At 38.5% G+C, this 109,421-nt stretch overlaps 5 protein-coding genes across 6 annotated transcripts; all 5 read left to right on the top strand.

The window, feature by feature from the left end:
• The first annotated feature begins 7,455 nt into the window (after positions 1-7,455).
• fstl3 (follistatin-like 3 (secreted glycoprotein)) lies at positions 7,456-12,737 on the top strand. The gene is made up of 5 exons (XM_028028519.1): positions 7,456-7,730; positions 8,058-8,243; positions 9,686-9,901; positions 11,134-11,355; positions 11,439-12,737. Exons 1-5 carry the CDS (start codon positions 7,661-7,663, stop codon positions 11,489-11,491), a joined length of 747 nt encoding a protein of 248 aa, XP_027884320.1. The 5' UTR covers positions 7,456-7,660; the 3' UTR covers positions 11,492-12,737.
• Positions 12,738-28,345: 15,608 nt separating this feature from the next.
• On the top strand, positions 28,346-36,382 carry LOC114150662 (E3 ubiquitin-protein ligase RNF126-like). Its single transcript, XM_028027242.1, has 9 exons — positions 28,346-28,483; positions 31,136-31,194; positions 31,784-31,844; positions 32,135-32,370; positions 32,467-32,529; positions 32,612-32,681; positions 32,788-32,881; positions 33,390-33,505; positions 33,626-36,382. The coding sequence occupies exons 1-9, from the start codon at positions 28,409-28,411 to the stop codon at positions 33,815-33,817; spliced, it is 966 nt and encodes a 321-aa protein (XP_027883043.1). The 5' UTR covers positions 28,346-28,408; the 3' UTR covers positions 33,818-36,382.
• Positions 36,383-38,331: 1,949 nt separating this feature from the next.
• bsg (basigin) lies at positions 38,332-48,324 on the top strand. Of its 2 annotated transcripts, XM_028027245.1 has the most exons (9): positions 38,332-38,554; positions 41,852-42,202; positions 43,117-43,282; positions 43,861-43,949; positions 44,051-44,187; positions 44,290-44,563; positions 46,616-46,640; positions 46,723-46,796; positions 47,207-48,324. In XM_028027245.1, exons 1-8 carry the CDS (start codon positions 38,491-38,493, stop codon positions 46,781-46,783), a joined length of 1,167 nt encoding a protein of 388 aa, XP_027883046.1. In that variant the 5' UTR covers positions 38,332-38,490; the 3' UTR covers positions 46,784-46,796; positions 47,207-48,324. The 2 variants fall into 2 exon arrangements, with proteins under 2 accessions (XP_027883046.1, XP_027883044.1); XM_028027243.1 differs by lacking the exon at positions 41,852-42,202 and having other exon boundaries at positions 38,338-38,554.
• Positions 48,325-52,824: 4,500 nt separating this feature from the next.
• hcn2b (hyperpolarization activated cyclic nucleotide-gated potassium channel 2b) lies at positions 52,825-99,358 on the top strand. The gene is made up of 8 exons (XM_028026664.1): positions 52,825-53,686; positions 56,508-56,931; positions 62,028-62,189; positions 70,342-70,560; positions 83,510-83,656; positions 84,834-85,074; positions 89,734-89,898; positions 94,514-99,358. Exons 1-8 carry the CDS (start codon positions 52,842-52,844, stop codon positions 95,476-95,478), a joined length of 3,168 nt encoding a protein of 1,055 aa, XP_027882465.1. The 5' UTR covers positions 52,825-52,841; the 3' UTR covers positions 95,479-99,358.
• Positions 99,359-103,384: 4,026 nt separating this feature from the next.
• Positions 103,385-104,910, top strand: LOC114151370 (uncharacterized). The gene has a single exon (XM_028028534.1). It carries the CDS (start codon positions 103,468-103,470, stop codon positions 104,431-104,433), a length of 966 nt encoding a protein of 321 aa, XP_027884335.1. The 5' UTR covers positions 103,385-103,467; the 3' UTR covers positions 104,434-104,910.
• The last annotated feature ends 4,511 nt before the right edge of the window (positions 104,911-109,421 follow it).

Below are 109,421 nucleotides of genomic sequence, written 5' to 3'. Positions count from 1 at the left end.
AGCATACCACCATCTTGGTAAGTCATGATGGGTAAAACAAAAGTGTCAATGCAGACTGCTGGTATATAAAAAGAGCCTAAAATTCAGTGGCTGCTTTTTGGCTTGCCGGTGATAATACTTGGTGCTTTTTCGTTTTGGACTTGTTTCTGACCCCAAAGTGAGGCCAGTTGTTACCTTTAAAAAAAAAAAAAAAAGAGACATTTCATTGTCTTGTATTCAAGGGAAATATTTCCAACAGGAAGTGATTTAACAACAAAGGCCTCCATCCCTCGCCCAGTGAACCTGATAAACTATAAAAGGTGAGGCTCTTTAATACTGCATGGACTCCAGCATGGTTCTTTAGCTCATGAAGTCAGTCATAGCATCCATATTTACTCTGAGAAGGGTAATTAATTTTAAACACTCATCTGCCCTTTAGTTTGTTTAAATATTTATACAGCATTCAGTCTTTTTTTCTACCTGCCATTTATCACCATCCATCGTTATCCTTTCTGCCGAGCCCTAAGAGGAAACAGCTTCTATATATGGCAGACAAATTGATTTAAGTCTCTGCAATAATTCTTGCTTGTTTACGAGCAGAGAAGAAGAAAAAAGGAAGCTCATTGATCAGGTTGTCAGAGAGTGTTCTGCAACAACAAGCAAACAAAAAACGGACGCAAACGTCACAAAGCCGTTCAAATGAAACTATTTTGTCGCCGACAAGTTTAGAAAATTATATCAGCGAATGGATTATAGACTCACAGATATGTTTGTTTTTGTGATTGATTTATTGTCGGGCCGATGCAGTGAATTAGGGTCTCTAAGCTGCCACACAAAACCCAATTCTGAAAAGAGAATAATGAGAATAAAAGCTCCCCCCACCTCCTTGTTTTTATTATATTTATCTGTTTCTGACAGCTTTCAGCATTACACTGGCAACAGATACACTTCAGTCATTTGTGGCCATGGCAACCGCTGCTCTTGTGCAGTCAAGAGTCTTTAAAGGGCCAGCGTGCAGACACAGGCTGGGAAGTTGGAATATGACATTTTGTATCAGGTCCAGTGTGATAAGTGAATAGATCATAGTGCTGGATGAGACGTTTATAACCCCTCTATCTTACAGATGGGAATCGTTGAAATCTGATGAACTACAAAAATTGTGTAAACAATTAGATCTTCAAAACTCACATATGAGTTATCACAGAGTTCTTTGCATAGTGTGATATGAGAGGACATTTTATCTGCAGTACTGACATATCTGCTCTTGACATAAAGCTAAAATCCAGGCAAAACAGAAAAAAAAACTTAAACATGAAATATGTCAAAAATAAAAGTCATTAAGGAAGAAATACATCAAGATTTATTGCCACTCAAAATGCCGGTCTAAGAGATAAGTCCTCAGCTCCTTCTTGAACAAGTTCATGAAGGCCACAGAGCATAAAGAAAAGCTCACAACGTTCCAAAGCATAGGGGCTACAGAGCGCTGTTGCTTTTAGCTTTAAGCCTTGGTTTAGGAACAGATAGAAACTTTTAATATACTAGGATTTAAAAGTTATAAAAAGCTGGATATCATTTGCATAGCAGTGATCAAATATATCATCAGTTGTAAGAGGTTGTATGAGAAGCATGTGAAGCACCAATAAAACTGGACCAAGAACAAAACCTTGTGGAACTCCATGATTAAGTGTTAATGTACTACAGTCTCCGAAAAATAAAACTTTTGAGGTTTGTATGAGCATGCATGTGCATAATTACATTCACATGCAGTGTGTTGTGATGTGTTATTTTAAAATCCTGCCTGAAGGATCGTGTTCCTGAAACTCTAGCTAGGACTTAATGTTTGGATGAAGTATCTAGAGTGAAATTTCAGCGAATGTTTTGTTTATGAAAGAGCGAGACAAAACTCTGCCTCTAACAAAGACAGACGTTTCCGAGTTTTAATTGCCGTTTGGCATCAAGCAAGATGTGTTTGTGTTTTCTGCCCATCATTTCTACGTTATTATCTGTGTTTATATCTCAGCATGACTTTTGAGACTACTTATGTAATTTTGCACCACCATTTGAGGTAGGTGACATACAGAATAAAGTGACTGGCTGCCTACAGTAAGTCAATCATATCAAGTTGAATACCAATTCGCACAACGCAATCTGGCAGCTTTAAATGAGGTCTGAGGAACGCTGTTTCTATAAGTGACATCTCAAGGCGACATAAGGTTGCTTGAAGTGTGAAGACAGCAGATGGTCGTTGGCAAATGTCTTGCAATCACAAGATATACCGGGTAGCAATAAATATGTCTGAAGATGTGTTTGTTATGCAACTGGAATGTTCCTGAGGCAAAGAATGTTTTAGTAAAAAAAAAAAAATCCTTGATGTTGCTTTTGAGTTTTTGATTTCGTTGATGGTACTTTTGTCTCCAAGGTCGTGTGGTGACGTTTAAAGCAGCAGATTGATCATTTGGGCAGAGCTCTGCTAGTTAACTCAACTTTTGATTGTACTTCTCTCCGGTCTTGTCACATTGTTTAACATCAGACCTCCAGTTAACCTAAAGTTTCTACAGATAATACTGACTGAACAAAGATAGTGATAAGTCTGTGCGATATTTGTACTTAAAGGTAATAATTTCCAAGTCCCAAGTTGAACTTAAAGCACTCTCAATTCTGTTCCTTTCCACTCGTCAGACTCGAAGGAATCCTGATTTCTTAACTTTCATCTGAAATGGCATTGGGCCGTTATTATACTTTTTCTTTATACTGAGGGCTGAGATACTGCACTCTATAAACAGTCAGCTCTCTTAAAAACCACCTCATATGGCCTTCCCTTCTTGTAAAAGGTATAAATGGCTGTTTGATGCATAACTACCAGGTTCAGAGTTTCCTATGGTGTAGTAGACAATAACATAATCTCTGTGTTAAAAATCATTTTTATTTGTCCTTTGTAATGTTTTCATTTTCATATGAAATTTTCAGAATTGTGCTGAGCCATATTCACCAAAATTAGCAAAGAAAAAAAGACAATAAAACAAAAACATCACTCTCTGTATAATGAATCTGTATCAAATATGAATTTCTTAATGTCAACCGATCCGAACTGGTTTCAAAAAAAGATTTTTCAATGCTGTTCTAATTTGGATGGACAGAGAGATCCTTTCTCAGAGAAAATCTCATTTCCTGCACATGCAGCACACATCCACTTATCTTAAAAAGGGAATTATTGGCCTTGAATATTTAATAACTAATGACTTAAGCTACTGACAAATTAGTTACTTTAATTAGGCTATTATGAGATGCAGATATTTTTTGATTCCCAAAGAAATCTGAAATTTGGCTTCAGTTGTAACATCAGCATGTAGTTTAGACGTCAGAATGTCTAAACTACATCTGAGAGATCACACTATAAACATTTTAATGATAACTATTTTAGGTCTATCTATATTCATATGCGAAGATCTTAAGGAGATGCCAGCTTGTCTATCAAGTTCACAGGTTCACTCTTCACAGCTTTCACATGTCCTCCCAAATGCAAACCCATGAGCCATCTTTGGAAAGATGAACACTAGGGGTTGTTACCATATACACTGGGGAGAAGAAGGGCGATCCGGGGCAGAACTAAGCAAGAGCCTCTGTGGGAGACCCTTAGTCACGACTGCATTGTTGTCCTGCTCTGGTTCTGGAGTGAGAGCACAGAGAGCCCTTGGCAGTGCGGAAAAAGTTACACCCGGCTAGAAAACGAGGGTGTGGGGGGCAAGTGGGGTGGATGGAAGGAGAAAGGTGAAGTGCGAAGGTGTAGGCTTCTTTTTAAATGAGTGGAGCATGCACGAACATCAACCATGCCCATTAATGAACTGCTGAAGGGACTTCACGTCTGCAACACTAAACACAGGAAGGAAGCAGAGAAAGAAGAGGGGGAGAAGGAGGAGGAAAGTTGAGCGCAGAACAACTGAAGGGGTGACTCTTTCTGCCCTCATCACTTTTCCAACCCTCATTGCCGGTTCAATCAGTAACACACATTAGGAGTAAATTGAGTGGATAGATGATGAAGCTGCTTTCAACCAGTCTAGGGCAGGCGCGCAATTACCACTGCTCGACTGTGTTTAGCTGTGTGACGTGCTAAACAACATGGCTTAAGATGGGTAACAAGTGCCTAGACATGAGGCATACGTGATTTCTGCTTCCCCGACTTGTCGAAAGTAATTATAAAAACAGACCAGATGCTTTATATTCTTGATTAGCCCAGGGGAGTGCAAGATCTTTACTTTGGAAAATGTCAAATAGATGAGATGCAAATGCAGAAAAAATGTCACTGTTGAAGAAATCGGACTGAATCAGGTCCGAGAAGGGAACAAAAGAGCCGTGTTTATCAAATAAAAAGAAAAAAACATATACATAATATTTCAGAGACTGTAGACAAAGGTCTTGGGCAACCTAAGATAAACCCTGGCAACAAGGGAAGGAATTTGAGAAACGTCGTTTGAGCACCCTCATGTGGACTTTTTGGTGTACTGCAACTAAATATCTGCCATGAAAATGCAGTGTATATCATCCTCATTTTGTGTCAAATATGTGCAATTAAGCCCAGAATTATTTGTACCCTTGGCAGAGTGATATTTAAAGTTGTTTTTCATTCAGCGAGGGAGATTGTTACTGATTAATCCAGTAGATTTCTTCATGCATCTGTTTTCTGAAGATCTCATTGATGATGCAGCACACAACACAAATGTTTATGCTCTTTAGAAAGGGACACAAACCATGTCCATGGCAACTGCTGCATTGAATTTGCTTTAAAGATCAACATAATGCTTTTGCTATCCATGCTTGCACTTGAGGATGGCCTTCTGTTCAGATTATTTGCAAACACCATGCCTGTGAAATCTGGGTTACCTGCACTTTAAGGATTACTACACCCAACACCCAGAAAACAACAATAGACTCTTCAATGTAACACCAGAGGAGAATGAAACATCGAAGGCAGCAGCAGACTCTGAAGAATTTCAGTCAACTGAGGGGCAAATCATTCCCAACTAAGGCGTTCTGTCTAATAAATACAAAGAGCCTAATCTAGTTGACCAATACATCTTCATAGTTGTTGTAACAAGCAGAGGTACATCTGAGTGTTTGGATGTGACCGTTGGCTTCACTTGATGTCTGTATTGGAATAAATGCATTTCCTTCTCTTCAAAGCATCTGTAGGACATGTAGGTACTCCTCCAACTAAGCAGAGGAGGAAAACCCTCCAAATCCAAAGAAGCAGAGAATAATCTTCAGAGAAGCAAATGAAGTATGTTTAGCACTGGTGATCTATGGTTCCAACTCAGTAATGTGAGAAATTGAAACCGATGCCCCCTTGCACTAGAAAGTCCAAATACATATCCATACAATGCATTCAGTACGGGTTACTTTGCCTAAGTAACCTGTACTTAAGCTTAAGTTTGGTGAACTGACATGCACAGCATATTACATTAAGTTATTTTGTTGTTTTGTTTTTGGATCAATATAGTCCTGCAACTGTTGGAAAAATATGGTCACCTAAATATGTGCTTCTTATTTTACAGTTGCGAGTAATGCATTTTTTCTTATTCAGGTCACATACATCCTAAGCCCCTTTTTAAAGAAGGGGTTTAGGATGTCTGTCTAAGTTTTCAAATTTAACTCAGACGTTCATATTTCAAGCATTAGAGAGATATAGTAAATGTTAACCCTAATAATGCTCAACCTAATGCTATTACTTATTTGCCAAGCAACATGTTTTAACGAATACTTTTTTGAATTATGTTGACACATGTGTTAAAATGTATTCTTATTATTAATAATATTTTTATCAATGTTTTTCTACACATCATTTCTTGAATTATAATTTTTTATATATATTCTTTTTATTTCCTGGAAATATCTTGCTAGCATCTGCCAATGTCAGCTGATGCTCTGGGATTCGCTGTTGTACATGACAGCCCCCTCCACTAGATGGCAGCAGGGACTCGTGCAGTAGCCTATAACTTTGTCAGTAACATGTGAGATGCGACGTATTGGATGTGTTTAATGCTACTTGATATACAAATTAAATATGTTTAAATGTCTTCAAACTGACACATGACAACGTCTCAAAAAAGTCTTATATTTTGAGGTTGGGCCAAAAAAAAAAAACATGCTACATTAATATGTACATCTTAACAGATATTACCTAGACCATGATGAACTGAGCAGATCTGCCAGAGACCCAGAGAAGAAGCAGCCAACCACAGTCTTCGCTCACCGCTCTCTCTTTTCGTCCGCCCTCACCACCTCAGGCAGCATTCCTTTGTCCCCCTGGGGATCTCCGCTGAAGAAGGCCAAAATCATTCGCAAAACACAGATACTGCACCATATGCTACCTTCATTTGCCTCTGCGGAGATCAGAAGGGAGCATTAAAAGCAGAAAATTAAAACCAGTGATAGACACATGGGCAAGACTCACATAAGTTTGTCATCACTGCACGCTGCAGAGTTGGGAGGTGAACGAGTGCAGGAGCAGGGAAGTCCAGGGCAGATGTTCATACACAATAGTAATACAGATTATTTTTCAGTCACCTGTTGTGTGAGGCTCTAACAGATGGATTGAATTAAACACGAACGCTCGTCCCGTTAGCTGACAGGTGCAAAGTACACGTTATATTTAATGTTTGCATGTGCGCTCCACATGTGACAAAAGCCTAACAATGGGGGAAAGAAGCACTATCCAACAGGAATTCTTAGTGAGTGTGACTCTGGGTTTCTGCTTGCTCTATAATGTTTATCCTTGATCTGTCTGCTGTGTCCCTTTGTCGTCATTGTGATATTTGTTTGTTAATGTTCTCTAAGAAACATCTAAGTCTTAAAAAATGGCTAAAACTAGGACTAAATTACACAAAGGAGTGCTTTTGTAATAAATAGGTGACTTTTTGAGCCACTGGATTTTAGTGAAACGTATTAGAGTAAAGGGAGTTGAGTACAAATATATCTCCTATGTTCAGATTTTAAATAAAAAAATTGTAGCAACGCCATGTGTATTTTTCCCTCCAAGTGCCTTGTAACGTCACAAGACAAGTTTAGGTATTAAATCATACTTTAGCAAGGCACCATAAGAATTGAGCTACAGCATGAAAATAAATGTGGAATACAGAATATTGAAGAATGGCATACAGAAAAAAAATAACCCTGTGAAGTCAACTAAGAATAAAACCATAAAGTCCTTTCAGTATTATGCACTGAAACACACAAAAGGTTGAAATTCCTTCCAAAAAAAAACAAAAAACCCAATTTTTTCTTCCACCTAAATGAGTCTAATGTGTTATCAAAATGTTTTGTGAGGTCGCCTAAGGGCTCTCCGTCTGGAGATGGAGGGCATGGATCATTTCCCGACTGGAAATTGAGTCAGAGTCAAATTGTCCTGCCCTGGCTTATTACTGGCTGAGAGGATCGCCCATCCCAGCAGCATAATTCCATCTGGGCTAAATATTTATACAGAGGGGGAACGACATCACTTATCCACAACACATCCACTCACTTCAGGGGAAACTACTAGCTGGGTGAAGTTTTAGAGATCTGCTCTGTTCATCAGAAGAACACCACGTCTTTTTGCTGACGCTTTCTGATATTTGTCTTTTTGGTGAAACCTTTTTTTTTTTTTTTTTTTTTTACAAAAACGTTTTTTCTTTGGACAGTTTAGACAATGAGGTGTTTGATATTTGCTTTGGTCGTGATTCTCTCTCTGTGTCAGATTGGAAGAAATCCAGTTGATGGTGAGTGGACTGTTTTTTTTTTTTTTATACTTGTGAAAACATATTTTATAAAGTTAATCTGTCTTTCAGGATAAAAGACCTGCTTCTGTGAAAAACAGAAAACAATGTTATCAGAAGCCCGTATGTTAAAATCACCTCAAAGTCATTTTTTTAGATTGTACTAGATAAAAACTATAGACAAGAAAAAAAAATAGACTACTACTTTGACAGATTGAAAGTTATTTAATAATACGGAATATACATTTTACGTGCAACGTAATTCATGATGCCGGTTTAAATGTTTGGGTTTTTCTTTTTACGACATGTCTCTTTATGAACTATTTTCAGCGGGGATGTGCTGGCTGCAGCACGGTCCAGATCACCGGTGCGACATGGTGCTGATGAGAGAGGTGAGCAGAGAGGAGTGCTGCGATGGGGGTCGCCTGGACACGGCGTGGTCCAACACCAGCCTGCCGCTGAATGAAGTCAGCCTTCTGGGCTTCCTGGGTATCGTCTCCTGCAAACCGTGCAGAGGTAAATAAATTATCCATGATAAATCTGCCACTCATAAAACAGAAAACAAAAGAATTTTTCGTTTAACATAAATTATTTGAATTAATTACTTCAGAGAACTATGTTGGGAAAAATGTGAAGCGTCGTAATGAACCTGAAAGATACATTGAAATTTATGTATATACATAATGAGTGCTGAAATATGAAATAAAACTAAAAATTGCAAGTCTGGCAGCATTAGATAAACTACATAGAATTTTAGTCAATAAAACTCTCCTTCTTGTGCTTTTCTTTTTTCTTTTTGTATTATAAAATTTTGGAAATTAGTTCCCGATGTGGCTCTTTAACAAAATGCAGACCTGGATGGCTCCAACGGTTCCCATAAACTTCAAACGTTACTCTCATCAGCTCCAGCTAACTTTCTTTAGATCAAGCATGCTTGTGCCAAATGTCAGTAATAACGAATTCACCTGCAAATGTATAAAAGCACATTTTACCTTAGAACAGTTTTTAATTAAGTATATACAGTACAGACCAAAAGTTTGGACACAACTGTGTGTCCAAACTTTTGGTCTGTACTGTATATGCATATTTTAAAAATCATGTTATTAATGAGTAAGAAAAAAAAACTGTTATTTGAATTTTCTCTCCACTTTGCAATAACATAAGTATGTTTCAAACAACAAAGAGTCCCACAGCCTGGAATTCCTGTTTCTGAGCCCATGTCTGGGAATCAAATCGTAGGAGGAATGCATTTGGTATCATAAGTTCTGAATGAACAAAACCCTGTCAGTTCGGTACAAGTACATCAACATAATCATGTGTCGCGACATCTTAGACAACTAAAAAGTTACAGCTGAGGGTTCCTGAGAACAAGAACCAAACTTTGGATTTATCCTGGACCCCGAAGTGGTCCAGCTAGCGACAGGAAATACGTTTGTGATTCTTTGCAGGACTCCTCAGAAGCTTATCAAGCCGATCTCAGTCTGAAAAGTCCTGTGGGCTTTGATTAATGCTGACTCTGCGTTCTATAGGGTTGCACCTCCTCCTGTGCACTAACATTATATGGAGTGTTAGGAGGGCCTGTGGGGGCTTCCTCATTTGTCAGCCAGTAAACTTTTCTGACAGCTATTTGAACTCAGTCTACCTCAGAGCCCCCGCCATCTCCCTGCAGGAGCTCAGAGCCAGTCTGTGTGCAGCCCTGCACATAGTTCTGTTATGAAAACACGCCGGCCTTGCATTCCACCAGACGAGACACCTTTGTGTGCAACAGTCAATAAAGAGATGTGGTTACTGTAAACATTGTGCAGGGTGAAAATCGTCCCGCTGACAGGGAAAGCCCCACATTTGGACTTTCTTTTGGATGAAAACACCACCTCATGTCTGCAGACTTGTTAATATAACAACATTACATTGATGCACATTCTGTTTTTTTTTTTTGTTTTTTGTTTTATTTTTCCCAGACTCATGCGAGGGAGTCAAATGCAGTCCCGGGAAGGTTTGCAAGATGAAAATGGGAAGGCCTCAGTGCGTGTGCTCTCCAGACTGCTCTCACATTCCCAGGAAGCACGCCGTCTGCGGCAGCGACGGCAAGTCTTACAGGGATGAGTGTGCCCTGCTGATGGCTCGCTGCATGGGACAGCCAGACCTGGAAGTCATGTATCAGGGAGAGTGCAAAAGTAAGCAATATCTTGCAGGAAGGTCAAAAGTCACCAGTGCGTCATGAAAACTAAAAATTTCTAACAAAATTGTAAACATGATCTAATTCCTTATGTCGAAAGCAGAACCGCATGAATTATTTTGATAACTGATTAAATAATTTAAGGTATTGATCATCAGAACCAAATAAATGCAATGTAACATTCATTAAAATTTTCTCGAATTTGCCTATGAAGCTGTTGCAAAAGCAGCAAATTAACCCCTGGAACATTTCTTTAAGTTTCATGTGTGGTCTTTTGACGTTCTGCTGTGACATTGACAATCTTTACATCTATAAATCAATTTAGAAATTTAGAAACACATAAATACTTCTAATTCCTGACTCACTTATTTCCATATGCAGTGGTCTTTCTTCAGATTTCTATACAACAGAAAGACTATAAAATATTTTATTTACTTTTTTCTGCATCTCTTTATCTTGTGCCACGACTGTTGAGGAAAAGTGGAGTCTCAACCCACTTTGGAAGCATTGAGTTGTAGAAATAAATTCTGGTTGCTTTCAAGTCAATTAATTGTTCTAAGGTTGTCTTGTGAGAAAACTTTTTTTTAGGTGGCTAAAATTTTCAATCATTGTTCTAATTCTTTTAAGGATTTCTTTAGTTTTTCGCAACAGAAGATTTTTCTGGACATCTGAATGAGTAATTTCTGTAAGCAAGAGTAGCATCAAGTGTAAGCAGCCTTCCTCCAGCCAGCTGTTACATTATGCTGTATGATCCTTAGAGTTGGATAAAACTCTGGTCATAATGACACTTTCTCTTGCATCTCACTGAACAAATTCAATCACAGTACGATGGAAAATGTTGGCAGTCTTGTAACTATACACCTGAAGTAAATTTGTACACATAAAAAAAGATGATTTTGAGATCCATACAAAGATGCCTAATTATGTTTTAATGTTGTTTAAATGTGGCTGCTGTTCAAGAAGGCTAACCAAACCCAATTTCATCATTTTGCTAACTGTGATCAGAAGTCTAATAAATGCCAGTTTTCTACATTATTTTAGTTAAATAACAGTCAAGCACTGACCAGCCTTTTAGCAGCCATAAAATAAGATGTCCACTGTTGGAAACATAACCATGTAAGTCTTAGTACCAGTAACCAACCCCTGTCTAAGATCTAGTTCAGAATCCTTTTTAAACCTCTTTGTCCTTCAAATTCTGACGCTGCAACTTCCTCCTTTATCTCTTTCCAGAGTCATGCTCCAATGTTGTGTGTCCGGGAACCCACACCTGTGTGACAGACCAGACCAACAGCGCCCACTGCGTCATGTGCCGCACCTCGCCATGCCCCGTGACATCCGAGCAACAGATCTGTGGCAACGACAACATCACCTATCAGAGCGCCTGCCACCTCCGCAGGGCCACCTGCTTCCTCGGACACTCCATAGGAGTCCGCCACTATGGCCACTGCAACAGTAAGACCCGGATTCTGTGTCTGCTGCCTTGGATGTAGTGACAGCTGCAGCCACTTCAATTCTGATCCGGTTTTTTCTTCCAGGTCCACCTCGGAGCTCTCACAAATTCAGGGCCAGCGAGGAGAACGCCGTGTAGAATTTCTTTCTTCCACAAGATATGAGTCGATCGACCGAAATTTCACACCTCCAGCTTCCCAAGATGACCTCTTGAGTTTGACAATCACTTCCAATCTCCTCACTGTGCACAGAAAGATTGTAGGAAGACACACATTGTGTTATCCCTGTTTTGTGGGAGGCAGATAAATGTGTGTCTTGGCATGAGCTCTTTGGGAGATGTGTGCATATTGTAAATAGATTACCAATACTATTTATTGGAGAAGGTATAAAACTCTATTTATGATTTTATTCCAATAATTAATTCATTTAACCTTGGGGAAGCTAATTGTTTTTGTTAAAGGTACATTAGCTGTCATAGACTTTGGTATTCACACCTTCTTTACATCATTTTATAGTCCCCATTCCACACAGACCATCTTCCATAGTGGTGGTTGAAGACCCAAGAGCCAATATGTTTAGAGAGGTGATGTCACTTGATGGTCAGTCAGTGTGGCTTCATTTCACCAAGAAAAAGCACATCTGCAGTGCTGTTGTATGTAATTCAGCTTCAGTTTGTGTGCAGAGGAAGAGACTCAACCTTAAGAAACCTCAACAGTCATTACAGTTATCGCCCCTCCTCCTCCAAGCACACACACTGTTATTGTTACTCCAGGTCCAAGCTATTGGCCACCCGCTGCTGACTAAAATTACCAGCCTATTTTTTCTTTTTTTTTTTGTCGACTTGTTGCTACAAACCCCAGCCATTTACAATACCTACTCTGTTTATTGCTTGGCTTTATTTTGTCAGTGCATTTTTAGAGTTCCATACAAAACAGCATCTGGGGCAAGTTTGCCCAGATGCTGTTTTGCCATTTTGATTTTGATTGGACTCTTTTTTTGAAGGGCCGACTTGACAGAAAAATGCTATTAGTGCCATCTGACTTGGAAGAAAATTTTATTTGTCTGGGAATGCCCAACAGATTGAGCCAATTCAGTAGATCTGATTATAGTGTCTTCAGCTGTTGTTGACACTGGTAAACCTGCGCATACCAACACGTACCACTGAACGGTCCAGTTAAATCTTCTAAACTCAAAGCAGATGGCAGAATGCTTTAAACAGTGCTTGATGGGTACTGTGAAACATTTTAATGATCCCTCTGTAAGTATATGCCTTTTTCTGTATGTACCTGTGTATCTACTGTGAAATCTGAATGATGACTGCAACAACATATTTTTGTATTTTTGTACTGACATTTAAAAGACTCATAAAGTTTGTGATTTATCAGCAAGTGTCTTATTTTTAAATGGGAACATCTTGTTTCTGTTTTTATCTTACGACAATACACAATGGCCGCAAGTATGAAAATACAGTGTTTTCCCCAGTTTGTTATCTTACGACAAACCCCAAATCCCACTGTATTTTATTGGATTTTAATTTGACAGACCATCGCAAAGTACTGCATAATAATACAGAGGATGGAAAAGGATACATGTTGTTACAAATACAGTTTACAAGTTTGATACATGTATATTATATTATATTATATTATATTATATTATATTATATTATATTATATTATATTATATTATGGATGCACAAATACAAAACTTTGGGATATCAATATCCGATATTAATATTGCTGTTATGGCCGATAATCAATATGAATCAATATATATTTCAACACTTTTGGGAAAGACCCCAACCAGAAACAGCTAAAAATAAATATTGGTTGTTCATATCGGAGCAGTGTTTTTATCAGACCTATACAAATATGTAAAAACATGAATAATATCAGATTATACCAATGCTGATACTAATATGTTGCGCATCCCTATATTCTATTCTATTCTGTTATTATGTAGGACGTTTTCTTGAATACCCCTAAATAAACTTATCCACTGAAATCAATTGCCTCCAAAGGTCTAGTACTATTGGGTATAGAAAGTGCACACATGCAGCTGTTCAATAAACTCTTTAGATGGTTGCTACAAAAACAAAACAGTTAAGATCAAGAAACACATCACACATGTCAGAAATACAGAACATATCAAGCCGTCTCATAGAGCACAGAGAATTGTAAACCTTCATGATATGGTCATCCCTCTACACTGATTAACTGGTCAAGGAGCGCAATAATCAGAAAAGCTGAGAGCCAGGGATCAGGTGAGAGAGTGTTGCATGGAAATGATATATTTGGTTTAGAGTGATCTATAATTCTGCTGGGTTTCCTTAGAGAGAAAACTTTTAAAACTAATTTGAATAATGAACTGAACCTAATGCCTTGTTTGATAACTAGGATCATTTAGAAGGTACGTATGATTGAACTAGAATTACCTTTTTTGTAAAAGTGCTTTGAGATGATGTGTGTTGTGAATTGGCGCAGTATAATTGGCTGATGAGCAAACCTCTAAGTATGACAGAAAACAAACACTTAACATTTCCCTTAACACAGGCAATGCCTTTCTTCAGCGGTAAAGGGAAGAAAATCTGCTAGAGACAGTAGAAAACCTGAGCTGTTTCTTTTTGAGTGTGACAGCAACCCTGTGTCATGACGTTTGGTAGTTTCTTGTGGGATCACAGTCAATAGCAGTTCTTAAAAGAGAATAACTTATTTTACAAGTCAGAGCAGAAATGTTCAAACACTGAGAGCTCAACTTCTGGTTCAAGGGAGTTCTAAAGGAGGAAAGAGTGGAGATTAATTGATGACCAAGAATAATGAAGTTGATGGTACAAAGAAATGAATGGTAAAATTCAATGAGGGGTCGCTTGCAGGGGAGGAATTTGTGCCGATTAGGTAGTGAGTGATCCATTTCTTCCCTGAACTGGGTAAGTTGGAGAGCAGCCAATGGAAGACAGAAAGTGGTGGAGTTGAAGAAGACAACAGAGAGGATACAGAGGTAGGTGAATCTTAGGGAGAATTGGAGTCAGCAATGGGCAAGGAACCATTGGGAATCCAACCTGTGAGGTGTACAAAACGAAGGGTGAGTCGTGGAACAAGGAGATCATAGAAACAGTAAATTGCTTAAAAACTCTGGAAGTAGCTTGACTCTCTACCAGTGGCGGCGAAGCATCAGCCGCTGAATGGTCATCTGACAGCTCCTTAAAAACCCACACCAACCAAACGTGTGCAGGCTGAAGCAGGTGGAAGCCATCTCCAAGCAAAGATTTCTGCTCATGACAGGTCACACACTCGCATGAAAAACACAAACACTCACACAGATCCTGATACCCTACACACTGAGCCAGAGCTACACTGGAATGGTTTTGATTAAAGCTTATTTATATGTTTGAACGGTCCACTCAAAGTCCCAAGCTAAATTCAAGTGCAAATTTTGGGGAAATTGATGTTCACAAACACAGTCATCCAGTCTGAATAAGCTTGAGGTAATTCTCATTCTCATCACTTCATTCTACACATTTGATTGTGTGGTTGTGATGTGACAGAAGATGGAAAAGTTCGAACAGTATGAAATGTGCTGTGTATAGCACTCCGTATATTTAAGTCAAACAAGCCCAATCTCACACCCTGAAGGAGATCAAGCGTCAACAGCTCGCCAAATGCTGCCAGCATATGTGTGCGGTGGTTACAAGTCGCCTCCTGTGCGTGCAGTCGCTGAGTCGACTCTCCAAGAAGCCTGTCAGGGCGTCGTGCGAGAGGCTGCTGAGAATCTAATCCAGCTTTCCTGCCCTGTCTCCTCAGGGATATCCCCTCCCTCTGGATTAGACTTTGAGGGAATGGAACTTGGGAATAATTTTTTGTTCTCTCTATGGCGAGGACTGGGTACTGACTCACTTTTCTGTGTACAGTACCTCCCTTGTTTTTCTGTCTCCCAACTCTCCCTGCACTCAAGCCAATTCAGCAGCATCTGGTTCAACTTTAGGGAGATGTTTATATTCCTGTCCAACTACCCTTTTATTACACTGGGAATGGAATTAGATGTTTTGTTAGTTCGAAAGGGGCAAAACACAATGCCAACAAGGGGCTGTGGTTCACTTGTAAAATACATGAGATTGCCTCTTTTTAAATATTTTTGTCATACTGATACATTATGACAGAATAATATTTCTAAAGCTGCCCAATGCCAGTAACACAACACAAACATAATGGTGAAATTTTGTCATCAGGCATGCAGACATGATTGCAGACTGACCCAGGGGATTTTTGTGGTCGGGGAACAACTTCTGCCTGAAGCTGCAAAATACTTGTTTTGTTAAAGACTAAATTACTTTTTGACTGATCAATACAAAATGGATCACATCCATTTTTGCATTCTTATGTAGTGCTCTGCAGCATGTACTCAAAACATTTAAAGCCAACTTTTCTGACATCTTTACCATCTATAAATTCCTCCATGATCCACACAGTAAATTCACCAACCAGAGGGATTTTTTTTTTTACGGTTTAAAGGGTAAAAACCCCACAGGAATTTAAAATGAACACATTCTGGAATAAGAAATTTGCCAAATTTGGAGGTGCATATTATGAAAATGGTTGTTGTCTTACAGTAAGATAAACATTAAAAAAATAAATGAATAAATAAATGCTGAGGCAGCAGAACTGCTCCGGGTATTTTTAATGCTTTACACACACTTATTGGCACACTTGGTTACAGTCTTTAAAACCCTTAAATTGAATAAATGCTTAATTGCAGTTACATAAAAACATTCCACATTTCAACAACAAAAAAATTATATTTTTATTAAGTCACTTTTCTGCCAAACCCTTTCTACAAACCCCCTTTTGCCAATAAGAAAGCACTTAGTCTTCTCTTCTAACATATTAACAAGTCGGGAGCACATAGTGAGAAATCTTTGACCAATCCTCTGTGCACAGTCTCCAGCTTGTCCTGAGTCATGAATAATATTCTCTTCTGATCAACACACTGCTTTTCATTTCTAATGGAAAAATCAGATGGCCATGAAAAGGGTTGATTTTCTTTCCTGGTTGAACATTTCTGAGTTGATATGGGTATATGTTTTGGGTAATTATTTTGAAAAAGGCCCAATGATTACCTATTTTTATTTTCTCTCAGAAACTCAAAGTCCAACTTATTTTTCAGGTCTTACAATGAGACACAGACCCACGGCATCACAGTACCTCCACCAGGCAAAGACCACAACCTAAATTCAACAATGCAAATATTGCTTATTGATCAAACAGTACCACAATCTGCAAACACCATTGGAAGCTTTTACACACATTTGTCTTTTGTGTTGCACAATTTCACATTAGAGAACTCATCTACACAAGGAGGAGGTAATTAAGCCATTTAATTCCAGTGTTTTGTTCCTGTGACACATTTAAAAACTGCAGGACAGCGGCCCTGGAGGACTGAAGTTTGACACCTGTGACTTAGGGGTAAACCACAGTATGTGAATAAACTATCAAATTTAATCCCAAGGTGATCAGTCGATTTGCCTTGAAACATTGTACACTTTTAATCCCAATATGTATGTACTATTTACTTCCAAAGTTATTGATACCTCTGGCAGATTTAGTTTTAAATTATGTTTTAGGTTAATCAATTTCCTTCTTGTAACTAAAAGCAGCATTGGATCTTGGAGTGTGCCAACCAGTGCCCTGCCTCATACTGGAAGGAGAGACTGTGGAAGGAGCTGAAGATTAGGGTGATGGAAAGGAGACTTTATAAGGGGGTACTAGCAATTGTCCCATAAGTAATCTTACTGGGAATTTTCCTCATTCAATTAATGTATTCAATATTTGCTTTTGTTTTTTGTGTGAAACTAGGCTATGCAGGTTTTATTTATTTTAACATGGTAGTCAATAAGTGTACAACCTCTGACTTGCAGGTAAATGTTGATCAATACAATGAAATACCACGTGCTGCCAACACATCATGACTGTGTAATGCCTTCACCAGGTACAACATGTGAATAATTACCATATCCTCTGACTGATGTGTTTCTGTTACACCAAAGGTGGTAAACACACAACCAAACAATCAACCGCTGAGCCATTTCAGAGCTATTTTAATTATAGTCTGTGTAAGACCTCAAGAATTCTCTGCCCACTTGGACCCTTTTTTTAGATCATTTCTTATGCATGTTGCAGTTTATGGTCTGCCTCACTACCAACAGGAGCATGATTGTGAGTGTGCACCGTTCATGTTGTCTGCCATTTGTTGCAACTGCGATTGTAGGACTCACCTGCTATGATCATAGAATTAGTCACAAACATTACATCACAACCTCTGGCTGAGTTGTTTGTATTTCTAAAAACACGTGTGACGCCCACTCTGACATTTCAATGGTGTGCAATCATCCTGCTCTGATATGTTTCTTTCTCAACAACGTCCACATGGTATCGTTTCCTCCAAAACCTGCTGCCGTTACTTCCAGTAAGCACACCAGTCAGCTCCTACGTCTCAAACAGAGTTGTGATGAAACCAAGTTCTGGAGAGTGTTTCGGAGACCACCCAGCCTCTGGATCCCGCCACTGGATTGTAAACAGCTCTGTCCCACAGCTGAAACTAATAGATGTCAGATCTATCACTCCATCAGGGGACATGATTTTTCCAGTGTTGCTATGTTACAGAGCAAGCCGTGTAATTTTCCAAATGTGCTCAATATTTTCCTTTGACAGTTGATCACTGTGCTGACACAACTGCCGGCACTTCAGTCTAGTTCATGATTTTACACATGACGTTTTATGGGTTTCTTGGAAATGCTTTTTTTATGATCTCAGATCAGCATAGGTATGCTGTTACATTACTAATTGGAGGAAAGTCCGCACTTTCAGGGACTCGGATTGAACGCCAAGACGGGTATTGTACATCAAAAGACAACAGCAAGTAATTTTTTTCAGACGCTTAAGCTCAGAGTCAGCTTACCCTGTCACGGCCTTTAGCTAGGGTGTAAAATCCAGGCAGGTTGAATAAAAACATGATGTTTTGGGGGAGTACTGGATAAACACAAACTAATCAGGAGAAATGGGAAGTTGTTTAGAATGCTAATTGTCCCATACTATTCTCCATGATTTGTTTCACTTCCTTACAGTGTCCTTTGGGAGACTGTCTCTGTGTGGCCTCTGTGTGTGGTCTTGCTTGAGGAAAATGCAGCTGACAACAACAGCAACCTAAAATCAGCAATGCAAATGTTGCTTATTGGTTTAATACAATGCTCTTTGGAGTGTCCCCTGAGGAGCATTACTTTGCCTCTCCCCTGCCTTTGCACCTACCTAATAGGGTTATTAAATTAACTTTAGTTTGGTTTTTACAAGCCATATAATTTTGACTTTTGATCAACACTTCCCTTCCAGACATATTCCAAATTGACTTTAACTGACCTATTTGAGGTTTCAAATTTTGCAAGTCTATGGCCACTTTATGAAAAATCAACTTAAGTGGTTCAAGATAGTAAACATTTTCTTTTTATAAGGCTTTATATAAGGAAATTTTATTATCGTGGCACTGCATGACCAATATGTTTGCGATATAATGCTTTACCATAAGTGCTGTAGATTTAGCAAAGAATTTGAACAGATTCTTTCCATTGAATAGCTTTAGCAGCTGCCATACAGTCCGTGGGACAAATCTAATTAGATAAAGTACTGGGAGAGCTTTGGCAAGTCCAATTAGAATGGTTTACCACAAATAAACTTAGAAGGCCTATGTGGTATCCTTCCTCGCAGACCACAGTGCTGCACATCTGCTACTCTGTAGTTAGACACACTAATTCAAATCTCAAAATGATGAGTTTCAGTTTTTCACAGTGTGTGTTGCTAGAAATTGGCAGCTACATAATATTCTCACGTAGCGACAGATCATTTGTAATGCTTCAAATCAAGTATTATCTTCAAAGAATGATAAAGAAAGACAATAAATGGCACAACACTCTTACTTTGTTAGATTTGAAACTTTTACCCCAGTCAAAATTAAATACTTTAGTAGCCATCCAGCTTTGAGTAAATTATACTGTGCAGCTGCGTGACTTCAACTCACATGGTAAACATGTGATGCATCTGAAATGACCTGAAGAGAAGACAGAAAATCTGAAACTCAGTTTCATTTGGAGCAACAGCTTAACATGTCCCCATGTCTTCTGTGAAAATTAGAAGTCATATAGGAAAAGCCTGCTGGTGATTATTGTGGAAGGAACAATCGGATTTTTCCACGTCAACCTGAGTCTTTAATGTTTATGTTTGTCATGATCTCATCAATAGTTTTCAGTTAAAGTTATGATTTGAGTTTTTATTTAGATCAACCCACGTGCGTTCAGCAAAAACATTGTTCTAAAGACAAAATGTACTTAATTGAATTTTCTTACTTAAAAAAACAAACAAAAAAACAAGTTCTGAATGCCTGATCATTCTAAAAACTACCTACAACGAGCCTAAACGGTACTTGAGAATTATTTTCTGGTTACCAACAAAGTAATAATAGACTCATCTTAATAGGTACTAAAAAGTTTCTCAGAGGTACCCCAGAAAGACTACAACTAGAGCTCTGGGAAAAACTCAGAGAACACTTTAAATGATCAATTTCTCCGATTTTACTTTTGATAGGCATATTTTTGAGTAAAATGAACCTTGTTCTTTTATTCTATGAACTACGGACATGTCTCTGAAATTCCAAGCAAATATTTAGTATTTATTTGCAGAAAATGAGAAATAGACAATGTAACAAAAAATATGCAGTGCTTTCAGATCCCAAATAAGGCAAAGAAAACAAGTTCATACTCATTTAGAAACAACAACACGAATGTTTTAACTCAGGAAGAGTTCAGAAATCTATATTTGGTGGAGATTTTCAATGGGGTTCAGTGCAGTGGGCTCTTAGTTTTTTTCCAGAGCTGTATATATATCACTCTTTTGTACATTGATATTGCTGTGGATCTCTTAGGTATTTAGTAAATACTCTGTGGGCAACGTGTCAAGTTATATTGCGTGTTGCTACCAACTAAGATTTATTAAATTATCATGAAGTCTGGAACTCATGTCTGAAAAAGAAGCAGCAAAATCCCATTAGTTCAATTTGTTGTCATTTCATTGCACACCTAATAGCATTAAACAAAACCAGACAGTGTTTCAAACCAGGAGTCTGGACGGAGGACAGGTGTACTCCAGTGACCTTCTCAGATGTCCTCACTATGTGCTACCAGGCCCTCTTGTGTTCTGCAATGTAGAATGAGAATCACACAGAGATGGAGTATAACACACAATTACAATCCTCAAGAATTTGTCTCTACAGTTTAGTCAAACATACAGAGTATTACGGTGTTTCCAATTTTGTTAAAATTCCAAAGTGCTTGAGACTTGAAAGGTTGAGATTAGGATTGATAATGTTCTAACTTTTTACTTTTTAAACGTGACACATATCCTGTATAGTTAAACTGAAAAGCAAACAAGTCTGTCAGAGGGATGAATATAAAACAACTACAACGGAAAATCTGGTTCAGTACATTGTGCAAAGATGTCAGTCAGGAGGGTACAAAAACATTACAGAGGACTGTTTATGTACCGTATGATTATTTTGGTAAAGTGAAGACAGTCATCAGTAATTAGAGAAACTCCGGATCCAAGTTACAAAACCTTGAGGTTTTCCAAAGCTGAATTTACAAGATTTAAATTGGTCAGAAAGATTGCTATGAGTCATTTCCAACAAGCAGTGCTGGTGTTCAACAGATGACAAGAATGTGCTGTGTTCTCTGTATGTCTGAACAAACAGGGAGGAAGGAAGTAAACTGTTAACATGGAACATAGAGGTACACCTTCATTTTCTGGGGTTACACTTCTTCAAATGGAAGTGGATTTTTATCAAGGTGGATGAAATTATCAAAAGTTCTAACTACCAATAAGTTTGACCTAACAACTTATTACTATTTCCTGCTAGAAAGATGAAGATGAAGGATTTGTGTCATCAGCATCGCACAACAGTCATACCAAAAATCAACAAAAAAGTGGCTTCACCAGCAGAAAATTCAAATATCTGAATGGTCTATTTAAAATCCAGAACTAAATCAATAATCTTTTTTTTTTTTTTTACCTGAAGCAGGCTTTGGACAAGAGATGTCCTCACAATCTAATAAATAACATACATTTTGCATGTTACGGTGGGAGAATATTGCCAAGACAAAATGTGGAACGCTGATGAACTCGTAGTATGTGCTTCAACAAAGTAATACTAAGGTAGTCTGCACACTTATGCAAGCAAATTATTCTTCTATGTATTTTAACCCTCTAAGAAAGTTGAATTATATAAGACATACATTTGATTAAGGAAAAGGTTTTGATATTACTTACTATGCACTAATAAAATGTATTGTGGACACTTGGGGATCCACTGTATTTGGTGGTTTCAAGAAAAAATCTAGATTGTTTCCTTTGGATTTGAGCAATAAAGTGAATCTAGACTACATTGTGTGTTTTTTAAGCTCAATGCTAAGAATACTAAGTTTACTGGCTGACTTCAATACGTTTCTACTGAAAACAAGTTTCCGTGTTTCAATCTTAACATTGAAACATATTAAGATGTTTCAACTTGATGTCAGTGGTACAGTTATGCTGTTTAAAGGATGTTTATAAACACCTTATTATTCACATTTTCTTTGGTTGCACAACCCTGTATGAATTTAATGTATTTTAATCAAGAATTTACACACATTTCAAAATTTTTTTTTTTTACAAACAATCTGAAAAATGTGCATTTACATTCAGTCTCCTTTACTCCGATACCCCTAAATAAAATCCAGAGCAAACAGTTTCCTTCAGGAGACTCCTAATCAATACAAACATATCTGACAAAAATGTTATGGATATTTTTGCCAGACACTGCATTTATCAACTTAGTGGCTCCTGTTTTTTGATAAAAATTCTGTGGAACGTAATCATAGTTTCCATTTTTGTACGCGTTCCTAAAGAAATATTTCTAAATCTTGTGATAATGAATGGAAACGATGCAACAGAAATTTGATCTTTGCTAAGTTATGTGTCATGCCATGCATTTTTTATGTTTTTTATGTTTTAAAGAGATTTAGGTCTGGGTTAAAATGCCAAACAAAAGGTCAGGTACATGATGTGAAGAGGAGTTAGCAAAATTTGGGTGAAAATATGAACAAGTCATTGCAATCCTAAGAATATTAAGCAAACTGGCTTGACTTGAACAAGTTTCCACTGAGAAACATGTTCTCAGTGGAAACCGTCTTCAGAGTTTCAATATTAACATTGAAACATGTTAAGATATTTCAACATGCTACCAGTGCTACAATTATGCTGTCGGTGCATAGTTGTAGCACTGACAGCATAACAAACAGAGTCAATCATATGGTTTACTATAAGTCAATGAAACAAAGGGTCAGTGAAAGCAGATTAGGTCAAGTGCTGCAGAAACATCTGCGGTGAGTAACCACAAACGCTCCACTACAACAAAGGCGACTCAACCCAAGTATATAATTGTACACTGATGTTCCTCCAGCAACATCTATATTTTGTTAGGTGCTCAGTGATGTAATCCAAAACATTTAGATACCAGTGCCATGCCGTTCAATTTAGATCTGGGGAAACAAGTAGAGTAGAAAAACATCTTACAGGGGAGGATACCTGCTGGGATTCTGTTATGAGGATATACATCTCCATAGATGTGAATAGTTTATTTTCTTAAAAACAGCTTCAACCTTCACCAGTGTTGATCTTTCCATGCTTTCTTGCTGTTTGAGCTGGGATCCTACTTATGTGTGTGTATGTGTGGGGTGTGCGTGTGTGTGTGTGCGTGATGCACAGGTCTTGTGACACATGGCCTCAGACAGAGAGTGTCTGAAGGGAGAGAGAGTCTTCCATGGGTTGGACTCAAAACAAGTGACGCATGACTGAAGAGGCCCAGGAAGTTCCAGCAGGCAGCTGTTATTGCCGAGATTGTGTATGTATGTGTGTGAGTGGGTGTCTGTGGGTGTTTGTGTAAGTGTAAGTCGGGGCCCACAGGGGACAGCATGAGGCAACACAGGCTGGAGTGTCTGGGAAAAGTCTGCAGTGACAAAAGCAGCAATGTCGCTTGCAGCATATCTGTCTGCGACACTTTACTCCCCTCGGAGTGTAGCAGAACGTGATCTATCACAACTAGGTTGCAAAAAATTATATTTTTTTTGCATAAATCTAAGGGAGTGTGAACACACTTTCGGAACTCGTTTGTAAAATGTTTGTTACTTACATTAAGGAATCCAGTTTAAAAGTCTCTCAAACTGCAGACAGATCAAATTATTTGCTGCTTCTCACATGTTCTCTCCCGTACCAACAGCCAATCTCTCCCCAGACTGCATTGCTACAATGAGCATTCGACAGGAGTGGCTGTGACGCACTGGGCGCAGGGAAACAAAAGCTTACAGATACAGCAGACTTCAGGGCTATCAGCCGCGCTCTAATCTCAGCCCCATGGGACAGACGCAGCCTTGTTGCTCCCACATGGCCAAATCAGACACAACATCAGGACAGAGCACATTAAAACCCTAACTAGGTTACACTGTGAGTTCTGTCGCACAGACACGGCCAGACATGATTGTATTCTATCAGAAGCATATTATGTATTCCAAGATAGCAATGCAACAGATGATTATCCTCCAGAAAAAATTTTGCTTCCAAGAAGACAGATTATTATTATTTTTTTTTAAATGGCAATCCACTCATAAAAGACAATTTCTCATTGGAAAGTATATTTAGATAATGGACCCAATGTCTCTGCACTCGAAAACATGATTGGACTTCAGAGCAAATTTGTACAGTTTGTATCTTTAGGGGAGAAAATTATATTAAACAGAGATGTTGAAAGCTAGACGTTTAAAAGCATTCAAACGTGCCGAAATTTTTGACGTCACATCAAAAATTTCCCCAGCAATAGTTGTTGAAACTCTGGCTTAGTTCGATTGTTTAATCAATCCTACTAACTTTTCAGACACATTTGAAGAGGCTTGCATTTTTGAATGGTTTCTCAATAACCAAATGGAAAGTTGAGTGGAAGAAAAAAGTGCCATTACTATTTTTCAGGACATGGAACTGACATCTTTATGTGGGCAGCGCTTTACCTTTTACATTTTAATCAAATTTGCAAGTTGCTTAGACAGTGGGTAAAGTCATCTTTTTATGACTTCGCATCAAAAATTCACTTGGCGGTGCTTTGTTCACATCTTATACACAAGTTTGAAAAGCAGATGCAAGAGAACAGTGATCACAGTTCCTCAAGTCATCAAAATTCTTTTCCACATAAAAGAAACTTAGCAAAAGTTCAAAGTATAAAACAAATCACAATTATAATACTGTTTAAGAAATGTAATTGAAATCCCTAAAATTAGCATGTATAAGGAGAGAAACCAATGAAGCAACATTAACCAGAAACCTCAAATACCTTGACATATGTTCTTTTAAAAAACTGGATGAGTGATACAAGGAAATAAAAACATTCAACTGACCAAAAAGAAAAAAATCACGTTGTGCCAAGCGGGTAAATTTTGTTCCTGTGTAATACCTTTCTTAAGGACATATTTAAACATATTTAAACATATTTTTCATGTTTTTTTGATTGCACAACCCTAATGAATTTTATATATTTCTGTCAAGAATTTACACACATTTCAAACATTTTTTTTTTTTTTTTACAAATGATCTGAAAAATGCATAATGTGTCCTTTTCTATGATACCCTTAAACAAAATCCAGAGCAAACCGTTACCTTCAGGAGACTCCTAAACAATGCAAACATATCATCTGCATGTAATTTTATTTCAGTATGAATGCAACTGCACTGGATGTTTACACTAGCAAACAATATCATGAAGACAGGGGACAGCAAGGGACAGATAAGAGAGTGCGTTGCTGGCCATTTTAAGGCAAGATTATGTTTAAAAAAAAAAAAACATTCCAAGCTTCAAACATGTCATCATCAAGCATGCTAAACTCATCAACCAAAACTACAAAGAGCATGGCACAAAAAAAACCTTCTAAGGCAATCCACCTTAACTGACAGCCTAAGCAAGAAGATGATCATTCATAGAAGCTACCAAGACATCTTTGTGACCGGACCTGCCAAGATCCATGGCTCTGCTATGAGAATATGTTGGCAGGACAAGTATAGGTTATTTATATGCCCTCCACAAATCTAGCCTCCTGGAAGGGCCTCCAGAAGAAAGTGATAAAAGAAAGTCATAAGAAATCACATTTGTAGTTTTCCACTTGCATGCGGAGAACAAGGCAAACCTGTGAAGTAAGATGGCGGACAGCAATCCTAAACCTTCATCAAGCTCTACAATGGAATGGTTTAAATAAGTGACTTTTATGGATTAGAATGGTCAAGTCAAAGTACACGCATGGATCCAACCAAGGAGGATCTGTGTCAAGATGTGAAAAGTGATATTCCCAAAATCTCATTGCATTTGCAAAGAAGAAGAGGAAACATTTCAGTCTCTGGATGTGCAAAATATATGTCCAAGAAGCTAACAAATGTGATTTCATATTCTTATTTCATCACCTTCCTAAAATAATGGCCTAAGTCATTTTTTTGCCAAAATTGATTTTTTCCCCCTCCAAAATCACTTTTGGCAAAAATGACTTAGGTCATTGTTTTAGGAAGTTCACAATTTGTAAAATGGGTTTTGCAAAACAACGTAATTTCCTTCGTTTTCACAATTTTGAACTAATTTGTGTTGGTCTATCATATAAAATTGCAATAAACAGATTGAAGTACATTATTATAACATGATAAAAATGTTATGGATAATTTTTCAAGGCGCTGTGTATATCAACTTTGTGGCTCCTGTTTTTCAATCAAAATTTTGTGGAATGTGTTCATAGTTTCCATTTTTGTACATGTTCCTAAAGAAATACTAATAAATCTTGTGATAATAAGAATGGAGAAGATACAATAGAAATTTGGTCTTTGTGTCATGCCATACATTTTTTATGTTTTTTTTATGTTTTAAAGAGATTGAGGCCTGGGTTAAAGGCCAAACAAAAGGTACGTACATGATGTGGAGGCAAAATCCATTAAATTAGCAAAAGTATAGGTGAATATATGCACAAACTGTCGAGGCGTTAATAAAAAACTATCAAAAAATAAAAGGTGCATCATGGAGAAATTACCTGTGGCCATAGGAATCAGGCTGGGAGGCTCTTGAGCTCGAACGGCTGCAAAGGGGTCTGATGACAATTCCAATGTTGTGTCAAACTGTTCTGCCAAAAACTCACTAGATTTGTGAGACATGTTTCTGGATGTCAGCCTGCCGTTATAGGATAGTTTAATTTTAAGATATATTGGTGACAGCTTTCATTTACAAAGTTAAAAATAACTCCAAACCCCAAACTGAATAACTTCATCATGCACGTCTTATGTAACCAAGTGATCTTTGAACTCTTCATTGCTATCTCGCAGCCATCAGACAGACGCCAAAAAGAATCTGGCTCCCTCAGAAACAGTGAAGGATATAACCCATGTGCAAAGCTTCTTGTTTGCTATTGGCTCAGGTTTGACTCTTGATAAAAAAAAATAATTTGAATACCTCCTGTCAAATGCTCAAGGACGACATACAAATTCGTTTCTGACTAGGTGTATTGTTCCAAAACAGATGCTGCACAACTTTCAAAAGATTAATGGATGCTCCTTGGGCTCTGGGAAAGGTTGAAAGGAATCCAATGGAAAAGTATCTTGTCAAAATAAATCTCATGTGGTGCCAAATTGCATACGCACACATCTGGGCTTCAAGTGAGACTATGCAGCAGAGAGAACCTGCAGGGAGAAAACCTGAAATCACTGATAATACACTGCGGTGATGCATGTTTGTTGAGGGGGTACTACATTTACCACTCCTAATTTCTGTGAGACACATGTCTTTATTATTGTGATTTGCTGAAAAACTGACACGGTATCTTGATTGGGATTTCCTTTCTTTCCACCCATGAAACAAGTTAAAAGAAATATTGTAGAGATGTAGTGTATCTTCAGAAACTGGCTATCAAAACAACCTTGCAACCCCACATCGAATGCACAACACCACCACCATGTGGTCACACTGAGCATGCACACTGTGTAGTTTGTTGCATTAAACTATTATGTTTAATTTTCTTTTAATATGGCAAACGTGAAATTAATTATAGTTAGTTACAGTGGAATAGTCTAGTTCAAATGCGACTGTTTTGTTTTGTTTTAGCACAACACGCCAAAGGTCCATGCCTAAATTCTGTCGAAAATTTGCTGAAAGACTTCAAAATCCTTTTGAAAAGACAACAGCAATACATTCTTACGAAGTTTCAGCTACAGTATTGTAGAGGGGTATGGGAGGACATTTGTATATATATAAATATACAGTACAGACCAAAAGTTTGGACACACCTTCTAATTCAATGGGTTTTCTTTATTTTCATGACTATTTATAAGGCAAGAAATCCCACTTATCAACCTGACAGGGCAGGTTGACCTATGAAGTGAAAACCATTTCAGGTGACTACCTCTTGAAGCTCATCAAGAAAATACAGAGTGTGTGCAAAGCACTAATCACAGCAAAAGGTTGCTACTTTGAAGAAACTAGAATATAAGGGGTATTTTCAGTTGTTTCACACTTTTTTGTTTAGTGCATATTTCCGCATGTGTTATTCATAGTTTTGATGCCTTCAGTGTGACTCTACAATGTCAATAGTCATGAGAATAAAGGAAACTCATTGAACTAAAAGGTGTGTCCAAACTTTTGGTCTGTACTGTATATATGTGTATAGACGTGCAAACTCCGTTTTGCAGATTGAAGTTAGTATGCTTTCTAAAAAATTACGGTGAAATTTATTATATTTGCCTTTTATAAAAAGAAATGAAACAACCATAAATGGAAATCACTGACGGTCTAAAAAACATGTTTAAATTGCTTCATATACATACACACATTTTAGCAAGGTCGTCCTTTCCACGGGTCAGCATTGTCCTTCACGTCACTCCGTAGTTCTTCCTTTTTTCTAACTGTATAGAAACTAAAGATGGCTGAAGCTCCTCCATGCACCAGCCGGTTCTTCTGTCACAGATGCTCACTGGAGATTAGTCCTCGGCTTCCCGTGAGTAGTGGGAATAAAGAAACATTGAATACGAAAACTCTGCCAAGGAAAACACCACGGGGTTGTTTTTGCTTTCATACACTTCGGTGTAGCGACGTGACAGTCGTTAGCATGCTAACACTGCTAACAGCCTCCTGAGATGTTCCGCTTATCATTCACCTCAACCTACTTAGCTGATTATCTTTGTTATAATCAAAACATAAACTGCGTACTTGCTATTTTCGCTTATATACCACTGGTGTTACACAACTTGCAACAGAGTTTAATTAATTTCTTATGCATCCAAATGGCTGTGTTGAAGCTAACTGCTAGCTGTTTTGATCAGTGGTGTTCTATTTAACGTCCAAAAATAACCGCGCGGATTCTTTGATTAAAATATGTATATGATTTACATTTAAGCAATGCTTACATTTGTTTAATATATATTTTTAATGCATCGTATGATTTATGTAACTGCTTTAAAAAATGTGTTTGGTTAGCCGCTCAGGTAAAGAGCAGAGTTGTGCTTGCTTTCCTCTGGTAGTCTAGAATGATCTGTCACTCTGTAGCCATGCTCTTTAAATCATTTGCCGTCGATCTCCGCAGCCACTGCTAATACAACTACGCAACACATACGGCAGATAAGACGTTAAGATTATTTTGCTTTTACCTTAAATAAAGACATAAAATGCAATCCCCTAACTTTGCCAGTGGCCTAAAAATGTGACAGAAGCATAATATGTACATATAATATGTGGTTAGAACTTATTTAAACGTCTGCTTAACGTCTGCAATGCTGGAGGAGGGTAACTATGGGGGTAACTATGGAGGGTAACTATGGAGGGTTACTATGGAGCTAACAGCAGAAGGAACTGTTAGCTGCTGGATTTTCTATTTTAACCATCTAACCATAAACCTGATCTAGCATTTCATTGATTTCAATGCTATGATTTTGCTAATTGCAACCTATCTATACCAGAATTGTAATGTCCCTCCTTACCGATATATAAAATAAACACTAAAGTAGTTGTGTTTGTACATTTTTGTGGTATGTCAAAACAATGACGTTTAAATTATATCAGGTTAAAAACTAAAACTTAGAGCAAACATGGATGCAATTGGATTGTAATCTGTGGAAAGTTGTGACTGAAATATCACTAAAGCGTAGCTCAGTTTCCAAATTATTTGTAGATATTTCCATGTCTAGTAAAGAACCTATAATTACATTTTTCATGGTTAGGACTAGGATGGGAAATGATTGTACTGTGTGTGGTTATTGTGAATAGTTATTTAATCTTTGTAATACTTAACAGTATAATGTTTGCAAAGTTCAAAAATCTAAATCTAGTGTTGAGATTGTGATTTTTATTTAATTTCTCCACTGTTTCTTCTACAAGGGCAGCAATAAATATCAATATCTTTAAACGTATATTTATACTCGCTGATAGGACATGCGCATTACAATGTTTTAAGCGTCTCTTTATCTTGTTTTGCATTGATCAATAGGTTGCTTTAAGTTTTATGTTATCTCTTTAAAGGTTAAAATGAATGCATTTTAGAGATAGATGAAGTTTCATTTTGAATTTGACTGGATATTCTCTATAAACAGTTTTGACCATAAAATTGTTGTCTGATCCATTTTTGCCGATATTCACTCAGAGGATGTTGAGCTAAGACTATGGTTGGCCCTGTTTATACACAAAAAGACTATAAATGTATTCAAGAATGTATTTGTATTGATGGACCTGTTTCTTGATGACTATATTTCATCTAGAATACTGGGTTTATTGTGTAAAAGGTGATCTTGTTTATTGCATTCACTACATTATGTCTTTTAATTCTTGGATTTATTACAGATGTATATAAAAACGCTGCTTTTATGTGTTGCACAAAAACAAACATGTGCCTTGAAATTGATCTGACGCCTCTTTTAGGGTACTTGATTAAATTATCGATAAGCAATTTTACCCTCTCGTTAGTCTTCATCTCAAAGGTAAAATCGTTACTGCTTAAAAAGCTTGAATGATCAAAAAAGAAGAAAACAGAAGTCCGTTATTCAGACCCATTTGTTATGATGGTCTTTGACTTGAAGTCACCTCTACAAATAAAAATGTAAGTTCTTCCTCACGTAATAAGAAATAGGCTAGCAAGGTTTCCCCCAGAAAACTTGCTAAGCCCAGTGGTCGGGGGGCTCGGCAGTCATTCATCCAGTGGCCCGCCATGTTTTTGAATTAAAAATTTTTGAAGTTGACAGGAAATTTGAAAATATCACTTAATAATTATGTGTAATTGGAAGATTAATATCTGAACACCAACTACAAATTCTTAAAAATGCAAATATTTAATAAAAACTTCAATAAATAAGCAATCCTAAGTCTGGTGGGGGCAAAAGTAAAGCCTTGTGGCCCACCAGGCTTATAATACTCTGGGGGGGAAACCCTGGACTGGGAAATAAAATGCACTCTGTGCTCCTATGCTAAAATTTGTAAACATTAAATTGTGAGGGAATCGGGTTTTTTGATTCAGAGATTTCAAGTAGGTGATTTAAAGTTTGGCATTCTGCATTACACTGCATTGCAACCACACAGATTATTACAGCTGTTCATAAAATTATAGTACACAGTGTCTGTTGTTGAACTTTTTTTTTTAATCTACCCTTTTTGTTCTTCACAGGAATACATGTGTCCACAATGTGAGTCTGGATTTATTGAGGAGCTGCTGGAAGAGAGAAGGTGCATGTAAAGTAGTAACTAAGCACAATGTACCAGAAATCCTGAATTGTTTAAATAAATAGGTGTGATTAGGCCACTGTTTATTGTTAGACATATTTATCCATATATTTTTGTCTTTGCCAAAAAGAAGCTTAATTTACCTTGGTGACACACAATTACTGACATTAGAATGTGAGGCCACCTCTGAAACCTATCATGTAGTTGATTTTAATCATATTTTCAGGACATAGCTTTTGAATACTTAGATTCAGGTAAGTTCACAACATTTAGGTTTTATGTTGTGCATAACAGAGTCCCTAACCTTTGTTTGGGTGAGTCTTCCAGATAGAAAATTAACTGTGGGTGTTAAATATCAACTGGGTTTTATATTTTTGCTTTAATATTACACTTTACCTAGTATTATGATCATGTTAGCGGAATGGGCAAATATTTATGGAACATGCTCGAAGGAGTGATAAACTTGGCAAGAAGTGACAGCAAAACCTGCTAATGTAGATATTTTTAAATCATTCTGGTTTGAAAAAGTGGAAAAACAATGTTCCTATTAGGCTCCCTTGTAACTTTGTCAACAATCTGCTTCCCTGTCTAGAGCGGACAATGGGTCCATGTCCACCATGTCCAGCGGACCCCAGAACCAACAACCATTGGAGGTTTTTAACCTAATCTTTACTCAGATTCTTGTCTTTAACAAGGAGCTGCCTGTGCCTTTTGACTCCTGTGACTCTGTTATGCACACTGTTGTGTAACAGAGTCAGCAGTTCTTAAAACTGCTTTAGCTGACATTTTTGTTGAACCTATAGTTGACATGATAGAACTTGTCATAGCTTTCAGTTCTGCTTTTGCACATTATTTTTGTCTTTTGTGAAGTTTACCTTAAAAATAAGGCATTGAGTTGTTCATTTCTTTTATTATGCTGTTGTTTTTTTTTTTTTTTTACCAGAATATGGACCAGCAGTTATCTATGTTCCCCTCCGGCTTTGGTCAGTTTTCCGTTAGCGTCTTTGATGACACCTTTGACCTTGGGCCTGGACTAGGGACAGAGGACAATCAGGATGCTGAAAACCAGTCAGAAAGGGACATGTCATCTCGGCAGCGATACGGTGCCAGGCAGAGTAGAAGTCGTCATGGTTCAAGACGGCAAGCAGGAAGGCACGACGGAGCTCCAACTTTAGAAGGGTGAGACATTTAGACATTTCTGCTTTCCTAATAGCACCACCCTATTTTTCTAAATGTTCTTTTTGTCTCATTCTTTGTCATTTGTTTTTTTCATAGTATCATCCAACAACTTGTGAATGGAATAATTGGACCTCCTGCAAATATTGGTGTTGGGGCCTGGTGAGTCTGTGGTACTGACATTTGAGAAGCAAAGAGATAAACTTGCAGCAGTTTCTTTACTTCAGTATCTCTTATTTTAAAGGGGGGTTCTCCACTCCAATCCAATGGACTATGCTTGGGGTGCTAATGGACTTGATGCTATTATAACACAGGTAATAAAAGAATAAGTAAACCACAAATAAAATGCAAGTTGTGTTTTTTGCAAGTCTGAAGTATAAATCAAGTAATTCAATCATGAATGTTTTCTTTTCTGTTTAGTTATTAAACCAGTTTGAGAACTCAGGTCCACCGCCTGCTGACAGTGACAAAATAAAAAGTCTTCCTACAGTGGAAATTACCGATGAGCATGTTGGTAAGTAAAAAGGACTAAAAGCAACAAACTTTTAGCGGCTAAAACTCTAGACATTCAGAGCACTGCACTATCTTTGCACGGTGGGTAAACGAATTTCCATCCATCCATTTTCTGTACCTTAGAGGGGTCAGGAGGGGTTGCTGGTGCCTATCTCCAGCTAACGTTCCGGGCGAGAGGCGGCGTACACCCTGGACAATTCACATAAACGAATTTCCTGGATGTTTTTATCCACACAATTACCTTGACAAGATGGTGTAAACATGCTAGCATTAGGCTAGCGCTTCGACAAGGTTTTCCATTTCCAACAGGAACAAGATTTTGACGTTTTTTTCAACAGTGTAGCTGTTTGTTTGTGACTCTGACATTTTATCAATAATGAATACGGTAATTGCCCAACAGAGCATCCAGATAATAGAAGTTCATAATACTGTATTTCTGCGGGCAAATCTGGTAAAGGGTCATATTCACATACTCTGTCTACCTGACGTTTTCACACACTTCTTTTCAGCTTCAGGACTGGAATGTTCTGTGTGTAAAGAAGATTACAGTGTTGGAGAAAATGTGCGACAGCTCCCGTGCAATCACATGTTTCACAATGATTGCATAGTCCCCTGGCTGGAACAGGTATTTCACTTATCCTACCCCATTTTCCCTTCTGTTTACTGTAAGCATTCACTGGTTGGTGTTTGAAACAGGGTCATGAAGGGTAAACATCCATAACACCCCTGTGTTTGTTTTCTGCAGCACGACACTTGTCCAGTATGCAGGACGAGCTTGACTGGACTGAACACGGCAACAAACCCTCCAGAACTCTCAGAGATGAATTTTACATCCTCCCCTTCTTCCTCGTCCTCATCGTCGTCCTCCTCCTCCACCTCTTCTTCCCCTCCGTCCTCAGATTCCACCAGCAACGAGAGCTCCACTGATAACTCGTAGGCAGGGTATTTGTATCCGTCACCTCATGAGCCGGTTTCTGCTCCTCGGCTGAGCAGTGACCTCCAGTCCCTCCCTGCTGTAGGGCAGAGGCCTGAGTGCATATCACCAGGATCACTCAGGCCTGTTTCAGGGGTAAGTGATACATGTGTTTATGTATTTCTGCCCGCTGTGTCCCCTCCCTGCCCCCACCACCACCACCTTCATCAGGAATGTGAACAATGGAAGGGTAGACGCCTGCGGTGCAGCTTGTGACTGGGAGGAAGTGGAAAAGCGTGAAAACTTCAAGAGATTCGTGGAGGTCAAAGCACCTCTTAAAAGAGGAGAATCCAAAGGTAGAAGACCAGGAGCGCCAAGACAATTACCAGTGTTTTTGTAAACCTCCAGCCTTGGTTGATGTAATATGACCCCCTTTTGCGATAGGCAAAACGTATGGGTATTCCTTTTTGTAGTAAGTTGCGTTCAAATCTTTGAGTGCGCAGCTTCAGTGTGCATTCAAATGTATCTATGGTGTGAATGAATATTACACTTCAATATCTTTCCAATTAAAATTTACAATAGTTTGTAGGATTGTTTATTTTGAACGAGCGATTTTGTCTGATGATTTACAGTGGTTGTTTGAATAAAACTAGTCTTTCTTTAAGGTCCAGTCCGCGCTAACCTAAGTATTTTTAAAAACTGAGATTTCTTTTAATCTCAGTTGCTGCAGTTTTTGGTGACAAAATCTAAGCATTAAAAAAAACAATAACAAAAAAACTGTTTGTGATGTAAATGTACTCGCTCGATGTATGGAGGTTTTTAAATGCTAGCACAGAGGCCCGCTTTGCACATGCCCAATTTGCCTTTTTTTTTTTTTGCAAAAGCACATATGCAGTGAGGCAGTTAAAATTTTTTCCACATCTGCCTTTTGTCCTCACCCTGTTTCCATGTAGCTTCAAACTAAAGCTGCTGAAGGTATTTTTGCTGTGTTCATGTTGTCTTGGAAGTTGAAACGACTACACGCTCTTGATTGAGAGGGTTCCTGTTGCAAGTCAGAAAACACTGGGATTTGCTAATAGTTTTGGTGCCAACATTTTTTTTTTTAGCAATAAACACCTATGATACATTTCTCATAATCTTCAAACTCAAAAGGAACCTAGATTCTTTAGAGCACTACAGGGAATACAAGCCATGAGAATTGTTTAGTAATGTCATTATCTTCTATCTGCATCTACCCGTGCAAGACACTGAATTGGGAGCTGCTCTACGAGCTCCTTCTTTATCAGCTGGAATACTGAGTGGATAATTTGCGAATTTGAATTGGTGAATTGTTTTGCTAACAGAGAACTCTTAAAATCTGACTTCAGAGAACAGAGAAGCGCTACTTAAAAAGACTAAAATGTATGTTAGAGGACAGAAACTAGAACTGAATCTTTAGCCCAGTTCTGTTTTTGCAGTTTTATGGATCTTTGGGGTAGTATTGTTGTAAATGTCAACATTTTGCTACTTGCTGGCAAACATAGGTCTTAAACATTTTCCAATTGGAATTTGAAGATTCAGAGATAAAGTATAAGTTAAAAAATATCTATAGCAAAATAGCTAGGGTGTAAAAAACTCATTAGGATTTATGAGAATCATGTTTAATTCTTGCATAGTATTAAAAAATATTTTTATTTTATTTTTTTAATAAAGTTATTTACTAATGTCTTCAGTTTTAAAAAATTCAATTTCAAACATGACTATGTAAGTAAAGAAAATGAGCACTATGGATTTTAATACATGTATGCATATGTTGAGACCAAGTCAAGCATGCTTAATTGCTATATTCTAAAATAACAAGCAGCAGTACTAGAAGAACACTGATGTGGACAGATTTAAAGTTTTCTTTGAGGTTTAATCTGTTTCAATTTTAGTCATTTTTTTCCCCATAATATCTTTAACACATAAAATAGAAAAAAGTTTGGGTTTTAGGTTCTTTCACTAACACTAGTGATTTAAAGCCAGCAGAAACTAAGAAACCACGAGGATGTCGATATTTACTCATCAAAGCAGAGCCCCCCCTAAGCCTTATCTAGTTTTACTTTTGATTAATCTCAAAGTGCATCAATGTGCAATCTATTTTTCGAAGCATCTCTGAACAGTACATACAAATAAAAACTATTCCATGTAAACTTCTCATAAACTAATGTGTTTTAACTGCTGTTTGGTTGGATTAGTTTGTGGCATTGTGAGTAGAAACCTTCTCTTTATTTAACATTTCTAAGGTGTGCAAGATGTGGGATGGATGGAATAAAAAAAAAAAAGATACTGTGGTGATTTTTAAAAATATATTTAAACATGTTGAGGTCTTTGGTTTGCAGTCTTAATTTATGTGTTCCTTTCATTGTTCTTTGCACTTTCAGAACAATCGAGGAACAATAACCCTCATTAGCTAAGCTTTTGAATCTCTTTTCAATGCATAATAAGGCTTTGAGATAATTTTGTACTTTCAAAGTGATGACTGGTCCAGTGGGATGCAAACCGCAAACAAACTGTACGAAATCCTTTACTTCTGCACTTGCCTGATAAATATCATCAATAAGCAAACTACATTCTGCTTCCTTTTATTGTTTAGCTATAGGTGTGCATTTCCTCTACTTTGTACCCCCCGTTCTCCTCTGGGATGTTGGGTTCTAAGGCTTTAATCGGAAGGGATTGTTGTAGTGGACAGAACACTTGTGTATAAACACAAATGAGCACATTTGAATTATATCTTTGAGATTGATTTTACAATGTGAAAATTAATCTATGTTCAATTTCACATTATTGTGGATGCGAAGTGTTTGTGCCAGACATTGCACCCTGGGAGGCTAATTTAAAGTACAATTACTTCAGGTTCAGTGCTGCAAGTCAGACTCTTAATACCAACTGTATTATTTTATTGGGTTTGCTGAAGCTTGCAGATCCTTTTCATATAAGCGAAGGTTGTTAGAATTCAGTTTTTTGCAGAAAATTAGGAATTCTATGACAACATCTAAAGGGCAGTCTTAAATAAAAGTCTAAATTAATTTATTTTTAACTAATCACTTTAAATATGTTGTGAGATTTTCTTCCTGAAAGTTGAAATTACATTTAAAGTGCCTGCTCTAATTATTTACCGCCATGGTAAAGATGTTTAAAACCCTTTACATTTATTTTATAGCAATAGCAAAAAGTTGCCCTGAAGATGTTGGAAAAATCCAAAACAAAATGTTGACAGAAATGTTTTTTTCAAAATCACTTGGTGGTGCAGTTATTGATATGTAGTGACTCTTTTAGGCATCTGATGGATTTTCTTACCTTGCATATTTGAGAAACTTTTTAGTAATTTGTTTGTTTGGGTTTCTTGTTGTGTATACAGCTAAATTGAATGAGGACCCATATTTATCTTTCTCCTCTCAGTAAAGTGAATGTTAAGGGGTTGGGTTGGGCCACAAAAGATTGCCATGACAGAACTGCATCAATGAAGCCTCCGCAGCACCCATTAGACACCATTTACATACCTACCTATTGTGATTCTAGAGAAAAGGTTTTTTTTGTGGCGTTCCAGCTTACACTCAAACATGCAAAACCTTGCTCGAACTCTATGCTTTGGTCAGGGCATTTGAAGTACAAATTTGGTGGCTTCTGCCAGAAAACTGAAAATGTCTACAGTAATAACTGGGTCTTCCCACTGTATAATGAACACATAGCCTAACCAGCTCAGGAATTATTCACCAGACAAAAACCTTCTACCATAATTATCCCAGTCCCCAAATGTAAATCCTCCAAAAGAATTAGTGACAAGCTGAAAATAAGAATGCTGAAGAGAGGGGTCCAGGGCTAGGGATGATATATCGATCTGTCAAAATTTATTTATGAAGCACTTTTCAAAAGGCCGAGTTTAGCACAAGCTTTTTAAAGAGGTTAAAAACAAAGTACAAAACTAATAGAAACACCCATTTGAAATGATTATACTAAGTAACAGATAAAAACAATTTTATTGATAGTGAAATTATGAATTAGGAAAGGGAGATGAGTCAATCACTGGGGAATGAGTAAATGTAGAAATTCAATCATGTGCAATAAGGAATGATCAAACATATTTGAACTGGCTTTCTCAAGATAAATTTCTTGAGAAAGCCCATGGCACTCCTTGAAATCGGAAATTAAAATCCTGTTGATGAGAAATATGGCTGTTTCTATAAAATCATCTTTAAAAAGGACACAGTTATCATAAAGCGTGGCATTTGATTCAATTTTGAGTTTTACCCCAACATTTTTGGCATGCAACAAATTTTTAGTGTTGTTTGTAAATGCCAGAATTACAAAAAAAATAATAATCTGGCAAATTTTCTTTGTAATTATATTACAAAGAAAATATAATTTGTCCTAGCAAATTTGTTGATTTATGTCCATTTTGTATATCTCTAAAATGGTGTCGATTATAAATCAGGCCTTTAGTTTCAGTAAATTGTTAAACATAATGGAACATGTTTGCCACGCCCATTTGTTTTACGTCATGCGTACGTGCTGATTAAGGGCGTGTGCGTAGAGGACGACCAAGCACATCAGTTCATTGTCGGCATTGAAGATTCGGCTTCAGGACCAAGGAGGCTCGCGGGAAAAAGTAGACTTTTCCCCGCAAACAACCTCGCATCGTGTTTATTCGTGGCGAAAATCGTTAACAGTCGTCAGCCATGAAGTTGCTGTGGGCTCTCGCTGCCCTACTTTTGTGCTGTTGGCGAGCCGACGCGTCCACAGGTAAGAATTGTGTCAGCCATGTTGGCTCAGTGTAGACTTTGCCCCGACTACGAACATTTTGTTTTGCTCGCCGTCCTCAAACGGTTTTCGTAGTAAAAACGTGCTATGGCTATTACAAAAAAACAAAACTAACAAACAACACAAAAATAAGTATTGGGACGTTTGACATCCTTGGTTTGGGAGGTTTGAACGGGTTGCGTCTTGTTGCTGTGCCGTTGAAACGTTTAGCTAATTTGCTGTAGAGGAGGCTAAAGAGCGTTTTATGTAAACCGTCTTAATGACGCGCCGTGACGCTGGAAAATCTGCGTTTTTGTCGCTTTAAAGACACGTCTTAAACTAACAAACGTATGGCTAATCTAGGAAGAAGATGTTTTTTTTTTTTTTTTTTTAAAAAGGGGGACATTAACAGCGTCCTCTGAGTAACGTGCGTCCTCTGAGCTGTGGTAAAATTAACCTCGGATTGCGTAACGTTTCAGATGATTACTTGCGTTACTAACCAGATTATCTGTCCTTTTTAATTTAATGGATTGCATTGGGCACCATCTTGTGTGTTAAAAGATCATGGTCCTCAACGAGTCTATTGCTGTAAGCTTTACGGTGCGACTCAATTCTTTGACACGATGCTGACTTTCGTTTACAATCAATACAGGAAAAAAAATTTATAAAATGACACAAACATGTATTATACATTATTAGTTACTGATTCTTAGTTTATCTCGCAGTCACTTTGGCTTCCATGATGATGTTGAATCCAAAAAGACACTTTAATTACCCTAAATAGCTCCCGAAACTGTTAAAAAAAAATTCCAGCAGTAGCATTTTCTTGCATTCAAAAGAGTTTGAACTTTTTCTTCAAGGTAATCTTTGAAAAGGCTTGATTATGCTAAGATAATCATTTTTGACACAGTAATAGTTGACTTTATCTTGGGGCAGCACTGATTGACTTACAGTAACTTAATCGAAATAATCTTTATTCTTTTGTGTAATACTGGTTGGGAATTCTTCCAAACTCGTTTACATAAACTATGAGCTTCTAAAAGATTTAAAATTTTTTCGGTGTGTCTATGGCAGCATGTTCTGCTGGCTACCTTTTTTTTTAAAAAAAAAAACAAAACTTGTTTTAAAGGGGTTTGACTTTGCACCAGTCCTTCAGCGTAAATGTAACACAAGGGCTACAGATTTTAGTTTTGAAGTGTTGTTTTCCATGGATTTAAAAAGGTGAAAAATACATTTGGCTAATTAAAAAAAATGTGTGTATATATGTGTTTTAGTCCATTGTTTTATTTATATATATTTTTTTGCCCTTCCTAAAAAGTAATCTTTTAAAACAACTGTTGTTTATTTCAGAGTGTAACCTTTTTGAGGCACATTGTCTTTGCTGCCCTCATTCAAATGTCAAATACTAATTTTGGAAATCTGAACTTTTAAAAGAACTTCAAGCACTAAATCCTTAATCTAATGTTACAGAACATATGGTTAAAATAGAAAATTACATGCAACCAAACTTTACTGTAGACGAACTGCTTAATTTGAACAGCCATGCTACTCAAGCTCTGAAGGTGACCTTTGGTAATGGTGGAAAGTTGCAAGATATGTACAGCGCCTGAAGCTTTTGTTGACAACCAGAGATCCCTCTTGTGACCTGCTGACATTTTGCATTTTGTCAAAGGTTATGAAGACAGCTTCAGTCAAATGTTTATACACGGTGCTTTAATATTAATAGATAGTGTGGTTTGTCAATAGCATATTCTGTTTGGGAACATGTTTTTTGTTCTGCTTGCGTGTTGAGCAGCCATACAGCTCCGCTCTGTAAGTGTACATGGAGGTCAGCTATACTTGTGGAAAGGACAGGAATCCTAAATCACTCCAGCAGGCCTTTATTACTTTGGAGCTCTAGTTGTCATACTTGCTAGCTTACCTGGCATAATCCTTGTGAGTAATTAAACCTGATTTTCTGGTCTTCACAAAATGGCCAAAAATATTTTCTTGCTTCTCCAACTGTTTGTTTGGATGAGCAATTTGAATGTGCAGTAAATAAAATAAAATTGATGTGAAGATCAATGCACGATTCTTCAAAACGTTTGCTAATGCAGTAATTCTAGTTTGTGATATTTGCGATTCCTTTGTTGTGTAATGATGTGTGCAAAGCCTCCATTAAATCAATGGCATGATGGCCTAAAAATATCTAGCGTTAACCTAGATTGACAGTTACTGTTGTTGAGCAAACCTGGCAATAGCAACAAACGCTATTGGCTCTAAATGTCTTTCGTACATTTTCACTTTTTTCTTTTCTTTTTTCATCTTGATTTCATCTGCATTTTCCACCCTCATCTGCTTTTCTATTTGTTCTCTCACATTATACATTGTGTTTTAGTGCAAATGCTTTGTTTTGGTGTCTTTGGAGCAAACTTATTTGGTATTACATTTGCTTTATGGTTCTGTCTTAATAAGAAATATCCATGTGATCTAGTACTGCTAAAGAGAAAAGCCCTCAACTCAGTTTTTTTCATCTGTCTCTTAATCATTAAGAGGATTAAAAATTTACCAGTAACAGATTAGGTTTTAATCCTGCTACTTGTCAAGTGTAAGATAATTTAATGAAGTTAGTGGTTTTTGAAAAATGTCTTAAATATTAAACTATATTCTTTTTACAGTAAAAGCTGTGCTGTAAATTTCAACTTGACTTGACATTAACACTGAGATTACTACCAAATATATTGACCTACAAGCTGACTTTAAACCAAAATGCCTTGTTCCTTTAAAAAAAAAAAAAAACCTGGATGTGAGCAAGTATTTTTGTATAAAAGAGCCTAGAAAGCAGTTGGCTTTGAATCTGGGTAAGGCAAGTTTATCTTCATAGCGCAATTCATACTCAAGTGCATTATTTGACATTAACATTAAAATACATTGAAGTACAAGTTGCAAACCATTAGAGCTCATCTGTAATATTCTACCTTCTTATAACACAAGGTTTCTAGTCAAAATGTTGCTGCCCATTGAGCTTTGGTCATCTACGGCTGCCTTTTATGTTGCATTTATTTTAATTGATCAGTGTTCTAAGTGTGATCAACAATATTCCTAAGAATTGGCTGTAAATGTTACTCTGATTTTTATATGTGCATGTTTTGGGCTTGCTGTCATATTTTCATTTCCTTGGTTCTTATTAACTTTTTTGTCTCTTTTTTTGTATGCTTTTTGTTCCCTCCATCTTTATCAATCATTCATTCATCTTCTTTGCTTCTAACACACTTATTACATTTCTTGTAATTCGCTGGGCTGGCTGTAAATTGCACTCAGCGGGTTTTATAAAATCCCCCCTCTCTCAGATCAAACTAATCAACGACAGTGCGGAGCTGCACTGTGAGGTAGTAGGGAACCCCATTCCTGAGGTGCAGTGGTGGTTTGTAGAAGGCGAGGAGTCCAATGAGACGCTCACCCAGCTGTTCGATGGGGCACGAAATGAGCGCGTCAGAATAAATGCCACATACATAGCTCACGCCGCCAGCACCATTCACCTCCTCAGCCTCACTCTTGACGACACGGGCACATACGAGTGCCGCGCTTCCAACGACCCCGACCGCAATGATCTGAAGAAGACGCCCAAAATCAAGTGGATCCGCTCGCAGGCAAACATTATTGCAATCGAAAGTGAGTGGAAGAGGAGGGAAAGAAATGAGGAGACGCTCATCGAAGTAGCTATTAGCTCCTCATTAGTGAAATCCTGGGCGTCTACTTCCTGCCCCGTTTTCCTGGTTCAGTATCCTCTCAATCCTGCTCCATCTAGTACATGCTCTCCCTTTCTCTCCTAAGAAACTCCAAGGTTGCCCTGTAGTTGACTGAACCTGGTTTCAGAGCATAGCCCAACTGCTCCTTTAATCCTGTACCACCTGATTGCAAAGTATGCATTTAATCTGATACCCCCCTCACCTCCTCCTCTTTCAAGACTTGGTTAAGTGCAATTATAATCTTGCTCATAATACTGGTCATAAGGCTTGAAATTTGCAAATGGCCTCAATAGGACAATGACTGTGGTTAACTAGGATAACCAGGTTTAGAAAATGAATGGAAAAAAATCTTTACTCGATTTCAAAAGGGTGTCAGATTACTTCATTAGTGCTGCTTCTCTGTAGATTTGGCATTATCCTTAAATGATACTAACATTGTAAATGCCTCTTAATGCTTGTAGACATTCTTGTTGCTTATAGCCCACTGGACTATAAGCACATAAGATGGCAGCAAGTTATTAAACAGGCTCTCAGCCATTGGGCAGTGTTCTGCCTTGAGGCCCAGTATTATGTCTTGCAATTGAAGCAAATGGAAACAAAATGGTACAAGTATTATATGAATAACTACTTATTTGGCAGTGAAACTTATACTCCCAAATGTTGCTTCTTCTGCATGTATTTACCAAAAACCTTTCTCCCCTTGTGACCTTATTGTAGTTTCACTAAATGAAATCCAATATTTCTTGGTGGTTGACGCTTTAACCTCCTAATAGTGGTTTTTATATTTGTGAGGAAAAAGTTAAAGGATTTGTCTTATTCCCTCTCTTTACTTTGCAGGCCCACAAATCAATGTTGAACCTTCTGAGGTCAGCAACCAAACCTCTGCCATTCTCACCTGCAACTTAACGGATTCCACCCTTTCCAGTAAGGGTTCCTACTGGACACACAATGATAAACCCATTGAAAAGTCAAGGTCCTCTTCTTCTAACTATGCTTCATACAAGTAAGAAACTCTTCTTCCTAAGATTACAGAAATGGATGTGTCCAACTGTTTTTGATTGACGGTGAAACATTTTGCAATGCATTTTACTGTCATTTACTTTTGCTTATTTGTTTTTTCCACCTCCCTCCCTCTGTAAGGCTTCCTGTATTGGCGGCAGTGTTATGGGTTTCAGTCAGCCATTCACGACTCTTGATTAGTGGGGAGGTGGACCGTGCAGACATGCAGCTTTGCTGGCGCTCTTGGCGGCAGGGATGAGAGCCGCTAGCAGTGTACTCTCTTGCTCTGACCTTAATTCTCTATTTTAGAGGGAAGGCAGGACAGTAGCGCCAAACAAAGCGGAACTTTGACTGGAAATTTGAAATATTTAAGCAGACAAGCGGCTTTAGATTCTCACCCAGCTATTGAGCATAAACTGCATTCTGTTGTTTTTTTTTTCTGCTTGGCTGAGTGGAAAAACTAATCATCATGAAAGTAGCCACAGCTTTAGTCAGTTTTTGCTTTGATTCCCAGTGCTGGAAAAGAAAATGCATATGCATTTCCATGTTTAACAATCGGTGGTGTATTATTTGGTCTCTTAGTTTGGAGAAGATCACCTATCATCAGTCTGGACGCTATGAATGTGTGTTTGAGACTGACCCACTAGTGAAGCGGGTCATTGAGGTGAAAAGTAAGTGAAAATAAATGCATCAGAATTGGTTCAGATGTTGCCAAGTTGATCTACATAATCAGGGGTAAATGACTATATTTAATGCTTTTTTTTTCTAACAGCACTTCCTTATGTTGGAGCCTATAAGCACTCGGAGCACGGTAATGAGAATGACAAAAGTGTGCTCACTTGTGTTGCTCATGGTCACCCCCTTCCCACTGATTGGATGTGGTATAAAGAGGAGGGCAGCGAACTAAAGGTGGGAATACAGTGTTTTAAAAGACTCGATGTAGAAAGAAAATTATTCCTTTAGATTAAGCTGGTTTTTATGAATATTTGTTCCTCTAAATATGGTCAACAGGCTATTGTTAATGGCACTCAGAGATATGAGATCAAGAGCACCCCTAACAAGACCATGCTGACCATTGAAGACCTGAACATTGAGTCTGACGGTGGATACTACTTCTGCTCTGGAAACAATGAACTTGGCCAAAACAAGGACAAGATCTTTCTCCGTGTCCGGAGTCGCCTGGCTGCTCTCTGGCCCTTCCTGGGCATTGTGGCCGAGGTCATCATCCTTGTGACGGTCATCTTCATCTATGAAAAGAGGAGAAAGCCCGATGACGTCACTGATGGTATGTACTCGACTTCTTCTACAAGCTCCCATAAATTTAAATAAAATAACCTGCAAAGAACAGAAGTATGAGGCTCCTAGTCTGCTATGGTTTTACTTTTCTAAGAATTTAGAAGAGAGATGGTTTGTAATTTTTCCCAGTTAAATAGCCCTTCAAATTATGCCTAGTAATTTCTCACTCTTTTTAAAAAATATTTTGTTTATTCTTAATAATGACATGTATCCCATCCTTTAGGTTTATCCAAAGATGTTCTACTGATTTTTTTTTTTTTTTGACAGTCTATTTTTTAAAGAAATATTCATTTGTTACTTATAGGTATAGTTATACCTTAACTTATAACTACTCTGTGGTTAAATCATCTTGCCTTTCCATATTAATTGAGCACTATGAATAATCGGGGGTTAACTTTATGTAAAAACCAAGCTGAAGGGAAAACGTAAAGAAATTCCAACAAATAACCAAAAAAATCAGTGCAGTGAGATTTTGAATAGGTAAGGAATTGCCTTTTTGGCTTTCCACCTTTTTGCTCCAGCAGTCTTGTAAAATTCCAAAGTAAATATATTAAGATTTATTTGTAATTTTAACTTTTTGTTTGAAAATGTGTGTTATTGATTTAATGTCTATGGTGACGTGTACTGGACCCTGAAGGCAGCTGAACATGGGAGTTTTATATGCCAATTTCAGATGTTTTGTGTAGCTAACACTGTAGTAGGATTTCTCAGTTTTAAATATTATCAAACCTATAAGTTACTGTCTCTTGTGATTCTATGGGCTTTCCCAATCCCTGCAGAACTGGGGTTTAGATGGTGTTTAGTTCAAGACAAACTTTCAGGAAGAGGGAAGAAGAACATGCTTTTTAATTTGACAATGTTGTCTTTAGTTTTGTCATTATTTACAATTTCAATATAGCTCAGGAATTGGCTTCTACTGCTGTGTAAACAATCTGTTATAGAACCTTTTTTTATTTTTTTTATTTTTTTACATTTTTGACTTCTCTGTTCGCTGCTGATTTTGCATTTTGGTAAGTGAACAAAAACTGCATGTCAGACTGAAGTGGTTGAGCTGAGATGGCCGCGTGGGGGACAAAAAAAACCTATGGAAGTCTGAATGAACTGCTTTCATAGTAACCACTTCTAAGAGGAATGTGCTCAAAGATTTGGTCACTCTTTCACTGGCGCTGAATGTTATATACAGAGCAAGCTCCAAATATTCACTTTCACTTTTTTGGTTTTGCCTAAACTCTATTGTTTGTTTGTTTTTTTGAGCCAATGAAAGAGTCAGATGAGACACTTGAAGTAGTGTATTGGTTTGATATGACGCCGTGTTGGTTTAAAAGTAAAGGAACCAGCGACTTGTTTGCATGTGTTCTGCATCTTGTACTTAATGCATGTCAACTGCGAGGCAACTCTTGTAAGAACCGGTCTATGCCATTCGTCTCATTCACCGCTCGGCCACAGAGGAACCTTACTCTCTTTATTTTTTATTTTTTTATCTTGTCAATACATGGTGTTGCTCAGGTGTGAAACTTCACTATACATTGCCAGGATGTGTGTTGAGCTGTTTCAGCTGAAGAATACAACTGTTGCAGTGTGTTATCTCTTGCTTGTATTGCATGAGCGTCTGTGATGCTTAGGGTTGCATTGGGACGGTGCATTAAAAGATGAGTGCCAAATGATGTGTTTAAATGTTGTTGGAGATTGGCCGAAGCAACAGAATTGTCAAAATTACATTTGATAAATGATGTTTTTTTTTTTTTTCTCCAACACAAATGATTTCAGTTGAACTGGTTAATGGATCACCATTGTATGATTATAGTTGCATCATTCATTGTCAGAAATGCTCCAGATGGGCATGTCTATTCATGTGTAATTGAATCCGGTCATGCCATTGCAGTCATGTTGGAGGTTGTCATTATTACCACTTGCTACAGTCATTGGTTAAAATGGTGTAGACATGTCTCTCACTACCCAGCTGTAAGCTGCTATTAACTTTTTTTTTTCCTTCTTCTTCTTCCCTTCCCTCTCCTCAATGACTAACACGCTGCTTGTTCAGACGATGACTCAGGAGCTGCTCCTCTGTAAGTACAGTCACAGCTTGCTGTTTTTTTTGTATCTTCAGCCTTTTTTCTAGAAGAGAGCTCATGCTTGTCTGTCTTCCAGGAAGAGCAATTCTACTGCAAACCACAAGGAGAAGAATGTGAGGCAAAGAAATGCAAACTAAGAAAATGAAGGAGGTATGTGGAATTGTGTTTTAAGCAACTTAATCTGCAAAGTTTTTTTTTCTTTTTAATGGGAAAATATACACCATCTTGCTAAAGCACTCTTACATAGCTGTGAAATAGAAGTGCATGTGTTAAGTGTATAAACTTTCACCAGGTCCTACCAGGAGTTTGCCATTTACAATGCACTATTCATGGTGCATTATTAAGTTGCACAGAATTTTATTTTGGGGTATTAGTCACTGTTGGCCTGCTTCATGGTTATGGGCTATTTTCTGTTGCTCTGTCATCAAATTCCCATTAACTCGATGGAAGGTTGCAGTGCTGACATCAGAAGTGGTACAAAAGTTTACAAGGTTTGCAAAAGCATTAAGTGGCAATTTCAATAAAACGTTTTTACTTTTTTTGTCCCCTCTTATTTCTAGATGGATGTCAAGTTGGCACTCCAGGATTCAACTGTTGTGTGGCACATTATATTGTGCAATACAATTTTTAAAGTACCTTTTTTGTGCTTGAGTGTTGATGTTTTAGGAGAATAATTTTCCTTTTTTTTTTTTTTTTTTTTTTTTCCTTTTTTATGCTTAAATTTTTAACATTGTGCAGGCAGGATGTAGTGTGAAACAACCCTTTCTGCTTGAGGCCATGAGACAAATATTGCATGAGTTTTAAAGCTGTTCTAGCCAAGCGTGTGGTGTAAAAAATTACATGAGAATGCATAGTTTTGTGATCTTCAGTTTTTTTTATGCTCAAGCTTTCCTGCACAGGACTAACATAAAGCCACATTTCATTCTCTGATTTGGAACACTCACTTGTGAAGAAGCACAAGTGAGTGTACTTTTGATCCAGATAGTTGCCATCCTTGTTTTAAAACATACAAGTTTACTGGAATTCATGTATGATTTGTTGCAACCCCTCAAACGTTGCTCTGCAGAGTTTTACTTTGCCTTAAACTGCTTTTCATGTGGGTTCTTTTTTTCTTTCCTTCATTCTTTAAAAACCTGGAAACATTGGGTTAGATCTGAGGCTTTAAATTTACTTCACAATTTACTAACATTCAATTTGTGACTTTTTATTTTTATTTTTTTAAAGAACAGCATTTAGTAATGTTTTATTTTGTTTTCCCCTCAGATTAAAATTGGGGCACATGTTGTTGCTCAGTTAACCACCCCAGTATAAGAGGATTATTTTGGACCAAGTGCAAAATATTTTAGGTGTTGCACCAGTGCAGTGCAACTTCAGCAATGTGCACGCATTAAAAAAAAAAAAAAATACTACTGAATTTTTTTTCCTCTTTGCTTCTTGTGATCTGAAACAGTTATCTGATTGTTGAATGGTTTTCTGTCCTCTTCACTGTGTAGATAATCCAGAAGCCATATATTCCATTTAACCTGAACAACGTGGTGATTGAATGTTACATTATAGAGTTTCAAGATTTAAAGACTTAGCCAGAATTGTGTAAAGTGCTGTACCTTCCATCAACGTGGAATACCATTCTTTGTACAACTTGCACAAACTGAAATAAAGATATTGAAATTTAAAACTGTCCTTTACTCTGAAAGTTTTAATTTAGCTCTCATTATAAGCCGCCTCCTTTAGATCTGTCGTTGCTATTTTAGTTCAAAAGGTATATTTTTGACATCTCACAATTTGCCATTAATGGCAAATGTTAAAGTGCTGCTTTTACGTTAATGCTGGACAGTAAGACGTCAATTTCTGCACTGTGACTGAAGCTTCCCTCAAGACTTGCCACAAGCATGAGCATTTTACACATTCCAGTCTGTACTGAATGGTCAGCTGCTGTCATGACAACCGAGGCTCACAGGACCAGCTCTGTCCAAACCTCTAGATGGACTGGATGAGATTCATGGGAAGCCTGGAGTCGGTCTGCCTTCTGAGAGGGGCTAAAACAAAGGTAGGCTGAAGGGAGGCTCTGTATTGGCAGACAAAGGTCAAGCTTGATTGAGCTGGTGGTGTGGAGACTAAATTATGATGTGGATCAAAATGCAAAGTTGACCAATGCTGATGAAATTGAAGAGTTGTTCAATCCACTTGTAAAGTAAGCCCTTAACAAAAAAACCAAAGGTGTGATGTGCATGTTAAAATTAATGCATGGCTAAAATGAACTCTGAGGGAGGGGTGTATGCATTTTTCCAGGCCCGTAGAGCCATTTTATAGTAATCAAATAATTGTTGCTTTCAGTCCAACAAATGCTGCATATATAAAAAATTAAATAGTAGGGGCTCTACAAGACTTAGTGGTTTTCCTTTGATTGTTTTGCAAAAAAGTTTATTTACATATATTGGGATTTTTGGAGCTTTCACCTGATCAGATCTGCCTATTTTGAGTTCCTTTCAGAATGAGGATCTTTTGTGACTTTAAATCCAAATAAACTTGGGGTTTGGCCCAAGTTTTACACTCTCGCTTCATACGCCTGAAAATGGTACAAACAGACGCATTACTGTTTAACAGTCCATCTTTGACCCTGAGTCGGACCCAGAAGTGGAGCCTGCCGCGCAATTCAAGAACACAGCCAGCGATTTCTGAATATCAAGTCAACAATAAAACACTTGCTATTTCCAGATGCCATTGTACAGCTAGGGCTGGCCGTAACTATGTGCCAATACTATTGATGCCAAGGTGAATATATGATCAATACTTGCGTGATGAGATCAGTTTGCAGTTTCTCCACATAATGTCTACTTGAATTTCATGCCAGCGAGTATGCAGGAAAACACTAAATATCAGAAGCTTGCATTTTGAATTTGAGAGCAGGATTTTATACATTTTGTAAAGTTTGCACTGAACGTCTGCTTTCTTTCAAATACAGTTTAGTTCCCCCACAAGCACAGCTTCACTGCTTCACAAACATTGTGCAAATGGTGCATCTCTCAGCTCTCTCACTGAGCAATCTGTGATCAGAGGTGCAATTTTAGCATACCAACTGAACTGTCCATTCAGCCACCTGAAAAGATAGCTGAAAATATACACTTTTGTAAAGATGCACATACCTCAAACCTGACATATTGACATGGCTGGATATAATGGCCTGTTTGTGTTAACTATTAAAGGGGAAATTGTATTCCTATATAGGTCACCTGCAGATTACAATTACAGACTCAGTTATCCTAATAAATTAGCCAGATATTAGCAAATACCTGATGGAACCGCAAGTCTCTTGGGCTCATCATACAAACTACTCAGAACGTTTGTAAACGGCATAATGAGAAGCATTGTTGTGATGACGTGAAGAAGGCGGAGTATCGCTAAGAGCAAGAGCTACTTAAAGACACGGGCCAGTCTCAAAGAGTCAAAATACAAAGTCAATTTTAAGTCATGTTTGATATGAAATTAATTTTTATAACTGAAGGTAGCACAGTGTCTGAGAAAATGTACCAGAAAATACATAATACTGCCCCTTTAATAATCAGGAGGTTTTTGAAATGTCTGCTTTTTTAGATGCTGAAAAACATTATTGATAGAAGACGGCTTTTTGGTTTTTTAAGCGTTAGGCTTGTTAGAAGCGGAAGACATCCAAGTGGAAGTACAAAAACATGCAAAACGTGAACTTTGCAAAATAGGTCCCCATTAAAAAGTTTAGTCTTTTCTACAGTCGTCTTCCTGTATGTCATCATAACAATGCTCCTTCGTTTTTCTGCTTACAGTTTTTTGGAGCATTGATCTGAGAAGTACTTTGCATGATGAGCTCAGCAGTTTCACAGTTGACTATTCATTGTGAGCTTGAACTATAATAACCACTATAGCTTACGAGAAGTCTCACGTCTGTTTTGCAAACACACCTCTGAAGTCTCTTATGCATCAGACAGCAGTTGTGTCTCTCATGTCCACCTTGATTTAGCCCTAATTCATCAGAGGTAGGTTGCTGAGTGAATGGCAGCCAAGAAAGCATGGCAGGAATCTTCTTTGATCTCATGCACTTTGCCGTGCATCAGCGAGCTCTTTGTTTTGCTGCTGTCTGTGGTGTGACATTTTTGAGGTACATTTTAAGTCTGATGAAATACATGAAGATCTGTTGTTTGAGAAGAAGACAGAAGAAATTCATGCTGCTGTATGTTGTTTTTTTTTAAACGGAGCTTTACAGTAATAGTTCTCAGGACGCTCTTGTCGGCATTACCCCCAGCTTATGGTGGCGTTCACTTTCAGCAGTTAAATATTAAAATCAACCTTTGGATTTCTGCATTCTTGTCTTGGCATATGCTGCTTAGCGTCAGCACCTCCTTTTTTAAGGACTTTGCCTGTTGGATGCTGACCGTCCAAAGGTCTCCATCTCACTGTACAGACAAAAACACTAATTGTTGCACATTGCTGGAGGTATCCTATACCTCAGCTGAATCCATTTGATTAGACAGGCACCTTCTTGACTTCCTTATGCACTTTGACTTGCCCTTCACAGAAATCTAACCTCTCTCCTTGAAGCAGCTAAATGTTTGATAATTTGTTGGTTTGATCTTTTTTTCTGTTCACGTTTATTTTTTTTTTTGTCAAAGTATTTTATCAAAGTTTCCTAATACATGTTGGCAATATAGATGTGTGCAAACTTGTGTCGCTCTTATTAGAATTATTTTACCAATTTCACTCTTATTGGGCCACTGTGCCAAAACAATGGCATGATGTGCATTCACCCTGCTGCTCAACAACGCAAGGCGAGTTTTTTTGCGCAGCCCAAATCACACACAAATTGTTTCTGTTACAAGGAAATAAAAGAGCAAGGGTGAGGAACATTGCATGAAAATGTAAAAATAAATTAAATAGTAACATTTAAGTATCACAAAAAGTGTAGAAATACAATCTAAATAAAATGCCAAAACATGATAAAGATTAACTAATAAAATAGACTTTGATCTTCATGACTTTCACTAATCACCATTTATGCAAATGCATTTCCCATCACACTACTACTGCAATTTGATCTCTGTATTTTCCTGTTGGTAAAATCATTTCAAATTATTTCTAACCCAGAGGAGATGGTTTTCCCTGTAGTTTATATCTATTGATGTTCAGCTGTTTTTATCTTCTCACAAAGAATATACACTGCTCAAAAAAATAAAGGGATCACTTAAACAGGTGTTTAACACTTAAAGTGTTCCCTTTATTTTTTTGAGCAGTATAGTTTTGGTTCAACATTAATGTTTCTCCCAGTTTTTGTCATTCGCAGACTTAAACTAACATTGAAGGGGTTAAACATTCAAATACGTCACAAATATCAGTTTTGTAAGAAAATAGATTTAAGCTTTATGGATAGCATGGATAGGTGAAAATTGGGGGTAAAATATGTTTATGCATAAAAGTTCTAAGGTAATGTTTAAAATAGCTTTTTACTGTCGAAGAAAGAGAGGCAGTGGAGTTTGCGGAAAATGTGCTAAAGCGATTCGCCACGAATGAAGTTCACTGGGGTTTCAATTGTGCAATTTCCAGGTTTGTCCACACGGTGGAGTCATTGGACCGCAGCAGCGTCTCTGCTTGGCGAAGGCTTTGGTCAGCCTGGAGACGGCAACAGGCTGACGCGATTGTTGCTCTCCTTCTGGTTTACTGTATAGTTTAGACAGCCTGGATGAGAATGACTGGCATTGTTATCTGTGGTTACATGGTCTATTGATCGAATGTCGTAGTTTCTCAAATTAACAGCAAAATAAGCAGAACTTTGTTTTTGAGCCCTTTTTTGTCACATTTATCCTGCTTTACTAAAACCAACAGAGAAGATAACTTGGCATGTAATCATGTTAAGTTACTGCTGCTTTTTATTTATTTTTGGAGTTGTTCTCCCTTCTTTCGGTGAGATGGCGCCTGGGTGTGGTTAGTTTTTTTTTTTTTTTTTTGCAGAAGCTACCTGCGTGTGTTTGTTTCCCAAGGCTGACAGTCTTGTCATCATCTTTCGGTCTTTATTGCAGACATATAATAAAACAGCTGACAGTGTGCAGCCATAGTAACGCCACGCCGCTCGTTCCCTGAAGTGATGTGAATGGAAAGTGGAGAGCTGCTGCTGCTGCTCCTCCTCCTCTCTCCAGGTTCAAGGTATAAAGGGAGTCTCCTCCTGCCGGTGTGATGGACGAGGAGGAGCCCAGATTCCAGCAGCCTCTGGCGCCTCCAGTATCTGCCAGACTGAGCGGATGCGCGGATGATGGGAGCGGCTGGGGGACCGAGATGAAGAGATTCACGCTTGGAGGCGGGGCTGCGCGCAAAAGCTCCAGCAACAACAACGAGCTGTGGCTCCTGCAGGACGAGGATTCCTTTAAGGAACCTCTGGGAACCGCTGACTCTGCTTTGTTATGCCCCGGGGAGGCTGCCGGTGGCCGGGGCGGCTCAGCGTCAGAGCACCACAGAGGGGACACAGTTTCGGAGGCAAGCGTGACAGGAGCGGGGCCCGTCGGAATGATATGCAACAAGAACGGAGACTGTAGAAGGGACCCGACCAGTTCAGGGAGCCTGTCTTCTCTCATCTCCAGACAAGAGAAGCAGGCGGATGGAGCCGTAGGGAGTGAGGACGGAAGGGGGCAGGCCGGGGGGATGGACGCCTCTGTCACTTCCGCGGGGTCTTTAATTCAGGGGCCCGTCGGGACTGAGGTCAAGACCAGCGCAGCGACGGAGAAGAAGGACTCTAGAGTTTCCTTCTCCAACGCCCCTACTAGTAAAGGTCAGATGCCGCCGGGCGTGGAGTCAAGAAACTCTGTCACTTTCACTAAAGCGGAGGACAGTTCTCAGATAGTTCCGGACGATGGGGACTCCAGGGGGAACCAGACGTACATGCAGCGGCAGTTCAGCTCCATGCTCCAGCCTGGAGTTAACAAATTCTCCCTGCGCATGTTCGGGAGCCAGAAGGCGGTGGAGAAGGAGCAGGAGCGCGTAAAGTCTGCGGGGAACTGGATTATCCACCCATACAGCGACTTCAGGTACGGGACGGTCTGCAAGGGGTTCACGAATAGTTCATCCTGTTAAAGTTTTATGTGAATGGAAGTAAAAAAAAAAAAAAAAAACAGGACACACAAAAATAAATATTTATCATTAAGCATACTTAGTTCTTTTTATCTTTCTCATTTGAAAGGACACATATTGAGATTTATTGAGGCCGCCGGTCAATGTTTTTCATTGTCCATTTGATAAAACGCTGCGTTCACAGCAGTACTTTTTAATCATCTGGGCTCAGGCAAGCCGTGTCAGTTTTGTACAAGTTTCTTCGGAATGTGCGGAAAAAGTCGATTTCAGCACCATGGATAGTTCGAGCTATCGTCCATTTGCTTTACTAAACGCCCTTCTCTCATACAGGAATGTATCAATAAATTAGAATATCACTAAAAAGTTCATTTATTTCAGTAACTCAGTCAAAAAACCCTGCACACAGTGATGTTCCAAGATATTATTTGTGTTTATTTAATTGTTAGAACGTAAGCATAGTTCTTGGCATTTAAGTGATGTTTGTTTAATATAAAGAAGTTTTGAGCCACTGTCAGGGTGGAGAATGCAGACTTCTCATTTGTCCAGGAAACAGTCATTGACAGCTTTAGCCATAAAAGCTACCACCTAATTAAGCTAATTGCTAACAGGTAGTTAGCTTAAATACTAAGCTATCTGTTGGCTTAGTAACAGGTAGTTACTATGTTGAAGACAACATAAGCAACTATGGAAGACAACATTTCTATATTGTCTCCAACCTATAATGTTTCGTGAAATGAAACAGTGTGGCGCCAGAAGGTGACAAGCAACTAGAGTAACAACAACCTTATTGGGTTTGTGAAGCAGCCCAGAAATTTTAGAACACTGTTTCCCTCCTGCTGGCATATTTGATGGAGATGCTGGTTTCATTTTCTAAGAGGCCTACCAAGTATCAATACCCGATTGAATGACCATGCTACCACTGTGCTGGGCAGAACGCACCTGATATAAACCCAATTCAGAATCTATGGACTGCACGCCAGAGCCAACAATGCAAAATGGCTGAAGGCTGTTATAAACGCATGGTTAACCATGCCATGCTGCACTGATACAGTAACACAAAAAGAACCACAGTTGAGTACTGAGTCGATAATTTAATGGACATATTCTTCAGTGGACCTGTGTTTCAGTATTTCAGTTCTTAGAGCATTTTAATGTTGCATAAAATTATTTTTTTTTTTCACTACCAATAAGCCATAACCATCAAAATTGATAGAAATACATGCGTAAAGGTTATCACTCTGCATGTAAGGAAACTACACAATAAATAAGTTGCACTTTTTGAATAATCTAGTAAAATAAAAACAAACTTTTCAATGATTTCTGAATCAAAAGTTGGTGGTGAAAATGCTGAAAATGAATAAAGTGAGAAAATTAAAGTAATCTCTACCAGCTTATATCTCTGTTGTAAATGTCAGCACTGCTTTCTAAGCATGTCCCCATCAAGGGTGATTTGCTTCATGCTGTCCCAGTAAAAGTTATGAATGCTGCTGAACGGCATCTTTGCAGGCGTGTGATATCAGCTGCTAATAGCAGCACTGTGTCCAGGCAGTTCAGATTTTACTGTGCCTTTAATTCTTTTTCACAGCCATGATAAACATGTGTAAACATCCTTGAAATAAGATGTACCTTCACAACACTGAAGCATTTAGAAATGGTGGGCTTGTAATTTGAATACCTTCCTTTAGAATATATAAAAAAGTCCACTTTATGAGTTTTTTTTTGTTTGTTTGTTTCTTTTTCGTTTTATTTGACAAAATCACTGTCACTGTATATTTTATATTATTTATTTATCCATTATTTTACCAGGAAGTTCCATGAGATAAAATCTTACCTGACCAAGTGGCACACCGGTGTATATTATACAAAACTTTATCTGTAGCTGTACCTACATTAACACTGAATGAGATTTTTAAAGAAAAGCTCCCTGTTTTCCAATGAGTTCATGATGCAATGCCCTCTAACAGCATTCGTTGGGGCTTTGATAAATAATCCTAAGATTATCCTTAGTTCTATCTGATGGAAGAACACTTTGTCAGTTACAGTCCCAGAGTTTTTGGCAACTTCCAATTATTTATCGCAACGCCTTGACAGAAAAAGCTTTTTAATGCCATGCTTCTCTAAAAAGGCCTGCCGTGTTACATCTACCAGTTTTTATGGCCATTTTGAGTTCCCAAGATGCCACTTTTTTGCAGCAGTAACAATGAACTTTGAATGGTCTTTCACTTCCCTTACCTTCCTGCTCACTATTCACTATTGTTTTTCTCCCAACTACCCTTATTTCTCACACCTGATGTAATGGCAAAGTAACAAGATTTTTAAAAAAGCTGAGTTAATTATAATCAATATCACCAACTTAAATTTTCATATTAATTTTATTTTATCTCTTCCCTTTTTAAGGGATCTTAGAGAAACAGGCCTCTGTGTCCCATGCTGTAATAACTCAAGTGTCTTATTCGAGCAAAAATAAAAGACTCAAACATATTCTTCACTGCATATATTTTATTTGGAGGCCAAACAAAGACAGTTATTTCTAAATATTGATTTTATTTTCTCCACAGAATAAATGTACTGAAATCAAAGAAACATCTAACAGATTTTTAAGCTACTGCAATTAAAGACGGATATATTTGAAAGATTTTTACCACAGATCCTGGTAGCTGCTCTAGATGGCTTTAGTCAGAGCAAACACAGAAATACATATTTATAATGTATCATGTTGAAAACTTCAGCATTGGCCCTGGCACGGATAAATCTTTGCTTGAATCATCTTCTGCTCAGGTTCTATTGGGACTTCACCATGCTGATGTTCATGGTCGGCAACCTGATCATCATCCCGGTTGGCATCACCTTCTTCAAAGACGAGACGACAACGCCCTGGATCATCTTCAACGTGGTCTCGGACACCTTCTTCCTCATGGACCTGGTGCTCAACTTCAGGACGGGCATCGTGTTCGAAGACAACACCGAGATCATCCTGGATCCCAAGAAGATCAAGAAGAAGTACCTGAAGAGCTGGTTTATCGTGGACTTTGTTTCCTCCATACCTGTGGATTATATCTTCCTCATTGTGGAGAAGGGCATCGACTCGGAGGTGTACAAAACGGCCCGGGCGTTGCGCATCGTTCGGTTCACGAAGATCCTCAGCCTGCTGCGCCTCCTCAGGCTGTCCAGACTCATCCGTTACATCCACCAGTGGGAGGAGGTACGCAAATATTTATGTTTTGTCCTTTAAGTAAAGGAAAAGGAAGATGGTTTGGTACTCATCACCAGTGAGTAAACAGTCACTGATGAAAGCATCGAGGTTTTGTTTCACTTTACTGTTTAACTGCAACAGCATGCAGATTTCAGCTAGAAAAGTGCTTTATTTGTTTAAGTGTTATAATCAAAATGACAAAATAAGTTTCGTTTTTCAGTTGTAAACAACTTTGAAATTGAAACTTTTTGTCCAAAAAAACTGGGAATAAACAAACAAGTTCTGATTTCAGAAATTTGCCAAAATCCTACAAATTTTCTCTTGTATTTTTTTGTTACAGTTTTTAGGATGCTTTTTAACAAATGAATAGTTCAACTAAATTACGCACAGGAACAAAAGGTTGTCACACCAAAATCCAAACAGAGCGAGTGACATGACTTCTACTTTTTTTATTCCCACGTGCCGCCTGTGCAGACAACGTCAGAATGTGCAGGATGTAGCAAAGTTTTCACGTAATCAGACATTTTTCAACCTCCATTCCTCCACCACTTGGGCTTTACAGCACAGGCGCTCATCGCTCTTACATCGGAAGCCGCTAGAAATGTTCAGTTTAATCAACATAATCGTAATAAAGAGGTATCGGCCTCTCCCAAAAGCGAATGCATTCTGACCGTGCTTTAATAATAAAAAATTGGATTTCTCTGTAGTAGCTCATGCAATTAAACAAGTAATTGTGTTTTGCATATCTCGACCGTGCATCCGTTCATAATGGCTTTCCAACAGGTGGATAAATGAGGTTTTACAATGCAGTATCAGAATAAACCCGGTGGCTGGATTATAGATCACTGTAACCCAGTTTACTGATGCAATTAATTAAAGCGTAGTGTGTGCTTGTCGGTAAGAAAGTGAAAAGGCAGTGTCATGGGAATGTGAACAAACATTTCAGTGAAATTAACTGCATTTTCTTTTCTCTTAACACAGATTTTATCTTTACAGTTTTATGAGATATGACAGACAAACAAGGCATGAAAAGGAGCTGAAAGACTAACTGAACGAGAAAAAAATCAAACAAGCAAGCAGCTTATATGCATCTAATAATGCCCAGAATTTTTAATTCCCCTGTATTAGCTTGATCTAAAACAGATTTCACCAACATGTTGGGTCTGAGTGGAAGTAATATTAATGTTTTGAAATGGCCCAAACAGAAACCCAAGTTCAATCTGATTGAAATTTGTGAAAGGAGCTAAAGATTAGCATGATGGTTAAAGACTAGTACAATGATTTATCACCAAGGAAACATGCAAAAAGCTGGTTACTGTTTGTAAGAAAGGGTTGGATTTTTCCATTTATACATATATATATATATATATATATATATATATTGTGTGTGTGTTTGTGTGACTAGGACATGTCTATTAAATCCTATATTAAACAGGTTTCCAGGACTTTAATTTTTCATCTCAGGAATATTTCTAAAATTAAAATTATTGTTATTTTAAGGGTAGGTTCTTAAAATAACAATCAAGAAGTCCAAAAAGTATTAGTGAACATCTTTCACCTGACCCAAAACCTTGCAGGGAGAGTTCTGATGAAAATAAAAAAAACAATAATATTTTTCCTACTTCTGCTTCTCTTCATTTATTCCCTGTTAAAACAAGTTGCTTTAGTTTCTTTTCAGTTCTTTCCTTTGTTCTTATTTATTAAACATTTAGCACATTTCTATTTATTGTGAAACTTGTCTTTAAATAATCAGTTTAGCTGGATAAGTGGAGGACAAATAGAAATGAGCCAGGCCTATAATAAAAGTCCAAGCAGATCAACAGCATCTAACACAAGACCTACAAGATCCATTAACCTTTAGTTGCCCTGTCTATGCAAAACAACATTTGAGAAGTTATTTTATTTTGATTTAACACTGATTAACCTTTGGGTTTTTTACATTCAGATTAAAATGGCCACAAAAAAAAAAAGAAAAAGAAAAATGAATGAGATATTTGAAAAGTCACAGAAAATCTTAAAATAATGCAAGAAAGCAAAAATAAAAACAACTTATGGATGACTCATCCTTTTGCAGAGAAAATAAGCTTCATCAATGGACAGATGCATTATCATCCATAATATGCCCCGTCCTGGCTGCATTATAACAGTTACTGCCTGGTTTACCGGCCACATGTGCTTTTATTAATTTGCGCACAAACAGATCAGTCTGACAAACCAAACATCTACCATCCGACGTGTGTGTGCTCTCGCTCTGAAGAAGCCGCTGCTCCTCTGATTACAGAGTGGTAATTTAAGTTCAGCGAGAGGCACAATTACCGATTCAAACACAGCAGCAAAAATAATGGCTCTGGCCTGAACTGCTTAGTTCAGGCAAGCTCTGCTCTGCTCAGCTCAATCCAGACTTGGACCCACCCCCAGTGATCAGCTTACTTATCTGCAGGTGGGCTCTCTAGAAGATCACCTGGGCGTTGTAATGATTTTAATGACCTTTTCCAGGTGAGGACTCAAATAGTTTTTTCTTTTTTTACATGGTTAGAAATTTGAATCAGCACTAAGGAAGTCATGAGCATCAGTGAGAACATAGGGGGTAATTTCCTGGTGCAGGAACCACATGATGCTGCTGTTTTGCTTTCAGGATAATGAGAGTCTGAGTCTACGGCCAGCATTCACACAGTATGAAGGAATGGATTATTTTTTATATACCTCCTTCCAGTTGTGGTCATGGAGAAGTGCTATGATCCAGATTGTGGTGTGACAGTGACACATAGCCAGGCGCTGTTATGGTGTCAGGAGGAGCATTAGTCCTGGAGACTCATTAATCATGATGTGAATGGCGCCTAATCAAAGGGTGAGCTCCACATCTTGTCCATCTTGCTTCTCCTTAACCAACCCAAGTCATCAAGTCAATGGACATTTTTCAAACACAGACGCTAAACAACAAAACAAAAGGGAGAAAAAGCACCGGCTTTGGTGGTGAATTATGCATTTTTATACGTACAACAGAAGAAGAACTTTGTTCATTGGAGATATTTGCAGAATCTAAAAGTGTTTCTTATTTAAATAATTTATTCTTCTGATCTGGTAAGAAAAGCCCGCATTACTTTGGAGCCAAACTTACAATGCACTTTACTTGGGCATGACTATGGCAACACAAAGCATGTGGTTTTAGTGCAGGTTCCTGAGGGCCATTTATTCAAAAACCAGTGGATTTTATGTATATATTTGAGCCTGTGAGTATAATTTCCAGCCAATGCAAGCAGCCAGCAACTTGTGCACTTATTTTTAGTAGTTACAGAGAATGTGTTTTGTGTAATTGTTGCTTCCTGGAAAAGAAAGATGACTCCAGTGCATCATTAGCAGCTAAGATCATGCTCAAGATAGGTCTGTGTCTGAACGTCACAGCATGCATATCGCGAATGGAGTATAATATGATTTTCAGTTTTAATGTTCCAGCGACCTCCCAGTTGCTGTCGGCAGGGTCTCTGATCCTGGAGGAATTACAGAATATCCCGACCTCGCTGCTCCCCAGCTGTAAAATTCCTGACAGTGCCTGATCCTTTACATCTCCAGACACTTTCGGCCTAGTTCATGTGTATCTTGCAAGAAATTAGCATGCTCTGGAATAAGAAGCCATCAGCTGGGCTCTCAGAGCTGGGGCTCTCAGCCACACATAAATATATAAACTTATAGAGCAGACATGCAGTGTCTGGCCTACTTCGCCTGCCTGTTGGACACTTCTCCTGTCCCTTTTGGGGAAATACACTTTTACTTATGATTTAGTGAGGCCTCCAGTTGGCCCAGTTAAATAAGGATTTCACACCATGTAAAATATTACCCCCCGCCACACCTCCCCTCACACACAGACACACGCACACAATGGCAACCCAACCTGGCTGACTGCCAAGGAGACTGCAGTGATTAGTGTTTACCAGGCTGAGACCAGACTCTTACCTTAAGCAGAGAAACAGCACCAGCAAATCGCCCAGATGTTCATTTTATCAAAATTTCTTCTTTGAACGTTCACAACATTTCACCTGCGACTTGACTCTAAACCTGTTGTAGTAGACCTTTGAATATACCGAAGCTACTGTCCCTATTCGCAGATGAGTGTGCCATGTTAAATGTGACATGTAGAAAAAAGCACTAGATACGCATTTGTTTGTTTAAAGCACATTCTTATAAGCTTAGATCTAATTTCCTGCACCAATCCTGGTTGATTTTTAGAAGATGTGAATGTCTGGTAATGTGTAAAATCAACTTAGAAATGATGCAACTGTATTGGAACATAATATTTTTATCTGGTTTCTGACAAATAATTGTTTGCTTTTATTTTGCTCTGTTATTACACATCTTTAAATGGATAGTCCTCCACTGATGAGGGATGGATGGATGGATGGATGGAAGAAAGTAAAAAAAAGGAGAGAAAGAAGATGTCTTGTTATTCAGACATGTAAAATACCTCAATCAAACTTTTCCAGACATTGTTGGTACAGTTGTGCCATTGTACCATTGTTGGTACTTTGTAAGAAACTCTACTGTTATTTATAATTGTACCTTTGGTTGACTAAATCTACAAACAAGACACAATTCATAGATGTTGCATCTTATTTTTGTGTCAGCAGCCCATATTAGTTGAACTCCGGTGGTCTAAGTCATCAGCTACAGATTTTTGCATGTGATTTGTTTGACATGAAGAGTATTCAAAACTTTTCTATGAGTCAAAGACAATTCATTATTGTACCTCACCTTATATTTCACTTGTTCCCCCCCTCAAAAAAAACAACAAAAAAATCACCCTTATGGCTTCACAATTAGCTGCTGTCTGAAAAGCTTTCCGGTTAATGAAGACCTAGTCTGTAGAGTAGATTGGTCAAATAAAAGCCACATCTTCCAAAACAAAGCTTGAAAATCTGTTGCCGATGAATGTGTTACACCATTCTGGAAGGGCAGTGAAAGCAGATCTGACTGTGTTTGCCATTCACCGAACTGTGACTGTGCTTGTTTAAACAATGATTGTTAATTCAAATCACACGGATAGCGCCGCTTTATCCCTCCCAACTCTCCGGTTGTGTAACCTCTCTTTCCATCTCTGCTCCTACTGACAGATCTTCCACATGACCTATGACCTGGCCAGTGCTGTGATGAGAATATTCAACCTGATCGGGATGATGCTGCTGCTGTGCCACTGGGACGGCTGTCTGCAGTTTCTCGTTCCCATGCTGCAGGACTTCCCGTCTGACTGCTGGGTGTCACTTAACAAGATGGTGGTGAGCAGAGCGCTCTGTTTCTATGGTGCTTCTTAATGAGCTCGTGCCGGAAATTGCAGATGACAAACGTTGGGCAACAAATCAGCGACAATCAAAACATGGAACACATTCTCCGCTGGAACAAAGTGGAGAGTTAAAGGCAGTCACATTAGGAAAATGAGCTTCACTCAAAGAGGAGCTTTCACACACACGTGTGTGCAGGACTGCTCTCACTAAAAACATGGAGAAAAGGAGATGCTGAAGAAGAGCTTTTCTTGAAGCTGTCTGTTTGGCCATGTCCCCACAAGGCTTTCCTTCAGAAGTATTACACAGAGATAAATAGATAGACCTTTTAGTTACTTGAAAAGCTGTTAACTAAAGCTGTAACTGATGAAAAACCTTATTAAAAACATTAATATGAGAGTTAGTGACACTAATTAATCTCTTAAACAGGCAGTTTCTCAGTTAACATTTCTTGTCATCATAGCTAATTTCCGCAAAACAGTCTGTTTTTGTCCGTCTCATCAAAAACTAAATCAGCTTCAGTTAACCAGTAGAATGTCACCATAGACTCCCCATATGTCCTGCTTCACCTTATAAGCCACTGGACACATAAAAACACACGAATTGCAAATGTTAACGCAAATGAAAACGAGAGTGCAAAAACTACAAAGCCTCCGGAGTTGTTTCTGACTTTTAACATTTGTGACTTAAACAGAACTCAATCAGATTTGTCATTCTGCCTTGGAGGTAACAGATTGGAAGCTGATGGCTGACGTGGCTGGAGGCCAGCTTAACATCGGGACGTGTGAACCGTACACACCTGCATGGCGTGCTGATGGGTTTGTAGCATTAAGAGTTTATTATGGAACAAAAAAGCTACGCGGGCAGAAAATAGAAATCATTATATCTTTAGAGCTGAGAGAGTACGAACCTAATATTTCTTCTTGGTAAAATCCAGTGCACCTCCCTAATTAATAACTGGATTCAATTGTTTCATTATCACCATGAATACAGGCAATGCCAGCATTAAGCTGTGGAAATGATTTTTTTTTTCTACAAGGAACAGGGAATCAGTCAGAAGTGATGACTAGACACAGGGAAAACGTTGGAAAAACTTTAGTTAAGATAATATTAACGACAGAGTGCACATGCTGGAAATACATTATCAAAAGAGAAATCTCAAGGCTTTAATTGGCAATAGTTACTTTAAGCTTCATCTAAAATAGAATAATGGCCCTTCTCTGTTCATTTCTGCAACTAGAATCGTCCTATAATTGAAGGGAATCAGACAGAATAATTCCTCCTCTAGCTTTTGTCAGATCCAGGCTCTTTTCACAGCTGCCTGACTCCGTTATCCCAATGTCCTACAGTATTTGCTAAGACACAGTCTCCTTATTTTGGCACACAGATTCAACACAATCAGGTTGTTTAATCCTATGACATAAAAATCCTTATATGGATAGGTGTATTGTCACAGTTTGTGTAAAAGAAAATGAGAGACTTCCTGTGATGCACCACGTCTGCATCCTCGCTGACCTTGAAGAATATCATCATTGTATCTCTGTCAATCCATTTGTTTTTTTTCTCCTCCGTGTGTGTGGCAAAACAGAGTACATCGCTTCCAACTCTGTACAATACCTTTGTCAGATTATAGACTTTGGCTCTTGGTTTGTCTGGAAAACCAAATTTAGAATAGATTTCATGCCACTTTCTTCTTCCCTGTGTTGTCCTTTTACAAGCCTCGTGCTTTAGAATCTGACGATGTTGTCTCTGTTCATGTGGCTGTGTTCGTATTTGATTTCGATTGGTATTCAACTCCACTTTCAGTATTATGTTTTGCTGATGTGCCGGTTTCCCTGTATCAGAGAAGGGTCAGCTTCCACATGGCTCGGTGACATTTGCGTGCCAAATGTCACTAAATGGTGCAAACACTTTTATCTGCAACAGCGCATATAGATCCTTACAAAAATACTTATAACCACTGAAACTTCTTTCCACATTTTATGACTTCAAACATCAAGGTTTTTATTGGGATTATATGTAACAGACCAACAGAATTCAGTGTAGGAAAAATCGGCAACGGTTTTCTACTTCTTTTTCCTGTCTCCCTGTGGTCCTCATGGTTCAACTTAGGACGTCTGCCAACTTAGGACGTCTGCCTGCCTCTGCTGGACATTTGCTGGACTTTGCTGGACTTAAACCTGCGTCTCCTTTCTTAAGCTCTCTCCGCAGCGCCATGGTGGCTTGCTTGGCACGTCTTTTTTGCTACGTGCAACTTTGGAGCTTTCTGTAATGTGTGAACATCGGCCTCTTCACACTTTAAGAAGCAACTGTTGATTTGTAAACAGTATATGAACATGCAGGACTCAACAGCTCACAACAAAGCAGATCTCCATGGTCTGTTACATAAGTGACTCTGTATTATGTGCATGATGACAGGTGGGTTTTCCCCCCACCCCCAGTCAACATTACCTCAGGCTTATTGGCTGCTCAGTCAGTGACATTAGAATAAAGCTGCTGCCTCCCCCCTCCTCCTATCTGTACGCTCCACTTAGAATTCAACTTATTTTACTGCATTGGAAGACGAGTTGTTGTAACAGCTAATTTGTTTATGCATTAATGTTTTATTCAGTCACCCAGAGAAACACTTTAAAAACACTCTCAGGCTTTCAAAGTTAGTAAGAATATCCTCGTTTCATTCAGTTACTGAGGTGATCTGAAGGCCTGGGAGGCCTGTCAGGGTTTGTGTGAACAAGTAGAAAGTGCAAGATCAGTTTGTGGAGGTGTTGCTGTGTGTTTGTGCAGATGACCACCGTAGTTATCTGGCCAGGATCCACCAGATAACAATGATACTATAGTTTAAGACAGACTTCTGAAATGCTGGATGCTTTCCCTGCTGTAAGCTGCAGCAGTGCAACCCAGTGAGCCAAACTAAATAATTGGACCCTAAATGTGTTTAGATAAGTCATGAATTATATAAATGATAATTAATTAGGAGCTTATCTGCTGTTCTGTAAGGACTGATTGAGACTTTATTTATTTATTTACTTATTTATTTATTTAGCACTAAGGACACCACTCCAAGTTTGTTGTGCTCTAGAAACTACAATGCCTGTCTTTGCCTATAGAAAGTAAATTTTACGTTAAGGTTGTGACATGTCCTTAAACATATTCTGAATCTACAGAGAACACAGGAGAAGGCAATGATCTATTCAGCAGAACTGATAACTCAATGAAAGGTTTTTCCATCTGGTCAACATCCTGCATGCCACATGGTCAGGCGCTATAGCAGATTATGTTTGACTGCAATGGTAAAAAAAAAAGATTATTCGTGGCTTTTTCGGATCAGATACTTTATTGTCCCACAGTGAAATTTGTCTATCAGTTTATCAACCTTTTCATCTCTGGAGAGACTTTCCATAGTTGAACATGAAAGGTCTTCTTCATTCTTGGCACAACCAGATTTGAAAAGATGCTTTGAGCTTAAATCATATGATTGCAGCTTACTTCATCAAAAAAAACAAAAAACAAAATGGAGATGGTTGCACTTCAGCTAACTATTTTCCACTTCTGTGTTTGGTATTTAACCCTTTATAAGGCAGAAGTTACGGCCAATAGAACCTGAGAACACATATTAACCAGTTTACTTTATAGAAAAACCTCTCTTTGTGCAAGATTAAACCTTTGAAGCAGTTTTTTTGTTTTTATATCTGGACTACAAATAGTCCTACTTGCATGGGTGGAACTACATTTTGCTTAAAGTTCACAAAATGACAGCTGTGATGTGCCCTGCTGGGTTATTTGCCAGACTTGAACCCTTTAGGGCTTAAACAGATGTGAAGCTGTAAAATGCAGCAAGCTAAGCAATATAAAAAAGTCTGTTTTTAAATGTGAGTATGTATATCAGATAATTTCAGTTTAGGCTGCTACCATTTTGGTATCTATACAATAAGAATTTAATGTTTCACAACATTTAGAATCTTTTAGGTTGAATTTTTTGTTTGTTTGTATTTCTGGTTACACGTATTACCACATTTCCAACAGAAAATACTTTTCTCACGGGTTTATTAGAGAACTTTAGTGAACAATCAGCGTTACGAGGAACCAGGAACACAGTAGACAGGTAGACAATGGTGAAGTTATAATCACGGTTAAGTTATAAAACAATATGCGTCTCACATAACACTGGATTTCAAGCCTCCTGTTCAAAATGCATCATTCAGATCGGGTATTTAAATACATGACCACATGGATCCTTGATTAGAAGAACTATTCTGCTGCTATATTGTTTACTGAATGTAGGCATGTTGTACCCTGGCAACATGTTGATACTGAAATCTGATTGGACAGCACACCAATAACCCACATGCCCGCCAACTGTTTCTACAAAGTAATGACACAAGTTAGAACAGATGCATGCAATGGATTTCAACTTTCATATTCACAAAATGAATAATGAAAATTATGTATACCATTCCTTCCATGTCACAATTAAGCACAACTTTGTGTTGGTTTACTTACAAAATATGCATACATATACAAAATGTATTCAAAGTCAAGGCTTATAAATACTTTTAAAATGCACTATATCACAATATCATTGTGTTTTTCTCATTAATTTAATGTTTAGGTTTGACACTGAAAGTGACACCAAGTTATTACTGTGATGCTTAAATCAAAGTTTTTTTTTTGTTCTCTGCAACCTTGTTAATTTTCAACACACTCCAGCAGACAGCAAGCTATCTTAAGATGCTGTTCCCATTTAGTTTTGAATTATAAACTCAAACATGGACCCCGTGGCTCTAAATTATGAATCTAAACAAGCTATTTTTATGGATGTTTACATATTAAAATTCTAAATGTGTGTCCTTTGAAGTAAAACAAACTCCTCGTGTCGGTTTTAGACATTCAGAGTGAAAAGCTGCCCACCTTAACTCGGAGTAAGCACACAGTCGCCTACCGACATGAGCAGATAGATCCAGAGAGTCGAAGAGCCGCCACCCAGACGCGTGAGCTGGCGTGCACGTACAGTCACTACCCGACTGCACCATGCATTATCCATGTCCCAAAGTCCCTTTGTGTTCCTCCCTAAATGTATTATGTACAATTAGCTATCATCTGTGCAGCTCAGTGAAGACCGATAGCAAATAAAATGGAACACAAGAACTAATTTCATTTGTTTTTTTCTGCCTCCTGGCTCGCCCCCCCCGCCTTCACACAAGGTAGTATCTCTGTAGAATTAGTTTATTGTGTTACTCTGAAGATTGTAATTTCCTACAGTAAGAGACAGCTGTGCAATCTGTCGGTTTTAATCAGCTGTTAACTCAAACTTAGACACTAAGGGACTCTTCAGCTGTTTTCTCCTGCTAGGAGAGTTTCTTCTGTATAGAGTTTTATAATCAAACTGCTACAGGTAAATGAAGACGTCAGTAAAATCTACATATGCATATTTGTCGTGCTGCTGAGAATTAATGAGGTACTGCTTTCCAGAAGGCAAATCTTTAGACATCAATTAAATTGTTCACAATTGCGACTATAGTGCTTGACAGTGAAAAATATTTCAAACGATCTGATCTTTGCAGTGTTTTCAACAAGGTAACCTTGGAAGGATGGCCACATCGGAGTACATTTTTGTGTTCATGCGACGCTGTTCTACAAAACTGAGAAAGAAATCTTAAAATTTTCGAAATGCCTATTTGGCCTTAAAAAAACGTTTAATAGGAACGCAAAAAACGACAAGAGGAATTAACATTTGAACTGTCAGCGGTACGTTTGTGGAAGTAGAAGCTTGGTGGAAATTTTTCTGGAATCTTTTTCAACTGCATTAATTTACAGAAGAAAAAGTAAAAAAATCCCTGCTGGGGTGTAAAGATTTACAGTAGTAGTTCACCATCCTCCCCAATTAGCAGTACTGCTTCCAAAGATGTGCAAAAGTGTATTTATTATCACAGTAGCATAATCACACAGTGAAACATTTAATTGTAATCTTTCACTCTGCAATGTTGAGCTTTGTAGATATGTTTGCCTCCCTACTAAGCTCTATGCAAAAATAAACTCAGTTCCTCCTCTAGATGTTTTAAGCTTATAGGGTAGACTTTAGGCACACCAAATTTAGCCCTGCAGTTATTTTCAAGGAGGTATTTCCCCAGTGTTGAAGATCACTTACTTTGTTTACAGGTTCTCAGTCTTTCCCATTTTGAACAATAACTCAGAAAAATTGGCCTTAGTGTCATGCCAGGGCTGCAGTAATTCAGGTTGCTAGGCCTTCTCATTTAGCAAGTATTTAATAAGCATTTTTTTAATTTTATTTTACATTTTTTTCAGAAAAGTGAAGTAGCTCATAATTGTAAATTGGAAGCAAATTTTATGGCTCTGAAGTTTTCTTTCAACCAAAACTCTGAGAAATTGTGCAATTTTATTCAGTTCCAGAGCCAATACCTTGTAGAACTCTACTCTTGACGTACAGTACAGACCAAAAGTTTGGACACACAATTGTGTCCAAACTTTTGGTCTGTACTGTATGTCTCTACCAGCTTTGTATGCATTTTACAGCATTTCTTCTGCGTCTCGACTTTGTCTGGGCCAGGTGTAACAAATGAATAAACTTTGCTTTTTATTATTCCACTGTAACTCTGGCTGTGTGTCTAAGATTGCTCTGGAGCCTGATCCTCGGCCTCCAACTCTGACAAACTTTTATTTACTTTCAAAACAACAACAACACAAAAAAATCCCTACAAGTTGATGCTGCCTCCAACATGGGTCACTTTGGAGATGGTGTTTTAAAGTGTTGGATTTTATCCACATGTGGCATTCCTGCTACTTTGTGTTGGTTTGCCACTTCAAGTTTGTGGTTGACACAAGACACGGTATGAAAAAGCTCCAGGAGGCGGGACATTTTTTGCTAAAAGTTGCATCATTCTGCAACACTCTCTCTCATTTAGGTTGCGTGCCATGTTTGGTAAATTTAAATCAGATCCCAGTGGAACAAAAACGTTCAATGAATTACTGTGCACTTATTTGTGACTGCACTTTGCTCCTAAATTCAGTGCCGGACAGTAAAATCACAAAGTCAGAAACAGAGACAGACAGATTTAGCCGATTGAATCAAGAAGCAAATTTCTGTGACTTCCCTATGTGTAAAAGGTTCCTAATCCTGACATTTATCCACCTGCAGTGTTGCAGCATGCTGATAGCAGTTTTACATCTTTTCCCAACTTGCGTTAGTCTAAGTGAGCCTCAGTCTGGTACAGGATGCCTAAAATATGTCTGAAAATAGCAGCACTGTAAAACAAAATAAATGTACAGATAGAGCAACTAAAACTAATATGTTGTTTATTATGCTTTTAATTCTAACTTTCTATTTTCTAATAACAGGATGACTCAGCTTCAAGGCACAAAACATACCACTATGGGTTTTTGTTGTTGTTGTTTTACAGAAATCTAAATTGTTTTTATTTTATTTCCTCACTTCATCTCAGATCGCTTTACTAAATGGTAATTTTCAACCATTTGCACTTCTGCAAACATATTTTCCTCCTCCCTCTTCAAAACCGAGCCCATTTGAATTTCAAATTCAATGCAAATTAGGCTGGAGAAACACAAATCAGATAAGAATCTATCCAATCAAATAGTGCCTTCAGGGCTTGTGAGTTTTTGAGGAAGCACCCTTCATGTACATAGGTAACCTTGAGGCGGTTTGCCCACAGCAGCTGTTTAAGGAGGGAAAGTGGGGTGCCAGTGAAGGGCCGTCTAATGAGTCCAAAATGAGAGAATTAGGGCCAGCTGAGTGTTCGAGCACCAATCAAAAGAGAAACGGAGAAGGCAGTTAAGACTCTTCATTAACAACTCTCTCCTCATTAACAACTCTCTTTTTACCTCCTCTTTCTCGGCCGGGACGAGGCAATTCTGCTTAGTGACGATGATTAGACCCTCTACAAAACCTGAACCACTCAGCAGACACAGAGCTACAGACTTCGCTACAGGAATTTCTCACCCATAAAACGTCTCAAATACATCCTCTTTCACCACTTCAGTCACACTTGTACATGCTGCTGCTGCTGCTTCCTCGCTAGAGAATAAAAGTATGACGCCTCAACAGATTGGCTCTCTTGACATAAAACCAAAAACCGCACCTACTTGCCTCTAACCAGCTTCTTCCGCTCTCCAACAGAACGACTCATGGAGCGAGCTCTACTCCTTCGCCCTCTTCAAGGCCATGAGTCACATGCTGTGCATTGGATACGGCAGGCAAGCCCCAGAGAGCATGTCGGACATCTGGCTGACCATGCTCAGTATGATCGTGGGAGCGACCTGCTACGCCATGTTTATTGGCCACGCAACTGCCCTCATCCAGTCTCTGGATTCATCAAGGCGGCAGTACCAGGAAAAGGTAGGGATGTTGTTGCAAATCAGTTAACTAACATCTTAAACAACCCATGTGTTTGTGTTTAGGTTAATACTTAAGGGCAAAGATTCAGCACAGAGCCCCACTATTAGAAACTGAAAGAGATATTACTTAAAAAAAAAAAAAAAGCACCAGATCTGCCTAGGTTGCTTTGATATTGGTAATTAAAGCAGATGTAACTTTATTTCATCTTTAGGGTTTGTTGTCTAGTTTCCAATTTGTTTGTCAAATCAAGAAAGCAGGAAGCGAACTACATTCTGTATTTACCCAGTATTCTGGGTAAATATAGCCTAAAAAAGAGCGAGTATAAGGGTGCTCATGTTTGTTTGTTTTGTTTTTTGTTTTACTAAAGACTAAAGAGAAATTCTACAACCAGTAAAATCTGACAACACTCCAATTTTATTTACATTTAGCAAAGAAGTTAGTTGTGCTCATGTCTTCTTCGGAGGTTTTCGTGTTGCTTCCTTCTGTAGTTCTTGGTGTAATCTCACCACCAGCACTGAAGTAGGCAGGCTTTTCAAAGGGTTTGACACAGTGCAGAGTGTAAATGTTGCAATTTTGGTCCCCAATCGAGCCGAGTCTATGGAACTGTGAAACGTGAAAATTCCCTTTGTGTATCATGGAATTATCTCTGCATGTTGTTTTCTGACTGATCAGTAACACCTAAAACATACTTGATATCAGGGGCTGTTAATTTTTTCCCCTTCTGCATTTCATATACATGTACCATTTGTCGTCTCTAACTGTCTTCGACATTGTATATCAACCAGGTGGGACATTTTGTTCCTGCTTGGACAATTTAAAGCGATTTCTCTGTTTTCTCATAGTTTCCTGTAAGAAATGTGACTAAATAACTCCAACAAGTAATGTCTTTTGGCTTGATCAGACATCATGATCTGTCTTATAAGAGCAATCTGACCCAAACAGGGATTAGAATGAACAAAAATTGAAAAAGGGAGTCATATACCAAGAAATTAAGAATGTTATTCTCCAGCCATTTGCTGTTGGGATTGTTTTATCAAATTATTCATTCGCTCAAGGTGAAGATATTTCTCAAAACCGGCCAATGTCTGAGCTAATACTATGTTGTAATTAGTTTCTTTGTGAGAAATAAAAACAACTGTTTACTGCAGTCTGTGTGTAAAGGACTTAAGATGCAGATCAGGCTGTAACCCCCCAGTACTGCCCCCGTTTGCCTCTATGAAGACATTACTTTCTGTTTATTTGCCCAACAGTGTAAATAAAGTTGTGACATTTGATATGAATAGAAAGAATAGTTTATTTGATACCAATGGACTTTGATGGAAACAGCATCTGCTCCATTAGTCCGATATTCATGGCTGTATCGTGCCGGACCAGCGCACATCTGGCCTCTTTGTACAGCAGAAGATCAAAGCTTGTGGAGTCTGCAGGCTGGAAAAGGGGGCCGTGCTTTTGCTTTATAACCCTGCTGTGTCAGGGGTGTCCTGTGACTTGTTAGCTCCCTCAGATCCTGGGTGATGTGGAGATCCTGCAGTCTGTCCCGTCTGCACGTCACTGTAGAGTCCCAAGCAAACACATCAGAACACCAGGTCCTTTACTCTGAACCCTAAAAAGCTCAATTATGTCTTTTCTCTCTGAATTGTAATCATGTTGTAGATTTATTTTCCTCATTTTGTTGTTCTCGATTGATGGTGCATCACGTTCAAGACAGTCTGCGGCGATCCCGTTTTGCTTTTTAAGGTTATGATATCACCCCGCATCCACAGTATTGTTTAAATACAGTGCTGACTCTAGTGGCTGGACTGGTTTTTAAAATTAAACAGATTACCAATGTTTACATTATATAACATTTACAAGCATAATATAGTTGTGACCAGAGTGTAATGGTAAAAGCAGAATCAGCCAGAACCCAAAACGCAGCCACAACAAGAGGATGGTAAACCAAAAAGTTTTATTACTAAAGTAAATGGTGTAGAAGGGTGTGGTCACACTAGTGGGTCAGGGATGAGGAATCCACAGGGGTCAGGAGTCCAGCCGGGGGAGGGGAGGGTGAAAGGACAAGGGGAGATCTGTGGGGGTCTCAGGGGACAAACAGACGACAGGGACAAAATCCACCAACCAGAGGCTGAGTCATGAAACGGTCCAGGGTCATGCACGGGAGGGTCTCAGGCAGTGAAAATCCAGAATCCAGAAGGCAGGAGGCAGGGTCAGAAGCAGGCAGGGTTCAGCAACAGGACTTTCAACAGCAAAAGGATAAGGCAAAAATCTGTGGTCAAAAACAGGCAGGATCAGAAACCAGAAAACACTTTGAGACATGAAACAAGGCTTGAAAGCTGTGACAGTGGCAACAGACAATCTCGCACTGAGCTGGTGACGAGCAGCTGTTTAAATAGGGACCAGCTCATTGCAGGTGAGGGCAATGAGCAATCAGCACAGCCAAGGCAGAGCTGAAGTGCTGGAATCATGACACAGAGTTCTTATAATATTCATCAGAAGGAGGGATGGCATGAAATTTACGCTCATCAATTCTTAAAATTAAGAATCATATACATATCCAAATATTTATATACACCTACAGTTTTATCTGGTTAATTTGTTGAAAAACTGGCGCTTTTTGTAGCTATGAATGAAGTTCTGTTACAATTCTGGACGAACGTTTGAAGTCTTGGCAAAAAATAAACGACACAGTTGATTTTAATTGGCTGTTTTCCTGGCGTGGATCCATCTTTTAAACACAACTCACCATATTTTAACAGGACTGAGATCAAGGATTTTCCAAAAGGTTAACGTTAGCCTGATTTTCAGTTTCAAAGGTATTTTTGATGTTTATTTGTCTGACTGTGTCCAAGTTACAACTATCTACCTGCCGATTTGAAGTGAAGTCTAATACTGTGAATGTAGCCATCCACCGTCACCATTCCATCAACAGCACCTCCACCAAATAATCCCACAGCATGCCACTTCCACCACCGTGCTTGACAGCTGATACAGTTTAGCCTCATCTTTAAAAACTTCTTTCCAAGTCCTGTTTTGAGATAATAAACCTCAAAATATCTCACTCTTTGTTTCCTCTGACCACTCCAGAAGTAACTTGTCTTTTTCACTAGCAATTCCTGAATACCCTACCTCATTTCCTTTCATCTGTGCCAGGGATGGGGATGTGGGGAGGGTTAATACATTTAATGCAGTCTAACAGGACAAAAAATAATTTCAACTGGCTTTGGAATGAAAAATAGACAAACCTAGCACTTCTCCAACCCCCTTCCTACCTTAATCCTCTTGAAAATGTAAGGACTATGATTAAAAGATGAGTAAACATGGGAACCAACCTATTTAACAGATCCTTTTCATGTGTTAGAGAGGTGATGTGAAATGAATTTCAACTAATTCACCAAATTTTCCTCCATGTTTGTAAATTTTTTTTACTATTTCACCCTGAAGACATAATGGCTCAAATTAATAATAAAAAAACCCCCAAAATGAATAAGACAGCCATTCCCAGGATGAGTGTATGTAAACGTCTGAGCAGTACTTTAGAAGACGCAGGTCAAAGGCAAAGCACATTTATAAAAACTTAATTAACAATTATCGCTAATTGTCTCCAATCCTCCTTTCGGTTTGAGTCAAAGACAAGCATTAAATTCCCACAGTGCAATTCACAGAAAAGCATGAAATAAAATCATTTTAAAAAAGATGCCACCTGCAAACCTGGAGGCAGTTTTTGGTTTGTTTACCACCAGCTTCTCAACTGTGACTTTTCAGGAAAGAAATGCGAGTCACAAATTTATCATGACTTCTCAAAACAGTCTTAGTCTCTACCTTTAACCTTACTATGCTTGCTTGCGCAATTTTTAAACCAACCTAACTTTCCCTTTCATCTTGCCCTTTATTTTAACATTTTCACTTTACCCACTTGTAATATAGTATCTTATATTTTACATATTTATTAGAACTAATTAGCTCTATAAACTTTGTGTGGTCAAGGGTTATTTTAAAATTTGTTTTACCCCTCCAGGGGGTCTTTTGTGGGCTCTAGTGTCCCTTATATGACAGTAGGCTGACAGGAAACGGGGAAGGAGAGGGGGGAAGACATGCGGTAAATGTCGTCGGGTCCGGGAGTCGAACCCGCGACGGCCGTGTCGAGGACTCGAGGCCTCCAAATACGGGTCGCGCTAACCACTACGCCACCACGGCACGCCCAGGTCAAGAGTTATTTTAAAAGTTCCTCACTATATTTTTCATATTCTCTTTGTACGTCATATACAGTATTTCTAAACGGCAGATTTGTTTTAGATTTAGAATCACAGTACCTAAAACTGCTCTTGAAGAATGCTCACTGTTTCTTTAATTTCATAGCTTTTCTGTCACTATGCCAGTTAATCCATTTTTGAAACCTTTCTTTGGCTTCATTGTGTGAGCGAGGACAAAAAAAAAAACAATCTTACTGTACAATAGCAGTATAATTGCTTTCCAGTTGAACACTTTGACATTAGGGCTGTGAGCCTAATAGGAGGTCCTCCTGCTGTAGGCAGAGTTCTGTGTTTAATAAAGACTCAAGAGAAAATGGAAAGGAGGGGCGAAAGAGCTGCTGACTCCGAGCTGGTGTCTGTTTTCTGTCAGTTTCTCGAGGCTCTCCTCTGTCAGCGCTGCGGCGTACACAGCCGTCGGTTCCTGTCGTCCATCCTGTTTCCTGTTCTCTTGTGGTGCGCCGCAGAAAAATAATGAACAGAGATGCAACACCCTGCAAGGATGAACCGGCACAAGTCATTCTCGAACCTATTGATCCCTGATGCCCCGCGGCTGTTTTCGTCCATCGCTAACCGACGAGGAACAGCACGCAGAGCGGATCTGGATTGGAACTGAACTTTGTGGGGAAACAGATTAATTATATACAGTAGTGTAAATGCTAATGACAGCGCGGACATGTGTTGACTCAACACAAAGTAAACAGTCAGCGTTGTGAGCCATGTTAAGACAGAAATGTAATAACAGCTGTGATAGTTACCATCATCTCAGGCTCAGAGCCTCCGGATGAAAGAATGAGAGGGTTTCTGCGGTTTACTGCAAAGCTGGTTTAGACAAACAAGCCCATAATTTTCCTGCTTTTTCAGATTCAGACGCCCGATTTACATGGTTAGTTTGTGATCAGAACAGAAAGAGGAACAGTGGCAGGGAGAGATTACTAAGAAGGTCGAAGATTTCCAACCGATATTTATCTATTTTTTATTCTTTGACTACTTTCACAACTTTTTTTTATCAATAGCTGCCATATTGGATTCCTTGGGTTTCTCTCTGATGTGATGGAGACATTTCATTAGTTTTAAACTAAATGTCTTTATTTTTTTCTTTTATGAAACTTAGCTTTAATGCTTATCTTCCTAACTTTTGTAACTGTTAAAACTATTAACAACTCATTTCAGTAACTTCCTCTGATTCCTTAATAGGTTTAGATTTTGGTCTGAATTAAAAGCTAATCTCTTAAGCTTATTACATAATTTAGAGCACTGGTTTTCTGTCAGTCTTTTCACTTTTTCCTTGGTATTGAGGTTTAAGTTTTGTGTTCTGTGCTGGGTTTAGGCATGAGCTAGTTTCCCTAACCATATAATCAAAGTTTTCAATTGTTTAGTTTTTGCTCAAATTTTGTCTAACAGGCCCTACTAAATAACCACTAAATATCAGGTCTAGTAGTACAGATGACTCTTAACTTTTCATAATTTATCTTATGGCCTTTGTTCACTGCCCTTCCTTCAGTGATGGTTTCCCAGCTGGTTTCCACCCATGAAGCACTAATTAGTTCATTTTGCTGCATATGATATGAACTAAAAGCACAGCTCCAGATGGTCAGGATCTTCCTTGAGTTCTGTAAATATGTTATTTTGCGAATTAAATTTTTTGTCTCAGAGCTTTACCTTTTAACAATTTTCACAATAAATCCTTTTTAGTTGGGAAAATTATTTATAAAAATTCTACTTAATAACAGGTTCTGTTGATTCTTTTCAGCTGTCTTATCTAAAGACCTTTTTGGATATGTAAATTGTCTGGTGTATTTTGTTGAGCTGACAATATGGCATTGATTGTTTTTTTTTTTTGACAAAGTAAAGATTTGTTTTTGTTCAGTAACAATTATGGGACATATACTGCAAGGGTTGTTATAAAGTTAGCAGGTAATAGTACTTATCTTTTATCACCTTGTATTTGTTTGTGTTAAAGTAGCATTCTGAAGTAGTGCTACAGAAAGAGTAGTGCTACAATTAGCACACCTTATTGTCCCTCTGTCATCCCTTCCTTCTTGTACTGGAGACCAGTTTCCTTCCTGATAAATTTCTCCACAACCCTTGTTCCATCTCCAAGCCACCAGCCCTTTCTCGTTTCATCTGTCACTTTGCCCTTGCGCTGTTGGGCAGTACACCAGCTGCCAGGAACACCACACATGTACAGGGGGCATTAGCCATTACATAACTGCACTCCTGCTTCCACTCCTCCATCACTCTCTCCCCTTCATAGTTGAGAGACGGGAGACTCGGGTCCCCCGGGGCCTTCCTTGATTAAGATGAACACTGTTTCACTTTTCCTGGACGCTTAAAATTTTAATTTAGAAATTGTATCTTTATTTTTTTCCAGAAGCCCGAAACCTCAAAGGGATCTGGGTTAGGTTTTATTGATTGCTGTGTCATCTCCCCTTTTGATCAAAAGTTCACTGATTTTAGCTTGCAACTGAACTCTTCACTAAAAACCGCTCCAAAACAATTATTTGGAAGTCGTTCAAATGTTTACTTTCCACTGAGTTTAAGTGAAGGATGTTCTAAATAATCAGTAAAAGTAAAATTTTAAAAACTGAATCACATAACTTTAACAAAAATAGCATTTTCTCATGACAGAAGCAGTGATCTTGAAAAATAAGTTCTACTTTAGTTCAGCAAAAAAAAAAAAAAAAAGTTTTTACTATTTTTAGTCTTCACCAATCCCAAATTACACATAAGCAAAATGTATTATTGTCTTAAGAACCTTAAAATTAATTTGTGCAAAACTATTTAAAAATGTTAGAATTTCATTGGCGAAATCAAAATAAAATCACTTTATATATGACGGTTTTAAAACTGTGACTTACCTTGACACTAATAATCAGCATCAGCTTATTGTCTGACTCCTGTAACCCTTTGGTTGTGTTTAATTAAGGGAGGAGAGGAGGCGTCAGACTCATCAGGACGGTCAAAAACTCACAACCACACTGTGGAATATTGGGAATTCCACAGTGTTGTCCTTTCATAAACACACTCTTCGCCAGCCTTACAAAGCCCGGTTGCACAGCCGCTATATTTTCAAACATGAAAATGAGCAGAGTCCAAACGACCCGTAACGTTACTAAAAGTTAGGGAGCTAACATGTCCGTCTCAGTCCATTTGTCCATCTGTAGCATGTTTCTCCCACGCTCTCTACAGAGAAGCAGTGGCACATACTTGTGACATCATTAATTATACTAGAGTATCTTAAGGAGACACAATTACGGCTGTTACACTCCCTCTAGAAAAACGTACTTCACGCAAATGTTTCTCCCTTGCAGCATTTATGACACCACACTCTGTATGAAATCTCCAAATCTTTCTGACAGTTGCACCTTTTTATCATGTATTTGATCATGTTTTCTTCCCAGAGTTATTTTCGTGGGAAGAACATTCCCACGGGATCACACTTCCACCATCATGCTTCGGTAGGGATAGTACTTTTCCAATCACATAAAGTTCACACATAAACCTCAACCCCATAAAGTCTGTTACTAAATCATCTTAATATTGCCTTGAAAACATAATATGAATAGGAATTTCCTGTCAAAACTGAAGAAGAGAAAACTGGTGCATGCTTTCGTTTTCAATAGGTTGGATTAATGTAACTGTGTCTTCACTGGTCTCAGTAAAAAATAAATCAGGCAGTTGCAGCTCATCCAGGAAAGTGGATCCTCCCACTTTGTGTTTTGTGTAGATTTCTTTGAAAGAAACTCAGTTTTGTGTGAATTTATCAATACGGTTCATCCTAAATTATTAAATCAATTAGACAATTCAGTTAAAATTCCAGGAAATTTCCTCACAAACTAACACACAAACACGTTATATATATGTCACTTCCTGAGCCATGATGCTCAGAAGCATGGACCGTTAATAAAATTCCCAATTCAATTTATACTTCTCCCCTCTGTGGCAGCTCACAATGACAGCCATGCATCATACTTACAATCCACCGACTCAGGGGTGTATGTCCCATAAAAAACCCTCTTTGCTGCATCTGCCTCCTGCTAAGCCCACAGGCTGAGAGGGTCTGATTTAATTTCCCAAATATATTAAATTGGTTGGTTTCATACAGCGACTGCGGAAAGCTTCAAGTTCACTTTATGTTCATTTTGGGCCACAAAGTTATATTTCATAAGACGTAAACTGCGTTGATCACAATAATCTCCTGGATGATTTGAACTCTGCCATTTACTATATTTATAAAAATGCTTAAAATGTGAGGTCATATGAGTCTCAGCCTCATCCCCTTTGCTTTGAGTGACATGGCCACTAATCTGAGCCTCACGCTGAGAAACCCAGCGGATTGCCTCTACTCCACCAGCCACTGAGATGCCAGTCCAGTTTAATTGAGACTGTCACACTCTGAATCCTGTGGCCGGAAACACTTAATAGAAGTCTTCCAGCTTATCCCCATTTTTAACTAAATGAGGTGGATGCTCTGCAAACTTGGCCACATCATTATTGTTACTGACACACAGCAAGTAGGAAGGACTTTGTTGAATATCTGAAATTTTAAGGTCCATGTAAATTCAGTGTCCCCAAACATAGCAGACTGAACAAGATGCAGCTAAACAAGATCCATCTCTGAGTGTAACAAAATGTCAGGCGTGCTTTCAAATGTGATACGGTTGAGTTTATCAAATGGACCAACAAAGCCAAATAAATGAAGTCCATTTGAAAATCATAAGAAACGGAAAATCTGCAAAGCTTTTTGCAGATTTTCTGCTTTTGGCAGACCCAGTTACAGTTACATTTTCAGCATGTGGTTAATAAAGAATTAAAAAGTGTTTAAAATAAAATGAAAATTCTACAATTTTTTTTAGGTAGTTCAAACACTTCGTTAACTTTATTTTTTCATCTGCACTTTGAATGTGCAAGTTATTTTTGTGCACAACAACTAAAACTCAAATTATAATCAAATCTTGCTGTTAATGCATTATTTGTGAGCCAGTGATAATTTAATGATGGTTATGAAAACGTCCTTCTGCCTTGACTACAGTTTTTGCCTGAAAATACTGTAAATTATATTAAGGATTCAAACCCATATTTAATTGACTATGTTTTGGGTAATAAGAGCAATTAAAGTATTTAATTGCCCTTGCAAAAATAATTATATTATCTAAAGTTACATGGCTTTAGCTATATGTGGATAAAATGTAATATTATGAATCCCAAGGCTTCAGAGTTAAATATATGTGACCCAGAACTAGTTACTCAAGTCAAATTAGATTTTTTTTTACTTTCTATTTTATATGAAGTAAAAAAAAAAGCCACTGAATGATCAACCAAATGTTGCACAAGTTGTGTAATAGAAATATTAACATATATTTCTACTACACAAGTTATTTCATATATTTCCGTTACACAAGACATCTTTTGTATGTCTCTTCTATCATACAAAAAGAGACAACAATTAGAGTAACAGACCAAAATTTGACAAAGTAAATCATACTTTATTCAAAATATTTGTTCTTTTTTTTTCATTTTTAAATTGCAAAAAATAATCCATGGTAATTGAAGCTGGTCCTACAGAGAAAGAAAATCAATGTCTTTCTGAGTCGGTGCTATAATAAGGATATTGTGATTTGAACACAGGGATCAAGTCTCCATTTGATTCTCTAAATCATATGTCACCTTGTAGTGTGGATAAATGTAATTTTCTAGTCTCTGGTTCAAGACTGAGTGCATGTGTCAATGACTGTTGTGTTTAAGGGGAAAGGACCCCACCACCACCTCATACACAAACACACACTCACACACCGAGACCGCTGTAATTCTCCTCTGTTTTTATAATGTTATCTTTTCTAAAATAATTTAAAAAAACAAGATTTTTTAAAATATCTTGTTATTGTGATTTTTGGCAAATCTGGTGGACTCACATTGCTTCACACACCAGACACAGAGAGAGAGATAAACTTTATGTAACATTTAAAACAACTCACACTTTAGGGTCATATGAATCTGTTGTACAGATTGTCACCTCATTTCAGCTAATAGTTTCTCTAATATTCTCGAACAGAGGTTCTGGAAAGAAGAATGTAAATCTTGACTTTTGCTTCTATATGTGAGGCATTTTTATGAATATTCAGCTGGTGAGTTTTCTATAATGCACTGTAAAAAAAAGTCTCTAATTTATGGTAAAATACCAGCAGCAGAATTTTACAATATAAATATGGATTTTACTGTATTTATACGGTAACATTTCTGCAACCACAGCTGCTGATATTTTACCTTAAATTAGAGACGTTTTTTTTTCTTTACAGTATACAGTGTAGCACAGCTGAACATGTTCCAGCTAGCTTCAGTTGTTGCTGTTGTATATCATGCAGTCACATTTCATAAACACACATTTTTGTGATATGTGAACCACAATAATATTTCATGCTTTCTTGCATTTACTAGAAGGTGGAACACATAAAACCGCAAGGACAACACACACATACACACACACCCCCACCCACACACACACACCCCCAGCCCCACACACGCCCACACACACACTCCTGCTATAAATAAAGCATATCTTGGAGCCATTTGTATGCCAAGAACAAGCAGGAATGGCACAATTCTTCCCCCCCAAATGACACCAAGCAGTTTTCCCCTGATGTAGGAAGCCTCAGAGTAGATTAAGCAGCAGCCCATTTCCAGAAAGTATTCAGGCTTGAAATGTGATATGGTCAGTTAGGAGAGCTAGACATTAAGGTACCGCTTGATGCGGATGAAAGTAACAGTGGTCAGTATGTGATCCATTGGGTTTAATTTGACCCTCCACTGAGATTTGTTCACTGCAGGGTCCTGGAGCCAGCTGCTGAGTTCAAGTGAAATTAATACTTTTGCAAGACCATATATATATGTATATATATATATATATATATATATATATGTATATATATATATATATATATATATATATACATATATATATATATGTATATATATATATATATATACAGTACAGACCAAAAGTTTGGACACACCTTCTAATTCAATGGGTTTTCTTTATTTTCATGACTATTTATAAGGCAAGAAATCCCACTTATCAACCTGACAGGGCAGGTTGACCTATGAAGTGAAAACCATTTCAGGTGACGACCTCTTGAAGCTCATCAAGAAAGTGCAGAGTGTGTGCAAAGCACTAATCACAGCAAAAGGTTGCTACTTTGAAGAAACTAGAATATAAGGGGTATTTTCAGTTGTTTTACACTTTTTTGTTTAGTGCATATTTCCACATGTGTTATTCATAGTTTTGATGCCTTCAGTGTGAATCTACAATGTCAATAGTCATGAAAATAAAGGAAACTCATTGAATTAAAAGGTGTGTCCAAACTTTTGGTCTGTACTGTATATATATGATCCATTTTTCAACTCCAGCATAAATAAGACGTATCTTCATTTTTATATGGACATCAATATATTAATCAGGATAATAACTTTCTGTTCATCCATCCATCCAACCATGATTATTTTTGCAAAGTTTCAGGTTCTGGTTCCTATCTCCAGCAGCCGCTGGGCGAGGGCGAGGGGCACCCTTGTGACACACACAGGAAAAACAACCTTACCAATAGCAATTAAATAAATCCCATCATAGATTGTTTGCATGTATGAAAAGAAGGATTGTCATTATATTTTAATGTGCATTTGTTCTGTAAAAAAGAAGAACTTGTGCATGTCACTGCCATCCAGAGAAATTGTGAGGTTGTCTGTGATTACCATGTACAGTCACAGCTCACAGCTGATTGCTCTAAACACAAGCTAGCAGAATAAATTCTCAGGGGCTTCACAGCGCTGTCGTGATTCCTTAACACTTTTATTATAGCTTCTCTCCATAACACATCTGGGTCATGCGGCCCTCATGTGAGCAGGAAATTATACTCACCAATAAGGGAAAAATGTAGTTTATAGTTATTTCTTTTTTAAGGGGAGAGGAATCTATTTCATGATCTACTCAATTTTCAGTAAATGTCTGTGACATGCTTTTGGTAAAATGCCACAAACTGATCATACGGTGACAATGGTTCAGTCCATTGGAAATTCAGATTTCCCAGTTCTAAATCAGAAAATAAAACATAACATTAGGACATTTCTATCTTATGTTAAAAAAATTGTCATTTCTGATGCTGACATTGGTAAACACACAGCAAGAGCTGATGAGTGTAGATGTATAATGTTGTGTTTCAGCACAGACTGCATGGTTTGAAGTTGAAGTTGCGTAGAGATAATTGCATGAAGGCTGATTAGCTAATTAACCAACTTGACCATGAACCCGCAAATCATAACAACTTGATTTAGAAATCAAAACCTCAACAAAATTGCCAAGGTTTATTTACTTATTTATTTTTTATGTATTTACTTCATTCATTTTCAGCTTAAAGTGATCATGTTAGCATAAACAAAAGTACTGTATTAAAATAAGTAGTTTGAAAAAAAAAGTTTTTATTTAGTTTAATTGATTGGTAGTCAACAGAACCCATGTTTATTCTTCCAAACAATGATAAGTAATCTTTAAGCAAATGAAGGTAATAAGTCCTCATACTTATGGAGGCAAAATGGCCGTAATGCCAGATAAACCTCTCAAACTGTTAACAGTTGTGCCTCTAATTCCTGTTCACATTGATCCAACCATCTGTTTTTCCTCTTTTCAATCTCCCCCGACTCTCACCATCTTCTAGTACAAGCAAGTGGAGCAGTACATGTCCTTCCACAAACTGCCGGCTGACTTCCGACAGAAAATCCATGATTACTACGAGCACAGATACCAAGGGAAGATGTTCGACGAGGAGAGCATCCTGGAGGAGCTAAATGAGCCTCTGAGAGAAGTATGAGAATACTCCAATTCATCTCTATATCTACAATTATTACACACCTTCCTCCTTTCTGATTACTGGACTACTGGGATTGTTTTATTTGTAGCCTTCTGTCATATGTGAATGAATTTCCACAGTAACTAATCTTTAAATAAATACCTGTCAGTAACTTAATCATGCATTTGTATGATTAAGTTATTATACTGTCTGGGAACAGACATTTTTTAGATGTCTGTTCCCAGATATCCAAAAAAAAAGTTTTTCAGCCACAAGACCAGAATAGCTCGAACAAACTTTAAATCTCTATAGATGAAAGATAATAAGCTGAATATTCATTGCTATTGTCATAGAAGGTAATGAAACCAAAAGTGTTCCTTTTGTTTGTTTCAGCAGTTATTCGGCCGCAGTTTCCAGGCATTTAATTAAAACTAAATCAGATTTACTTTTTTCACCCCAAGAGAAGTTTGTATAACTTGCTTCACACTGGCATAATGTTTGGCATTAAATATGTCAGGTTTACAGAAGGAGTTGGCAATATGCCCGACGTCAACCCTAGTCAACCAGAAATGGCCAAATTATGATTCCTGGTATAAACTTTGATAAATGTGGACCTAATAATGGTTGTTTTTATCTGTGAGACAATCTGTCACTCTAGCTTTTATTTTGTTTTTTTCAAAACCCCATTCAAAGATCAAGTTGATCTGAAACAAAATAAAATTGCAGAACAGGATGTGAATGCTTTCATTTCAAAATAAAAACTTGTAAGCAGCTTCTGGGTCTTTTAAGCCAGCTGGTAAGCAATGCACAGCAACAGGTGGAGCACCATACAGCTAAAGAAAGTTGCCCACTTCTCTGGCATCTTTATTAAAAAGACTAAGCTGGAGACTAAGACTAAGCCAAGATATATTTTTCTGTTTGTGTAAGTCTGCAAATATTCCTCTTTTTATGTATACAAAGGCATGCAGAAGGCATGTGTGACTTGAATTTTTATAAAAGGAATAGGGTTTTTTTTCTGCTTAGCTGAAATGAATGTTGGAGACAGTTGAAATGTACCAGGTAGATCTAATTTGGATCAATTGTGGTTTAACATATTAGATAATTAATTGTTATTCAATAAAGGCACCGTTTAGGTTTTGCTGCACTTTTAGACATGCCTTGTGATCTCAGTTTCTCCGTCTTCACCTTTTAGGAAATTGTCAACTTCAATTGCCGTAAGCTGGTGGCCTCCATGCCACTGTTTGCCAACGCCGACCCGAACTTTGTGACAGCCATGCTGACCAAGCTGAGGTTTGAAGTCTTCCAGCCAGGAGACTACATCATCAGAGAAGGCACCATTGGCAAGAAGATGTACTTCATTCAGCACGGGGTGGTGAGCGTCCTGACCAAAGGAAGCATCGGCATGAAGCTCATGGACGGCTCCTACTTTGGCGGTACGCCACTTTATCGCATCATTGTTGCTGTGACATGCTTTCTGAATTCTCTGCACCTAAAATTGATACTTCCATACTTTGTTATGAAACAAAACAATACCCTGTAATTTTGAAATGCTAATACATTAGCCTTCTCCAGCTGATTTCTTATTAAATCATTCTTCCTTAACTTTACCCAACATGCACATGCTCTAAACCGATGGTCACATGTACTTTTTTTTAACACACTGTAGTTAAACTCTGTGTGCTGAATTGTTAACATTGGATCCTTACTGCAGCAGATCAGAGTTCACTGATGTGAAAGATGCCCTTAGCACTGTTGCATTAGCCCAAGTTCACAGCATGCTCTTGTGCACACACATCCAATTAATAATAACTAATTAGCTTAGAAGAACTGTGTCTATGGAGCCACGTGTAAAGTCTGATAAAAGGAGCTTAAGCTGTGCCTGTCAACAAAGAAGACGTCACATTTATCCGTGGATTGGAGGGACAGCAGGATCACCATGTACTATGTAGGGTTAAACCACTTTGTGGAAGTGTGCAGAAATGGTGAATTTAATGCTACAATGTAACCTGTGTCCTCTATTACCAGTTGATACCAGTAGATTATGGAAAGTAGGTAGGAGAGTTAGTTAAGTGTAAATTCAGTCAAATCTCCAGATTTAGATTTAAGTAATTTTATAAGCTTACTAAGAAGTTTCTTATGACAAAATATTACTAAATAATATTGATGTTTTAGAGTTGCCGCCTTTTAATCCAAGTCTTTTGCTAAGTACTGAATTTTTTTGCAGAAACACCTTAGCAAAATCACTGAAGCTCAACCAGATTGGATGTAGAGTATCTGTACAGCTCCATTTTTAAATCTTAGCAGATTCTAGACTTGGACTTTGACTTGGGCGCAGTGCACAGTGGCGCAGTATTTAGCAGAACTGTTGCCTTGCAGCAAGAAGGCCCTGGGTTCAATTCCCGGCCCGGGATCTTTCTGGCATGCATGTGTTCTCTCCGTGTCCGGCTTCCTCCCAAAAACATGACAGTCAGGTTAATTGGGCTCTCTAAATTCTCCCTAGGTGTGAGTGTGTATACATGGTTGTTTGTCCTGTCTGTCTCTGTGTTGCCCTGCGACAGACTGGTCACCTTGTCTTGGTCATCCTAATACGTCAATAAGATTGGATCAAGGAGGTTGCTCTGTTCTGGACAGAATGAGCCACAACAACAATACCTTCGTATTAACAACTCTTCAAACTCTACACATACTAGAAAGCAATAGAAAATGTGTGCAGGTGAAGTTGTATTTTTTTGTACCACCCACCCCACCACCACCCTTTGTTTCTAATGCCTCCCTGTTCAACGGCCCATATGGGCCATATCAAAATCTGCAACCACTAATTGGACATCTCCATATGCTACAAATAACTCCAGCTATAAATCCTTTACACTAAAAGGTCCCAAAATAGCTGCTGCAATTGTTCTGCAAAATATCAGAGCTACCCATTAACTCTGGATTCAAGTATCTTTAATAGAACTTTTGCTTTCTTAGTTCCCAGTATGCTATATATTATGTTTACCTGTCATGACTACATAAAGATAATGCATTGGTCTTGCACAAAAAACCCCCAAAACAAAACATAGAGCCTCTTGTAAAGGAATAAAGGTAATGGGTCCAAGATGTCCTCATGAAAATTCATGTTCCTGCTAACGTCCACTCTGAATTTCCAGTATTTCTCTGCATTCATTGTCATCTTTAAGGATGGCACCATGAACTACAACTGGCCAGCTGGTGGTATGAACAATTTATTCAGCCCTCGTGGTTTCATTAGCGTTATTATCCTTTCAATGCACTGCCCACTGGCCACTAATGATGCTGGTAATATGCAAATGTGTGCGTTATGAGAAACCACAAAGATCCCAGGTGAGGGTTTATGAAATGATGTCTTGGTCAGTTTGCGAACAGTAACTCGCACAGAAAGTGGAGCGCCAAAACGTTCTCACTATCGTGTCCCTGAAATCTTCAAAAGGTTCTTATTAGCGCATGTCATGCAAAATATAGCAAATGCGGTAAATCAGCAACCTAACTGAAAATATGCTGAGATTTATCTGTAGCCATTGTGCTACAATATAACCTGGGTAACATCCAAAGTGATCTTTCTGCATCTTTATTGAGTAGAGTAAATTGTACACATTTATTCCCACTAAATATGGCTCAATTTACACACAGGCATATCACATGAGGAGTACATGTTTAGAACATTGTAACTCTGCATTTCGGAGGTGGTCTGTCTAGCTTAATCTTCAGACATTCAGTTTGATTTGCTCCTGGCTGTTGACGTGATGGGGAACGCTATGGTGAGATTGAAAAAGCTCTCTGAGGCCCTTGGGCAGCAGATTTCAACAGCTTGTGAGTGTGGGATAGATTTTAAAGAGCTCTCAAGAGAATATTTGGAAAAAATATTCCACGAATGGATGGCATTCAAATCAATTGCCAACACATCTGGATGTGGCCATCCAAGCAAGTTCAGAGACAGGTAGATTGTCACAGGAAGCGTCTCATTAAAGTAATTTCAACCAAAGCGCTACCACACTAGCAAGTAAGGGGCAGGGTGTCCTACTTTTTCTCATTTGACAAACTTGTTGTATAAGTATATTTTGTTTCACATCCAAACACTGTTACATTTTGGTATTAAAGTGCAGATAAATCACTTTTGTTTCAAAAGACAAAAAAGGAGATTAGGTACGTGACCATTTCTTGAAAATACAAAATATTTAAATAAGGTATTGTGTTGTTTTTTTAAAAAATGATAGTAAATGAGAACAGACACTTGTGTAAACTCTATCACATATAAAAAGTGTATTTATTTGCATTATACATGTCATTTATGTGAAAATTCACTCTTATAAGACAATCTAAGATGAAACATTTTTGATTGCAATTTTAAATTAACGTTTTTTATCATTTTATCAATTGAATGAAATGAGCCATAATGATTATGTTTTTAATTACATGGGCTTTCTGTGGATAGAAAAATGTTAAACTATTTTGAATAGTTAGCTGAGCTTCCTATACTGATTGATAACTAAGATAAATTGGAATTTGTAAAGTGCCTCGAGGCGACATTTGTTGTGGATTAGTACTATATAAACAAACTGAATTAAATTTAATTTTATAAATTTTGCATAACAACCTGAGATTAAATGACTGTGAATTTACTAAATGTTGTCAGGTTGAATTGGGCTGATATTTTTTCCAAGGTTATCAGTCCAGATTTTTCTGGTAGCTCAAAAGGTTTGAGCTCCATGAAACTGAAAAAAACTCCATGGACTGAACGCTTATAGCCAGCAAAAGTTGTCAAATTTTAATTTAACTTTGCTTTAACCAACCAAACACATGAGCTAGCTGTGCATCTGACTGATTTTGAAGAAACTCATTTGCTCCCATCAGAGAAATGCGTCACCCTGTGTGCTATAATTTGTAAAGTTTGATCAGTTGGTCGGTCTGCAGAGAATTCATTTGATTTATTCAGCAATAAGTGAATCTAAAATGTAGTTTTTCTCAGCAGAAGATGGAGGAGTTACGCACAAATAAATAATATTAGATTATTGCTCAGTGTTTTGGCCTTACTAGGGTGACTGTGGCTCAGTGGGAAGAGTAGTGTTTGAGAGCTGTGGGTTTGATTCCAGCCTGCTCCTGAGTCCTGCCACATGTCAACGTGTCCCGGTAGGCAAAGTACTTAACCTCAAGTTTCCTAATGACCTGTGTATTGGTTCATAAATATGCAGGCATGTTTGTAAGTGCGATTGATTTGGTTAAAAGCTGGATCAGTTAGAGACATTTTTAAACTTGGCCGACATTTGTCAGTCAACCTCTCAGCGTCTCAGAGCGGAGGCCATGTTGGTATGAATTTGGTGCTGTTTTTCTCAGACATAGTTATTGTTAAATGTTTTACTAAAACACTTTACTGTAATATGAAACTTTCTCAAACTCCTCATCTGTTGAGAGACAACACACGTTTTCCAAAAGAACAAACAAACCTCTAAGAGACAGATTGTTGTTTGAAAAATCACCCGATTGCTAATGGTGAGTAGGGTTGTGTTTATAAAATGATGTCAAAATTCCTCAGGCACTCACAGTTAATTTTAGTGCAGAACCTTTATTTAGTTTCTTAATGGAGTATTCTTCTGATTTGTTATTCTCTCCCTTTTCCGCTGAGAGTCAGAGGAGGTCGACCTTTAAAGGCGAGGGAAAAGGAGGGCATGTGGTTGTCAAGACAACAGTCAGCCCCAGCCCTCAAAAAAAGTAGAGCTACGGGTAAAAAAGAAATACTGAAGGAAAGGAGGAGGAACAAGTGAAGTAATGAAGCTTAGCTGCACATCTCTAAATATAGTGCATCCTTAACACAGCTGTCAGTGCAGTGCAAACACACAGTTTTGTTAGTTGGTCAAACTAATTATGCGTAATTCCTGCAACGGAAAATCACTGCGATTTGGATCACATATTTACGCACTCCCTTCATTCTTCTTCAGCGGGGAAAAAAGGTTAGCATTTGTTTCAATGCGGCGCTTCACTTTTGGAGCCCTTCTCACTTCCTGATGGCCTAAAGTCTGTCAGTCTGCAATTTTCTGGTTTCTAGTCATGCCTTTATGCTTCCTTTTTCTCCCCTCCAGAGATCTGTCTGCTGACCCGAGGCAGAAGGACAGCCAGTGTTCGAGCTGACACCTACTGCCGCCTGTACTCTCTCTCAGTGGACAATTTTAATGAAGTGCTGGAAGAGTATCCCATGATGAGGAGGGCCTTTGAGACAGTTGCCATCGACCGACTGGACAGGATAGGTAAGACCATCATGTTGTTGGACGAACAGAAGCAGTGGACGACTTCAGCATTCATTTTCGTCAGCAGTAATAACAATACATAAGGTTGTTTAGTAAAGAAGTGTGAGTTCAAGGCTTTAAAACTATTTTTAAAAATATATGATTATGCACCTCATATTGACATTGCTAAAATGTATGTAATGAAAAAACAACTCTACAATAATCTAATGGGAAAATAAAAGTGAGTAGCAGTTTTTCTGTCTCTTCCTTTGACAAGAAATGCTTTACTTTGGAACCAATTTTAAAATGATACTAGGCTGATTTGGTGAGTTTACATTAATATTTAGATCTGAGTCCATGATACCAGCTGTTTTTTGGTAGTTGTTAGATGCATTAAGTGTAGTTGTATCTGAATGTGTCTGCTCAAACAAACTTTTGGTCAACAATTCTTTTACACAAATATAAAAAAAACAAGTAAGTTGATCTCATAAGATTGATTCATAAAATGCAGTGATAGGAAAAAAAAGGTATTTTTTATTTATGAGATGTCTGTTTCAAAAACACTGGTCTGTCTGACAACTGTGACAGCATTGCAGGAAGTGACACTTAAACATTCTTTGTTTATGTTGTCATGTCTCAATGCTTTCAGGGAATATTGCCCTCTAAAGTTAAAACACACACACGCCTACCCGCACACACACACTCTGACACTCTGTTGTTATTTTTCTTCACAATGTGAACAACGTCTGCCCACCACCTTCTGGAGGTCAGCTGTGCTGCTGTTTGTCGCATGACCACATTTGACATGTGTACCAAAAGCTCCGCAGCCACCACCTGTCAGGTGTTGCCATAGCAGCCAAATTTTGTGCATGAGTACCCCATCAGTTTGACAGCTCACTTATTTGGGGAAAGACTGTTTCAAGGCATAACCAGCAGACAAACAGCTCTTCTAGGCTCCACACATGCATTTTGCGAGTTAAACAGTAGTCACACATGCTTTTCTTTTTTGTTTCATCAACAGTATCTTAAAATAAAGATAAATTAAGAGTTTATCTAAAGGGGTGACTGTCTGATATATTGCTGATGCAATATGTGTCCTTCTATTTTAATGGTTACCAGACATGTACCAGAAACACTCACTCATAAGCTGCAGGCTGAGCCGAAGAAACTATTTTACAGTGGCGGAAAACTTGACGAGAAAGTGTTGTCGCGAAAGCAGTGATTCAAAGATTGCGTTACACTGTAGATTTCCATTAAATTCTATAAATGAGGCAGCTTTGTTGAACCAACTCATTCAAAAGAGTCATAATCCTAGTTTTAATCAATTGTGGCATGAAAGAGTGCTTTATTTATAGAGCGCTTTTCACAGTCATACTCACAAAGCACTGTGTATCTAATTGTATTTCATCACTCCTCAGCAGAGGGCCTTTGCAGGCAAAGGACTACATTTTCTTTTTAATTTTAGTTTTCTAGGGTGTATGAACAGACATACTATCACAATAGCCTGGAGAAAAGCTGCTTTTTTATCACACCTTTGCACATCAACCTTGCATTTCAATGGCATATAGTGATACACAGCATTAACCAAGTAACACTTCAGCATAACCTCTTCATCTTTTACTATAGCTTACATAATTTGACTTCCAGCTATAAGGCAGGCTGCCAGAAACCTTTTAAAATATTAAGAAAATGTGGCATGAGTGCTGTTACTCGGATGCAACATATATATTTCACATATGATTTGCAGATTTTACTCAAGTTCAACAGAATTGTCACAGTGATGACCTAATGATGAGCTTACACAATTAAACAGGGATATCACCACATGCAGTAGCACCTATACATTTACATGACTGTATGGTGTAAGATTAAAAATGTATTGGTCTGACAGCAGGATTCGCTCTGTAGCCAATTTTCTATAGGTGACAGTACACTATGTATGGATTCATTTAGCTTTCGCTCCATATTTTAGAGAAGTCTGTAGCACTAAGTTTACATTTCATCACCTTCTTAAAATAATGGCCTAAGAAATTTTTTGCTAAAAGCTATTCTCCTGCCTAAGTTATCTTGAGGCAGTAAAAAAAGGGGTGATTTGTTTTGCCAAAACGAATTTTAACAAAAAATTACTTAGCTCATTATTTTAGGAAGATGACGATTTGTAAGCCATGAATTTTCAGTTTTCAGTCCATGCTATATGCCAGGCCAAAGAATTAAAATCATCATCTATCTTGCAGTGTTTTTTCTCACAAAAACCATTTGGATCAGAGAAGAACAAGGCGTATTGACCTTGATGTTGTGCTAATATCTAACCTTTCTATTCAGTTTTCTAACACGTTTTCTGCAAAGAGATCCAAGCTGACAGCCACCGACAACACATCATATGTGCTGCTGAAGCTCAACAACAAAACTCAATTCAAGTCTAGCTGATGTATGTTCTTATAGTATCTAAAATATGACAAATTTTAAATCATTGGGATGCAGCTAAGAAGGCTAACAAGTCAAAATGTACAAATCCCACCCTTTGTCCCAGTCATTCATCCCTCCCTCCTTCTTTCCACATTTTACAAGAAAGAAACGGATGAGGAAAAGATGGGTATGGGAATTGTTAGATGGATTAGTGTGGTGTCTGCAGTTATGCAAGCGCTGTGCAGTCCTGTTGTGGTGAAGAAAGAGCTAAGCCAAAAAGGTGAAGCACTCAATTCGCAGGCCAATCTACATCCCCACCTTCATCTATGGTCACAAGTTCTGGGTAGTGACAGAAAGAATGAGACCGTGGATACAAGTGGCTTCCTCCGCATGGTGTCCAGGCTCTCCCTTAAAGACAGGGTGGGGAGCTTGGATATTCGAAGGGGACTTAGAGTAGAGACACCAAGAAGAGCCAGTAGAGGTGGCTCGAGTATCTGGTCCCCTCCTGGTGAAGGGCTCCAGCCACCTCCCACCAGGAGGACATTCTCAGGAAGACTTAGGGTACTATGTTTCTCGACTGACCTGGGAAGGCCTTGGGATTTTCCTGGAGGAGCTGCCCCAAATTACTTGGGACAGTGAAGTCTGGACTTTTCTGCTTAGGCTGCTGCCCCTCGGACCCAATCCTGGATTAAGTGAAACATAATAGATGGATGGATGGAAAATCTTCCTTTCATCTGAATCTGATTCTCCTTCTTAAGCAGCCAGCATGTTTAGTTTGAGTGCTTCGTCTCACCACCTTTCCTCAGTTCTAAAAGCATCATTTTCACTAAGCACCTGGCTTTCTTGTTAAGAAGAGAGTAAAAGCTCTTTTTTCATCTCCATCACACTTTGTACTTGTTAATTGACAGGAAACTCAGACACATTCATCTCTAACACACATCTCAGTAAATTGGCAGTGTCTTGGTTAGTTCCAATTATCCTTTTATCTTAATTGCCACAGCTGCGGCTTGACCCTGTCGGAACCTCTGCTCGAACTCACACCTGCTTTCACGAATTTAATTGGTACAGCTTTGTAGACAGCTCAGCAAGGAACTCATTCCACAATCACCTGCTTTCATTTTGATCAAAACCAAACTTAAATTTGACATTTATTGAGGCCCCAGTTGGGTTGTTGACGGTTCATGACCGACTCTTGTGTGTATAGTGGAAGCCTAAATTAGTGGTTCCCAAATGTGCCGTTCTGCTTCTGTTCCACAAATGACAGTAGAAAATACTAGTTACCCCCACTCTTTGTTGACTCTGTAATTGGTATGTAAATGGTACAATTTCTATATAAGAAAGCATTAATAGCCTAAGTATTGGTTACTTTTATCTATTGTGGGATAATTTTAGTTAAAAATATAATCTACAGACAAGTTAACATTTACCAATAACAATTTTTTAAATGTAATTTAATGTAATTTCTGAAGAGGATCTTTAGATCCAATACTCATTCATTTGTGATCCCAAACTTTGCGTGCCTAGGTTGCTTCAAGATAAAAGACTTCTTGCTGTCTTTTGTTTTGAGTTTTCTCCACCCCCTCTATTAATACTTCATGTTTTGTTTATTTATTACTGTTTCAGAGGACATTTTTAACATCCCCCTGTTGGCAATGCTACTGTACCTATCTGTTACACAGCATCGCATGTCTTGAATTTTATAGTGATGCTATAAATATCTGCTACTGTTAGGCCATCTACTATAACAGTTGCCAAAGGTTGACTTAAGGAATTAAATCTGCTGTCCATCTGCCTCAAAATTCATGCCTTTGCACCCAACTGTACTTTGTATGACTAACTTTGTATCTGTTACCCTGTGCATAATTATCTTGTCCTTTAAATTTTCCTGTGCATCAGGCCACCTCAGGAATCTAGAAGCTGATCAACACCATGTCCAAAGGGGTTGGATTTAGTTTCTATTTCAGTAGGCTCCAGTTTGCATAGAAACATGAAACAGGCTTTAGATATGAAAGTTTCAAGGTTAAATTCACATATCTTCCCATCCTGGCCCTATAAAAATACTTTTAGAATGGCAACTGCTTTGTATCATGGACTTTACTTTGGTGTTGCACCTTCATGACACTCCTACAATGTATTTCCATGCTACAATGATGTAGGCTAATGTTCTCTTCTGTTGCAACACAGAATAAATTTCAACTACACATAAATATTCTGTGTTCATGTCTTGCAGGCAAGAAGAACTCGATCCTGATGCACAAAGTTCAGCATGATCTCAACTCTGGTGTTTTCAACAACCACGAGAATGAGATGATTCAGGAGATAGTCAAATATGATCGGGAGATGGTTCAGCAGGTGGATGTACCACGGCCACGGGCAATGTCCTTGACCCCTCCGCTCCCCGGCGGGATCTTTTCTCCTCCTGGTTCCTCCACTCAGCCTCGAGACTCGGCAATCGCCACCCTGCAGCAAGCTGTGGCGATGAATTTTTGTAACCCCATGCAAGGAAACTCAGTGGGAGCAGGGCCCTTGCAGTCTCCTAGGATGGTGAGGAGATTCCAGGTGATGCAGAGTGTATCCAGCCCAGTCTCTGCTTCTCCACTCCAGTCACAACTCCTTGCCTCCGGTGCCTTTGCTCCAGTCTTGGCCAGTCCCCCTATTCAGAGTCCACTGGCTGCTGGAGGACGATCATTCCAGTACGGATCCAGTGTGCTGACTGGTCCGATATCAGGCTCCCAGCTATCTCTAGTTCAGCAGCACATATCCAGTCCTGCACACCGGCCCAACATGCATAAGAGCACCCATTCTTTGCACCTGGGCAGCCTGAGCCAAGATGTCAGGGCCCTGTCAGCATCTCAGCCCTCACTACCTCATGAGGGGGTGCAACCAGCTGTCCCCAGTCCACCCCAGTCAATACAAGTTTCTTCCACTTCTATTGGACCCCCTCAGACGCCAATAGGCCCCTCAAGCATTCGGAGTGCAGTACCTCATAAGGTGGTACTCCCCCACCAAATGTCAGTGGGGGCCTTCCCTGTAGCATCTTTGCCTGGTTCTGCGCATGGTTTTGCAGCAGGGGTGGCAGTGGGTAGCATGGGAACAGGTCAGGGGGACACACTACCACCTAAAAAGGACTCAATAGCAAGCCTTTCAGAGACAGACCACATGAAGGTGAGATCTAGGCTATCCTCAAACTTGTGATCTTAATCAAACTGTTCTAGGGGGAATGACTGAACGAGGAACACGATCACAGGAACATGTTCCTCTTCTTTTTCCAAGTTTGACTATCTGAATGTATGAATGTTGAGCGAGCAGGCAGCATCCAAAATATATGAATCTAATGACATTTGATTCTACAACACTGAGATGTTTCTACTCACAGGTGTAGTTGCACAGATAAGTAAAAGTAAAGTAGCATATTTCACATCATAGCTAACAATATATTCTTCAGTGTCCTCCCATTCTTCTCATACAATGTACACCTGAGGTCAGATGGTTTAAAACTGTTATTCAGGGAACGGCTTTAGATATCAGACGTTGGAACTTAATTTGCGATTATTTACTGTAACTTCGTAATGTGCCAGAGCTCCTTTTAAACTGTTAAACTTTTTTGCTTCCTTTCAAGATATCTTATCGACTTATTGGGAAGCAAAAATAACAAAAAAAAGAGACAGTTTTTGACTACCTTACGACAACGGTAAAAGCCATACTTCAGATAAAATATTATGATTGGACTGCTGACAGTATTAAGAAAATTATAATTTTACCGGCATTTCTACTAGCAGAGAAAATGTAATACACAAAACCCCCAAGACTCTTGAAAGCATAGTTTGGTTTTCAGTAGATGCCTATCAGAGGAAATTTAGATTAAAGAAGTAACCATACACGGGAAGAACTGTTCCTTAGGCTCCATTCACACCAGATTGAGACTGACTTATGGCCTCCAGACCCTCCATGACTGTTAGAAGGTTGCTGAGTCAGGTAAAATCTCAATTTCAGTAGGCAGTGATAATCCTGCTGTGCATTTAGTACTCATCAATAATTCTCATCAAATATGATTTTTGTTTTCTTGCAAACTTACAGCCACAGGTGTCACATCTTCTCTAAGGAGTTTCTTATCAGTTTATAAAATGAGTGCGTAAATATTTGACACCATCAATTTCAATCGTACTATGGTTTTCTGAATCCTTTGTACTGCTGGCATCCCGAGTAATAATGCTAACTGGGTGCAACGCTGTACATACTGGTAACTCTCTTTAATGTTATGGTGTGGGCTTAATCTGGAGTGATATGATGTCATCATATCAATTATCACATGGTATAATTGTTTTGATAAGGTAAAGACTACTCTTAAACTCTTCATGTAACCCCACTATGACAGAACCAAACTATTCAGTTAAGATCACGGGAGATGTTATAATCCATACTGAAATTACAGTGGTGGGATGAATGTGTTTTTTTTCCCAAATAATTGATTTGTGCTCTAGTTATCCCCATGTTTGTTCACTTTATAGTTCATAAATCTAACGAGGGTGAGTTTTCAACCTTACATCACTATGCACCTTTCTGTTTTGTTTTTAAAGAAACATTTAATGGTTCAACAACAACTTTTCAACCACATGGAAATTCCTACTAGTAGCCAAAAATGTAAATTATGCAAAGTTCAACAACTGGCTGATCTTTTTTTTTTTTTATATAAAAAAATATATATATATTAAACTGTAACTTACTAGCCATGGTGAGAAAATTATTATTGACAACAAAGAAACATGCTTATATCTGCTGGATGTATCCAAAACGTTAAACAAACAAAGTTTGCTTTGGGCCTCTGCACCGACTAATCAGACTCAAATGCATCCCAGGAAGCAGTTCTTATTGCCCAGACTTGAACTGTGATTCACTGCCATCTACAAACTAGAAACTTATTACAAGTTCAATTGTAAACTCAGGCCCCTATTATTGCAATGTATTCATTCTTTTCTAATACTGAGTTTTCACTTGCCTTTAGTGGCCGTTTAGGCGATGCATCTCTATGCCAAAGTCAATTCTGACAAATAATGAATCTCCTGTTACCGCCACAATTTAGATAAACAGCCAAGGACAGCGCCGATCCTTCGCAGGACGTATATTGCAGTGTGCCTCTGTCATTGATGCTTCGGTAAGAAATCATCGAATGCCACTGATTTGTGTCCAAGAGCATTAGGAAGAAGACCCTTTTCTCCAGGACCTGACATTCTATTCACCTCAGCTCACGATTGGCTGAATCATTACAGGGTAATGAGAGTGGAAAATGGAATCCCTCAGGCCTGTTTGGGTCCGTTATTATCATCCTTCAGCTGGATTTTATTATACTGTGCCAATAATGAGTTCCTCTCCTATGATCATTTTGCATTTGCGTCCTGTTTAGTCTGTGTTCTTGCACAGTCATCCACCTTGGGAGTTTCAAATTGGACAAAAAAAGTAGACGGTTTTAAAGTTGTTTTTTTTTTTAAAGATCTATTGTGTTTTTTTGTCTTGTGATTAAATTATGCCCACAGGAACTCATTTGGGTACTCCAAAGTAATTAATACAGGCTTGTTATGAGAATTGTGCTCATTTTACACTGTGTCCGGGGGCCATGGTCCTGGGATAGAAGACGCAGTTAGTGACCAAATTAGTTTTGGACCCATAACCAAGACAAGAGCAATGGTGCAGGAAAAAAAAAACTAAAACAGGACTTACCATATAGCAATAGTAGTTTATGTATACATTCACTGAGCACCTTTTTGGGCACATCTGTTCATTTGCTTTCTTACATAAATAAGTCAGGCAAAGACTTGGCAGCATTTCAATGCAATTAGAAATCTAGTTGGCTTCAATACGACTTGAGTTCAAACCAATAACTTGCAAAGGGGGAGGGGGTTTAAATAACTTTGGGTTTACCATAGATGTTGGTGCCAGATGGGCCAGAAACAGATGATCTACAGGGACTTTCACTCACAACTATCTTTGGGATTTCCAGTGACTAGTCTAGTTGTGTAGAAGAAACTCTTTAAGGTTGCAACTGGTGCATATGTTTTCTTGGCACACTTTGGACAACTTAGTGCCAATTGAGCATTGTAGAACACCACAATCCCCCTGAGTAGTGTCACTAACCACCTCTTTTCCTTATGGTGGCAGTGTAGCCATCTTCTGTACCATGTCATAAAGCTCAATCTTAAACTCATTTCTCAGACACTGTTCACTGCGGTGAACACATTTGAGATGTAGTGGATTGAGACATTTTAACTAAATGTTCAGCCAACAAATCTGCAGCAACTTTTGATCTGTCATTCCAAAATGTACCAAGACTTTGGAGAGATGTTTCTGACACCTGGTTGAATCTATGCTACTAAAGAATTAAGACAGATCTGAGGGCGAAAACAGGGCTGGAACTAGAACTAGCCTGGTGTACCTAATAAAGTGGCCAGTGAATGTAACTTCAGAGAACCATCACAGAGCTCCGGATATTGTACGTATTTTTTGACCAATAAAAATTTTGACCAATAATAAATACTTTTCATGAAACCCATCAGTTTAGAATTAAAGCAAAGCTACAAATGATGCAGCTTTTGTACACAAAACTCGCCTGACAGATCAGATATCAGAACATTAAATGAATCCAGTCAATTCCTATGAATGTGACATTTGTGACAACAAGCAATAATAAAGACTGAGTGGTAATCTTATGCAGATGATACTCAACTATACCTTTGATTTGTCTGTGGAGATGTAACATTTTTAACCTTACATTGGTTTTTGAAACTTTACTGAAAATTTTGTGTTCGTTGTTTCTTTTTGTAAGCAGATAACTCAGTTTAGACCACCATCCTTACTATGAATAACTTGACTAATATGGTTATTCCTATGTGTAAACATAGCTTGCATCATGTAAACGAGACTATTTATTTATGTAACCTGGTTCACTATTATTGTAGACCTATTAAAAAAGGACATGTTGAAATAATTATTGTTTTACTCTGACAGAATCATATTATGATCTGGACGAACTGACCAATCTTAAAAATTAAAGCAAAAGGAAATGAATTGACATGACAAAGGATATATGACTTTGTTTTCTATACTTGTTTGCATTCCCACCAGGAGTTTGTGTAAAAGTTATTTATCTGTCTGGTTTTCGTACCTCAGTTCAGTTTAGAAACTTCTTTGGAGCACTGACTCTCGGATTTCCCCCAAAATTTTGGAAATGTTTTGTTCAATATCCTTTTTCTCTTTTTGCAACTTTGCAAACATATTTAGTGTTATATAAATGTTACAGAAACTCAGCTGTTCGACCCACAGGGCATCAGTACAGATAACATCTGTGTTATGCACACTTTCACACATGGCTGCAGTAGCATTTTGACATCTGCATTTGCAGAGCTGTGGACTTTGTTGCATGATTCTGAGTATTTCTACTTTTTTTAAAATCATAAATTCCAACTTTCACCTTTAAAATATTAATATAAATCTTTCCATCCATTTAGATTTTTTATGATCAGTGAACACTGAATTCCTCATATTGACCAATAACATCTGTCAAAAAAATACATAATGCAATTTTGTACTTATTCAAAATCAAACTTTATGTACCTATATCTCCTCTGTGACATCCCTGCTTTCTTTATGCATTTGCAGAGCAGAGTTTCTAACTCTCCTCAAATGAAATTGCAACACATCTCAGCAAAATATTGATCCACCTATTATAAATCCAATAATAAAACCAACCAATATTGCATCGCTACAAACAAACAAAAGCCTTGGTGAAATAAGTCATTAGCAGGGAATATTTTTGACTTTAACCCCAGCTTTTATTTTTCCATATTTTTTTTAAAATTCTGTCAATCACAGAAATGTAAACAAATGAGTTACATTTTAATATTTTACTTTCCTTTTCAGTTATTACTTTTTGGCTGTCATGTATTAAATAAAAGCACTGAAGCTTAAGTTGGCTTTTCTAACGGAAGCAAAATTTCCAGTGAGAGCATTTCATGGTGAATGCCTCTGCTTTTTGACAGTCATGATGTTATTGCTTTACTTTCACAGCCAGAATTTAATATCTGCTTCTTCAATCTTTGAAACCAGCACTTCATCGTGTTAGAATAGCATCTGTTATGGTGAAATACCGCCTTTATTACATTTTAAGTTTTAAATGTCATACAAAAAAGAAAAATGATATGTTTGTCCATCCATTTAGGCCATTTTACATCATCTGTCTTGGCCCCATCCTGCTACTTGGAAATATCAATAATTTACGAGGAACCTATTCTGCCTTCCTGACAGCGACGGTTGTATCGACTACACTCTCTTCTGCCTCTCTGGTTACACATTAGTCTTAATATGCAACTATGCATGAATCTATGTTTGGGCAGAGGTTTAGCAGAGTCATCTCAAAAACAATTAAATGCACGGGGACGTGCATTTAATTGTGGACCCAGCACAATGGACCCAGATGCTCCTATCCTGCTGCTGCTAGGAAGAGATGTCCTACGAGTGCATAAGGTGAGAGAGCAAATAAATGGACCTCATGATGCTCCATATGCACAGCGACTTGACCTGGGTTGGGTTGTAGTAGGTGATGTTTGTGTGGGAAGTTTTCATGGATCTACAAAGGTCAGTGCCTTTAAGGCAAACGTGTTGCAGAGTGGGCGCACATCCTTTCTCAGTCCATGTCCAAACAGTGTCCGAATAAAGGAGAACTATGGCACCTCACAACATCAGATCCACCCCCTTGCTCGTGAAGACATTATTCAACCTATGTACTCAGAGAATCACGAACATGCAGTATTTGAAAGAACCAAAGATGATAACAAATCGGGATTGTCTGTAAACGACAAAACTTTTCTGAGCATTATGGATAAAGAAGTCTACCAAAATGAGGAGCACAGCTGGGTAGCCCCTTTACCATTTTACTCTCCAAGACAACTTCTTACAAGTAACCGGGAACATGCAATGAAGCGCCTTGACTCACTCAGAAAAACTTTGGAGAAAAAGCCAGACATGAAAGAACACTTCAAGGAGTTCATCCAGAAAATGCTCGATAAAGACCAAGCTGAACTAGCACCCCCCTTAGAAGAAGGTAAAGAGCATTGGTATCTTCCAACATTTGGTGTCTACCACCCGAAAAAACCAGGACAGATCAGGGTGGTGTTTGATTCAAGTGCTGCATATGAAGGAGTGTCTTTAAATGATGTACTTCTGAAGGGACCAGCTTTGAACAACACTCTGATAGGAGTTCTTCTGAGGTTTCGAAGAGAACTGGTAGCTGTGACAGCAGATGTGCAGCAAATGTTCTACTGTTTTCTTGTCAGAGAGGATCATAGAGATTATCTCCGTTTCCTCTGGTATGAAGATAATAACCTTGACAAGAACATTGCAGAGTACAGAATGAAGGTCCACGTGTTTGGAAACACACCATCACCTGCCGTTGCAATATACTGCATGAGACGAGCTGCTATAAAGGGTGAGAATGAACATGGTTCTGATGCAAGACAGTTTGTGGAGAGACAGTTCTATGTTGACGACGGACTAATTTCAGTTACCACACCTGATGAAGCAGTGGACCTCCTGAAAAGAACAAAACAGATGCTTGCAGAATCCAATATAAGACTGCACAAGGTAGCATCAAACAGCAACCAAGTAATGGAAGCCTTACCTAAAGAAGACCGAGCAAGTGATTTGAAGGAGTTGGAGCTTGGTGCAGATCCCCTCCCTCTCCAGCGAAGCCTTGGACTTTCTTGGAATTTAGAAACCGACAGCTTCACATTCCAGGTTTCAAGTGAACCAAAACCATTCACCAAGAGAGGCATTCTATCTACAGTAAATAGTCTCTTTGACCCCTTGGGATTTGTGGCCCCAATAATAATGCAAGGAAAAGCTCTTCTGCGTGAACTCTCATCACAACAAGATGAGTGGGATTCTCCACTACCTTCTGAGAAAGAAGCAGAATGGAACGCATGGAAAAACTCTCTGACAGTCCTGGAGGATCTACACATTAGGAGGAGTTATTTTCCCATGTCACCCACATCACTGCTAAGGAGAGAGTTATGCATTTTTTCAGATGCATCTACACTCGCGATAGGAGCTGTAGCCTACATGAGAGCAGCTGATGTTGATGGAGCATACCACGTTGGCTTTGTTATGGGTAAGTCCAAGCTGGCTCCAAAACCTGCACACACTATTCCACGCCTGGAACTTTGTGCTGCCGTGTTGGCTGTACAGCTGTACGAAGTGATCCAAGAGGAAATAGACATCAGTGTGGATGCAGTTACATTTTTTACAGACAGCAAGATTGTACTTGGCTACATCCATAATTCTTCAAGAAGATTTTATGTGTATGTGTCCAACAGAGTGGCAAGAATACGGCAATCCTCTTGTCCACACCAGTGGCGTTATGTTTCCACAAATCAGAACCCTGCAGACCATGCCACCCGGTTTACTGCAGCAGAGTGCTTACAACAGACCAGCTGGTTTACTGGTCCCAGTTTTTTGACATCAGATTCTGCAGAAAAGCCCCCTGAAACCAACAACTTCAGTCTGGTGGAACCTGAAATGGATGTTGAAATTAGACCCATTGTGACAGTTCTGACTACCCATACCTCATCAGGTCAGTTAGGTTCACATCGATTTGAGCGATTCTCAGATTGGACAAGACTCTGTAACACTATTGCCAGACTCATGAGTGTCGCCGTCTCCTTTAAGAAGAATCATGAGGATGCAAAACGTGAAACAGGAAAATGTTTTGCCAAAATACCCAGTACGGTGGAGCTCAAAAAGGCTGAAACTCTAATCATTCATGACATCCAACAAGAGGCTTTCAAAGACGAATTTAAGTGTCTTGAGAAAGGAGCGACATTTCCTAAACAAAGCCCACTTCAGAAACTTAACCCCGTGAAAGACAGTAATGATTTGCTGAGAGTTGGAGGTCGTATTTCATCTGCAGGGATGTCAAACGAAGAGAAACATCCATTGATCATTCCCCGAACATGCCACATTGCCACATTACTTGTGAGATTTTTTCATAAGGAAGTGGCTCACTAAGGTCGCCACATAACAGAAGGAGCTATTCGAGCTGCTGGTTATTGGATTATTGGAGCTAAGCGTCTAGTGTCTTCTGTAATCCATAAATGCGTCATCTGCCGCAAGCTACGTGGACATCTACAAAAACAGAAAATGGCAGATCTGCCGACAGACAGACTTACACCTGAACCTCCATTCACAAATGTGGGCCTTGACATCTTTGGACCATGGACCATTAGTACACGTCGCACGAGAGGAGGAAGTGCTAATAGTAAACGGTGGGCAGTACTTTTCACTTGTATGTCAACCAGAGCTGTGCACATAGAGCTGGTGGAATCCATGTCAACAGATAGCTTTATCAACTCTCTGAGGAGATTTTTTGCTATCCGTGGTCCTGCTAAACTTCTTAGATCTGACAGGGGAACCAACTTTGTGGGTGCATGCAGAGAACTGAACATCATCTCCAAAGAGGCAGTGGTTGAATCCTATCTCCAAAGCAAAGGATGCACATGGATCTTTAACCCACCACATTCATCACACATGGGTGGTTCATGGGAGAGACTTATCGGTGTATCCAGACGCATTCTGGATGCTATGTTACTTCAAACAGGACACACTCATCTCACACACGAGGTTTTGAGCACTCTCATGGCTGAAGTCATGGCGATCATGAATGCCAGACCTTTGGTGCCTGTGTCTAATGATCCTGAGATGCCAACAATCCTCACTCCAGCCATGTTGCTTACTCAAAAGACAAGCACAGTGTCAGCTCCTTCTGGTGAATTCAAGATGGGTGTTCTCCAAGGTAAACAATGGAAACATGTCCAGTGTCTTGCAGACACTTTCTGGAAGAGATGGAAACAGGAATATTTGTCCACTCTACAAGTGCGCAGGAAATGGACTCGGCAAGAGAAAAACATAAAGGTCGGAGATGTTGTTTTGCTTAAAGACAGTCAAGCCCACAGGAACGATTGGCCCATTGGAATTATTGTGAAAACCTTACCAAGCAGTGACAAAATTGTACGCAAAGTAGAAGTGAAGACTACAAAAGGGGGACATGCTAAGATTTTCCACAGACCTGTCTCAGAAATTATTGTTCTGCTTTCTGAAGGCTTTTGAAGATGGACAGAGACAGTTTTCTATTCTTATGGTGTCAAAATAATATTTTGCCAAGCGGGGAGTGTGCTGACTCCATCATTATGTTTTGTTTGGTTGGTAAATTTTAAGTTAAACTATGGACCCTTACTGACACCTAGTGGACATTGTTTACAAATTTAATTTGGTCAGTGAAGCAGAACTCGTCCAGCTGTACGGTTGGTGTCTTCGTCTGTCCTTCAGACACGTTTGTTCCTTGGACACCATTTGTCTGTAAGTTCATTTTATTAATCGTTATTCCAGCATTGTGTAATATTTTGTAGAAAAGTTTTATGTTTCCCAACCAATATTTAAAGCTACATCGTTAGCTAATTGGAGAGAATTGGGAGTCACATGTTTGCCTAATTGTTTTCTGTATCTGTAGCTGATGTATACTTTTGTGTTTTGTTACAGTTTTACAAAAACTAAAAGAAAAGAAAAGAAAAGAAAAACAAACCAGCAAAGAGTTGCAAAATAAAACAAGAAAACTATCAAGGACTGGATTATTTTCAACAACTCAAGTGTTAGCTAGCTGTCTAGCTTTGTAAGAGCAACACATTGTGAGGGCAGTATACTACCTGTCAGTCAGAATAAAGGTCAGAGCAGCTCACACCGATGTGCACGCGCACACACCTGCCAACACTGCATCACCTGTCTCTGTTTCCCCCACTGCGCTGCCTCCTGCTTCCTCTCCCCTGCCGTCGGAGAGCTCTGGCCCAGTTCCCCCCCCCCCACCTCCAGGTCTGTCTGTACACTCCGCTCCTGCCTGCAAGTGCTGCTGAGTGCAGGGCTCTCTCGACACCACCGGGGCAGCAGATAGGCCGGGAGAGCCCAGGAGCCTGGCAGGAGAATCAAAGTCCTCTCGGTGAGAGTGAGTGGTGCAGCTATCGCAGAGTGGCTTCCATCTCTGGCATGTCTGGCAGATAGCGGCTAACACTTGCATAGTGTTCACTTTCTGATGGTGCTGCCGCTGGAATAAAGAGCTTCCCGAAAGCCCCACACACGCTGCTTTGTGCTGCGAGACAATACCTCTGCTGTGGAGGCAGGCAGCGCTGAGTGAGTGACACAAGAGTGCTGGTAAAAAAGTATTTGGTCTCTTAAGGGCGAGTTGTTGTCGCGCTTTCGAAAGTTTGTGTCGAGCGCGCGTGAGCCAGCAAGAGGCGTGGTGTTTATGGTTGACGCGAACTTTGGTGCCGTGTTCTCTGAAAATGAGCCTCCATAGAGGGATTATATGAAGTCTGAGCGAAAGGTGGGTCGCACAATCTTGGCTGAATTATAAAGATTCAGATTCGCACAATTAGGCGCCGTGACTGCGCGAGGCCAACGCGTTTGGCGCGCGCCCCCTCGCGCCTGCCTCTATACGTCAACTATAAAACCTGATGAGGGTTTTGTTCTGTTTTTCACACATATGCTTCTATACTACACAGACAACTTGGGTGAATATGAAATACTGTTTTCAAATGATCACTTCATATATTGAGGGGAAAGCCTGTCCCAACAAACCAGGTCCATTGTGGAAAAAAAGATATAAATATTGTCTCCTAAATCTAAACTGCATGTGTATGGCATCGGTAAATACCATCGAGCATTAATTTGAAATAACTACGAATGACTTTTAGATCACAGTTAAGCCGTTTTGACCCAATGTTATTGCAGAATTGTTTTAATTCAGTCACATTGAAGGGCTTCCACGCCTGAACGGCCTTTTTAAGGTCATGCCACATGAGCTAAGCCACTTTAAAATCCTCACTTAGATTTTTTTGAGTTATTCAGAGGTGGACTTGCTGGTGTGGTTTTGAGCACAGTATCGCTGCAAAACCCAAGTGTTCTTGAGAATAAGTCCATGAAGTGATTGCCAGTGAGTCACCGTCAGGATTTTCTCGGAAAGAGGAGAATTCGTCATTCCATCGGGTCGTCTCGGTCCAGTAAAGCACGCCAGACCATCACACCATCTTTTCTGACAGCGTGTTTGACACCAAATGTGACCAGGATCACAGCTTCCAAAAGCGTTCTCTTTTGTCTCATCTGTCCACAGAATATTTTACCTAAGGTCTTGAGAGTCATAAAGATTTTCTTTTTTTCGGATACTATGAGATGTACGATGGGACTTCGAGTTTCTGTCAGCCAGCATTGATTTTTGCCTTGAAATTCACCCGTGGATGCCCAGTCTCTTTCTAATTATTGAATCATGAACACGAACATTAACTGGAGTGAGGCCTGCATCGTTTTACATGTCCTTACTGGATGAAATATCTCTTGGAGATATTTTGACAGGTTGGGAAGGTGCAGCACTTCTCTATGTTTTCTCTATTTGTTGTTAACTCTCACCGTGGTTCCCTGTATCCTCAAAGCTTTAGAAATGGCTTTGTTGCCATTTTCAGACTTCTATATGCCAATGACTTAGTTTCTTATCTGTTCCTTTCTATGATCAAGGTATGATGTGTTGCTCTTGAGACCGTTTTGGTCTGCTTCATGTCAGAAAGTTCTATTTGACGGGTTTGTTGATTCTACTCAAATAAAAGGAAAAAGAAAACAAAGTAAAGGTGTTTTTCTAAGTTGTAACTTAGTTATTTCTCTCATCTAGTATTTCTTTTTGTGGTCATAGTTGGCAGTAGATTATCGCTGCATGCTTTGAGTGTGAGACAGGGAAACACCATCATCACGTTCTTACTTTATCACCAACGAAGACACTCACACTCCTGACCAATTTAGAGTCCTCCACTTGACTCACATCCAGCTTCATGCCAGCAGAAAGTCAAGCAGTCAAGCATAGTAACTTCAAACATACACAAAACAGCCTGGCAGCTCTCTTCCTATAGAAAGACAGGCTACATTAAAAAACAACAACAAAAAAAGCATCCACTATTTAAAGAGTGTAAAGGCATCAGAAATAAGTTGTTACATGGTGTCTGAGTCAAACAATGGTATGAAATAACCATTAAACCTTAATAAGCAATTAAAATAGCTGCCATTTTTTTCTCTTTAAAGTACGGAAAAAATAATCTGGTATCTTAGAGGTGAATCTCCTTAACTGGAGATATTTTGACAGACCAAAGTTCTGGCCAGAAAGTCCAGCATTTACAGTATAAATAGCAAAACAAGGCACATTGACTCTTTTTTTTTTTTTACCCCTCCAGGGGGTCTTTTGTGAGCTCTAGTGTCCCTTATATGATAGTAGGCTGACAGGAAACGGGGAAGGAGAGGGGGGAAGACATGCGGCAAATGTCGTCGGGTCCGGGAGTCGAACCAGTGACGGCCGCGTTGAGGACTCAAGACCTCCAAATATGGGTCGCGTTAACAGCTACGCCACCACGGCATGCCCCTGGGCACATTTACTCTTAATAGGTTTGTTATGTGTATTGATAATAGTTAAACATGTCTAAATGTGGAATTAATTTGTCACCAAATAAGAGTATTAAAATTAAAGGATGGAATTTGTGTAAAATTTTCAGAATAAAATTGCCACTACAATAAAACAAACGTAAAGTATGCATTGAATAAGTTATTCATGGAGCTGTTGTGTGCAAGCCTCATAATACTTTCAGTTGGTCATTCGAAGCCCTAAACTTTAAATCAGTTAATATAATTAAAACAAAAAGCTCACATTTCAGTCATAAAAATTGACATATATTTTTTTAAATACTGTTATTTGAGGAAAGATCATTAGGCTGCATTCTCCTGAAGTCTCATGACCCGTCAAGCTAAATCGTAGCTGCACTTTGCGCCAGAGATTCCCTCAGCCGATCAGCTGCAGGTTAAACCAAACACCATCGACTCCCAACAAAAACCAGATGTGCTGCTTTCACACCTGACCTCTTCTTTCGCACCAACCTGCTCCTGGTTCGGCTATTTTAAATACTGCAGCAGGTTTTTCAGCTGATCGACAGTCACCAGTTAACTTTCCGTCACGTGTGAGCCACAATAAGACCCCAGCATCTCTGCATCCGTCCAGGAGCGAGGTTGGAGTGTTGAGGTCGTGTCACGGTATGAAATGTGATGCATGTTGAGCGCGTGTGGTACAAGAGAGAGGTCAGACCTTGAAAGCTAGCTGAGAAAAGAGGCGTGCATAGCAGAAGGAGACTTTGGTTTATAATAGCATAAAAAGAATTAATTTGTTCATTAAGGCAAAAAAGAAGGGAAGTAAAAAAAAACAACTGAGGATACAAATTGATTGATTCTCCTTTTAAGATGTATCGAGGTAACTGCAGTCTTTTTTGTGAGGTTATTGTTCATGTAATTAATATCTAAACTTTTCAGATTAATACTGTGACATAACATGTAAATCAATGCAGTACGTTGTAACAGTATTCCCCCATTTTGAACTTTTCCCCACTTCGTCACGCTACAATGTAATTGTAATTAACTGTTAGTGGTGCTGCTACCACCTTGTTTGCCTAAAGTGATGACGATTGTTTTCTGTCACACAGCATTTTGCAACTCGTCGCAATCGATTTTAGTGGGGTTTAGTGAGGGCGGCTGAATCAAAATGAAAGGCACACTTTTCTAGATTTTTATTTATAAATAATTTGGAACCTATGTCACAGAAAGTCCTAATGAAATTGAAGCTTGTGGCCATAAGGTGACAAAACGTAAAAGAAAGTTTAGAGGTTATGAAATGGACTTTGTGTTACATCTGACTGAATGAAAGACTAAATTCAATCTTATTGACTGAATTGTTGTTTTCAAAGCATATTAAGAATAGAGTTCTGCTAAATAGCGTCTTTGAACCTGTAGGTCTGTTTTTAACTAAGGAAAAAAAAATCTTGCATCTCTTGTTACAATTGTCTGAGACTCCTTAAAAACAAAACAAATATCTGCATTCAAGTTTAGTGTGGAATTTAAATAAGGGGAGAACCGATTTATCGGCTCAGATTTTCTTCATTTTGAGAAGTTGGTGATCCAATCTTATCCACAGATCTTATCTACCTTGGCAGACTTCCAAGGTAATCAACCACTCTCGTCTTTTGCTCTGC

Source organism: Xiphophorus couchianus, chromosome 9, assembly GCF_001444195.1.
Source record: "Xiphophorus couchianus chromosome 9, X_couchianus-1.0, whole genome shotgun sequence".
Taxonomy (NCBI): Eukaryota; Metazoa; Chordata; class Actinopteri; order Cyprinodontiformes; family Poeciliidae; genus Xiphophorus; species Xiphophorus couchianus.
The sequence above is the reverse complement of the archived record's forward strand: the minus strand, read 5'-3'. Positions and strand labels throughout refer to the sequence as shown.

What these genes read in the sequence shown, in the direction of transcription:
- fstl3 (XM_028028519.1), top strand. Translation starts at nt 7,661, where the DNA reads ATGAGGTGTTTGATATTTGCTTTGGTCGTGATTCTCTCTCTGTGTCAG. An exon ending in TGGAAGAAATCCAGTTGATG is followed by an intron (nt 7,731 to 8,057) that starts GTGAGTGGACTG and finishes AACTATTTTCAG; the next exon opens with CGGGGATGTGCTGGCTGCAG. An exon ending in CCACTATGGCCACTGCAACA is followed by an intron (nt 11,356 to 11,438) that starts GTAAGACCCGGA and finishes TTTTTCTTCCAG; the next exon opens with GTCCACCTCGGAGCTCTCAC.
- bsg (XM_028027245.1), top strand. Translation starts at nt 38,491, where the DNA reads ATGAAGTTGCTGTGGGCTCTCGCTGCCCTACTTTTGTGCTGTTGGCGA. An exon ending in TCTAACTATGCTTCATACAA is followed by an intron (nt 43,283 to 43,860) that starts GTAAGAAACTCT and finishes TTGGTCTCTTAG; the next exon opens with TTTGGAGAAGATCACCTATC. An exon ending in GACTCAGGAGCTGCTCCTCT is followed by an intron (nt 46,641 to 46,722) that starts GTAAGTACAGTC and finishes TCTGTCTTCCAG; the next exon opens with GAAGAGCAATTCTACTGCAA.
- hcn2b (XM_028026664.1), top strand. Translation starts at nt 52,842, where the DNA reads ATGGACGAGGAGGAGCCCAGATTCCAGCAGCCTCTGGCGCCTCCAGTA. An exon ending in GGCGGCAGTACCAGGAAAAG is followed by an intron (nt 70,561 to 83,509) that starts GTAGGGATGTTG and finishes ACCATCTTCTAG; the next exon opens with TACAAGCAAGTGGAGCAGTA. An exon ending in TAAATGAGCCTCTGAGAGAA is followed by an intron (nt 83,657 to 84,833) that starts GTATGAGAATAC and finishes TTCACCTTTTAG; the next exon opens with GAAATTGTCAACTTCAATTG.
- LOC114150662 (XM_028027242.1), top strand. Translation starts at nt 28,409, where the DNA reads ATGGCTGAAGCTCCTCCATGCACCAGCCGGTTCTTCTGTCACAGATGC. An exon ending in AGATTAGTCCTCGGCTTCCC is followed by an intron (nt 28,484 to 31,135) that starts GTGAGTAGTGGG and finishes TGTTCTTCACAG; the next exon opens with GAATACATGTGTCCACAATG. An exon ending in GAGCTGCTGGAAGAGAGAAG is followed by an intron (nt 31,195 to 31,783) that starts GTGCATGTAAAG and finishes TTCCCTGTCTAG; the next exon opens with AGCGGACAATGGGTCCATGT.
- LOC114151370 (XM_028028534.1), top strand. Translation starts at nt 103,468, where the DNA reads ATGGCAGATCTGCCGACAGACAGACTTACACCTGAACCTCCATTCACA.